At 49.6% G+C, this 143,038-nt stretch overlaps 1 protein-coding gene across 1 annotated transcript; it reads right to left on the reverse strand.

The window, feature by feature from the left end:
* Positions 1-7,727: 7,727 nt before the first annotated feature.
* On the reverse strand, positions 7,728-103,451 carry UNC5D (unc-5 netrin receptor D). Its single transcript, XM_051811960.1, has 16 exons — positions 103,106-103,451; positions 62,110-62,334; positions 56,175-56,318; positions 52,513-52,616; positions 38,668-38,848; positions 36,972-37,139; positions 36,342-36,506; positions 28,174-28,278; positions 25,725-26,108; positions 23,798-23,882; positions 22,959-23,127; positions 21,119-21,346; positions 18,782-18,931; positions 16,216-16,380; positions 14,525-14,703; positions 7,728-13,479 (listed from the first exon to the last, which is right to left on the reverse strand). The coding sequence occupies exons 1-16, from the start codon at positions 103,449-103,451 to the stop codon at positions 13,275-13,277; spliced, it is 3,003 nt and encodes a 1,000-aa protein (XP_051667920.1). The 3' UTR covers positions 7,728-13,274.
* Between the last annotated feature and the right edge of the window lie 39,587 nt (positions 103,452-143,038).

Genomic DNA, 143,038 nt, shown 5'->3' on the forward strand with positions numbered 1-143,038 from the left:
CCAGCACTTGACATTTAATGGCAAGCTTGGTTCTGTGTCAGAAAAGTGAATTTATTACGTCTTCTTGGCAACTCCTCGCTCGTCTCCTCTGCACTTCCCCCGCATCCCCTCCGGGTGTGAGGCAGCAACAACAGTCCCTGCTGGGGAGAAATGAGTGGGAAATGTTTCCAGGAGCAGCACTGGGGCTTTCCTGTGCCTGTGTGTGGACAAGAGCCCCCTGTCTCGCTCTGGACCCAGAGATTTTCTCCGTTCCTTGGCACTGGGATAGTTAAATGGCTCTCCTGCCCTGTGTCCCACCCCAGCCCAGCAGTGGGTGTTCTGAGGGGGTTCCCAAGCAGCTGGAAGGGGCAGAATTCGGGAGCTGGGAGAGCAGGTGCTGAGCCATGCAGCTTTTGGTCCCTGCAGGGGCCTGGGAGCAGCAGCCATTTGGAAAAACAGAGCTGTGTGTTCTGCCTGGGCTCAGGTTTCAGGTCCTGAGCAGCAGGAGGAAGTTTGCTTATCACAAATGTTCAGTTCACACCAGACTTGTGTTAGTTCTGCTGGGAAATCTGAGGTGAACTGAGCCAGTGTTTGCAGGGCGTGCCAACGTGAGGAGACTGAACGGCAGAACACTTGCACTGCTGAATATTTAAATGGGTGTCAACCACTTGTTGCTGCAGGAAAGGAAGGAAAAAAAATAATCCCTTGATGTGTTCTGTGTGGCTTTTCCTTGGGGGTGTGGAACAGGCTCATCAGTGGGCAGTGTGGAGGAACCCAGAGCACAGAGAGGGTTTGGGCAGTGGCCTTGGGGGGGTGGTTTTGCATCTTAGTCACCAGCTCAAACCTTGTCCAGTTGCTGATGTATTTGACCTGGGTGACTCAAGGCATGGGGTTGAATTAATTTGTGGGTCTCAGTGCATTTTCCTTTGCACAGATCTGCCCATTCCAGAGCTCTCTGCCAGCCCTCCCCTGGGATCAGCTCAGCCCCAGTGGGATATTCCCTCTTGAGATTGCTCCAGGCCAGAGAAAAATGATCTGCTCGTTATTTCCTTATCTGGACTGAGCTTTCCTGCTTAGAAACCCCTGGAGTTCCTTCGAGATTAAGCTCTGACAGAGATACCCCCTTTAACTCCTGAGCACCCTGGTTTCTAAAGCTCTGCTACTTTTTCACCTCCTCCAGAAGGAGTCAGGCCAGTGAGCACCTCAGAAGAGTTGTTTTGTGTGTCTGGAGGGGAAGCAAGCAGGCAGCATCTCACTGAGTGGCTGAGCTTTTCCAGGACTGTGCTCTTGGTTGTACATTGAAATTCTTTTCTTTGTATGTAACGTCCTATTAAATTAATACTGGGTGAACTTTTAGGTCCCACCCAACCATCTGAATGACATGGACACTAATGACATTAATGGAAGGTCCATGAAAGGCCTCTGTTTGGTTCTGAGTGTGAGAATTAACGTGTTCCAGCCCTGTTGACTGCCTTTAATGTCTGCTGGGCTGTATCACTTTAAGCCAGCCCTGGATCCCTGCTCCTCGAGGACTCCCTGTTTCAGCAGCCTGTGCTATTAACAATTAATGCCCGGATTCCTAGGATGGGTTTACTCTAATCTGAATAAAAGGCCTCGAGGGAAGGGTCAGTGAACTGCCAGGAATCAATCTTTCATGAGCAGCCTTTGGTTCTCACTGCAGTATTTATGAGTGACAAAGCTGTCCTGACAAGGCAGAGTTCAGTGTGACAACAGGACCAGGTTTCCCAACCCACAGTGGGAGTGATGAAAGGAGGGGCAGGGACTGGGAGCAGGAGGAGAGTGTCCATCCCCTTCCCTGAGTGCCCCTGGGGCACTGATCCCATGGGACTGTGCCCTTCCCCCTCCAGGCCAGTGAACACAGCACTTCAGGGAAGGGAATAAAAACCATCCTTTGGAACTTTTCCTTCAGCCTGATGGGTGATGAGCAGAAAAGTTCTGAAGGGATAAATGCATTTAACCTAATTGAGGCTTTGCAGGGAAGGAGGGGTGTGCAGTCAGTTGATGAGAGGTAAAATAACTACCTTGGCTTGTTAAATTTCTGTGATGTAGGAAAATGTTCCTTCTTTTGGAAGAAAGTCACTCAAGTCACTCATAATTTCTGCAACTGAACTGGGAATAGAAATAACTTATTTTGAGTCCCAGTTCCTGTGAATATTCTTCATGTGGCTCTTGCAGATGTGTCCAGCTGTGTAAATGTGCACAGTGGGACAGGCCAGCAATTCTTCCCCTCCCAGCCCACAGTCACTCAGGCTGTGCAGCCTGGCATCAAATGCATTTTGCCTTGTAAAAAAGGAAGAAAAATATTGTTAGTAGCTTTAAAATCTCCTCTCAATTTAAAAAAACCCGTGTTTTTCATCCACTGAGTTGCACAGACTAAAGCCTTCAGCTCTGGGAGCAAGGCTTGGTTTGTGTTCTTTTTAAACTGCCCTGTAAAACACCTCGCAACGTTGCTGGTGCTGTTACAATAATGAAGATAGCGAGGCAATTTCCCTTGTTGGTGATAGAAACAAATCCTTCAGGTGTCGGGAAGGATGGAAGGATTTATGACCCTTCACTGGGTATTCACTTGGCCTGTCAGGTAGTCAAGGCAGGGCCTTTTTCCACGTGTTTCCTGCCTCCCACATTCCCGTGGCATCAGCAGAGCCCAGTGCATTGCTCCTCTCTCTTGTCTGCCCGAGTTAACACCCTCTCCTTTTTTTTTTTTTTTCTATTTTTTTTTTTTTTATTATTAATGTCAAAAGACATTTTCAGCCCTGCAGGGGACAGGCAGCATTACTGTCTGGGCTCATGTCGAGTTATTAATTTAAGCCCAAATTTCAATTTCAGATAGCCCGGGGTGAGTCTCCTGCACTGGCAGCCCCTCATCATTCCAGCCTGGCCCCGGGAATAACCTTTGCCTGCCTCATTACCCCGTGCATGGCTAATGGCACCAGGTACAGGGGATTACAGTGAGCAGGGGGAGAAATGAGGCAGGCTGGCTGGGATATTTTATAATGGATTCTTCACCTGTTTGGAGAAATGACAGGCAGCAGGGAACTTGTTCTTCCAGGAGTATGGGGGGGGGGGGGGAATGCACTTTTAAAAGGTGAACCTGCAGGGGAAATGAACCCAACTCAAAGGAGAGATTATAAATCAGAATAACAATTTAATAAAATAACACAATAAATATGATTATACAGAAAAACAGTTGGGTTTAACCCACAAAACCCAAATGTCTAACCCAGCACCCTGGGGCATGGACAGGGTGGTGTTTGTTGGGCCCCCTGAGTCCAAAGGAAAAGGAGAGGGAAAAAACCAGTTGGTGAGAGTGCTGGTGCAGTCTGGGCAAGAGTGGTGGTGCAGTCTGGTTGAGAGAGGTGGTCACAGTCTCTGGATCCCAGGAGTGGTTAAAAAAGTCCCAAGACCCCAAGATTATCTATCCTCCAGTTCAGGCAGGAATGCCCAGCACCTCCCTCAGGGTGGGGAGTTCCACACTGGGGGTGAGCACAGGAGCACCCTCCTGTCTCCCAGTTCCACACTGGGGGTGAGCACAGGAGCACCCTCCTATCTCCCAGTTCCACACTGGGGTGAGCACAGGAGCACCCTCCTGTCTCCCAGTCCCACACTGGGGTGAGCACAGGAGCACCCTCCTGTCTCTCAGGCCTCTGAACACCCAGTTTACAGCCTGAGGGGTCAGGGCTGCTCTGGGCAGAGGGTGGAAATGGTTCATTGGTACCAGTTTCTGGGCAATGGCATGGAAGGCTCTGGAATACCCAGGTTTGGGTTACACCCATCCAGTGATGAGCTGGTCCCAGCTGTTCTAACCAGGACAAAAGGGCATCATCCCTCCATTTCTGGTGCCCATCTGTAATCCCTGTGAACTGTGGTGCAGGGGCTTTAATGAGGCTGCTGTTTGCAAAGGGCTTCTCCCAGTGTTTCACCAGGCAGGGAGTATTAAAGAGAAAAGTGATCAGTGAAGGACGAAATGCGAGGAGGAAAATCGCAGCAGCTTTTCCCCGAGACAAATTTTAATTGAATCTCCACGAAGCAAAACTGTGAAGTTCTTTCCCCATAAATGTTAAATGCAGAGGTTTCACCACTGTAACAACCCTATAAATTAGTTTGATTGTAACAAATCCTTTAAGGAACAACTGTCGCTCCTCGGAAAGTTTGTAAATCAAGCCAAGGCTTAATGTGCTTCTTCTTCCCTTCAGTTTTAATGTTCTGGGTGTTTCCAGAAGCCCAGGATCCCTGTTGCTTGTTTCCTGCTCGGTGCCAGTTCCCTGGATGTGACAGAAGATCATGATAATGAGCAGTAAATAATTGTTAGCCGTGGGCAAGCACGAGCAGCAAACCCAACTGTTTCCAGGTAATGAGAGGGAAAATATCCCTGTATATACATGAAATGGGGATAAAGAAGTGGAGGGTCCCACTTTCGGAGGTGTTTGTCCCCCACAGAGGGGATGGCAGTTCTCAGGAGACCTCAGCTGCTAATTAGCAGCTTCAAAAAGTCAGATTCTTTCCCCAGATGTCCCAGGAGTGATCCCAGTGGTTCACGTGTTCCCCAGGGATGTGTGTCGTGGGGGGGACTTGGATCTGTGCTTTTGGAAGGGCTTTTTGGAGCCCATGGGGTGCAGGCAAGGCTGCTGCTTCCCAGTGAGTGTGGGTTTAAGGTCTGTTCTTGTCACTGGAGTTGTTGCTTCAGAAGCTGCCCAGAGCTCGAGGACACGAGAGGATGAGATAAAGGGGGCTTGTGGCTGATTGGAGGGGAAAAATGTCTGTGAGGGGAGGGGAGCATCTTCATTTTTCTGGTTTTTATTGGTTTTGTTTTACCCTGGTGTTGACTTTTGGCATCTGCACTGGAAACTTGTCATCCCCTGGCAGCCCCCAGCCAGCCCTGAGCACTCAGACAGGGGATGTGCCTGAGTTTGACAGGAATATTTGCTTCCACCACTTTCAACGCATTCAGAACTAAACAAGCTGCTGTTCTTGCACTGCTTTGGAGCCTGATTGTGGCTGTTGAGCTCAGCAGAGGCAGCTGGGTGGCCCGGGGAGCAGTGGTTTGAGTGCTGTGGGGTGGCAGAGGTGCTCCCGGCCCTGCTGCTCTCCCCGGGGTGGCTGGAAAGACTTGAATAATCAAACAGGTCATTTCTGCTCAATTGCTGTAATTTATTGTCCCACTGAATCCAGATTTTCTGGACGGTAATGAAAAAAAAATACCTGTGACACCAGCTCCTGCCATTCTGCTTTATGACCTTATTAAATCTTACACCCTCTTATCATGTGGTGACAATTACTGGAGGACAGGACAGGGCTCCTTCCCACACCAGCTCTGCTGTCACCGGGGCAGGCTGGATGATTTAGACCAAATGAACAGTCCTGAGAGGTATTTTAACACCCCTGACAGGATTATATAACAAGGGAAAGGCCATTAACAAATACAAAGGGATAAGCAGGAGGGAGAAGGCAGGTGACGGATGGGGGACGTAAATCTTTAGATCTGTCACTTGGTAAGAAAATAACCTTCATGGGAAGATTTAATGAGCTGGTTATGCTGCTAAAAGGGAGGGAAACAGTGACATCCTGCCCAGCCCGGGGGGTTTTGGAACAAGTCTCACCTGGAGGGGCGTGGGGGGGGTTGTGCCTACCTGTACCTGGGTTTTTTACACCCCCCTTCCCAAGCTGATGTCACCTTTTTTCCACCATGAGAATTTCTCAGCTCTCACCCCGATTTCAGTGGCTGCTCCTCAGCTGCCCTTCTCCCTAATTCTGCAGCAGAATGACCCTCTGGCAGGTGGGATGAGGAGCTGAGAGCCCTCGTGCACAGCCAAGTGATGACTCAAAACAAAACTCTTTGAATATTTCTCATATAAGGAACTGAGCTCTTTAAAGGGCCTGCTTTAAAGCTGATTTTTGAACTTTGGAGGCATTTGTGGAGAGTTGGTGATTTATTTGCATGTTTTTCTAACAAAGCTTTCTGCAGGACTTCAGGCACTGCCTGTGATTTAAGGTTTGACTCTGTGAGTGGATGCTGTTATTTAGTGAGTCAGGCTGGCAGGGGAAAAAAAGAGCAAAGAAACAAAGCAAAATAAGGGAAAATAGCCTTGAAGCTGTGATAAGTACTGGAGTAAAATACATACAATCCAAATGATATCTGAGAAGAGGGAAAAAAATGTAAAAAAAAAAAAAAAGCCCAAACTCCCTCGGCAGAGCAGATTGGGATTGATTCAGTTTGGTTTAAATTAGTCTGGGGTGTTTGTAACCAGGAGTTCTCTCCAGTGTCGCCTCCTGTCACAACAGAAGGGTTACAGCATTTGAGTCAGCAACCAAATGGCCCTAAAACACAACAAAAAATAAACACAGGCAGGGAGAGAATATTCTCCTCTCCTTCTTTTCTCTGTCGCCAGCCCAAGCCACACGTTCTGTACCAGCTGTGGGGGACACACAGACCTCTCTGGTGGCACCAGCAGGGCCCTGGGGAGCTCTGGTGTCCCCAAACCAGGCTGGGACCTGCTCAGGGAGCAGTGGCAGCTCAGTGCTCCCTTATTCCTCACAAATTCCATGTTTATTCCTTCCAAATTCCGTGTAGACAGCCCAGGACAGAGCCAGGGGGGTGTTTTGTGCAGCTCAGCACCCCCTCCCAGGCCCCCAGGGACCATGGGCTTGTTTTACTGAGTATTTACTTCACAAACAACCTTCAGTCTGCAGGGGGGGTGTTAAAAGTTACAGGCACTGGTGTGATTTTTTCAATTCCACTGAGCTTCAGGATGCTGCAGTAATTCAGTTGTGTGTGAATTTTGGGGGGCTGAGCAGCCTCTTTCCAGTGCCATGATCAAGGTCTCATTGAAGAGGTGTCAGTTCAATTATTGCTGGTGACATTTTCCTGCTCCAAGCCTGAACGTGAGTGGTACTTGGTTAAACTCAGCCTTTCAGAACTGTTTGAAAATTGAACCCTCTTTACAGAATAATTTCTGGTACTCTCAACAACAGGTGAGGCTCAGCCCTGCCTTTGTGCTGAAAGCTTTATCTTGGGTTTTTGTGGGGTTTTTTTGAGTTTTCAGAAGGGCTGAAATGGCCCAGCCCAGACCCTTCCCTTCCACCCTGGCAGGAGAATTTCTGAGTGGCTGTTCCTTAAATCACAGTGCTGTGAACTCTTTACAGCAACAGATGCTGTTTCCCTGCAATCATAATTAATCAGGAATAATTCTGCAATGAATGTCAGAGGCATGTGATGGTCCTGGTTGTTCCCAAGGGTCCCCATCACAGTATCTGGGGTTTGGGATCCTGGGTGAGAAGAAGGTGAATGCAGGGCATGAAGGGTTTGAGGGGTATCTTGATTTACACCACCTGTCCTGGCACCTCTGCTCTGCAGGGACTAATAATTCATTTTATTCCATATCCCACCTGAGGTGAGTGCCCTGCCCAGGAGTGGGGTTGTCCCTAAGTTCAGACAAATAAACAAATAAATTCAGTGAAATGCCTTAAATTAGACTTTAGGGCAGAGGGAATTGGTTGCAGCCCAGGCTAACATGAGAGCAGGATGATATTCCTGACCTGTTTCCATGTCGTCAGTAAAGGGTAAATAAACATCACTTCTGCTCCTATTCCTGTCGATTTTAATTTATTTATTTTTTTTCAGGAAAAAGGTGCCCAGCACAGAGTTTTCCAGCACAAACCCAGCCCATCCTCCCAGAGTGCTCAGAGCAGCCCCCCCTGTTTTCCCACAGGAACAAACGTGCTCCAAGAGGTCAGTAAAAGACTCTTTATTCATAAATAACTGCTATGCAGGAGTCCCCACCTGTACATGTCTCTCCAAAAGGCCGGGGCCACAGCTCTGCAGCCCCTCCAGAAAACACCCAAAACCTCCCAGGGTCACTCTCTCAGTACAATATAACACAGCTGGTTGGCATTACCAAATATATATATGTATATATATTTATATATGTACATGTGCTGAAAAAAAGAAGCCAGTGCAGCCTTTTCCAAGGAGTCTTTCCCAAGTATTTTACTGTACAACATTCAGAATTTACATTGATAGAACAAGGCACAGAAAGTGTGGTATGAAGCCAAGGCCATGCTTTTGATTTCATGTTCTGTCTCTCCTCCCTGCTCCTTCAGCTTCATACTAAAGAAAGGGTTCAAACCTCTGCTCTCCTTCAGTTCTAACCACACTGGACCCGGGGGAGGGAAGGATGCTCAGTCACATGAGCCCAGAACCGACATTTTCAGAACCTACTCATCTCAAAAATAAAGGAGCAGAAGAGAAAATAGGTCTCTCTAGAGGAATACTTGTGGGGTTTTGGTTTTTTTTTTCACTTTTTAAAAAATAATTTACATTTCGTGGGATCAGGTTGAAGTTCCCCCTCCTCTTTTCACCAAAGGGCTGGTCAAAAGTTTTCCAAGTTGAAAATGCAATGGGAATTTTTTTTTTTTGTTGTTAGCTCTTGTGGTGTGTAACACTGCTCTGGGTCTGACCAGTCCAATTTTACTTCACCCAAATCAACAGAAGGTGCACAATTCATGGTTTTGGAGCCAGGTTACCAAATGGGATCAGAATGGGATGGATTGGATTAAGAGGTGGGAGGGGGCAACTCCATCTCCCAGGTCACAAATTCTGTGGTGTCAGGAGTAAATCTCTGAGGCATTTATCTGTGTGTGTCTGTACTGCTCAGGGATGCAGCCAGGGAGGTTCAGGGATGGGGGTTGGGGTTTAGTGGAAAGGATGCAAAAATCTACAGCTTCACCTCCAAATTTTGCTCCCTCCCCCTCCACCTTCAGCGCCCAAATGGGGGGAAAACCGAAGGAATTGGTGAAAAGGTGTCACCACCCCAGGGTTAATACTCCACACTTCTGTGTGGGGAGCACCAAGGGTCAAGATGTTTTACACTGCAAACCCCAAGCACCAGGCAGGTCCCTGGGAGGATCTGGGAGGGCACATTCCCCTTTCCAGGGCAGGTCCCTGGCTGTGAGATCCGTGTCCTCCCCTCCCGCTGGGCCACCACAGCTGGAGCCAGGCTGGGTGCAGAGCACCCTCTGACTCCCCTTGGTGCCACCCCCGGGGTTGGACAGCGAGATTTCTGTACAGAGAGCAGGGAACAGGGGTTGGCATCTCCTGGGGGCTGCACAAGGACAGTTCTGCACCCAGGGGCTCACGGCAGGGCGGGCGAAGGAAGCGGCTGCTGACACAGGAGGGGAGGCTCCAGCTGGGCAGGGCAGGGACAGCCCAGCTGCCCCCTGTGCCCTGGCCATGGCTCACAGGTGGCTGCAGCCCCAGCTCCCCCGGGGCACGAGGTGAGCCCCAGCTCGCCCTTGTAAAGCACAAACCAGTCAAGACAACTCGACAGCTCAGTTAAAGCAGCTTTTGCAACAGCTCGAAAATTACAACAACACCCCCTACCCCCCCCGAGCCCCAGACAAGAAACACTAGTAGAGTCTGTACTATTCACCTCTAATACAAAAAATATAGTGGCAAGTTCCTAGACACTTATGTTATTCTTGGACAGAACAGTGAACACGGGTACGGATAAAGGTTTTTCCTTGACTCGTGGCAAGGAGCAGAACTCTGGTCCTGCCTCCTGCCCTGCAGACACTGTCACTACCAAACAATCCTCTAAGTGAGTCTTTAATCTCAGAGTGACTGATTTCTTTCTGTCTCGTGTTGGAAAGGAGATTTTTGCTACCATTTCTGCTGGTATTGGCAATGAGAGAAAAGGCATTACTGGAAAATGATTCGTGATGTTTGCCAGCATATTGAGTGTTGTTTGTGGCTACAGGTGTTGTGTGGTTTAAGTTACTGTGTTTGCTCAGGAATCCTTTCAGTCATTTTAATTAGACCACTGTTATTTTTCCAGGAAGGGGCAGAGGTGCCATTTCACTGCTCCCTGGAAAAGCCTCCAGCCTCTGCTGGAACAAGGACGGTGTCCAGGGAGTAATTCCACCAAACCACAGCCCAGAAATGAACAACCCCTGGAAAAGCTCCCTCGGCTGGGTTAACGTGGCAAAGGCCCTCAGTGAGTTATTCCCACCACCTCTGCTGCTGGGGAACAGGTGGAGAAATTCCTGGGGATCAGTGAAATCAGAGAAAGGCCAGAAAGGTGAATTCTCCAGATCGTTCACGGCCGGTAAGGACTTGGAAATCTGATTTCCTGGTTTTCCACTCAGTTAATTACCTTCCAAGAACTAAGCAGCCCCTTTGCTTAAATCTGTGTTTTACAGGCAGAAACAGCCTGGAAAAAAAAAAGCTTGACCTCGTGAGCAGGCAGCCAGCAGCAGTTCCTCCCCTGTTCTAGTTCTCTGTGCACACAAAGCTGGATTTTTTTGTGGTGAGAAATATGCTCTGGAATTTATCTGTTACTGAATGTGGTAAAACTCACAAGTGGGAAGAAAAGAATGGCCCTGTGGTGTGATGTTGATACCCTGGAGTCCTACAGGATCCATGTTTGGGTGATTTATGCTGAACAAGCTTCTCTGAACCCGCTGCAGGCCAGCGATGCCCGGAGAGGGGGAGAGCAGCTGCTGCCAGAGACAAAAATAATAACAAACCCAGCTCCCCGTGTTTGAAGGGAATTGGGCTGATATCTTTTCATCTATTACAAAAAGGCCAATAAAATTTTTGTGGGAGTTCAGGGTTGTACAGACTGCAAAATGAGCTTTATGGGTGCTGGGGCTGGCGGAGCTGGGGCTGCACGTTGTGCTGACACAACTGTAAGTCATTTTTAGAACGCAACTATTAGTCTTAAATGACTCACAGCACAGAAGCACCTGTGCTTAGGAAGATGAAAATATATTAGAGCAGATTCTTTGGTGATGTAAAGTCAAAATGGCTGTTTCACCTGATCAGACTCAGGGCAGCCAGATGGAATCTAAAGTGTGCAAAATTACATTTCTCTTACCTTCTAGTTGGTGAAGATTGCTTTTCAAATGTAATAATTTATAAAATGGAAGAAAGGAATACATTTTTAGGTTCTGGCCTCTAATCCTGCTTCAGGTGCTCCTCTACATCTGCATTTTGGATCAAATCCTATGTATGTATACAGAGCTCCAGAAAGTCTGTTTAAGAGCAAAGGAAATGTGCAATATTGGGGCATTTCTGGTTCACTGGAACAACACAAGAGCATCAAAACAATCCATAACAGGCAGAAAAACTCGAGAGCTGTTGATCAGACTCTCAGAGTTTAAGATCAGTAACAAAGAAGCTGCTTTAGCCAAAGTGAAGATAAAACCAGGGAACAAAACCTGAGGGGCAACAGCAAAGGCAGCCCTGCCCTCGGCCACAGAGGAGGAGTTTCCTTTCTGGCAGTGTCAGAGTTAAACATTTATTCCTTTTCAGACACTGGACGTCCTGGGAACCTGGATTTTGGAGGACACCAGCCCAGGGAGCTGCTGGGTTTGTCTCAGTGTTCCTGAGCTCTGAGCTGAGAACAAATTCCCTGCTGGAGGGAGGCTGGAGCTGGTTTCCCAGACAACAGCAGCTCTGGGTGCCATTCCTTATTTTGGTCTTTTTTTTTTTTTTTTTCCCCTGATTCCCAGCATTTTGTCCAATGAAGAACAGGTTCCTGAGGAGGAGGACTGGCAGTCACTAGAAATGTAATTCAAACCCAGATAGAACCATGTGCTGCTAAAAGCAGTGACAGCCTGCTGCCAAACGAGCTGGTGTTTGTGTCTCAGCCCCAAACCTGCTCCCCCTGCAAACAGCAACCAGCCTGTCAGGCTCTGTGAAATCCTCAAGTGCAGAAAACCCTTGCAGAAGTCTCAGTATTTCTAAGTCTCAGACTATTCCAAGCCTGCTGAGCCGGGAAGGCAACAATGACATTTGCAGTTCCAGAGCAGCAGGAACAAGTCCAGAGCTGTTGGTCAGACTTTTTGGACCTGGAATCCTGGGTAAAGAACAGCTTCAGACTGTTAAGAGATTTGCTCTCTGTACCTACCCTGTGGCCTGTTGTGCAGCTCTGGGTCAAAAACAAGGGTGAAAAAGCCCCAGAATGCCCCTTTTCAGTTCCTTTCATTTCCATAAAGCTCCTGAAGCCTCTTTTCTGTTCCTGCTTTCTCCTGAACGTGCTCCTGCTGCCCACACTGACCCAACGAGCACCCTGGCTGATTGTAAAGGGCAGGAGTGAAAATAGGGGTTAAATTTGGCTCAGCCCCAGTCCCACCAGGCCCCTCGCTCACAGTGACAGCTCTTTTTGGTTTGGTCGAAGTAAGAAATTAGATTTGGATGAAATGGGTAAAAAAAGTAAGGCGAATTCTCCAGCTGGATTCTGACTGGGGTGGGAAATGCAATTTGTGGCTAAACCAGGTGTAACCCAGCCAGCTTTACATCCCAAGCTGTGCAAAGGAACCAAGCCCATTTCTGGCAGTGCCACGTGGGGTTTATTGTTTCAGCCTGAAACCAAACCAAAATTAAGCTGTGCTGATTGACTTCACCTTCACTTAGTTTAGCCCCAGAACATGAAGGAATAATTAAAAAAAAAAAATAAAAAAAATGTGTAAACTTGCTAAAGTAGGGCTGGAAATTTCCCACGTGTTATTTGGTTATTTAAATCCACCCCCCAAGGAAACAGTTTTTGACCAAGTCAGAGTTTGCAAACCAAGAAAATTAGAAAGTTCCTCTTGAGTGTGCAACACCCCAATTTCCCAGAGAGGGGTTTTGGTCTGTAATTTTGGGAACAGAGCAGGCAGGAAAGCTCTGCAGCAAATGTACATTCATTAAGGGATTGAATTTTTAAAAGAAATGGTCTGGAATACACATGATATGGAATAATTACGAGAATCTTCTAATTCCTCAAACATCTGAACAGGATAAGGCCAAACTGTCAGTTTTCCTGTAGCAGACATAAAGTGACAACGTGATGCTCTCAAATGGGATTTTAAACCACTCTTGAAGAGACAAACCTTTAAACCAGGATTAACCTCCAGTGGCTCTAAACATCCACCATCATATCTGTTGATTTTCACTGGGCATTACATCAGCGTTACTGTTCCTAAACATCCACTGTCAGAACATTTACCTTCCACAGCTCTGTGTTTTCCCCTTCCTGCCCCAGGACTGACAGATGTGCAGTTTTTGTTTTGGACTTTACCAGGTGAGTTTGAAAGGAGGGGAGGACGGGGAGAAGGTCGTGTTTTCCTCATCACCAGATGATTTTTTTTTTTCAGCAGGGCTGCTTCTGCTCCTCCCCCTGCAAACCTCCCTGTGGGACAGGAGTTTCCCCCCACAGGTGCAGAACCCCTTTCCTCCCTCCCTCCCTGCGCAGGGAACCCCGGTGGCAGATGCCAGAGTTGTCAGTGGGAAGGGGCTAAAGGCCGTTCTGGCGGCTGTGGCTGAAGTTGGGCTCCTCCAGCTCGGGCTCGGGGGGCTCGGGGGGCTGGGAGTGTGTCCTCCCAATCTCCTCCAGGGCACAGGCCAGCGAGTCCAGGTCCCCGTCCTGCTGGTGCCGCGCTTCCCACAGGTCCAGGATGACGGCGGAGGGGCTGCTCTGGGTGGCAAAGTAGGAGAGGTTCCTGCGGGGAGGGAGGAAAAGGGGGGGGAAGAGGATGAGGAGCAGCTGCCACGGCCCCAAACCCTCCAGCAGCAGCTGGGGGGGCTGAGCTGAGGAGCCCTGGAGAGGACACACCATTTACTCCTCAGGTGTCCCCTGGCCAAGCTCAGCAGAGGGACAATGCCCAGGGGACTGGCCCAGGAATGCTGCAGCCCCAGCCCCGTGGAAATGAGGAAACTGGCCTGGAGAGCACCATTAGGAAATTCAGCCAAGGATTTGACAGGCAGAGGGTTTACATAACATCAACTGATGCCTGTGATTACGTAAAGAGCCGACATCTTCTAGTTTGTGATCTGTGTTTTATCAATATGCAGATTTTAGGGCTCTGCAGGGGCAATATTTGCAAAGAATTCGGTAAAAGGAAGTGTGTTTACCACAAACACTTCTTTTTTTTTGGTTCAGATGTGGCTTGTGGAGATTCCCATGCACGGCAACAAGTCAATGGAAAGTCAGTTTGCTTGATTTAAGTATTGCTGTGCTCTCCTGGGAACATATTTATGGCTATTTCTGTCAGTGAACTTCCTCTGCCAATTTAATTCAGCCAAGCAGAAGAAGCAAAGTAAGTAGTAAATTGGTTTTTACAGCATCTTTCAGTTCTAATAATCATAATACTATTATTACCCCTAACAGTAGAGCACGACTGTCTTTTCCTTAAAAAAAACCCAACCAAACAAATCTGCAATATTCATTTTGGAACCCAAAACAAATCAGCAGGAGCCAGGACAACAGGTCATGGGATTTTTTTAAAAAATTTTTTTTTCAGAGAGAGAACATGCAGCCCCTTAAAACTTTTTCTTAGTAGGCAAGAGTGCCAAAACCCTCCTACTGAAGTCTAGGACTTCACCAAGACTTGTGTCCAGAGCAAAGAACTGCCCTTCAAAAGGGAGAAGCTGTTCCCAGCAGCTGTTTGCAGATAAAAGCAGGTACTTGAGAGTCCCCTTAATGACTCCTTAATTAATCCTGGCAAACAACCAGCCCTTTCCCAGGTCAGTGCTCCCCTCTCTCACCTGTTGATGCTGTTTTTCTGGGCCAGCATCTGCCAGTCCTTGCCCTTGGCGCTGGGGGTGTCGAAGGTGGCGCAGATCCGCTGCCGGATGGAGAAGGGGATTTTGAAAGCCTTGGGACCCACCTGGGCAGGGAAGTTGCTGTCGTCGTGTGCAAAGAAGGTGATGGTTTCTCTTTCACTCTGCAGGGAACGGGAGAGCAAAGCAAGTTGGATTCAAGGATTCAAACCCGAGGCTGAGGTTCCTCCCTGCAGCTCGCAGAAAATGAAACAGGTGAGAGGTGGGGCTTTTGGGGTTGTGGAGGAGCTCCCAGAACATCATAAGGACTTGTGTATAAAAGCATTTAAAATAGTAATATTCTCCCCTTCTAGGAGTTTTGGTTTTTTGGGTAATTTTGTGTTAGAGATGGAGTCGAACAGAGCACTGATGGGCCTCTAAACCTTTCACTGCTTGAGCCTCAAATATGGACACACAAACCTCCCAGTTGTGGGTTTGTTGGTTTGTTTGTTTGTTTGTTTTTAAAATTTTTTTTAAACCACCTGAATTCCCCAAGAACCTCAGTCCTCCCAATCCCTTTGGAATCCAGGCCCTCTGCAGATCTGTCCCACCTTTTGCTGTGGAATGAGCCCAGTCCCGTGTGCCAGAGCCCCATTTCAGGGCTTTATCCCTTTGAGCAGCATCAATACCAACTGACAGAGGTGGAGTCCCTTCACAGAGCATTTCTGACACGTCCCCAGAGCCAGCCATGCACAGCAGCAGGTGCTGGAGATGCCTCAGCTCTGCCTGGTTGTGTTAAATATGCACAAGAGTGGATTTCCATCCCCTGCACATGGGAGATAAGCGACAGCGACCTGGGCAGCTCTGGGAATTGTAGCCCAGTGAGCAACTCCAGTGAGCAGTTGTTGGGTTTGTACTTATTCTGCAGTCAAATTATCCTCACTCTTCAATCACTGCTGGAGATAGGCATGAGAAAGCCCTCTGTACCAGCAAATTTGTTTGAAGACAGGACTTGACACGCTCTGGGGACTTGTGTAAGGATGGGACCCTTAAAAAAAAATCCAGAGAGCGGAAAAATCAAGGCAGCAGCAGCACTGCAGTGAGACACACAGAGAGCAACAGAAGATCTGTAGGAAATAACAGCAAAGAACCAGAAAAACACCTGGATTTTTGATACAGGATGATATTTGTGGTTCTCTTGTGCAGTTGCTGCATTCTCTGCAGAGAGCATTGAGCAGTGGGTGGACAGCTTTAACCCAGAACTACTAATCTGGATTAATCAACAAGGTTTTCACTGCTCTAGGACAGATCACAGCCTGCTTGACTATGGGTTTGACTTCTTTTACCAGTGAGCAAGGCCCCAGTGCCCAGGAGACACTGTGAGCACCCATTTTCAACTCCCAGGGCTCTGCAAACTCTGCCAAAACTTCTTGCAAGAAAACCACAACCACCAACCCGAACAGGAGCTGCTTTTAGTGCTGCAGAATCTCTGTGCTTAGATTTCTGCTGGAAATGGAACCTGTAAGGCTTTATAGACTACACAGAGAGGGGAAGGACAAAAATGGGGAGGGAACTGGCACAGGTTGCCCAGAGAAGCTGCGGACGCCCCAAGGCCAGGCTGGACGGGGCTTGGAGCCACCTGGGCTAGTAGGAGGTGACAGAGCAAGGGAACAAAGCCAGCTGAGAGCAGCCCTTACCTCGAGGATGGAGGTCTGGACGTGCAGGACCTGCTCGTGGCCCTTGAGCTGCCTGACACAGACCTTGCAGCTGAGCTGGGTGGTGCCGGGGCTGTAGCGCTCCAGGGAGAAGGCACAGAGCAGGGGCCGGGCACTGCCACGCCACACCCGCGAGAACGGCACCTCCTGCAGGGACAGGGACAGGGACAGGGCTCAGGGACACGGCACACAGAGCAGAGACAGCCAGGGCCCCTCCCTGCTGCTCTGCTGGACATCCCTTCCAGCCCCCAGCAGCACAAAGCCCACCCGCGACAGTTCCACTGATAAAACACCTTCCCTGAAGGCTGAGCTTTCATCCAGTGAAACAAATGATGGGAGACTCATCTAAAACTTGAAAATATTGCATTTCACCTCCTCCTTACCGAGATCAGAACCCTGACTCTTCTCTGTGTCTCCCTGCCGTTTCCCTGTACTGCAGAATCCAAAAAAAAGGAGCTTCCCATCAAGACCTGCCCTGGCTCTGTCAGCCTCCCCTTCTCCACCTGAACCACCCCAACTCTGCCTGTCTCCAGCCCCAGCTGGATCCTGGGCTGGGAGCAGTAGCAAGATACTGACAATGATAAAGAAAACATTTGCAAAACAAGTTACAAGTGGAGCAACCATAATTAGATTTTTTTTCAGGGTAATCATCTCTGCTTTCATCCCGAGTGGAAGAATCACTCAGCTGAAAAGAATCACACGAAACAATACAGAGGGACAATGTGTGGTGAAGGATGAGTGGTTCAAGTATTCCAGAAATGCTTTCAGTTTCATTCTGCCTTTATAATTAAGTTCCCAGCAGAGACAGGGAATGTAAATCATCTCCAGACAGAGCCCGGATCCTCCGAGGGACACGAGATGGGGGGAACACAGCTGCTTTCAGCCCCCAGAGCTGCCTGCCTGCTTTCTTAGCACACTGTTCCCTGCCCCTGCCTGCTCCAGCACCCACCCAGCTCCCAAGGGTTCCCCCAGCTCCCAAGGGTTCCCCCAGTTCCTTGGGAGTGGGGTGGGAAGGGAGCCAGGAGCTCGGCAGCTGCTCCTGCAGCAGGGCCAGGACAAACAAACAGTTTGGAGTCTGGAGGAATCCTGGCACCACCTGCCATCCACTGCTCTGCAGGCAGTTCTACAGCAGGATTTATTCATCCCCCCGAGCTGAGGGATCACTGACACACCTCCCTCCTCCTCCCACTGGGGTTGTGGCACGGGTGGAGCACAGTTCTGGCCCCTCTGCTCCTCACAGGCAGCACAGGCAGCTGCCTGCACAGGGTGGGACGTGGCAGAGAAGCCAGGGAGCTCTGCAAGGAGCTCCACGGGCACAAACAGAGCCTTTCATCTCTCAAGAGCCTGGAACCAAACCAGAGCTGTCACCAGACACCTCACTGAGGGGGAAACACAAAGCCAGTGCAGGTTCTGCAGTTCCTCTTGGAGACAATTATTGCATTCCTGAGCTGGCCAAGTCATGCCAACTACACTCAGTTATAGAATGGGAATATTCCTTTGGTTCAGTAAGAGCCCATTGTGGCAGCAGAGGTTTTGCACAGGCTTTTATTTAACCCCAAGTCCCTGCTCTGATCAGACTCTAAACAGCACTTTGAGGCTGAATTTCAGTCTGTCACACACATTTATTCTTCAGGCCTGGACAAGGATCAAGAGGCAATAAATTAATCAAAGTGTGGAGCTGTGTTCCATCCATGAGGCAGAACTCAATTTGTTGTATTTAGAGAAAAATCCCATGATTTTCACTGCTGGGGCACGTCCTACTCCTGGTGGGCATTTGCTGTGGTAGTGGAGCATCCTAATACTGAGTGGCTTGGCTTTTAAAATGCAGTTCAGTGAGTAGAATAAACAAAACACTTAAAAGCTGTTCTTCATAGGAAGCTGAAAATGATTCGGTTTCCCTCACTTTTTAAGCTGAAGCATAAATTATCCCTATATTCCTAATGAGGTAAGACTTCATCTGGCTGTGGATCTGTGTTTATAAGTTTCAGAGCCCATTACACTCATGTTTTGGAGAACATGGCAACACATTTAAAACAGTTTTTTTGCCAAAATACTGAATGATAGATAATTGTCTCTCTGCTTCTGGGAAAAGGGAGATTATATAGTCTAATTGAGTTCTGTATTTTAAGACCAGCCCACTCCATGTGCCAGCACATCACTTCTGATTCCCAGTAACCCACATCCTTAGAAATCCTTCCTTTGTTTTGATTTTCCCTTTCCGCTTTTCAACAGCCTCTTTAATTAATGGAGTGCAGAAAAAATAATTTGCAGCTCTTCAGTTCTAATTCTTGGTATCTGCACGCTGTGCTTTCAACTCATGATTAACATTTAAATGTCATTTGCAGCCACGTGTTCGCAGTTGTCTCACAACTGGAATAACAGGTATCAGAAACATCTTCAGGAGTGATAAGCTTTAACAAGAGTATTGGCCTTCTGACTCATTTTTGTTGCATGCCCAAGAGATTTAAACCAAAACAGAAGGTACCACTGCCTCATCTGGGTTCTGCTCGTCCCAGTGCAAACCTGAAGAGGTAAAATTGCCAAGTACCTGACACGCAGTAAATGGTTTAATTCTCCAAAGGAAGGGAGGGATATCAAGGACTGAGATCTGGAGGCTGCAGGTATTTCCTTTAAAATGCAGAAGTTTTGGTTCCTCCAGCAACTGTCCTCCTTGGAGCCTTTCATCTGAAACCACCTCCTGCAGGGGCAGAGGAGAGAATTGTGTCAGTACTAGGAAAAAACCCCAAATTCACCTGTCCAGAGGTGTCTGGGTCACCCACAGCACGCCAGGAGTGTTCCTCTCGTGGGCCAGGGGATGGGACTGGTGTTTATCCACCCCCATCCCAGTTCAGGGCACTCAAAGGCACAGGGACATCCCAAAGCAGTGCCTGCAGCTGGAGCCAAGAGCAGCTTGGCTGGGAAACCTCTCCCAGGGCTTTCAGAGCACTCAAACACACCAGGTCAAACAATTCAGCCTCAGTTCTCCTCTCTGGGGCCTCTTCAGAGTCACTGGACAAGACCCTGAGCAGTCTGAAGGGCAGACTTGGAGCAGGAGTTTGTATTACAGTCCTCCAGAGGTCTGTTCCCAGCTACATTTTTATGTTATTCTGTGAATTTAAAGCATAATAGTAAAAAAAAAAAAAAAAAAAAAAAAAATCACCCCTGCCTGTGCTTAAGCAATGTTTACTCCTGTGCTGAGACAGTAAAAACACCAGTGAGGAAGGAAAGGTTGCACAAGTCTTTTTAAAAATCAGCTGGCAAGCAGTCTCTCCAAATTACCTTCTTTTTATCCACATAAATTATATCAAATCAAATCCATCGAAGGGGTTCAGTGCTCGTCAGTACCAAAGGTATTGTCAGAAGGGCTCCTGGAATCATTGTGACCTTCTGAAAATTCAATGCCTGCTCGAGCTCTCTGCAACTGTACTAATGGATTCCTATTAGAGAGCAATTTTTACAGGAGTTCAGCTCCTTTTAACTCCTGATGGTCGGGTTTATACGAAGGAAAGAATTAAAAGGGAGGCTTAATTTTTGATTTCCAGCCGCGAGGGGAGTGGATTATTTCATGACTGCTTTCAGAACTCCTCGAAGGTGCTGGATTTCCTTTTTAGTGTGCTGTGGTTCTGTAAATCCTGCTCTGCCTTTGGTGATGCACGTGGGCCACAAACCCTCGGGTGCCCCCGAGGCTGCAGCAAATGACAAAACGCAAAGGGGTTGGGAGAGTTTCCCAAGTCAGAGCTGCCCAGGGGGCAAAGGCAGCTGCTGCAAAAGCAAGGTGGGTTTTCACAGGGGGGCAAAGGCAAAAATGAAGGAACTTGGTACCTCTTCCAGGACTGCACTGCAAAGGATTCACTGTCAGACAGAACTTGGTGACCCCAACTCCAGTTCCTCACCCAAAGCTCTCAGTTTCTCCATGTTCACACTAATATTTACATGCCTTTAAGGGCTGTATCATTCTGTAAATATACACAGCTGTCTCACTATCTACAAACACCCTGCTCTCGTTCCTCTGAAGGCAGAAAACTGGTAATTATTCCTCTAATAATTTTCTACAGACTCATCAGGAAGATACTGGTACCCACTAATTGTGTAAGTGTTATAAAGAGTATAATTACAAAGCCATTGTAAGACTTTAACAATCCTTCTGGTGGCTCTGCTTTTATTAGAAGCACACAGACACCAGTGAGAGCCGTGTTTCCACTCTGTGAGACAGGCAAGGGAAGGAAACATTCATGTCACAACTGTCTTCATTTCAGCTCCCTGAAGAAAACCATTTTGTTAAAGCTTCTGGGTTTACTAAGGCTGCAAAAGCCAGTGAATGTCACTGCTTTGTCCTGGAACACCATTAAAAAAAATCCTGCTCATTTCAATTGCCTCCTGGGGATCGGTCCTTTTTTTTTTTTCCTTTTTTTTTTTTTTAAAAAGGGAAAATGCACCAAAATTTAATTTTTGTTTAAGGAGATGGTGAGCCAACCTCTTTCTTCTTGCTCCAGTTGTAACTGGGAGAGGAGATCCTGAACTGCTGCCAGCTCAGGGGTGTGATAAAGACTCTCCATCAGCTGGGAATGACTTCCATTGTCTGGGGGGTGCAGACTGAGCTCCAGCTCAGCCCCCCAGCCCCAAAGTTGTGCTGGGTGAAGCAGAGCTGTGGGATTTTGGTTTTCTATCTGCCTGGTAAAGAATGACAAGCCAGTCTGGCTGCCCTGAAGCTCACACAGTGTAAATCCACACGTGCAGCAGCACTGCAGAGAAATCAAGGGACTCACTGCAAGTCACGCAGCAGCGGCTCAAAAAAAACCCAATATTGTCACTTTTGGTGGAGTTCTGGGCTGTTGGGACAGGACAAAAATAACCAACCCCCAGCGAGCAAAGCGAAGGCATTTACCTGGAATGCACAAGGGGTGTTATCCATGCAATAAACTCTCAGATTGTAATCCAGAGAATTGCAAGACAGGCAGCCAAAAACGGCGACTTTCAGCTGTCGAACGGCGCAGTCAGAGAGGGGTTCCCCAATTAGGGCATAAGTTCCAAAGCTGTTTAAGAGAATGTGACAGGCATAAGGATCCAACAGGCAGTAGCAAGAAGTAGTTTCCTCTTCCACAGACATCACTTCCTGAAAAAACGAAATTCGGGTTTAAAGAAAATAAAAAAAAAAAAAAAAAATGAAGTAAAACCAACAGGCCTCGACAATAGGAGTCATTGCATTGCTTATTTTTTATTCAACTGGAATACAAAGTGTTCCTGAGGACCAGGCTGCTCACTCAGGGAAGGGGAGATGGGGGACTACTTGTGTGAGTAAATATTCCCCATTTAGCCCTGAGTCAGCAGGAGGATTTATGGCCATGCATTGTGCAGGCCCCGATGTGTGCAGCATACAACAATAATGATGGTGTGTAAGCAATTTTAGCATCTTTTTTCAAGTGCTCTCGACTTCCCAGCTAATTCTTTTTTCCCCCCAATGTCAGGGTAAAAAAAATTACCTCGAGGATTAAAGTTCAATAAGCAAACCTTGAACAGTAGCTGGGACTTGACTGGCTTCCAGAACCCCCACTGCAGTCACGTTTTCCCTTCATCAAAAATCTCCCTGTCCCACTGAGCCTCTGAGGCTCAGCCCTGCTTTGCAGCCCCACCAGAGGAGGGACCTGCTGATTCCTCCCCAGTTCCAGGGGCTTTGGGACCCACACTGATGGAGCTCACTAAGGAAATCTAAAGCAGGAAAACCAACCCGACCTGGAAATGGTTTAAAGGGGAGCAACAAACCACGCAGTGGTTTAGAGGAGGCAAAGCACACAGAGGGGTTTGTGGGACCCAGGAATGGATTTTGTATCCATAAATGTTTTAACTGCTAATTTTTCCCCCCTCACAGTGCAATGAACCAACCAGTTCCAGCAGCAGCAGTGCAATAAATCCATTGCCTATGGATTTGTGTCTGGTTACTGGCTCTGCTGTGCCCTTTCCATCCTGTGTGGATTTGTGGAATGCTGAGTAACAGGTTGGGTCGTGTTTTACTTTAGGAGGGTTCTCAGTCTGTCTCCCCAAATGACACAGAAAGTTCAGGCCATCTGAGACTGCTGCCCCCAAACAGCTCCAGCCCAAGGTGGCCACTGGCATTAAAACTGCCAGTGGACAGACTGAAACCATCAAATCCTCCTGTTACAAACGCACAAAGCTTTAATCTCCTCAGCCAGGCAGGATTAAGAAGTGGATGTTCAACTAAAAAAGCACAATAGTTTAATGTGCACTAATCCTTCAGAGGCTCTGGGCACAGCTCAGTCACTGAAGGCTGTGCCCAGAGACATGAGATTTTTAAACTGGGAGGGTCCTTCTGTGCTAAAAAAAATAATTAAATTTTTAATAATTTTAAAAAATTATCTGCAAGCACTTCTATAACTTCTTCTGTGCCAGGATAAACTGTTGTGTGGACACAATGTTCTGTTCCGACACACTGAGCCTCTTTGGGAGCTGTGATCAAGCAAAACCACGTTTTTCCAAATAAATCTGAGAAAACTGAGCACTGTTTTCCAGCCATGGGGGTGGGTCACAGAGCTGCCCCTTTGCTGCAGTGCAAAAATGGGGTTTAATTGCTCCTCTCGGGGGGGTCTGTGCCTGTCCCTGCTGCCATCTCTGAGCTGTGCCTGTCACTGCTGCCATCTCTGAGCTGTGCCCGCACGGCCAGGGGGGCTCACTGGGGCTGGTACCACCCTGCCAGGGGGCTCTGGCCTTACCTCCCACTTCCCCTGCTGGGTCCTCCTCTTGAGGTGGATGTTCCAGTGCTGGGGGTCGGCGTGGGCGCAGTGGGGGATGGTCAGGGCGAAGGGGGTGCTGACGGTCACCTCCGAGGGCCCGCAGGTCACCTCCGGCCCCAGCAGCACGGCCGAGCCCTCGGGCTGCAGGCTGGGGGGAGAGGGGAGGCAGGGATGTCTGTCAGCACCAAGAATTCACTTCAACTGCAGATTTCCAACTGTTTCAGTCAAGGTCTCAGCCCCTCACTCATCTGTTAGAGCAGGGGATGAGCAGGGGAATTCCTGTGCTGGAACAAAACCATCAGAGCCCATCTAACTCCATCCCTTGGTCAGCTCAGGATTCTGGGATTCAAAGCACATTCCAATTTGTTTAACCCAGATCCAACACTGAACTTGCTGTGTGCAAGCAAGCCCTGCTTCCCTGCACCAGCTGGTCCCACCACGCTCTGCCTTCCAACGCTGCCATCCACAATATTTTCACAGTAACGAAGATAAAACAAATTATGGCTTAAGAAAGGCAGGCTCATAAATTTTTCCAGATTGAGTGTGATCTCCCTGGTTTGAAAGCCCATTTATATTCTGCAGAATGAGCAGGCTCAGTAACTCACAGGGGCACCAGGGACGGGCCTTTGCTCAAATCCAGAACTCTGCAGAGTGGATCCGTGCACGGGGCTCCAGGACTGCCAGGGGAGAGCCCACCAGCACAGGTCCAGGGATTCAGCCCATGTGAATTCATCCCATCTGAATTCATCCCCCATGCCTGGCTGCATTACCTGCTGGCTGAGTTATGGAGATGAAGCATCTGACAAGAATCTCCTCACCTGGACTCCTTCTGAGTGATGGCAAGGTAGATTTCCCAAGAACTCTCTTCAGGAATAGCTCCATGTGGGATCAACAGACTGACTCCTACAAAAAAGCAAAGGCAGAACTTCCCTTTGGGAACGGCACAGGATGCAAAGAACACTCCCCACACCCCCTGGGCCCTGATGGACACCTACAGAGGTGCCCAGCACAGGAATGTTCCTCCAAAACTGAGCTTCTGACTGCACTGTCATCAGATGAAAGGAAAATACATTACTAAAGGAAATAAAGACATTATTTTTCCATTAAAGGAAAACACATCTTTTTTCCCCAAAAGCCTCTCGAAAGCTCTTTGTCCCTTTCCAAATCTGAAATCAAAGCTGATAATTCCAGGATCATGAGGAATCACCTTTTTGTTCCTACACATGGTAACTCATGAATCCAAGTGATCCCATCGTCCTTTTTCTCCACCAGGATAAAATCAGAAGTTAACAAGAAAGCTTTCCACTGAAATCAAACTGCTGGGTCACACCCTCAGGAGAGGAAGGATGTATTTGACTTGGCATGTCACACAGTTCAGAACCTCAGCAAAGCAGTGACCTGATCACACCACAATTCACAACTGGCCAGCAAGGATGGGCTTACATAAAGGCAGAATTACATAAACTGCAGGTGGACCAAATACATATTTAAATAATCTAATTGATGGGACTACCATTATATAAAGTAGCTAAATATACAGTGTGAGGGAATTCTTAATTTATGCCTTAACTGACTTAGTGCCTCTGCCTCTGTAACATTCATTCCCGAGCATGAAAACAATCTGGGAAGAAATTAAAACTCTCCATGTGTTGTGCATGATTGTGCACTAGTGGTGCATCCCTCACCTGTACATTGTTATCAATCTTCTCTAAACTCAAACCACATTTTTTATGGTAAGCTTTGAAGTGCCCATTTGATGAAACATGAAGGATAAAGCTCTGAATCATTCAGTTCGACCAGAGAGCAAGAGAAAGGCCTGGACACACCAGGGAAATGAGAACAGCTGAATTTAGAGTGAGTGAAGTTCACCAGAGTTTCAAAGATGGTGACAGCTCTGAGCTGCCAGGGGGGTATCTGGCTTTTTCTGCTCCCTTTGCCTTTTTGGAAAAGGAAATTTCTCCAGCAAGGTGCAAACACAGCCACGTGGTCCAGCAGGGCTGGGGGCTGAACACCCTCTCCTCCAGTCCAACCTGCTGCTGGGTGTGCTCAGCTGCTTCAACAAACAGCTCTGGCCATCTAAAACACATCTCACACAACTCTGGAGCCACAAAACAAACTCCACTCCTCAAACAATGTGAACTGAGCACCCCAGAGCCCAGCCCAGCCCTGAGGTGCCGCTGACTTTGAAGTGCCCCACTCTGGGAACCTGCCCAGCTTTGATGCTGAGAGAAGAGCAGAGCAGGAAGGCAGCAGGGGCTGATCCCAAAATCCCCCCCAGGGGCTGCTCTCCAGGGCTGGCTGCTCCTCCTGTGCTGCTGACCCCGGGCTCAGCACCAGCCTGGCACTGGGAGCTGGAGAGGCTGCTTGGGATGTGAGCCCATCAGATGAGATGCTGATCCAACACCGACCCCCTTCCCGGGGAGCCCTTCCTTTGGATCAGCATCCAAGCAAGCAGCAGCTTTGATTAATGTGACTTTCATGCTGAAGACTTCAAGAGAGGCAGTAATTTAAAACAGTTCAAATAGGCATAATGCCTCCTTCCTCCTCATCCCAGGCTTTCTTCTGATCACTCATCTCCTGTGTGGGCAACATGCCCTACTTCCCAAAATCTGCATTAAAGGGAGCCCCCGCTTCTTCTTTCCTCACCTTTTTTTTTTAAAAAAACTTAGTTATAAAACACTACACCAGGCAGGCTCATCTGAAACAATTCTTTTAGGTGCTTTGAAGGAGGGAGGATCCACCCACCTGTGTTTGGGACCACCAGGCGGCCCCCCAGGTGGCCGAAAAGGGCCGTGGTCCTGAGCTCGCTGGCGGTGGAGATGGAGGCCAGGTTCTGGATGTACACGGCCTTGCTCCTGCCCTGCACGGTCCCAAAGGCTCGGTGGGGGACGTTGCCGTGGGGGAAGGTGCCGGGATGAGCCTTGCCGTGGAATTCCGCCCGCTCCGTCACGCCCAGGGACACCATGAAGGAGCTCTGCACCTTGACCTTGATGTCGGACAGGGGGTTGAACAGGGACGATTCCGTCATGAGCTCCTTGTCCAGGGGGTCCTGCAGGCAGATGGGGCCGCTGTAGGTCCTGCTCACCGTCAGGTCGGGCTGCATGGAGGAGTTCAGGAGCAGGGAGTTACCTGTGGGAGGAGCAGGGAGCTGTGACTGCTCGGGAACGTCCCCTCGGGAGCCCCTTCCTGACCCTTCCCCGCTCAGTGACCTGCTCCTCCTTCCTCACACCCTCTGAGCTCCAAAGCACATCAGGCAACGCTGAAGAGCAAAACCCCATCAGGCACCAGCTCCAACATCGCTGAAGAACAAAACCCCATCAGGCACCAGCTCCAACATCGCTGTTTCCCACACTCCAGGCAGCTCCAGAGTGCAGGAACCCAAGAAGGAGCTTCCTTTTGTCTTGGATTCGAGTTTGTGTGTTTGCCTTTTTCCTTTCTTGGTTTTTCTGTTTTTTTTTTTTCTCCCCCTTACATCAAACCCCCCTGGGTGAAAGCAGAGCTTCCTGCAGACCTCTTCTGTGAGCTCACACCAAATGATAACTCCCTGCCTGAGGGGAACCAGGCTGAAAAGAAAGTGGGACAAGAGTAATAGGGGGAAAAATACCACAGTTATTCATTTAAGGGCCTTTAAGCTCACAAAACACTCTGGAAAAAAAAAAAAAAAGAGAAGGAATGGATGGATTTAGGGCCTGAATCCTTTTTTTTTTGGTTTTTTTTTTTTGTTTTGTGGCAGGATTTTTTTGTTCAGTCGATTGCTTAGTTTTTGTAAATCCAAGTTTTCCAAAGTAATTATTTTTCCAGAAATTATCTATACTGTATCCTTGAAAACCTGATCCCTTTAAAGGACTGCAGGATGGTTTGCCAACATTATAAACACATTTCTCCAAAGAATAAAGTTTGGATCAGACTAATCTGTTGTCCATTGGTCAGGACTGGGTTCTCTTTTCTCAGCAAACTGAACAGAGAACTGGCCTTTTTTTTCTGCTGAATAGTTTACAAATACTCTCATTTAAAAGCCCCACAGACAGAGAACCCAAAGTTACTGAAACTGAACTAATAAGTTAAGGAATTGGTGTGCTCAGGTATTTTCAGAGCATCTAGAACTAATGGCTTTAAACATTGGGTCAAATGAACAATCCTCCAGACTCAAAACAAGATTTAAACTGAACCACAAAGGAAAAATGCCCGTGTGAGAGTCACTGAGAACTGCACAGCTCTAATTAAAGGCTTGGGTTTAGCAATAAATGACTGAACCTCCTTCAAACATCCTTGTCTACCCAGCCCTTTTCCCAGTTCCCTGCTCGGTGAGGGATGTCTCCCACCACAGAAAGAAACTGTAAAAACAACAACATTAAAAAAAAGGAAAAAAAAGGCCCCAAACAAACTCTGCACCATATTTCCCTTTTCTGCAGAGGGAACAGAGACATGGGGCTGCTTTCACACCCCACCAACACACCACCCACTGCAGGCAGCCCGGGCTGGGGAGAATGGCAGAACAGAACCAGGAAACATTCTGTTTTCATCACTGTTCCTGTCCCTCCCCACCTGTCTGTCCAAAGGAAATAACATTCCAGAAAACACCAGAGCTGCTTTCACTCAATGTTCTGTCCACGTTTCATGGCACTAGTGGGGTTTTTGGGGCTTCAGGGGGTTTTTACACCCATTTATTTCCCACAGACCTCAGTGCTACAACCTGCAAGTTGGGGTTCTGAAATTATCAGTAACTAACTAGCTCTCAAACTAACTAGTTCTCAAATTATCAGTAACTAACTAACCACTCTTACTGGAGTAAAGGATAAGTACCTGAATAGGAAGGAACCACAGGCAGTGCTGCCTGGGTTTGCTTTGACTTGGTTCAATCTGGGCTTTTCCTAAGTCAGTGTAAAAGCTGGGAACAGGGTTTCCAGAGCCTGTGGAGCGTGGTCAGGAAGGATTCTGTGTTTGCCCAAGCTGCCAGGGCAGGGCAGTGGCAAAGGCAGCTCCCACCAGCAGGTCCTGTCCCTGCAGGACACCCTCCCCAGCCTCTCTGAGTATGTGTGTGCAGCGGGGGCTCTGGGGGGAAGGAGAACACGAAACCACGGCACTCACCTCCTCTGACTGCCTTCAAATGGAATGCCTGGGGGCCTCCCGGGAGCGCAGAGGGATCAATGAAGGAATCAATGAAGGAATCAATGCCATCCCCCCCAGTACTCACTCTGACTGCGCCTGTAGAGCGTCACAGCCACCACCAGCACGGCCACGGCCAGCACTGCCGCCCCCAGCCCCGAGTACAGCGCGATGTCACTGGCAGTCTCCAGATCTGGGGGGAGAACAAGAGGGCACAGGGTCAGGAATGTCGGCTGGAAGGAGCAGGGGGGGCTCTGGGCAGCCCCAGAGGAGCGGGAGATGCCGGCACGGAGCAGGTCCTGGGAGCAGAGAGAGCGCTGGGAGCGACCACCCGGGAGCAGGAGCAGGTTCCTGAGGGGTCACTGCACACAGCAGGGATTCCTCTGGTTCAGGGGGGCCCCCGTGGCCCCCGCAGGTTTTCCAACAGGAGAGCTGGGCTGTGAGAGCAGCAGAGCTCGTCCCTCTGAGCTCCTGGCTGAGCTGGGCCATCGATTCCCACTCCAGTCCCCCGGAGAGCACTGAGTGTGGAACTCCAGCCTCAAAGGGAGCACGAGGAGCTGCAGCCAGGAGGGCTCAGCAGGACTTTCATCTCCTGCTGGCTCTTCCAGGGACGTGCAAGTTCTAGGTTTGGATTCTGGAGCTCACCCAGGAGGTCACGGATCCTCTGAAGAACCCGAGTGCGGATTTCCCTCTCCTCCTCCCTGCTGTGTGAGCTTTAGGAAGGAACACTCCATCCTGTCCCAGCCCAGAGCGGGGCTGGGGAGACCCCCCAAACATCCCTGGGAGCCCCTTCAGCCTCTAAAATCAGGCTGGAAACTGAACCTTCCCTGTGGCTGTGCCCACACACGAACCCACAACCAAGTTTTCCACGACTCCAAACTTTGACAGCGGAGAAAAAGAATCCCTTGCTCTGCCAGAACGGATCCAAATGAAGACTGCAATATTCCATAATTGAAATATCCAGCCCTGCTGTTCTAGGTCTGCTGGGATTTGGGACAGCGTAGCATGAAATTCAATTACTTGGCAAGTGCCCTTAGCGGGTCCTTGGACGGTTCCCTCAATGCCAGCTCCAGTTTGGGGGCAGAGAGCCACGAGTTCACCCTGGGCATCAGCTGCTCCCTGCTGGGGGGGCTCCTCCTGGCACAGGAGAGGCCCCGGGAACACAAACTGCATTTATTTACAACAAGTGACAGTGACAAAAAAAATAAACTGGGGAATCCAGACTGCTCAGAACCCGTACACGAACTGCACGGCACAGAAATAGGGTGGAAAGTCAAAAATCAGCGTTTAATAAATAGCCAATTACTGAAATTACTTAATTACTGTTTGGGAGGAGGCTTGCCTTGCACTTTCCTGCGGAAAGTCAGATAACTCTGTTTTAGCTGAGCTTTTTAAAGTGATCCCGGAACTTCAGAAGGGTCGGGATGAAAGAAATGAAAGAAATGAAAGAAATGAGCACCTCCAGCAGCATTTCCTCGGCTTGGCACCTCCCTGGGATGCAAAACAAGCGTCAGACAAGCGACAACAGCCCGAGCTGAACGTCCTGGGGAGGGGCTGAGCACAGGCTGTTCCTCACCCGAGGCAGCAGAGGAAACCCAGCACCCCCTTCAACCCAAAACAAATGTCTTGGAATCAAGTTTTATGAGAACCATTATTTAGCCAAGAAAATTCTGCTGCATTTCCAAATAACCTCAGACTGAAAAGGGTCCTGCTTTTAACACGTTCACAACTTGCTGAAAAGGGAAAAAACAAAAAAAAATTAATTGTGAAATTTGCGTGCAAATATCAGCTTTGAGAAGAAATCCACCTTCTGTGGCAGGTCAGGATGGGAAACCACATTAATAAACTTATAAATAGCTCTGATCCCACTTCTCAGAACAATTCAACTGCCACACTGTTCTACTGAACCAATTACTAAAGATAAAGGTTTTTTTCTGAAGTATTTTTTTTCATGAGACCCCCTCCCCCCCCTTGAAAAATGTTGTCAAGAGAATTTTAAGCATTTTTGGTGCATCTGAGAATTGCAGAGAGTCAGCTGGGAGCTGACAGTGTAAAATGAGACTGAGGATGGAGACGGGAGACAGGACAAGGAAACACAAACCCAGAGGGTCACACCAAGACAACCCAAACCCCAGTCCAAAGCCTCAATCCCACACTGGTTTTACTCTCCAGGATCAGGAGCAGAAAGGGAAGCACAGACACTGATTACACTTCTATTTCTTCCAGTTTACTATTCCCAAGTTGCTCTGTTGTTACAGGGAATTAATTATGAGACTCTCTTGCTGACATAATTTTGGCAGGTAATGAGTGCAACGAAGGAGGCAATGGAAGGGATGTGATGGATGCCCAGGGGGAGGAGAAACCCAACAGCAAGTGGGTTCTTTGCAGAGTGAGCTGTGGTTACTGCACCACAAAGCATCTTTGGGGCTTCCATTTTGAGCATTACTTCAAAGCAGCAAAGGGCTGAAAATCTGAATTACCTTTTCTACCTCTACTTTTATTACTTTGTACCTGCTTAAAGAGCAGAGAGAGAACACAGAACTCAAAACAACCAGAACAAGCAAAATTGTTCTGAGAAGTTTCTTTTCAGTGAATACTTTTGGGTATCCCCAGAACTTGACTTTGACACTGTTCTATAAACTCTGTGATTAAAGCCTCTTACACTTATTCTTTCTGAGTTTCCTTTTCTTTGGGACAATGACCGTGGTTTTGTTCCAGGGAACACCTGGAAGGGTCACTCAGGTGCTCCCAAAACTGTTCCCCTGCAAGGGGAAAAACCCACCACAAAGCCCAAGCAACACACAGAGCCCAGAGGCCAAGGACCTCCTTTTCAGGGTTTAGCAGATTTTCAAACAGCTTTTTGTTAAAAGAGCAAAACAAGAGGGACGTGGCATTCCTTGAATTATTCCCATGGAACAGAGCTCCATGAGAAGGAAGACTTCCCTCTTGATTTAGGATGTCAGTATTTCTTTAGAAACAACTGCTGGCTTTTTAAGGTAATTTTAATCTCTTCATCTTTCTCTCTTTCCTTACAGAGAATTCCTCTCGTGGAAGACTAGAAATTAAGGAAAAAAAGGACAGCGTGGGAAATTTGGGGAGGGGGGGAAGTTTCTGCTTTTATGTTTTCCCAGAAGGGAACAAAGTGAAAAACAAACAAACTAGGAAAGAAAACATTTATAGCCAACCAATTACTATTTAATGAGCTGCATCCTCCCAGCCCGGAGCCAGGAGGGACTCTGGCAAAGCACCACGATTTTTATCCATTTGGGTTCCAGGATCCATGTTTGTGGTAATTGCAGCCTATTTTTCACTCCACCTCCTGACACTGTTACACAACATTTATTGAAAGCACATTTGATGGTAATGAAGTTTCTATTAACTATGATTAAGTTTCATAAAGCACCTGAAGATAATTTAAGATGTGCAGGAGCAGAAAATGAAACATTTGGTTTAGTACATTAGGAACAGTAATTGATTAAATTATCTCATTTGCAAGGAGTGCTTTCCAGGAGCTGTGCAGGGCACACCCTTCCCCCTCCAGCAGCAGGGTTTGGGAGCAGATCTGAGAGGTTCTTGCAGCCCCAGCCCTGGCCATGCTCCCTGCTCTCCATCCCTCCCTCCCAGCCCAGCCTGGGCTCCCTTCCCTCCTGGAGCACCAGGAGCAAAAGTCAGAGACTCGTGTGAGAGGTTATTGAGGAGAACAGGTTGTTTCTCAATTATCTTCATAATTGGCTTTGATTTTGCATCACTGATGAGTCATGGAGGCCTGGACCAAGGCCCTGTTCTGCTGAGCAGCAACGAGCTGTGTTTTATGTCTCCAGCCCACAGCTACAACACAGCCCTTGCATTCCCCAGGTGTCTCCTGGGCTAAAATCAATTCCATTAAAGCTGCTTTGGGGATAAATCAGAAAATCAAGTGATTTCACTGGCATTCTTTCCAGATGCTTTATGAAAGGGGAGGTGCACAGCTGAACACAAGCTGTGGCACAGCCTGGCCACAGGGACCAGCAGGGGAGGACTCGAGGAGACACAGACAGGCCAAACCCAAAAATGCTGAGGCAGCCAAGGCAACCCCAGCACGGCTCTGAGCTCCCTAACTTCCACTTTGGGTACCCTTACAAATGATTAAGAGCCAGGAATGCAAAACTCATGGAATCCCAGAACCACTAAGGTTGGAAAAGCCCCCTAAGACCACCAAGTCCAACCATCAACCAGCACCACGGTCACCACCGAGCCACGTCCCCAAGTGCCACATCCACGTGGGTCTGGGGACTCCACCACCTCCCTGGGCAGCCCCTTCCAGAGTCTGACCACCCCTTCCATGAAGGGCTTTCCCTAATGCCCAACCTGAACCTCCCCTGGTGCAGCCTGAGACTGTTCCCTCTCATCCCATCCCCTGTTCCCGGGGGCAGAGCACAAACCCCCAGCTGGGGCTGCAGGGATGGGGGGCAGGACAGGGACCCCCAGAAAGGGTGACCAGACATTCTGGACACGGGAACCCCCTCAGAAAGGGTGACCAGACATTCTGGACACGGGAACCCCCTCAGCAGGTGAGACAGGAAGGCTGGAGGGAGCTGAGCAAGGTCAGAGCCAGGAGTGGAACAGGATCTGGAGCAAGAAAACCAAACTCCTCTATTAATTCCTTTTTTTCTAAGCAGAAGGGCTCAGGAGATCCATCCCAGGACAAGCATTCCTGCAGGCAGGGCTCCCAGTCAGACACAAATTGCTAAGGAGTGATCACCTCTCTGGTTTTAGACCAAAGCCTATGATCACAGAGGTGCTCAGAAGACGCTTTCAGCAGATGCTAAAGCCTTTTATAAAACCTTCCGTGGCACTTAGATCCTAAACAAATAAACCAAATGGCAGAGAAGATGAGAAAAATCATATTTACAAGAGAAAAAAAAACAACTTACTTTGGGATTTTATTTCATGAAGAGGTTTTTTATCTGAGAGAGAGAGAAAGAGAGAGAGAGAGAGAGAGAGAGAGAGAGAAAGTTGCACTTAATAAATTTATATGGAGCATATCTATTTCCTATATTGCTTCTGTCTCACTCTATAAATGAAACATTTTCTCCTCGTTTGCTGACAATATGAATATTTTATGTTGTCCATATTTTTCTCTTCATCTTATTTTTTTCTAAATCCCTTTCAGGATGTTTCTTTGCAGTAATTTCTCACTTGGTTAATTCGAGTATTTGAATTAGCTCTATTGGCTGCTGTTATTTATTTACATCTCAGCAAGAAGGAAGTTCAATACTTTGCAGTGGATCACTTGGCAAAGAGTCAGTTCAGAATTAATGACTTCTGTGTGTTTGATATATGGGAAGGTGAGTGATGGATACTTAAAAGTAACTCGTAAAATACAAAAATGTAAAGTATATCCATATTTATGCACCTAAACACACCCCAATAATCACATCTATATGTGCATATAAGAACATACAGAACCAATGTACCACCATACATATGCAAATATGGGATAAAATTGCCTTTATCAGGATTGCAGCTCTCAAAAATGAGGCTTCTCTGTCTCCCTTGTCATAATTACAGTTACCATTTATAACCTAAAGCCTGACAAAGGAACCCAGGGCTGGTTGGAAAACGGGAAGTGAATTTCTCTGGGATTTCTGCTGCATCAGTACCACACGTTTGGGGTCGGGCTGTTTATGGCCCAAGTGTTTGTTTGTGTTCTGGGCGCTGGGAAAAGAAATCAATAGGTTGGGAAGGTCGGGGGAAAAAACAACTTTAAAGTGAACAGATAAAAGTAAAACAAAAAAAAAAAAAAAACAAACAACACCCCTCTCTTTTATTAGGCAAAGAAAAAGCTTTCACCTCTGCAAGAGAGAATTCCACCATGGAGAAGGAAACTACTGGGAATACTGGGAGGGAATAAACACTGGAAGAACAAATGTGCAGGAAACCAGTGAGTTATTGGGGCTGTGTGGAGCCAAAGCCACCTTTGCACGAGTCAGTCCCCATTTCCCTCCCAGCCTGGCAGCCCTGGCAATCTTTGCTAGGGATCAATCCCCAGAAAATTCTTCCTTTGCATCCAAGTTTGTATCTATCCAGCTATCTAACAAGTGGGAGAAGAAATTCCCTGGAAGAAAAGCACTTCCAGCTGCTCCTCAGCCCAGGGCTGGACCCTTGGGATCCATCCAGAGCATCAAGGAGCAAAGGGAGCACAGGGATGTTCCAAATCCTCCTGTCAGGGATCACAGAACCCAAGGGCTGCCCCTGCTTTATCCCCATTTCCTCGACTCTAACATCCATCCCAAGGATCAGGGTTTCCTCTGCCAGCTCAGGGTCCCCCCGATGCTTCCCTGGCACCCTCCACTCTCATCCTCACTTTTTCCTTTCAGTTCTTATTCCTTAACCAAAGGAAGGTCTTGTTTCTATTTCTGCCTCACGAAAGGAACAAAGTTAACAAGTTGTGCCTGATAAATAACCTCCAAGAGATTAGTTTTCTGCAGCACAGAGCTGCATTTCCTCCACGATTCCCCACGGGAGGAGAGGCAGAGCAGGAAAGGCACATATTGGAAGATGAGCAGGGGGAAAAAAAGATTTTTAAAAAATAGGGTAATTGCATCAATTCCTATTAGCTGAGAAAGCAATTACAGTCCTAAAAATAATCTGACACAAGTATACCCCTGCAGCTCGACCCATAAAGGAGAAACTCGGTGGGGGAAGAACCAGGAGACACTGAACACTCCAGTCCAGCTGAATCCATATGGAAACACAGCCTTTGGAGCAGGGATGGATCTGTTGGAACAACCTGGGCTGGTGGAAGGTGTCCCTGCCCGTGGCAGGAGGTGGAACAAGATGAGCTTTAAGGTCCCTTCCATCCCAAACCATTCCATGATTTTATGATTCCACAGGACACTCCCTGGCACTGCCTGGCCCAGGCAGAGGAGGGGATGAGATGTTTGAAACCCAGAGAGCTCAGAGGGCAGAGCTGCCCCAGCTCCCCTGGGTACCCAGGCAAAGGCACAGGGATGGATGGATGCACTGACACGTACAGAGTTCCCCCCTGGGAATTTTACAAGGCAGCTTTTATCTTTCCTACCATGAAAACCAGCCTTGCTTTAGGGAACACAGACACCAGATGATTAAAAAAAAAAAAAAATAAAAATAAAAAAAATAAAATAACGTTGCCCTGGTGCCACATCTGTGAACAGAACCCCAAACACACAGACCCTCTCCCTCTCATTTCGTTTGACCAGCCTGTGGATTCTTTGATTATATAATGAAGCTTCAGAGGGCTTTATCCCAGAACAGCTCCTAGGAATGCACAGCTGGAATTAGCAGTAAATATCACAGTGGTCTTGAGAAACAAGCAACAAGCTCAGCACCATCCTGCGACCCCTGAGAAGGGCCAGACTGACCCTCAAGTGATCACAGAGTGAAAGGAGAGACAGACAGCAGGAGTGCTGGGTACTCCCTCCCACCAAAACCCAACCAGATCTTATCTAAGGTCTCAGGTGGAAGTATCTCTGAAGCCTGAATAAATACACAGGATGCTCTCTGCCATCAGGAAAATATTCAAATCTCAGGGCAAAAAAGAAAGTTCGGGGCAACGTAAGACCACAGAAACAAAGACAGGGGACTAGTTAAATATAAAATCAAGCAAAAGCAGACCTATTCCTGTTCACATCTTTCAGCCCTGGCACTCCTGAGTGCTCCCACGGCTGCCATTCCCCCTGGCGAGGTGACAGTCCCTCCACAGGGACAGGGAGCAGGCTCAGGGCTGGCATGAAGGTGCCAATTCCTCCCTGCACAGCCCTGCCACAGCTGCAGGGCTCCTTTCCTGGCTCCCACTTGTTTGTTGACAGTAACAGCTACCAAGTGCCAGATGCTTTCCAGACATTCGTGAAGGGCAAATCCTTTCCCCGGGAGCTGCAGGTTTGCCTGTATTTAACTCCTGCTTTCAAGGCAACGAATGGAGTAAACTGTGACCTCGAGCAGCTCCGGCACCAGGAGCTCCCTGTCGGTGCCCTGCCCGTCCACTGGCATGGAAAGGCAGGAGCCTGAGGGGCACATCCCGTGGGCCAGGTTGTGGTGGCCACAGCTGCACACTGCAAACCCCCTGTGCTTGAATTTTTAGAGTCCTCTGACCGTCCCTGGGCAGAGCGTGTGCCGGGCAAACCCGGCGGCTCCGGAGCCACCGCGGATCCCCCCGGAACCCCCTCCCTCGTCACAGCAGGTGCCACATTCCCATCCCAGCCCCTCCCGGGCCACCCCAGCTCGGTGCCAGCTCACCTTGGATGCAGAGCCCCTCGGTGCAGTTCTCTGACTCCTGGCCCAGCCCCTCGCAGAACTTGCCCCCGTTGCGGGGCGGGGGAGCGATGCACTCGCGGACCCTCAGGTGCTCGCACTCGGGGCTGCACACAGACCACTCGCTCCACACCTCCCAGCTGCCATCCACTGCCAGGGGGGGAAAGGAAAACCAGCGTCAGCACCAGCACTGCCGTGGTTCCAGGTCCCACAGGAACGCTTGTTCCACAGCTCTCCCCCATAACCCCGCATTAAACACCTGAAAGCAAATTCCTCCCAGCTAGAGAACACTTTTAAGTAAAGTTATTATCTTAGGGTTTTGTGCTTGTCTTCCTGCTGTTACCAAAATCAGCTCCCCCTTTCCCACTCCCCCAGCAGCCCCCCAGTCACAGGATTTCTCACTCTGAGCAGTTGCTGGTTCGTTGTTGAGTGTCCTGTCAGTGCAAATCACAGCGTGGATGAGGAGCCATGAGGAGTGCCTGTCACTGCTGCCACAGCGGGCTCTGAGCTCCAGCCTGAGCAGGGCTGCATTTCCCCCTTCCTTCTCTCAAAGCCCAGCTCTGCCCAGCACCAAAAACCATCCCGGCCAATGTGACACCCTCAGTGGGGACTCACCGGGGCAGAGGGAGGTGCAGGTGATCTTCTGCACGGACATGCCCTCGCAGAAGGCCCCCCCGTTGAGGGGGGCAGGGTTGGTGCAGGTCCGGGAGCGTTTCTGCCAGCCCCGACCGCAGCGGGCGTTGCAGTTGGACCACTCTGTCCACGACGACCACCCCCCGTTCACTGCAAAACAAACCCACAGAACGGGGCTCAGGCCGTGCCAGGGGGGGCAGGAGACACCCAGCAACAAATCCCACCGGGGGGGACTCCTCCTGATGGCCCCGGGATTCGGGGTGTTAAATCCCACTGGGGGGGACTCCTCCTGACGGCCCTGGGATTCGGGGTGTTAAATCCCACTGGGGGGGACTCCTCCTGACGGCCCCGGGATTCAGGGTGTTAAATCCCACTGGGGGGGACTCCTCCTGACGGCCCTGGGATTCAGGGTGTTAAATCCCACTGGGGGGGACTCCTCCTGACGGCCCCAGGATTCGGGGTGTTAAATCCCACTGGGGGGGACTCCTCCTGACAGCCCCGGGATTCGGGGTGTTAAATCCCACCACAGGGGAACTCCTCCTGATGGCCCTGGGATTTGGGGTGTTAAATCCCACACAGGGGACTCCTCCTGATGGCCCCGGGATTCGGGGTGTTAAATCCCACTGGGGGGGACTCCTCCTGACGGCCCCAGGATTCGGGGTGTTAAATCCCACTGGGGGGGACTCCTCCTGACAGCCCCGGGATTCGGGGTGTTAAATCCCACCACAGGAACTCCTCCTGACAGCCCCGGGATTCGGGGTGTTAAATCCCACACAGGGGACTCCTCCTGACGGCCCTGGGATTCAGGGTGTTAAATCCCACCACAGGAACTCCTCCTGACAGCCCTGGGATTCAGGGTGTTAAATCCCACTGGGGGGGACTCCTCCTGACAGCCCCGGGATTCAGGGTGTTAAATCCCACCACAGGAACTCCTCCTGACGGCCCTGGGATTCGGGGTGTTAAATCCCACTGGGGGGGACTCCTCCTGACAGCCCTGGGATTCGGGGTGTTAAATCCCACTGGGGGGGACTCCTCCTGACAGCCCTGGGATTCGGGGTGTTAAATCCCACTGGGGGGGACTCCTCCTGACGGCCCCGGGATTCGGGGTGTTAAATCCCACCACAGGAACTCCTCCTGACAGCCCCGGGATTCGGGGTGTTAAATCCCACCACAGGAACTCCTCCTGACGGCCCCGGGATTCGGGGTGTTAAATCCCACTGGGGGGGACTCCTCCTGATGGCCCCGGGATTTGGGGTGTTAAATCCCACCACAGGGGAACTCCTCCTGACGGCCCCGGGATTCGGGGTGTTAAATCCCACCACAGGGGAACTCCTCCTGACAGCCCCAGGATTCGGGGTGTTAAATCTCACCACAGGAACTCCTCCTGATGGCCCTGGGATTCGGGGCGTTAAATCCCACCACAGGAACTCCTCCTGACAGCCCCGGGATTCGGGGTGTTAAATCCCACTGGGGGGGACTCCTCCTGACGGCCCCGGGATTCGGGGTGTTAAATCCCACTGGGGGGGACTCCTCCTGACAGCCCCGGGATTCGGGGTGTTAAATCCCACTGGGGGGGACTCCTCCTGACGGCCCCGGGATTCGGGGTGTTAAGGACACCCGGTTGTGCAGCGGGGAGAGCCCCCCCAGCCCCGTGCCCAGGGGGAGCCCTGGCACTGACCGTACACCACCACGGTGGCAGACATGCTCCTCCTCTTGGCCACGATGTTGGCAGCCATGCAGGTGTAGTTGCCCGAGTCCGAGAGCCGCGCCTGGCGGATGATGAGGTTGTGGTCGGCCCTGGTGTCGATGTTCTCGTCCAGGTTGGAGTCGATGGGCTCCTCGTTCTTCAGCCACTCCACCTGCACGGGGAGGGAGCAGAGCAGAACATGAAGGAGGTTCTCAAAACGAAAGCACCTGGGCTGATCACCTCATTAATCTTGTTAATACTTCCTTTAATTGGTAACTCAGAAAGGCTGATCTTTGCTCAAAGAACACGGAGGAAAATCTCAACCAAGAGAGAATAAGAAATATTTTTAAGCACTGCTCTTGGTGCTCTGTGCTTTATATGGTCAAACAAGCAGCCAACTGTCAGTTAAGGTTCATATGAGACTGGGATGGCACGTAAGAAGTATTATTAATTCTATTTTTCTGAGAAGAAACAGAGAGACACTGAACTGTCAGTAAAGAGACACTGAAGTGACACTACAGACAAAATTGCTTGACACCACAAACAGTGGAAGAGCCAAGTCATCATAACAGACTCCCAATTTCCATAAACATCCTTAAAACAGAGGCCATTAATGTCTGCTGTCACGGCACATAACACCACGAGATGCTGGGTATAACATATTTCAAGGCATCTTCTCGAGTTCACCGACCAACACGTCTCTGAGCAGCCCCAGGAATCATCTGCAAGGCATTTCTCCACTTGAAACATTAAAAACAAATAGTTAAGGCATGGCAAGCTGCTCTTACAGAAGTGAAAAATTAAAAATAGAAGCAAAACCAACTGATTCTACTAAAAGGCTGAAGACATGTGAGTCATTTTACTGGCTTTTCTGGACCTGAAGGAGTTATGGCTGGGCCCTGGAGTCAAATACCCTTCTCAGCTCAGTTCGGATGAATAACCTTGTTTAGTAACTTGTGGAAGGACTTGGAAGTTGATGGTAATGAGTTTATGGGTTCGGGAGCTACAGGCACTCATTAGCGCTCTGCTCTGCGCAGATGGGCTGCAATTTGTGCATTTTCCACTTTATAAACAAAGCTGCAAAAGCTGACCAGCAAAGCCAATTACAGCCCGGGCCAGGCAGCAGGTTCCCCTTCCAGGAGCATCACTGGGGTGGGGTGGCTGGGACAGGAGGTGTGGGAGGGATGGATCCATCCCCCCATCCCGGCTGGAGACTCGCCTGGGAAAGACTCTGGGTCTGGGGCACTTTATCCCACACCAGGACCACGGACTTAAACAGTTATTTTACACATCATTTTACACACCTGGGTAAAAGAGTATCCAGCTCTGACTTCCTTCCCTGCCATTCCTTCTCCAAGGCAAGGGACACCTCCCCTGTGCCAGCAGTGCCAAACCCTTCCCTGAACAGCATCTCCTGGAGCACATCCCACTTTCCTCTGCTCTGAGGCACGGAACAACCAAGGAATCTGTCTGCTGCTCAGTCTCCCTTCTGCAGTTAACTTTAATCCTAATTGTCCAAGGGGGTTTCAGCACAGAAATTAGGAATGCAATTTAAATTATGGAGCAGCCACAGGAGCATAAATCAAGTGACAGAAACTCGATGGCTGCGCTCAGAACCGAAAGCACTTTCTGTGCAGAGAAATGTTCAGAGCAGTGACAAACACGTCCAGCACTCCCAGAGTTCACTGTGTCACCAGTGCATTGATGAATTTTGCACGTTGGCTCTGAGCAGGGCAGGGATTTTGGGGACAGGAGGGTTCAGTGACCCCATTCCTGTCACTGTTCCAGGAGGGAGCACACTCTGCTCCCCGTGTTTGCTGGGACTGAGAGGTTTGGGGAATGAAAAACACTGACACTAAAGCAAAGCCTTTAGAGGAATGATGATCACAGCAAAGGGAGAACATTGAACAGGCAGGACATAAACACCAAAGTGTTGAGACGTGAGGTCAAACCAGGGTTTGTTCCAGGGGACACGTGGCACCTTCTCCTTCTCATCCAGAGTGGATGGCACTGCCAGCACTCCCCTCCCTCAGCCTCCCCCTCCCTCGAAGAAAACCAGCCTTATTCCGAGCCATTCCCTGCCTGTGCCTCGGCAGGGGGGTGCTTTCAAAGATGGAGAACTAAGGGAGGAACTCCTGGGATGAAGGGATAAATTTAAAGGGCTCGTGGTGACAAAAGATGGGTGGCACTGGCAGGGATGTGACCTTTGGAAGAATCCAGCCCACACAAATACAAACAAACCAAGCAAGGAAAATAAAGGCAACAAAGCATCTGCAATGTCTCCACACTGAAACGAGCAGCAGGGTCCTGAACTGCAACCTCTGAAGAGCAGACTCAAAAGTCATCAGCATTTAACTCCCTTCCCTTTGTCACCAGTGGAGGTCACACAGCTGCTTGTAACAGAATTATATCCTTTTCTTTGTAAGAATTAGTCCATCTGAAGATCTTAAATGTTTCTATATTGAACCAGACTTAAAACTTGCTATAATATACCATAAGTTTGTATAAAGATATCTGGGTTTTTTTTTTCCCTGAAATTCAATCTGCTCAGAATTAAAATACCCCCACTGTTTCTTAGGAAGGCTAATCAGGGAATGATCTGCAGAGGCAGTGCAGGGGCAGATGGGGATTAACTCAGCCCCTCCGAGCTGGGTGGCAGCAGCAGCCGAATTAGCATAATCAGAAATTTGTTCCAATTACAGAAAGCAATTATCAAAGCCCAGCTTACAGCACTATCAAAGTAAGATCAGCTAATACCCCACATCCCACGTAGATTACAATGGGTGTCAGAGAACTCTTCTTCTCCAAAAATAAACCTCATCCCACCTCAGCCATGTCTCTGTCTCCTGGCACAGGTTAAACCTCTGCCCATCTCAGGGGGGGCAGTTGTGGCCTCCTCGAGAACAGAACGTTACACCCCAAAATCTGGGCTGCTCTGGAGCCCCAGGGTGAGACCACAGGAGCATTTTTTCCCCCCTCAGACCAGCACAGTGTTGGCCTTTCCACAGGCAGGCATCACCCATGAAATTCCAGGAGCAAAATGACCCAACTTCCAGAGGAGGAAACAACACTCCCCTGGCTCTGAATCACTGCTGCTCTGCCAGGTTTGAGGGAGGCTGCACAGCTGGCAAACCTCCTGTAAGACTAAAGAGTGTTCCTATTTGCAGCAGCAGAAATTACTTTTGCTTGGCTGGTTTTAATACCAAACTTACCTGAGTTATTTATTTTAACATTTATTATTTAAACCTTGAAGATGAGAGCAGGTCAGAGAGCAGGTATGGCTCTGGAATGGTTTGATGCACCAATTCTTCATCAGCTGCTCAGTGTGACTCAAACATCCCAGGACCTGGCTGCACAGGACTCAATCTCTGGTTCTTTCTGGTGATCTCATTTGAGGATACAAACCCACCAGCAGCAAATACAGCCCTCAGCTCTTGTGGGCACACGTGATAATTTGGCAGGTCAGAAGACAAAAGACCTCAGTGCCCCTGTTTCTGGCTTATCCTCTCCTGCCCTTTAAACACAACATCTGACTTTCTCGTGTGGTCAATCCCCAGAGTACATATATATCAGAGATAATATAGTTAGAATGTCAGCTCCTCTTCAAGAGACAATCGATTGCTCTCTCCATGCAAGATAAACACTTCAGGATCTGGAGATGGGAAAGGTCAACACCTGACTCCTGACAACACAAAGGTTTCTTGTAGCATCGTCAAGATCCCGGTTTTGAACAGTCTCCCTCTCAGCTGGAAAAGCAGCAAACACCTCCTTACCTCCCTCTCAGACCTAGCAGGACACTCCTGCTCCTAAAAACTCAAGCTGGAGAGGTCTTGCTTAGTGTTACAGCTGGGCTGGGTGAGATGGGCAGGGCAGTGCCCCAGTTCCAGGGATGCATTAAAGGGCAGAATCTTTGTTCCTTTTATTTTCCTTTCCTCCCCAGGACTCAAACAAGCAGCACTAAATCACTGTGGGAGTTTAACACAGAACAAAGGCCAGTTTGGTGGATACAAACATCCCCTTTATGATCCCTTCCTTGTTTCACCAACACCATCAGCCCCCATCCATCTCCCAGACACGGGAAGCAGGTCGGCTGTACCTGCTGCATCCCTCAGATTAATCCACCCAGGGAACACTGCTCCCCAATCATTTAATCACAGTGCTGTCACACTGGGCTGGTAAGCATATTTTTCCTTCATTAGATTGAATGTATAATCTCATTACACAAATCTGACACGCTGACTAACTCATAAATCAGCCCGGGCTGCTCCTGGTCGTGCTGGGGGAAGCTCAGAGGAGCGTTTGCTTTGAAGGGATGTACTTGGTTCTTGCAAGAGGGATCATCTGAAAACCTGAGTGCTGCTAATACCCATTTTCTGTGTTATTATCTCCCTTTATGTGGCTGCACAAACCCCCACCAGCAAGGGAAGCCACGAGAGAAATCCTCACTGGTGGCAGCTCCAGGCTCGTCCTCTGAGCTCTGCCCACTCTGTGCTGTTTGTGTGCTCTGGAACCCCAACCAAACATTCCCAGGGATGGAAAACCCAGAGAAGGGAACACAGGCTACCATGGGAGGGGGTGAGTCAAAATGAAATCAGAATCAGGATAATGGGAGAGGTGACAGCCTGGACGTGGGTATCAATTTATAGTGGGAAAGGTGGGCAAGGAGCTGACTCAGATGGGCTATTTTAAATCACTGCAATGAAGATCCACTGCTAAATATGCCACTGCTAATGGCACATTGTCTGATTGTTAAAGATATCATCAGATCCCAAAGAAGTTTGCCCTTATTCCTGTTTTTGGAGGAATCGGTGTCTGCCATTAACTGGGTTTTATGGCCACGCACAAACGATGAATGAATCAGCACTAATGAGCCAGAGGTCATTAGGTGGGCTTGGCTGGGAGCTTTCCAGGGGGGCAGTGCACACCCAGGACCTGGCTCCAGCTATTTTATGGTGAGCAGCAATAAATGATGCTGGTGAGGCTCAACCCCTGGTCCTTTGGCTGCAAAGCCCAGCAATGGGGGGGAGCAGCTGAGCCTCAACTGCAGCTCCTCTGTGTCTGAATAACTCAGAAGCCAAGGGGGTGCAGTGACCCCCAGGTCTCATCCTAAAACAGGCAGTCCACACTGGCTGTTTCCTGTGGATCAGGAATTTCCCTGTGGATTAGGATGGGCAGAAACAAAGAGCCCAAGGCAGGGAAGGTGCTCCTGGTGCCACATCACTGAGGTTTTCCCTGCTTTCAATGCACAGACACTTGGAAAGTAATGGAAAGTGCTGCTGACACTGAAAAAAAAGCCCTTTTTAGATAAGATTATTGGCACTGCTGTTTGCAGTGTTTAGCCAACGTGGCATCCTGATAGGCAGAACCACATCCCTGGGAAATCCCTGGAGATAAAATCATCACAGGCAGCTCTGCAGTAATTGAAACCAAAGCCTGTTCTGCCATCACAGCAAACAAGGCTGTGATTTGACTGATCTCAAGAGCTCTGGTGGATCTTTAAGACATGATGTTGCTCTTTTTTTCGTTAGCAGCCCTTCAGATATGATAATTTCAAGAAAGTAATTGGGAGCTCTCACCAACAGAAACATCCTTTGGATCCATCAGTGACTCACGGGTTTGTGCATATTGGAAAGAGCAATTAACCTCAAACTCTGTATTTAAAGAAATACATTGTTAGTGAACAAATGTGTAACATTTACGTTGTGTCACTGAAAACTAAACAGAACACCGGATTCACAACTTAGTGGTTTCTCCTAAAGCTGTTGGCACTGATGCTCCTCCAAATCCTTCAGTCAAAACCCACATCACAGTGAAGTCTGCAAATCCTTGTAGGACCCTCTCTCACAATTATCTGCATAATTATAAACATAATGATAAAAGTCTCATAACTTATCCTTTCATGTTCAAGCATTCAAAATTAAGCACATTTCTGAAAACAGGACCAGAAAAACACACACCACTGCAAAGCAGCACATCAAACCCAGAAAAGCCCCAAAGCACATGTCTGTATAAAAAGGAATTATCTATTCAGGGGAACTACAAAGTTATCTCCCTTCTTTTTTCTTTTCATTTCAGCAATCTAATTCAGAAGTGCTTTGCTCCAGCGTTTCTATTCCATGACCTCGGTACCCCCCTGGCTGTATTGATTTATTCACAACAAGTCAAATCTCAGAAGGAAAACAAACATTTTTTTGCTGCTGGAAGAAAACAGCATCCACAGTTCCCTTGTCTGCCTGGAAGGCAGCACGTGCCCTCACTGTGGAGAGAGCATCCAAGGGGTGCTGCCCAAAAAAAGGGCACCTGAGCAGGGACTAAAATGCTCTCAAGGGCTGCAAAATGTACAGAGTCAGCAGAAGAGGCACCTGGACTGCTGCAGATGTTCCCAGTTTTTATTTAAATAATGAAATAAGTATTTAAAATAATTTTAAATTATGCAACAATTAAAAAAAAAAAAAAAAGGGATTGTAATGAAGCAAAAAATAAAATAAATAAAGCTCACCATGAACCTGAGCTGCACAACCAGCTCCCCCAGCTCATGGAACTGCAGGTCTGTGCAACCCCCTGCCCTTTTATTCCTCACTCACCCAGAATATAAACAGAGCCAGGAGATCTGAGGCTCTGTTTCTGCATATTGAGCAATGGTTCTACAGAGCAGTCCCAGGTCAAACAAAACAGCTTCAGCTGAGCAGAAGTTCTGCAGAATGAAGAGACCTGTTACCAGGTCACCACATTCTGGAGGGTCAGCCCAGCCCAGCAGGTCCTGTGTCACCCTCACCTGCACAGTTCTCAATCTCTGCTGTGAAATTATGAAATTGCTCTTAAAAGCAGCTGAAAACCTAAATCTGACTGACAGATAAATCACAGCTGAGACACCCAGCACACACCCCAGCTCGGGCTGCGAAGGGAAACGTCTTCAGTGAGAAATGAAACCCATTTATTGCACTGGGAGCTAATACCCCTTAAAAGTAAAGCAAATATTGCTATTCCAGACACAAGAGCCGAGATCTGCGAGCACCTGTACAAATGCAGGCTGTTTGCATTTAGCAATCACCCTCTGCTGTCTGGGAGCAGAGCAGGATTCATTGCAGGCCATAACTCAGAGCCTGTTTTACTGCAGCCCCATTATCCTCCACTTCCCATTTCGGTGTGTGCAAGCCCCATAAATACCCAAACCCATGTAAAACGGGCTCTCGCCACTCTTGGAATACTTGCAGCTTTTGAATTTTATGTGGGTTTCGCGTTTTGTTGATGTGCCTGCAATGGAATATGCACTGCCCAGAAGAGAAATGATTTTACATTTCCATTAAAGGCTCCAGTGGTAAATAAACCCTTGGAACTCAGGCAGATATTCCTGGGAACGTCTACAGCAGTCCATTAAAACGTCAAAAATCTGTGTTAAACATCTGAAAAAATAGCACTGGATACAACACATTTAAATCTTAAATATATGCATATATTATGTGATAAAGATATTTTAGAGTATTCCACAAACCTCTGCAGAGCACTCAACAGTAATAGTTCAGTAACAGTAAACTATCAGTAATAGTTTAGCACAACAGCTGTCCTTTTATTATGAAAAAATGAAAACCACAAACCCACAACAAAAAAAAAAAAAACAACAAGCAAACAAAAAGAACCCAAACCCCACAAAAAAAACCCACCCCAACAATAGCAGGCAGGAGGTGCAGGAAGAGCTGCAAGTTGCTTCTAATGCCCAGATAAGAGCTACTCAGAGACCTCGTCTCAGAGAGTATTTATTCATAAGAAAGGATTTAGGATGAATTTTAAGATGAGGTTCTGCTCAGATTGGCTCCCCCAGCTCTTCCCACATTCCACCCCACCCTGCAGGTCTCACCTCAGACACCTCAGCATCGCCCTGGTAAAGAGAAGCAGAGTCCAGCAAGCTCAAGGTTTGCTCTGGGTTCACTTCTTTGAAAGCCTGAGGTTTATAAACACCTATCTCTGCTGTCATCTGGCACTTCAGCACCAAGGCAGGGACATTTCTAAGGGACAGGGTTTATTAACCCACCCCAGGGCAGCTCCAGCCCCACTTCACAGGACTATCAGTCTCACACCTTCTCCACATTTAAGACACACCAAGGTCACCCCAAACCCAGGGCTCAGGAAGGTGCCACAAACTCCTCCTGCTGCTGAATTTCAGAGCAGGCCGTGGCAGCTCCCTGTCCAACTGAAGAAACGTTTAAAAACCTGATTCCCAGGTGCACTGAATGGAACAGGAGCAGCCCCTGACAGCTGGAGGGATCCAAAGCCCTTCTGGCCCTGAGGAAGAGCAGCAGTGATGTTCCTCCAGCAGATCACAACACCTGGCTGAGGGATTACCAGCTACAGCAGGAAGAGCTTTTTTTTACCAAAAAGAATTAATATTTCACTCTCTGAAGCACTAATAAGGGAGAACACACAGAACAGAGATTATCCCAGACCTCATTAAATGGGTATTGCCTATTTTCCAGGTTCCAGCTGGTTTGACAGCAGTCAGGGAGCAACACCAGGACTGAAGGAAGCAGGCAGGGAGGAGGAACTGCCAGCAGTGAACCAGAGAGGGTGGGGTGATTTATTCTGTTTGCTGACTGCTGCAGGATCTATTAAGCCCCACTGATTCCCCCTGAGCTGGTCAGAGCTGCACAGAGTGACAGAACTGAGGGGCCCCCGTCCTTCACTGCTCCACTCTGAGGGGAAATGGTCCTGTCACGGCCCCAGCTCAGCTCAGAGAGTTCTTAAAACCAACAGAAAGAAAAATACCCTCTGGCAGGAGCAGAGGGAAGCACTGAGGGGTGATTAGGGTTCCCAACCTGCCAGCATTATGGATCTGAAATCCCACCAAAGCTGCTTTAGACAGCCAGGGTAATGGGTCTGAGCAGCTCTGGATCGTGGTGATGGCAGGGCTGGGACACCCAGAAAATCACAGGACAACGGGGATTTCTCAGGGATTTCTCAGGGATGGAGGCTTAGGACCTATTTAGAAACCCACAGCTGCACCTCCACTGCACTTGGGGCAGAACAACAGAAAAATAACCTGAGAGGCTTCACTTCTTCAGAGAAGAGTTATTTAAAAGCAGAATGAGGAAAGAGCACTACGCAGAAAGGAGGAGAGTGAAGATGCTGACACTCAGCACATACAGAGGCAGCAACAAGCTTGTCAAACACTGCAAAAAGGAGGATCTGTCATGTTTTATGCCTTCCTCCCTCCACCCCAAAAAAACAAATGAAGAGTTTCAAGAAGCTGAAGAGAGCACAGACTGGAGAAAACCTATTTAAAGGAAGACCAAAAGGTCAGCTGAGAAGATAAGGGATGCATATGCCAGGAAATTCCCTTGAGGAGACGTACAGGAGAAAAGAAACAAGAGGTCTTATTCTGTATTGTACTGCACAAAATGGAGCAGTGCCCATAAAAAGATCAGAATTCCATGAACAGGAGGGCAAATCCATCCATCCATCCCTCCCATCTGCTGACTGACCCCTGTGCTGAGCTCTGGCTGCAGGGCATCAGGGTCTGGGTGACCCCAGGCTGGACCCCACAAATGCCTCCTTCCAGGACTGGGATGAATGAAGAGGAAAATGCCCAGGAACTTGGGGAGCAAACAGAGAGTCCCCTGAGCTCTGCTGGGCACCCCCTCCCACCTTCCCTGTGTTTCCAGCAGGCTGAGCTGGGGGAGCTCCAGTTTCCCCCTCCCATCCCCGGGGCTGCCCTGAGCCCCACACAGGACCTGACCCCCGGCCAAGGCCGAGCACAGAGTGTGTTTTATGCCAGGCTGCAGGTCAAGGATATGCTCTAAAAATCATCTGAAAGCAGCGTGAGGCTTCCCTGGGGCTGAGCCCCAGGAGTGCCCCGTGAAGAACTGCTGTGCCTGCCGGGAACCTGCAGGGCAATGAACTGAACCTGCAGGGGCAGAGCAGGAAACCAGCACAGCCAGAGACCAGCACAACCCCGGGGGGAGGAACACTCCACCTCAGTAACACACTGTCTGAGCTGTGGAAAGGCTCCTCTGCAGCCCCAGGATTTGTGTGAAGGGAGGGAACTGCCAAGGGAGAGCAGCAGGTGATGCACCCCGAGGAACACGTCGTGTGTCGTGTCCCTGTCAAACACACTGCTGTGAAAACATCCCTCTAATGGAGAAGCTGCTCTCCCCTTCATGGGTTCCTGCAGGGTGTTCCCCAGACCACAGGCTGTGTGTGATGGGCAGGGTCAGCCCTGCTGAGGAGTCACAGATCCTCATCAGCCACGGGGCTGAAGATGTGGTTCTGGCAAACCCAACATTCAGCTCCACACCTTCTGGGGGAACTCAGCCCTCCCTCCCCTCTCATCCTCCTCCTGCCAGTGAAGAGCAGAGCCCCTTCCCCTGAAACAGTGCCAGCAAGGCAGGGGGGGCTCAGAGAGCCCAGCCCGGGTCCCCCCCTGGCAGCACAACCACACCCCGAGCAGGGGGATCCCTCTGGGAGCTCAGCTGACCCCAGGAGGATCCCTCACTGCTCCCCAGGGCACACAGGGAGCCAAAGGAGGCCTCTGCTGCACACAATTAATAAACAGCTCCGTGGGGAGAAGCTGCTGGGGGACCGAGAGCCAGAACTGACTCTTCCCCAGGCCAACTCCACATCAATAGTGAGAGGAATGGCTCTGCTCCCACAGAGCCCGTGCCAGCAGAGACTCTGTTAGATTTGAATCAACACTTGCCACAGCAGGGGATTTTCAGCTGTTCTATTTAAATGCTGAATTTTCTTTTTTATTTCGATGCTTAACTCATAAAAACTGAATTTATTTGGGTTGGGTGCTGATGCCTGCAAGCACAGCTGCTCACCAGCTCTCTCTGCTTGCTATGTAAATGCACGAGAAGAGGATTCAAAACCTTTTTTGTCTGCCCAGCATCAAGATTTGGGTTTTCTTTCTCTCTTAGAGCTGTAAGTGATGCACCCAGAGAGCCCCAAATCCCAAGCAGAGGTGTGCACAATGGTCTCATGCTCTCGTCTCCAGAATTAAACCCCTGCTGGCTCCCTGTTTGTAATCCCTGGATTGTTTGCTTTCACTGGCATGTTATTCAGCTTAAAGACTATTTACCAAACTGAGCCGTGGGGGCAGAGCAGCCACGGTGTCACAGGAGCTTCCAATTCCTGGCAAAGCCACAGACACTTTAAACTCATTTAAACTATGGATCCAGACCTTTGATGCATCCTCTCCTGACTGTCTTTATACCTCCTGTGTGCAGAAATGAACACATATAAGCAGATTTAATCTGGGTGTTCTTATTGCTGCTGGTGGAAGCCTCACCCCCTCTGAGCAGATGGAAGGAACAGACATTTCTCCCAACAAAACTTCATCAGGAGGAATTCTCTGCAGAGAATCACCTCCCTGTGAGGGCTGATCTCCATCCCTGCGTCCTCCCACCCCACAAATAACTGACCCCATTAAAGGATTGGCCCCAGGAGGCACCACTGGCCTGTGCTGACCCCTCGGGGGGCTCAGAGCTGGCCCCCAGTGCTGCTGCTCAGTTCAAAACCTTCTCCTGCCCAGAGGCACAGCGAGGGCAGGGACACACCAGGGAAATGCTGCTCTGTCTGAGAACACCCAAGGACTGCTGAGAGCCCCTCCCTGGGTTGCAGACGAGCAGTGGCTAAAATCACCAGGTGAGAGCACCTGAGGAGTGACTGAAGATGTGGAAAGGAACGGTGGCAGAGAAAGTTCCTCCCTCCTGGGGAGGTAATTCCAAGGAAACTGTGTCAGCCATCCCTAGGAAATATCCCTGCCTTCCACTTCCTCAGGACTAATGACAGGAATTTTCACATTAAGCCGTGGGGTAGATGAAGAACATTCACTTTCAGTGTTTCCAGCCTCGGGTTTCAGAAACCTTCAGTGCCCCCAGGATCCAGAAAAACAATTCCAGGCACGAAGATTTCTATCCTTGACAGTGGGGCAGGTTCACAGGAACAACTGGGCTGAACTGAGGCTTCACTCCAGGTTTAGGTTCCACTGTCCCAGCCCTTCCCAACCTCTGCCAGAATACCTGGATTAACGAGGGATGGGGCAAACACAGGGAATGGGGTTGGGTTTTGGGGAAACAACATTCCTGAGCTCTTGATGGAATAACCAAACCCTTCCCAAGGGACTGAGACACACACTGGGAACACAGGAGGGGCTGGAATCTGGGATCCCTTTGTTTTCAGTTCCCATTTCCAAGCCCGGGCCCAGTGTGGATTAAACAAACAACAACAACCACCCACAATTAGCATCCACTTTGCATCTAATGAAACCCAAGACGAGCTCCTTTGTCCAGAGTTATTTCAAGCCTTGTGTTTTCACCCAGGGCTCCCTCCAAACTCTAATGAAATAAATCCCTGGCTCAGAACCACGGGGTTTGTTGCCAGCGCTGGGGTTGGAACCTCCTACACTTCTGAGCACCCCCAGAACAATCCCTGAGTGGGGTTTGGGGCTGTCCCAGCCATTTCTCACCCCTGGGTGTAACAGGGCAGGTTGTCCTTTCACTGGAAGGTACCAGCAGAGTTTAGAACCTCCAGCTCAGAGTCCCAGCCCAGAGCCAGGACTGATTTAACCCAGACCCACTGAATTATTTCCAGCAGCCTCTTTACCTTGATGGGCCCAGAATTAGCCTGAGCCTTTATGGGAAATGTTATTGGCCAAAGTAAATATGACCTGGTGAGATTTACAGGCTTTATTAACAGCAATAACAAGTTTACTGTCAACATCAGTATGTCAGGGTTTATTGGGAACTCCACCATTTTACTAAAATGTCACTCTTCCATCAGATATAATTCCTAACTTCCACAGAAGACAGAGCCTCTGTTTAACTGGGGAGTGTGAAGCTGTGTAGTTCAACAAATCCTGAAATTCTCAGTGAAACTCAAACAGACCAAGGATGTTTAGGCACCTCTGGAAGTTTGTTTTGTCTACGCAACAGATCCATTTACCAGAGCACACATTCAGTAACTTTGGCAATTCTCTGTAAGGCAACATTCACTTTTCTAGAAACACTAAACACAAGTAAAAATAACACAGCTGAGGGGAAGGTGGGAGCAGAAACCTGAATGCCAGAGTAAAGCACGTCAGAAACCTGGACACAAATTCATCCTCATTTCCAACTCCCTTTCCTCTGGGGCTGCACCATTCCCACCTCACTGGCAGGGCCTTTGCACCCCTTTCTGCTGCATTTCTCCTCTTTATTTTCAGTGCCATCTGCCCAACACTCTCCTCCTTGGCTAAAAGACACACATTTCTCTGGAGTTTATTCTCCCTCACTCCTTTTGTTCCCTCAATCAGAACAAACCCCAGTGATGGTGGAGATAAGGGGCAAAAATAACTTCTGAGCGAACCTATTTGTCTTCCTCAGAAGATGCTGGAGAGCCTGCAGAGTGCAATTAGAAACACAACATTTTCTTGTTGTTTTTAAAGCCTCTGTAGCAGATATTTAACCACGACCCACATAGAGCATCTCCCTGCCAGAACAGCCTGGTCGGGGCCATTTTAAGGCATCCCCATTAGTTTCCTGTTAAGATTCAACTCCCATGACAAAAAACATGTTTAAAGCTAAGCAAAAACCCACCAAATTACTATCTGCAGCAGATTTTCCCTTCTCCAGCAACAATTCATCATAATATTTTTAGGTTTGTCTTTTCCCTTTGTTTTTTTTTTTATTCTTTTCAAGGAGAAAAGCAACCCCCGAGAAAACGAGCCGAAAAATCTGTTTTTCGGTTTGGAAGCACGAAAACACCAGAGATTGTCTCAAAACCTGGATTTCTCAGAGAACTCTCCTGGGTTTGGGTAGAGAGCTGAGCCCTCCTGCTCCTCCCCCTGCCCCCCCAAAGCCTCACCTCGGCCGCAGGGACCCCCTCGGGGGGTCGGCAGTGCAGGACAATCATCCCCTCGATGGGAACCTCCTTCCCCTGCGGGTCCTGCTCGAAGTTCTTCCTCAGATCTGCAGGATTTAAAGCAGGAACTCATCAGAATCCATCACCCCTCCGAAGGCCACTCCTGCCCCAAGAGCCCTGTGCTGGCTGCAGGGTGAGCCTGCCCTGAGATAACCAAGTGTTCCTAATTCCTGCCCAGATCCCATCACCTCCAGCTGTGTTCCCATTTCTCCACCTTTCCAGAACCACCTGAGTGCAGACACAACCCATGCCAGAACCAACCCTTCCCCTGTTCCAGCTGGGCATTCACTCCCTGGAGCTGCTGCCTTCCCAAAACAGGGGAACTGAAAGCAAAAAACCAACCCTGTGGAATTCTGAGGGTGCTGGGAGAACCAGCTGAGAGAAGCCAAGCCTGGGTGGCCCATGTTCCTGGCACCCCCTGCCCAGGGGAGGGTCTGACAGCACATCCCAAGGGGGATGTGTCCTCTGGACTGCACACACAGCGAGTTGTAGGGAAGGACTGAGAGCAATTCCAAGCAATTCCAAGGTTCTTCACTGCAGACACTCCAGCCCAGCTGAGGGGAAGGAATGTCTCAGCCACACTGATGTGGTGGCAGCACTTCCAGGGACAAGTGTCTGGGCAAACCAGAACAGACCCAAAGGAGAGCTGGATCCAACATCCCGGACCTGCCCCAGGGATGCCCGGGAATAGGGGATGTTCTTGCTGTAGGAGGAGAACAGAACGCCAGGAATGCTCCTTCCTGTGCCATGGGAGGAGAACAGAACACCAGGAATGCTCCTTCCTGAGCCATGGGAGGAGAACAGAACACCAGGAATGCTCCTTCCTGTGCCATGGGAGGAGAACAGAACACCAGGAATGCTCCTTCCTGCACGTGCTGGGAGAGCAGGGATGTTCCACTGGGAACACTCGGTGTCTTCACACACTGTCTCACACTCCACAGGGTGGATTTACTGCCTTGATTCCCTGCCTTGCTCACACCTGCTGAAATCCAGCCCTGGCTCAGCAGCAGCTCCCAGGCAGTCCCACTTCCACAGATTACACAAAATACAGGAAGACTTGTCTTGGCAAGCTGCTCACTGGAGAGAGATGCACACAGTGCCTGGGTTCTCCTTTTCATCGTTCTCTGTTGATGTTGATTTTTTTTTCCCCCATGGATAACCAACATCTTTTCCAGTCCTCTGTTTAAAAAGCCATTCATTAACAGCCAAGCTGCAGCTGTGCCTACAAATGCCTTTATTAGGATGAAAAATGGAGCAAGATCCATCTTCTCATTTTCTCTGCCTCCCCCACTATCACACAGAAATACTCACCTGCTTTTTCCAGAGAAATATAACAGTGCTGCAACGCTCTGGACCTGATTCACAACTCAAGAATCTTTGGGACTTAAGTGTAAAAGAAAAACAAAAAAAAAAGGGGAAGGAAAAAAGTGTTCAGTTCCTCCCTGTGCACCCCAAAGGTGCTGGGAACACATCCTGGGTAGTGTCTGGACCTGCCAGGCTCATTCCCCGTGCTCCACAGGGCATTCCCTCAGTCAGAAATCCACGTCCCAGGTTCCCTCAGTCAGAAATCCCATCCCAGGTCCAGCAGGGAGGTTGTTCCCCACGGACAGGAAGACACAGAGCCCTGGGCACTCAGAGCTCTGGGTGTCTGGGGGGGTTCCAGGCTCCTGCTGCAGCTCTGCCTGGAGCTCTGCCCAGCCGCATCATCCCTTCCCCATCCTCATCATCCCTGCCCATCCTCATCATCCCTGCCCAGCCCATCATCCCTTCCCCAGCCCCATCATCCCTTCCCCATCCTCATCATCCCTTCCCCATCCTCATCATCCCTTCCCCAGCCCCATCATCCCTGCCCATCCTCATCATCCCTTCCCCATCCTCATCATCCCTTCCCCAGCCCCATCATCCCTTCCCCATCCTCATCATCCCTTCCCCATCCTCATCATCCCTTCCCCATCCTCATCATCCCTGCCCAACCCCATCATCCCTGCCCAGCCCCATCATCCCTGCCCAGCTCCATCATCCCTTCCCCAGCCCCATCATCCCTTCCCCAGCCCTATCATCCCTTCCCCAGCCCCATCATCCCTGCCCATCCTCATCATCCCTTCCCCAGCCCTATCATCCCTTCCCCAGCCCCATCATCCCTGCCCTCAGGAATTGCTGCTCTTCCCATAAAAAGCCCCAGCTTTCAAGGCCAAGTGGCAGCAGAAGAGGCAGCAGAGGAGCTCAGCTCTCAGCCACAGCACTCAGAACATTCCAGGGCGGGGCTGAAGAGCCCCTGGGAGCAGGGACAGGTTAATGGGATCCGGGGTGGCAGCTGGGGGGGCTGTGCAGGGCTGGTGCCACAGCCTGAAATCCCAGTGTGGCCCCACCTGCTCCTGCTCGCTCCAAGCTGGACTCCAATTGTCATTTTGGGGGGCTGGGAAATCACAGAGCGGAGAAAAGTCAATAAAAATTCAATTCAGATAAAGGCCCTTTGCAGCTCAGCAGTGCAGGGGAATTATTAGCTCAGTGTTGTGACAGTTAATGCAGTGAAATAAAAAATTGAATTTATAGGTACTTAGACATTCAAACAGAATCAGCCAGCAACAACAACAACAACAAAAAATCTGCCATTTGTGAAATGGAGGAGTTGTCACATTGTCCTTTTTACTTCTCTCAGATGTTTACTTCGTCCTGTTAAACATTTATCTTGTTAAAAGACACCATTTTAGATTTATCAAGAATTGCTGGAGCACCAGCTGGGAGGTTACCCTTCAGAGTTTCTCATTTGGACCTCCCCAGCCTTCTCCTGCTGCCCTCATCTCCTCCCAGGAACCAGTTCTCCCTCCTGTTGCCTCATTTCCTAGGACTGGAAAGGGAAGACCTGGGGTGGTGATTTAAAGGGAAAGGGTTCACAGCAGTTTGGGGGGAGCAATTCCCTGAATTCTCTGCTGGCAAAGAGGGGCTTCAGGCTCTGATTCTGTTAGAAAACCATCCCAGATCTAATTGCAAGGTCCAAATTGGATGAGGCTTTGAGTAGCTCCACAGTCTCACGGCCACAATTGCATTTGGGTTCTGTCTCCCTTCTGTCCCTCTGGCTATGGGGGCATTTATTGCATTGGCCTGTTTTGGACCTTTCCAGCAGTGATGGGCTGGTTGTGAGTTATGAGCCCACACTCACTGTCACACACATGGGGGACAGAGACAAGCCCAGTCTGGGCACAGAACATCAGCTCTGGAGCTAAAGAAGTGCAACAGCACCCACCTTGCCTGGGAATTATTTCATTCCCTTCAGCAGTGCTTCCAAAAATGTCTCCATGACCAGCACTGAACACTCTTTGTTTCTAAGCCCTGTGAGCTCAGCCCAGGGAGAACCAGCAGAGCTCCTGTGGCACCTGAGCTCTGCCAGGGATGTGCTCCTTCCTCGGAGAAAGGAGGGAGGAGATTTTTTCCCTCTCCTGACACCTGTCACCTCCTGGGATATTCCCAGGGTGTCCCCCAGCCAGGGCTGCCGTGGCCAGCAGTGCCTGAGGAGCTGGCTGGTGGTGTTGGAGCCCAGGAGCAGAGTTCCCCAGCCCAGCCCAGCCCAGCCCAGCCCAGCCCAGCCCAGCAGAGCCATCACTCACAGGCGATGCGCACCGACGCCTTCCTGCTCTTGGAGGTGCCCAGGTGGCTCCAGGCCACGCACTGGCACCAGTAATCCTCTGGGCCGTGGAAATCCTCCACCTGCTGCCTCGTGACGTTGATGAAAACCTCCCGGACCTTCAGCCCTGCGGGGAGAGAGGCACAGAGTGAGCAGGAGAGGCACAGAGTGAGCAGGAGAGGCACAGAGTGAGCAGGAGAGGCACAGAGTGAGCAGGAGAGGCACAGAGTCAGCAGGAGAGGCACAGAGTGAGCAGGAGAGGCACAGAGTCAGCAGGAGAGGCACAGAGTCAGCAGGAGAGGCACAGAGTGAGCAGGAGAGGCACAGAGTCAGCGGGGATGGGAGCGGGCAGAGGTACCCGAAGCTCTCCTCTTAACTGACAGCTTTCCAGTTTTAATCAAGGCGAAGATTTAATTACTCTGACAGCAATATATTGCCACTAATTAAGTTCTGTAAGATGAGCAGGTATGTGAATTACCCACTGTGGTCTCTGCAAGCACAGAACAACCCCCCTCAGAAACCTCCTCTCTGGTGCCTCCCTCACCCAGAATGTTTATCTGGAACTTCACAAAAAGCAATCAAACTCTTCTGATCCGACATCTCCTTGAAAACCCTTCTGAAGCAGAGGTGAAGTTCAGCACTGGGGCCCTTCAGACCAGGAGCATTTGCTTCAGCCAAAGCCTGATGGTAAATTCAAGCCCTCAAGAAGCCTCCTGCACCTGACACCTCGTCCTACACACCAGATCTGCAACCACCTCTGTGTGACAACCTTGGGAGGGGAAACATAACCCAAATCTGGGCTCAGAGGCACTAGGAATCATTTGAAAGAGTCAGAAAGACATTAAATAAAAATAGAAAACATTTATGCCTTGTACTTCCTTCTTTCTCCTCCTGTGCAGTCCCAAGACACTTATTTCCCCTTCACTGGAAATGAAAGAAAACTCGATCCTAAAGTATTTCATGCCTGTGAAGTTTATAAAGCAGCAAGAATTCTAAGCCTGAACTCTATAAAAATTGGCTTCCACTTAATCTCAGGCATCATTAACAGCTGGGCATTCACTCCTCAAAGGCACTGGGAAGTCAATGTGCTCCTCTGGCAAACAGCAGAGATGGCAAAAAGCACTGGGGGTGCTCCAGAGAGGGGCAGGGATGGTCAGACAAGCTTAAATACCACTCAACACATACAAAAATACAAAGTATTTGCCACTTTTCCGGCAACAGGCAAAGGGGATTTTTACTTCTCTTCATTTAGCCTGTTTGGCTTCACACCAACACCCAAAGACACTGATAAACCTGTTACAGCTGCCCCAGCTGTCTCAAAAATCACTTTAGTCACTCAAATATTTATTCCCTCTCTGATAAACAAACAAACGGAGGTTTCCCGGTTGTTTTTATTTACGTTTCGTTTTCCCCCTGTCGGTGCTGTTTTTAACAGAGCTGTTCACAAACACTCCCGTGGGTTTCTGACAACAAACCCTCGGGAAACAAACCCGGCCCTTGGAAGGGGCAGCTTTGCCAGAGACCCCTCCCTGCTGCCACTGCCACGAGGATGCCCCATTTCCCCAGCCCAGCTGCCCAGCCAGGGATAAATCCCAGGATCAGAGCATTTTATGGTGATCTGGAAAGGTTTAGAGTTAGATGAGCCACGGTGAGATCCCTCAGAGAGCACCTGAGTGCTGCTGACCCCCCCAGCAGGTCTTCACTGGCTGGGGTTTGGCATCCCAGCACCCCCCAGGCTGTGGGACATGGAGAGACATCCATGAATGACACCCATGGCACCTCTTGCTCCCCACCTCTGGCAAATCAAGCCACGTGCAGCCCCTGAGCGATCTCAGTCAGAGCTGTGCAGCTCCAGAGCCCCCCAAATCCACACTGTCCAACCAGGTCACACCCCATCTGCTTAGAGGCTTCAACAAGGGTGAGAAGTGATGAAGTCCTTGACAAAGTGACCTTTCCAGGCTGGCCTGGCCCCACCAGGAATCACTCACCCAGCACTCCAGAGCTCCAAGCCCCTCTGTCCCTGCAGCCTGGGTGTCTGTGCTGCCTGCAAACGATCTCACAGCTCTTTTCCAGCCTTAATGATCCCGTGGCAAACACAGCTCAGCCTCCTGCTGGACCCAAACATCTCCAGCCATCCTCCCACCCCACCATCAGCTGGTTCCCAGCAGGACCTCTGAGCAGCATCTTCCTGGGGATGAACTGCAGCCCTGCTGACCCCCCTGGGACCCCGGGGGCTCTGAGCCCTCCACCCTGAGCCCCTCTGGGCATTTGGGGAAGCAGCAAACAAAGGTCTCAGAGCAGGTTCCTGGTGCATCCAGGCTGACAGTGACAGAACTGCTGACACCCACCCAAAAAAGTCATCACCCCCTGATGAGGAATTTTCGAGAAGCAGGAGCCATTTCTTGGCTCGTGGGCACTGCACATTTCTGGGCAGGCATCAGTGAATTCAGGCATTTACAGCCCTGGATTTATTAAGGCAGAATATTCTCCTGCCCAGCTCTTCCTCTCATTGACATGGTGTTTAATTAGTCCATAAATCAGCCCACGTTTAATGTGGCAAACAAACAGCACATGATTTGGGGGAGCTGGTGGATCAGCGTTTTGAGAATGGGCCAGGTAGGATTTCAGGTCTTTTTGAAGGTCTCCCAGGTTACCCATAGACAAAATAAATGCATCCAAAACAGCAGAATCTCAGAATTGTTGGGGCTGGACGGGGCCTCTGGAGAACATCGAGTCTTTGGGGAAAGTTATCTTTTGTTTATGGAGAAAGCAGAGCTATTTTCATTTGTTTTAGAAACAACTACAGAAAGCAAACCTATTGGGAGGAGAGGAACATTCTTCATTTTTCATCCCTGTATTTCACCAGCAAACACATTCACCTCCCCTCCTGCATCTTGAGAAACACCAGAAAAATTGTTCCTGGGAAATGACACCCAATGAAAAATCCATGCAAATAAAACCAGGCACATCATAAACAAGAGCAACATTTTACCTGTGACTTGAATAACTCTAATAAGCACTGCAAGTCCAACCCTTTAAATTATTGTGCAAATTATAACCATCATCTTTTGTTTTACAGTACAGCCGTACAGAATATGAAATTATGGCTGTGGCACTGATATGCTAATGAGCTTTCTGCTCTGCTGGATGGTTTAGCTGCAGATAGACTAATGCTGGCAGCAGATGAATAATTGCTCTCCATGTACTAAACACAACAGAGCTGCAGAGAACTTCAGCATTTGTCAGCTTTATTTGTTTAAATGAGGAAAACACTGACAGCAGTTATTGCTGTAATCCTTTTAGTTATCAGACAAGGAAACTCGAGTTACTCCGGGCAGGGCTGATGCTCTGGTGAAACCAGAACTGGAGGGTTTGCAAAGGCATTCTGGAGTGCATGGGCAGTGCTCAGGCAGGGAAAGGAAAGCAGGAGGAAATGAATCAAACTGTAATTATTATTCTTTTATCACAGCAGCATCTCCAAGCTCTCACTTGATGAGCCAGAGAAGAGAGACAGCAAAGTCCCTGCTCTGCCACGTTCAGGGAATGAACAGGGGAGGCAGAAACAGAGCAGCAAATGCACAGCAGAGCCACCCAGAGCAAACCCTTCCAGACATTCCCAAGGCGCAGCCCAGAACTACAAAATCCCTTCCTCTCCTGCTGTTCCTCCATTTCAGGTTCCCAGTGACTCCTGTGCCACCCTGAGGTATTTAATTTCCCCTCCCATAAAAACAAAACCATGGAAAACTGGGTTGTGTTCATCAGGATGACAAACCAACCCCTCCCCATCGTGTGCCCCCCCCTGTCCCCTGTGCAGAGCTCGGGGACATCCAGCAGGACATCCAGCAGGTCCCACTGCCAGCAGCTCCTGGCAGGAGTTTACAGAGATGCCAAGACACATTTCTCTCACTCGGCGCTGAATTTCCCCTTGTTTGGGTTTCTCGTTGCTATTTTTCACCACTTCTACACCTCCCCTCAGAATGTGAGTCCCACACAAACAGGGGAAGGGTGGGGAGGGACAGATCCTTCTGCTGCAGTGCAGCCTCCCCTCAGCCAGGGACCAGAACCCCCCTGCAACCAAAAGCACCGGGTTTGGCCCCAGTCCCAGTGCAGTTTTTCCAGATGGAGCTCACGCAGCACACAGCACACTGTGTGTGCCTGGGAACAGACATGTTTATGCCCCAGATTCGACTCCAGAAAGGAGAGCACTGCCAGGACACACACTCATTCCAAAAAGCCCAGGAGTCTGCTGTTCACTGAGGGCTGGGCTCCGAAATAATTCATGGCCACACGAGAGAAGAGCCATCATGGTGAGAGAAGAGCCATGTCTGTCCCTCAGCACTGCCCTGCACGTTGCCTTTACCCCATTTCTGTGTCCCAAGGACACTGTTCAGGCAGTTTTGGGAACTCCCAGCCCCTGCCCTGTCTGCACCACACTTGTTTTGAGGGACCAACCCTCCATCCCTGGGCTGAACCCAAACCTGCACCACTCCTGTGCTCTCGTGGAAGGTGTCCCTGCAGGGCTGGGAACGAGATGGGCTTTAAGGTCCTTCCAACCCAACCCATTCCGTGGTCCTGCACCCCAGCCCCCCTTTGCTCAGCCTGTGCTTCCACAGCTCAAACCTCAACATTTCTGGCATCATCTAAAAAAAAACCCTCAGTGTTGCTTTATCTTGTTTCATTCTGTTATTAATCCAAGGCTTAGAAAACATAATTGCAGCATTCACAAGGCACATTTTCATCAGCCATATGGAAGGAAAGCTTTCAGAGACGAGATTTCTCCTCTATTGATTCAGCAGTGCCTGCAGAAGTAAAGGTTATGCCTATTAAGTTATTTCCGAAAAGGTAACTGTAAAAATTAAAATTCTTCCAGATTAGCATTTACAAAAACCTTCAGTACGAAATTTCTTCAGAATATGTCACTTAGAAAGAATGCCAAACACCACTTTAGGAGATGCATCTTCTTTTTAAGTGGCGTTTTTGCCTCTAAAAAAAGGAATTTCTTGTATTGCCAGAGAAGATGTTACACACACACACACACTGCTATTCCAAGGCCTGGAGTTGCCTAGCAATCCTGGAATTTCAGAAGAGGAGAAAAGCAATAACAAAACAGAATTGTGAAGTCACAGGCATTAAATTGGTTTGCAATACTTATCAAGATGCTGCTAAATGAGAAAAGACCGAGGGCAGTGATGGGACCTGATCAAACCTGGTGATCGTTTCCAGCCCTCTCCCTTCTCACTCCCTTCTCCTCCACGCACACCTGCACTCAGAGCACTTCTATGAGAAATAAAAATATGGAGTTTTTTTATATAGGCGTTGTAAGATGTCCAAGTTCCAAAAACTGGACTGGAGTATCAGGGTCTTTTTTGGCCAGATAAGGCAAAAACAAAAGTTCCTAAAAATTAAAGTCTTTTGGGGCCATTTTGTACCCGGGGGTTCTTTTCTCTCTCTGGGTTAAGAACAAAGGAAGGTCCATCACCTTTGGCAGGGGACGCCCTTGCAGCCAATTGGGATAAAGGGAAAGCCCCTTTTCAGAGAAAAGAAACCTTTTCAGGTAAAAATGAATATATTAAACTTATCTGAAAAAGGGTGGGATTTGTGAAACTAAGAAATGTGTAAGGTTCAAACCCAAAGGGTCTTTTTCCCCCGGAAATTTGATGAAGGGAAAGTGTGAAGGGAGCAAGAGAAATTCTTCCTTGTTTCTTTGCTCCCCGAGTTTGTGCCGCCCTTCTAAATCTGAAAGAGGGATTTTTTTTCCACACAGGTCCATCCCCAAGAGTCTCAGAGGAGCATCCAACCCCTCCTGGAGCTCTGGCAGCCTTGGGGCTGTGCCCACTGCCCTGGGGAGCCTGGGCAGTGCCCAACCACCCTCCGGGGGAAGAACCTTTTCCCGGGATCCGACCCATCCCTGCCCTCACCAGTGGCCTCGTCCAGGCTCTCCTCGGACACGTGCTCGTTCTGGTGGACCCACTCCCCGTTGCACTTGAAGAAGATCTGCATGGCTGGCTTGGCCTTGCAGCGCAGCACGATGGGGTTGCTCTTGATGATGTAGGAGTCGTCGGGCTCCTCCATGAAGTGCGGCAGCGTCCCGGGGGCAGAGGGGATCGACTCCGGGAGGGCCTCGCTGTTCTCATTGCCTGCAAGGGGAGGAAAGGGAAACAGAGATGGGTTTCATGGGTTTTTTACTTTTTTTTTCCACGTTTTTCACCCTTTGAGCCGTTTCTCTGATGAACCACCACTTCAGGGCTTTGTTTAAAACTGATTTAAAGAGGGGCCGGCAGCTGTCGGGTTGTGCTTCGCGAGGACAGACAAGCAGAGTCAAATAATTTAAGTGTGAGAACTGTCAGGAAAAGGGACAGAAAAGAAGCATCAGAATCATCAGAAACTGCAGCACTACAGTGAACAGTTTTACAGACGGAGAACTGAGGCAGAGAAGGATTAAATGACTCACCCAGGGTTGCCCAGAAAGTGTCTGTGGAAGAAGGAGACACTAAACCTCCCTCCCTGGAGTGACAGCCCAGTGCCTGAACTCCCAAATCTCCCTCCCTGCCACTGAATTTAATTTCCTTTCGCCAGCTGCTGCAGGTTTAACAGGGATCAGTGTTAACCACAGACATGAAGAGCTCCCTGCAGCACTGGGACAACCAAGCTGCTGGTTCACCCCCTCCCAGAGGAGATTCTCAAGGGGGTTTTACTCTGCTCCCACTGCCTGCAGCCCCTAAAGGGGATATCAAAGGGGAAAAGTGGGTTTTGTAGGGCCAGAAACTGCAAGATAGTGAGTGTTCTGAGCCTCACCTTCTGAATTCCAGGAGCCCTGGAATCCAGGCTTTTCCTTCACTAGAACTTCTCATCAGGTCAAACCTGGGAAATTCCCACTGACTTCCAGCAGGGCTGGAATTTATCTCGGTAGTTTGTCATTCTTTTTTTTGAGAAAATTCAGAGAACAGCAACAGAAATAAGTCAGAAGGGACTGATTTGTGATGGAAGGTTGGAAAGCACTGAACACATCCAGCCGAAGGATGAGAGAGGAGATGAAGGAACCCGGGATCAGAGAAGGGAAGAGCTGAGGGCACCAGGGATGTGACTGAACCCAAACAAGGAAATTAAGTCAGATGAGAGGGAAGTTATGAAGTGAGTCTAAAAACCTCCCCAGGTCTAGCAGATGGCAGAATAATGAGAACATCCTTTGTCTTTGTTTCCATTAAAGCCAGGCCCCTGTCCCTCAGCACTCAGCATTGCTGGGTGTGCAAACACTGAGGCTGTGCTGGGAAACCACAACGACTCTCAAACGAGGCCTGTGCTTTAAACCACCTCCTCAGCGTTACTTTGGAAAACATTAGCACAAGTTTTAGTGTTTTACCACTGAACATTGATGCCAATTTCCATCTTGTCAATCTGCGGCGATGCCGTGTCCCTGCAGGCTTTATTAAATCTGTGCTTTGGAGGAAACAACAGAAAACTGTCATTCTGAGGCTTTGGAGAGGCTTGGAAATCCCACACTGCCATCAAGGCTCCGAGTGCTTCAGGAGGCAGCAGCACTGGGGAGGAGGGGGAGCTGCAGACAGTCCCAGCAGGGCCACTCAGCTGGAGAACTCTGGGTGACCCCGCGCCATTCCACTGAATTTGCTATTTAGGGCAAGGCACAAAGGAAGAAATCCCAGCCCCACTGAAATTCAGGGCACAAATCTCCTCCTGGATTTAATGATCTGCCTGTTACTGGGCTGGGCTGGGGAAGTGGCTCCTTCCCAAGGAAAACCTCTCCCATCCCGAGGTCAGTCGAGGTGCCTCTTCTCACTTAAATGGAGCTCCATTAATGCCCTTGAAAACCAAACTGATGCAGATCCCAGCACACAGAGGGAGAAATGACTCTCTCTCCCCAACAAACAGACAGATATTGCTACATTTTGCTCCAGGGTCAAGTCTAAAACATGTAATTATGAGGCTATTACTGATGTTCCATAAATGCACATTCCCAGATAAATAACATTTCCTCCCAGGTAGCTGCTGAGCAAAGCAAAGCCTCTCCCAAAGTGCACTTAATACATGGAATTTTAACTTAAGGCCTCTTCCTTTTGTGCATCATCTTTCTCATACCCCAACCTGAAAGCACCTGGAACTTTCCAAGGGCTCTGACTGCCCATCTCTGAGGGGTTTTCATGTCCAGCCCCCCAGTTTTCAGCATTCAGGTCCTTCAGAGCTATAGAAAAAGGGCTGTTTGGGTGCAGCAGGGAATGACAGAAGAGCAGACCCTGAAACACAATTTCTGTGATTTTCATTGCTGGAAAATTACCTTTCAGGAAGTGCTTTGTGCTTTATGCTCCCCACACGGGGCCAGGAGGGACTGTAAATCTTTTTATGGCAATCACAGAAACAAAAAAGAAAGGGAGGGGGGGAAAAAAGTTGAGAACAAACATTAAATTCTTCTATGAAATAAATAACCTGCTGCTGTCAGACCACATTAGAAAATGTGGACAGCAGCAGAGAGGGATGAGTCAGTATTTCACAACTGATTAGGGTATAATTTAAATGTTAAAGTGACATTTTAAAACAATGAAGAACTGAGTTCTGAACTTTTTTTCTTCCAAGTTAGCAATTACTTAAAATAAATAAGTAGCATTATTCTTTCCATATTAAAAAAAAAAAGTCAGAAGTGTCCCAAACAAGCCACCTAACTTGTAATAAATACAACAATAATACTGGGCAAAGACTTCTCCCAGGTGGAAACATCCCAACCCCTCCTTTGGACAGGGAGCTGAAAAACACCTGGAGGTGACCAGCATTCCAGACCCTCACATTCTTCCCTTTCCATGGATCTGATGTTGCTGATTCCTGTTGAACCACAACTAAATAATGCCAAATGCCTCCTGCACGTGTGCTCAGCTTTGCAGGGAAGTGAGAATGGAAAAAAAACCCCCATATTGCAGAACCCAGCATTTCCTCCTGCATGGAATGGTTTCCAACACAAACCCTGAGTCATTTATTCAGCCAGAAAAGCAACATTTGCTCAGTCAGACCCCCCTGTCCCACGGGCAGGGGGGGTTTTTTGGAAGTCACTCAGATACTGGTGGAAATACCACATTTTTTGTTGCCCACATGAAACCCTTCAATGCCTTTGTTCTTTCCTCTGGTTCAGGGATTTGCCAAAGCCCAGGGGACCATGGAATTCAGGGGCAGGGGATGGGCAGGCCCAGCACAACTCTGCTGTCATTAATGCATTTTAAACATCTCTGCCACCCAGGGCATTTTTGTTCCTGGACATCCACATGTACCCTCCAAGGAGGAACCACTTCTCCTGCTGTTAAATCCACCTGTGTTTCCAGCTCCTCCTGCCAGAAGTGCCCCTTCCCAGGGCAGTGCCTCTGGGGATGCTGAGGAGAGATGGACCCTCCCGACCCCTCCTGCTGGGCTGGTGCAAATCTGCTGCCCTGGCTGGGCACAGGAGGCCACCCCAGCCTCAAAACCCAGCACTTACAAGGGCAGGAGGAAAAGGGAGCACTGGAGGGAAACGAGGGACTGGGTAAAACTGCAGCACTCAACGTGCCCCTCTCTGCATTTCACATCTTTGTCAGAATTTCCAGCACAAGTGCTGCAGATCCATCTCAGCAAGCCAACCCCTGATATCAGTGTCTCTGCTTCACCAGCCCCTCTTGCTTCCCATGGATATGAAGGATAAACTTCCAGCAGCTGCACCATAATCCTTCTCATCAAATATTTGGGCGACAGGTGGAAAATTGTTCTGCCAGCTGAGGAAGACAAAATCCATCCCTCCTGGCAATTTTCTGCAATGAAAACTCCAAAAAAAAACAAAGAAAGAGAATGTGCAATAAGTTGTGGAAGCAAATCTGGGATATTATCACAGGAAAGCAGTGTGCTCAGAGTCTTCAGCTGCAAACTCACCCTCCTTATCTGAATTTTAAAGCCTCTCACTCCTCCTCCTGTGTGCAGGGGCCGAGATGTGGAGCTGGGTGCTGCCACTTGAGACTCCTGGTTCTACACCTGGGCTTTTCCCACCTGGCTTTGCTCTGGAATGCACTGGGGATGCTTTCATCACCCTTTTGTGGTTTGTTTTTTTTTTTTTTTTGCATGATCAGGGAAGTCTGACCCCAAATCTGGGGAGCAGGAGAGTGACAGTCCCTCAGTGCCACGGAGCACACACGGGGTCCCTCAGCCCTCCCTGAGCAGAAAAGCTGTTTGTCCCCAAAACATTCTGATTTCTTGAGGCTTTTCCTACACAAACCCTTTCCCCCCCAGCTTTTCACCAAAGAGCAGCATCAACATTATCATCCAAATGCCTCCTCTCACAAAATCCCCCAGGCAAGGACCCCGGGGCACCACCAAGGTGTGGCTGTGCCTGTTGTTCCAGACCCACAGAACTCTCCCCCCGTGGGCAGGACCTCCCCAGGGAGGATTTTTATTCCAGTATGAGTAAGACCATTCTCTCAGCCCTCACTTATTCCACCTTCCCTCCTGCACACCTTCCCTGCAGCTCCCAGCCCTCCTTCAGCCCCTGCTCCCAGGGCAGCACCACTCACTGACACCTTCCTTCCCCTAAAATGGGATGGAGTTTGAAAGCCTCACACCCTCACCCACAAATTCCAGCCTCAATTCCTCTTTGTCAGCAGCAAAAGCACCTCTGCAGCTCCTTGCAGGGCTGCACTTCCAGCTCCATGGAATTCAGAACAGGAACTTGCCACCAACCACTCTGTCACTGGGCTGCAGGAGAGGAGGGCATTTATTTTCACCAATAAGGATTAATATGTTCATAAAACATTCCTGGTCTGTTCTGTGCCAACAGAGATGAATGTGTGTCCTATTGTAATCCCTTATGTATTCTAAATTTATTTATATCTAAGCTATACATATTTATAAAAATGATCTATTACATTTATTAAATATTAAGTGGGTTACAAACTTGAAGAATCTTTCCCACATTCATGCATTTATTTAACATCTAGATTTTTTTTTTTCTTTCGGCAGTGTGCAAGCAATATAAATCTTTAAAGGGGGAAAAAAAGATTCTCCAGCATTCTAAACAGATGGATCTGCAACAAAAAAAAAAAGTTTGCCAGCGTTGTGTGAGGAGTTATCAAACTTCTCCTGCCTCGCACAGCAACCCTGGTGAGAATCAAACTCCAACATCAGTCACTGTCAGGAGGGAATTACGGAGTGGGAACGAGGGATGGTGTCTGAGCAGGCAGGAGGACAACTCCAAACACAAAAGGAACTTCCCCTCCCACACCCCCCCCTTTTTTTAGCCACAGTTACCACACACAGGAACGGGGAACAAACCGTGAATCACTGCCCTCCTCTGGGTTTATTTAAAGGTCTCCTTCCAGAAAGGTACAAAGGGAATGAGAACCAGGAGCTGGGCTGGGATCAGAGCAGTGACTGCTCGGCCAGGGAGAGCCCTGACGAGGAGCAGGGGAAGAGGAGCTCCTGTGTCTGAGGAGCAGAGGGAAGAGGAGCTCCTGTCTCTGGGAGCAGAGGGAAGAGGAGCAGAGGGAAGAGGAGCTCCTGTGTCTGAGGAGCAGAGGGAAGAGGAGCTCCTGTCTCTGGAGCAGAGGGAAGAGGAGCAGAGGGAAGAGGAGCTCCTGTCTCTGAGGAGCAGAGGGAAGAGGAGCTCCTGTCTCTGAGGAGCAGGGGGAAGAGGAGCTCCTGTCTCTGGAGCAGGGGGAAGAGGAGCTCCTGTCTCTTCCCCCCCCCGAGGTACCAAAAGCTCTCTGAGCTCCTCCTGCACAGCCCTGACCTGAGCCAGGGCAGCCTTGGGGATGGACTGACCCCTAAAAACACCCCAAACAACTCTTCCCAGGGAAGAAGAAGAGCATTTCTGCTCAGAAGGACCAATAATAAATTAATACCACTAACCCCCTCGAACAGAGCCCAGGCTGCAGTGCTCAGTGTTCACTTGTTCACTGCCAAACCCACCCTTCTGCCTTCCCAGTCACTGCCACCAAATAACAAACTCCTGGTGCTGACAAACACAACTTCCAGAGGCAAAGGATTAACAGGAGAAGGAGGGGACTCCCTAAATTAACTCACACTCCACTGCAAATGCTGATCCTGCCGTGCTCACCCAGCACAGAGTTCTGTCTGGGAGCAGACCTGGGTTCACTTCATCTTAATTACTGAGACACAGATCTGGAAATGCTCATTTGGGGGGAAAAAAACCCCATCAGCTAAGAGAGAAATACAGTTTCATTCCTTCTGGATTAAAGGGAAGCTCTGAAAATGTGCCCCTTGTTTTAATGCTGAGAGTTTGAGAGCACTGCAGTAATAAATACATATATTGAAACACAATTGAGGGACACTCAGTGTAATTTTCATCTACTGAGTCTTAAATCCCTAATGATCTAATTAAAATTGGACTAAAGAATGCTGCAGTTATTTCTGCTCCTTCAGGTAACTCAAATTTTATAAGAAAATAGGTGCCATTAGGTGTTAATAGACATCATTTTAACTATAGCATCCAGTGCTGAATTTAGATAGGAGTTTAGAGGAGAAGGATATTAGATTTCCAAATCCCTATAAAATCACATATTGGCTGAATTTGCATTTCCATTCCTTGCTGCACTTTACACAAATTAAATAGAGAGATAAATTAAATTTAATGACGGATCTTTATATTCTGAAATTTTGTGTTGCTGTGACTGGGGAGACAAACTTTATCTGCAGTTAAATAATGCAGTTTTGGAAGCAAAGTTTTATAAGGCTTTGTCTTACCATAAAAAAATAAATAAAATTAGGTATTTCAAATACTGTCCAGTTTTTGAAGTCTCCAGTGTCCCCCATAACAGGAAAGATCCCAGGAGTTGATGTTTTCTACTTATATAGGGAGACTTGAGCCATGGAGGTGTTTTAGATCTCCCTGTAAATTCAGACAAAGTGGGAAATCCATTTCTTTGGGCTCCACATTCCGGGCTGGGCCTGCCCTGGCTGCTCTTTTTGTACTTTTTACAGGTGTTCAGCTACAAATATTTAATGGAACAGCCACTCCAAGCAATTAAAACTGAACCAGCAAAGCACTGCAGCTCTGTAATGTTATTTACAGAGGCCTGTGGGGCATTTCAATTTATTTGTGTTACTGTAGTCCTCAGAAGCTGTTTTCTGCACTAGAACATGACAAGATTTTTGCAGTGCCCTCCAGTTAATTGTTGGAACAACTAAAGATTTTGCGACTCTTGTTCCATTCTTCTCCTTCCCATCAGAGAGCTTTTGCTAAACCCTGGAAGGATTTGGGCAAAGATTCCCCTGCACAAAATGAGGCAGGAAAAGCCTTTTTGGTTTTCCCTGAGTTTGCCAACCTTAAAGATGCTTTGAACAGGACACCTGAGGAGTCACTCGACAGTCACTGGCCGTGGGACTGGCACAAGGGAAACCATAAAGGAAAAGAGCTTTAGGACTGTCGAGTTCAGCTGTTAACTGTGCAGCTGGGAATGCAGGAAAAGGGCTGGGAATGCAGGAAAAGGGCTGGGAATGCCCTCCTAGGACCAGCAGGGCAGGACCCCGGGACACCCCCCAGCTCAGAGCTCTGCACTCCACCAGAGCAGCCCCTCCTGCCAAACCCCATTTCTGGGCTAACTCGGCACAGAATCCTTTCTCACTCACTTGTTTACCAATTTCTCCACTTCTATCCCCATTATTCCCCCCCTCCCTTTGCCTTGACGGTGAATCAGAACCCCGGGATGGCAACACTCGTTTGTGGCTCTGCCAGAGCTGCGACTCCCTCTGCTTTCCTCAGCTTTCCCACCTGTCCCAACCTGAACTTAAACTGCCTGTTTACTCAGCCACCCGCGGGGGGAACAAAAGAATCCCGAAAAAAAAAAAAAACAAAGGGAAAAGCGAAAAACAGCCCCCTCCCAAAAAATAAAACTCCACTTGGAAACCACTCTCCTGCAAGAGCCTCCCACGCCCAACGCCCCTGCAGCTGACAGCTCTGCCAGGCACAAAGATTAATAATTTTCAAAACCTGACATTTTCCATCTGAATCACGAGCTACTTTTGTGAAAAAAATAAAGCTTTTCCATATCCTGCTTCTCACGGGGAAGGGGGCATTTTAGGCTTCGGCTGCTTTTGTCATGCTAAAGACCAGGCAGAGTTACAGCTGCGGGCTCCGCGGGAGCTGCTCGTGCTGCAAACACGCACTTTTGGGGGGAGAGGCTGGAAATCTGGATTTCCACGGAGCCTCCCTTTACGTGTCTCAGCCACATTCCCTGGGACTGACATCGTTCCACTGGCAAAACACACCTCGGAGCACTAAAACTCCCCCTTCCTGCCTTCCAGTGTCACAGCTCCCCCTCGCACCAAGCTCCTCTGTCAGAGTTTTCCCCTCTGTCTGCCCCTGGCTTCAGCCAATTTTACCGCAGTTTCTGCTCTTTTACGGAATCTCCACGAGGATATTTTTTTTTTTAACAAATTTTTTTACAATCTTTTTTTTTTTTCAAATTTTTTAAGAGTCCTCCAGGATTTTCCAGCCCTGCTGCTGACACGAGCTCTGGGACCACGGGGAAAACTCCTGCATCACATTTCAGCCTTTCCAAGAGTGCCAGAACACACCTCATTTATCCTCTAAAGCAAGACTGGAAGAAAGTCTGGAGGGGAGATTTTGGGTTGATTTCCAAAGGGAGTATTTCTGCCTTTTTTTTTTTTTAATTCCATGAAATCAGAACTTCACCTGCCGCTGCTCCACTAACAACCCAACATTCCTTTGCTGCATGGCAAAAGGGAACACTGTAACCCCAGCAGTTTTTCCAGGTGGCTCCAGGGAAGGCAGGCCCAGAGCAGTGATTTTCCTCAGGCCTTGGCCAGGGCTGTATTTCCTGCAGAGAACAACCTTCAGAGTCCCTTCAGGTTCCAACCCACGGTTCAATTTTCCTGCACTGCACTTCTCGCCCTGTAACACAAGGCATTACATTCTTTGCAACTTACCCTAAAATTGCTGGTAATTTTTTGTGGTGGATGAGCCAAATGAGTAAATCAAGCCAGCCCCCATTTGCAGGGGTTTTGGTGCCATTGGGAGCGGGACAATTTCAATTTTGAAGCGGAGGCAGCTCCCTGTAATTCAGGCTGCAGGCTGAAGGATTGGCTGGATCAAGAATGGGTCAGAAATACAGACCCTGGGACTGGAATCTGTGTGGTTTTATATAACCCATAGCTGGAAACCTGCTGATGAAGTGCCTTGCTTGTCCCTGGCAGGGCAGGGCAGGGGCTGAGCAGCCACCTCTGCTCCCTCCCAGCTCAAGAGCCGCTCTCAAAATGAAAAGGCAGCAACAACATCCCACAACACTCCCATTTTTTTCCCCCCAGCGTGTCAGATTTTATGGAGTATGACATTAAAATCCATCTCCTTCGAGCTCCCCAAACACACTATTTAAGTTCAGTTTCTCAGTGTTAAGAGCTGTGCTGCTTTATTGGCTGCAATAACCAACAGCTCTCACTTAGGGAAGTGATGGATGAGGCACCCACCCCCTTGGCAGCTGCTCCCAGCCCAGCCCAGTCCAGCTGGGCTTTCTCATGCCCCCTGCCCAGCCCTGCCCTGGCAGGCAGAGCTGCTGAGGGACACAGTGGGACACAGGATGTTGATCCAACAACACTCCCCCGACTCCCTCATCCCCCCTGGAAAGCAGCAGCACGTGTTTACACCCTGGAATGCTGCATTTCCATTCAAGCACTGATTATCCACTGCCCTCCAACCATCAGTTTGCTGCTGCACCTCTCAGGAAGCAGCAGCACAGCCCCCTCCAGGTGAGGCTGGGCTGGTTTCTCCATCCCTACCAAAACACTCCGTGTCTAGAACCTTCTTTTCCCGGTGCTGTGTGAACGGCTAAAAATAAATCCCACCCGATGACAGGGAGGCAGCATTAACTTTCCAATTTAGCACAGAACAGCTCTCAGACTGCTTTTAAAAAGTCAATGAGATTTAAGCACATGCTTGACTTGCAACTTATGCTTACACTGGTTTGCCAAGTCTGGTTAATGTGAGGAACTGCAGCCCGTGAGTGACTGACGGTGTGACCTCCCCAGAGCTGGGGTCAGCTGATGACAGGACACTTAAACAGGGTCTTATTTAGAGACATGAATGAGAGTTTGAGCCAATATCATCCCTCTATTCACAAATACTTGGGATCAGCAGCATGGAAAACCCCACTGGTGGAACAGACTCCCTGCAATGTCTGTGCTGGAACACTTGGGAGTTTTAGTGCTTGCCATTGATCTACATCACAGGGAACAAAGTGAAACACGGCACAACATATATCCTGATGCAATATGTGATACTCAGTATTTCAAAAAGACAAATACCTCTAACAAGAGGGTGGCAAATCCATTCTGGTGCTCAAAACCCCCAGCGTTTTGTCACGCACACGAAGCAGCTCTGCGAGATCAACAAACACTCACATGCTTCATGTTGGGAACTGAGAACACAAAGGAATTATACTGATGACAATCTTTTTTATTAATAATGTACAAAGCCCTTCCTCATCATCTGAGATGGCCTGTCAGAGACAGAGGCGTTCTCAGTGTTTTTCTGAGCAGAACAAAGTGCAGAGGTTTTCATCTTCCCTTCCAAATGCCAACTGATCCTAAAAAGTCTCGCAAATGCCTCACCTTTAATAAAGGCTGTTGAACAGAAAAACCTCAGCACAGATACATGACTCACTGAGCCAAGTCATGGGAGATGAGCTGACAGCTAATCCCCCCCGTGCTGCTGCACCCATCCTTCCAAACCCTCATCCCTGCCTGCCTTCCGAGGAAACCACTGCCCTGGAACTTCCCTGGTGTGAAAACACGCTCCCCTGCCCACTAAACTGTTCCTTTTAGCCCATGGCTACAGCAGGAGGGAAGAAACAGCCCCCCTGGGAATGTGCCAGCCCACAGTTCCCTGTCCCAGAACATCCCTGGGAACACCTCTGGGTCACACCCTGCCCTGGAACCCCGGGAGCCTCATCCTCTCCTCACCTCCTGTGGAAAGCTCTGCTAAGGACGTGGAGTTACTCCAGAACTCCCTTCAAACGCCCCAGGAACAGCACCCCTCTCACATCTCTGGATGACACAAATCACTTGTTCCTTCCCTGCTGCCTGAGTCACCCTCCCCCTGGAGTTGTTAACCCCTGGTTGTCGCTCAGGAGCCCTTTTGTTCCAAGGCTTGGAGATTTATTTGTCAAGCCTGACAGCTCTGATCTAGTCCTGCAGAGAACATCAGTGCCTGAAAAGGGATTTATGCAGTCACGAGCTGCAGGAAATAGCCAAAGTCACGGCAAAGTTTGATGTTTGAAGCAAGAGGGAGATAAACAATATAGAGATAAAAATCCGCATTTCCATAAAAAAAAGGTTCACTAAAAGGGCCTGGAAGAGTGGTGGAACAGCACAGGGATAGATCTCACATCTGCTTAACACGTGATTTACAGGTATTAGAGAAGATACACCCATCTAGATTCCACCCAGACATCTTTCATTCCACATCCTGAAAGATCGACAGGTACAAATAAGACACATTTAGTGTGAAAATCAGATGGTCTTTGCTCTTGCCCACGTGCTACAGTGACTGGTGTCACCTCAGGCTGCACTTAAACACAGGAGTTTGGAAAACAAGTATGATTAACCTCATCACATCCTCACAGGGCAGTTATGACATATTTCAAGTGATTTTCCTCATCAGAAAACTCTTGTGGTGAGAGAAACGTCACCTGTGGGCAAATTCACCACCCCCCCACCACCCCAGGACCTCATCCAGAGCTCACAGATTAGATTCTCAGACACAGGAGTGTCACACACTCTTAACCAACCCTGGGGCAACACCTGGTTGTGTGTCTGGGCACACAACACCCACCACACACCCACAGGAGTTCTGGCCAGGCCCCCTCTGGGGGGAAGGTTCAGATCTTATTTAAGTCAGGAACTGGACACCCAGACCTTGTCACTACCCACAGACAGCCCATGGATTTGTCCACACCCACGACTGGCTCTGACACTGGACATTAACCCTGAGCTGGGGCAGGAGCCCACGAGGAGCCAGCCCAGGGGCAGAGGAGCTGCCAGGACTCTGAGCCTCTCAGCTTGGCCACGCTCCAACCACACCAAAAGCTGTTTTGTCAGGGCAAGGAGAATAAATCAGGGATGTATTTCACCCCTGCGAGAGCCAGGCAGGCGGCTCATCCATCATCTCGCATCAGAGGGAACTTCAGGAAGCAGGAGCAGAACAGGAGTCGATAAAATATGCTTAAATACCACCCAGGCCTCTCCTTGCTGGGCTTTTAATTTGGCAAATAAATGCCTTCCTTGGGGAACACACCCCGGAGTCCTTCCCAGGCGTGGATTAAGTGCTCTGTGAGCAGTGCCTGCTGAATGGAGCTCCCTGGAATGGCCTCAGACACTCAGCCTGGATCTCCCTGCTGCTTAATTTCCCACATTAAAAGGTGCACGTGGGGGCAAGAAAACTCTGGAGTTAAAAATATAACCCTTTTAATGGTTTTATTTAATCTGCTAACTACACAAACAGGGGATGTGTGTGTCTTGCAGGCGAGGAGCAGCAGTGTGATAATAACCAGGAAATCTGGGAGAATACACTGTTAATTAGGCTCAGTTTAGCCCCAAAAGGCACATTCTGTCTCTTTTTTGAGGGCTAATTAAGAATAATATCGAGGGGAAAAAAAAATCCCCATGTATGAATGAAGCAGGTTGGGCAGGAAAAGGGGCTTCTGCTGCAGAGTTCTCACATGGCTGGGAGGATTTTCCATTCTGGTCATCTCTTTATTGATCTGGCTTTAAAGTAATGCACACTAGAAGGTGAATATTTCATAAGTTTTTCTTATGGTGATATAAAATCTAGTGCTCTGGCCACGAAATGAAGTGAAAGAGGAAGAAGGATGCTCAGAGGTTTCAAAGCCTCAGTGTCTGTGGTCAGAGCTTCACTTCAGAAGGACTCAGAACCAACCTTGAAAAAAAAAACACAAACCCAAACAAACCCCCAGAAAACCACAATGAAGCAACACCACAATTCACTGTCACGTACATGCAATATTTGGGACAAATCAGCCAAGAGTCTGGAAATAAACAGCTCAATTCCAAATATCCAGGGTAGTACAGGGAAATATCCAGGGAAGTGGTGGTTGTTGTGATCGTGGAAACGTTCTTACTTTGGTTGGCTGAACTGGAAAAATGCAGCAGGTGCTGCTTTTTTTTGCTCCTTTCAGACTGTATTTTCCAGTTAGGAAAATGCAGGATTTTTGTGAGATGAAGGACTGATGTCATGAGCCACCTCTGAGGGCAGTCCTGCCCCCCCTGCTCTCCCAGGGCAGCTCCCTCTGGATCACACCCCAGCCCTCAGGGACAGAGAGGAAGAGGAAACAAAGCTGCCCAGAAATTAAAATGGAAAAAGGTAAAGAAAACATTCACCTTTATCTACCAAAACAAACCAGCCCCTCCAGCCTCTGGGGCAAAAGGATTCCTTTGAACAGAGGGAGGCTGGTGGAGACAGGACGGGAAAGGAAGAGGAATTTATTTCTACTTCAGCCCAAATTCAGGAAGAGCAGGGAAAGGGAGATGCTCAGAAGCAAAAGCATCTCCTGGAGCAGATGTGGCTGTTCCCTTTGGAAGGGACAGAACCCACCACACGGTGACAACACATACCCAGCCCATGAGGGATCCCCACAGCGAATTCCCAGATTTTGATGGGCATCCTGTGGGCTTTTAACACCAATTTATTCCGAGATGGGGCCTGGCAAAGCTGCCAGACATATGTTATTTGTAGAATCTCGTTTCCCTGCTGTTGAAATGACCTTTGCTGTTTTTCACTAGTGTTTGCCTCCAATCTGGCACAGTGCTGAGGTACCAATCCCAATTCCAAGGCTGCTGGAATGCTGGGATGCAGCCCAGGGTGGGATCCAGGAGGGAGGGCTGAGATCCCTTGGAGGGCACAGGGCTCACAGCAGCTTGTGCAGAGGACAGAGGGCACTGGTTCACCTTCCCTCTGGATATAAGGATTCCTACTCCATCACATATGTTCCATTAAGAATTTTGCAAAGGCGAGGAGCAAACCTTGGGATTAAATAATGCAGTTGTGAGGCTGCTGGCAGTGCCAGGTAGGGCTGTGATGGCCCCTCTGAGAGGAGGGATCAGTCACCAAACCCTGCAGGTCCAGGGCAGTGCATTCCCTGCCCAACACACTCCACTTCCAACGGGGAAAATGAGCAATAAAGTTTAGCCCAAAGGCGTGGATCAAACCCTTGTTTCCCCCTGGTATTAAACAGCACAAACTACGACCTGTTCAGGGGGCAGCCACAGTTTCACTTGCAAAATTCCCTCCTGCCCATCCCAGGGTGGAGGTGGGAATTCCCTGGGGGGCTCAGTGTTGGCCAACAGGTCTCCAGGCCCTGGGAGAGAGGACATTTATCCACCAGCAAAGGGCCTCCAGCACAGCCCAAGAGAGAGGCCAAAGGAGGAAAAAGCATCACTCTCAAGCCAGGGATTCATCCCAGGGATTTCCATGGCTGTTTAACATCACCCACCACAGGGGGAGAGTTCCCATCCTTCCCCCCCCCCATCACCCTGCAGCAGCAAAGATGAAAGATTCCTTTCTGGAATTGCATAACCAAGCTGCAGAAAGGCCTCTGAAAACACACACACACAACTGCCTCCGTTCTGCTATCGCTGGCAGAGCTCATCCATAAATTAGCTGGGGTTATGGAGGCTGCAAGAATAACTTTTTATTCCCCACATGCTTCCCCTATTATGCTTAGTAATGCACAACACAACACCCGCACTGACAAGCACCAGAGGGAAAAGTAATAAAAGTAGCAGTAGGGAAGTAGCAAAATGAGAAAGAAACTGTTCAGCAATCTTTAATGAGGTCCTTCTGGCCCTGGCTGCAGCTTCGCAGAGCGAGGCAGAGAAACTCCACATAATTAAAATAAAAGCCCTCAAATATAAACTTGATCAAGCCTCAGTTTTTTTAAGGCAACAACGGACTGTTTCTTTTGCAAGCGATTCTGATGTCAGAGATTGACCTAAGGAACAAATCTCCATCTCTCTCATTTTTGTTACATTTCAATTTGAAGCCCTGAATCTTAAATTTGCTGTGTTTGGAATGGACACAGTCCCACTCCTGTTTGCTCTTTCTTCTCGGTTCAAGAACAGGAATTGTCACCCGAGTACAACTTTCTACCTGGCAGTGGCTTCCTCCCTCCTCACCTGTGTTTGTTCTTCCATCATCTCCTGTCACCCCCCCCTTTCCCCTTGTCCCCTGGACAGCAGTCACACTCACAAGTACTTTTTATGTCTTTTTAAAAGCAATATAAATTTTTATCTCTTCCTCTGTGGTGATACAAACAGAACAGGCTAAACATGGCAGCCCCTGGGAGGACTTCAATGGCCTGGCCCTGTTTTGTTCCCTAAACCTCCCATTTTATGGGCACTGAATTGTCACTGTGAAATATCACCTCAGGTGATGACACAGCAGGTACTAAAGCCCTTCCTGCTGCTGGGATAACAGTTGGGAGCTATTAAGGGACAGGGGAGGTGGAAAGGATGGAGGTGCAGGAGGAAGAAAGGACGCAAGAATCGCTGCCTTTAATATTCATTAGTGCAAAACTGAGGCACACAAAGGCATTTTTCAGTGCCTTCTGACAGCCTCTGATGCACCTGGAATGAAATAATGCAGTTGTGAGGCTGCTGGCAGTGCCAGGTAGGGCTGTGATGGCCCCTCTGAGAGGTGGGATCAGTCACCAAACCCTGCAGGTCCAGGGCAGTGCACTCCCTGCCCAACACACTCCACTTCCAACGGGGAAAACGAGCAACAAAGTTGAGCCCAGCACTGCAAAGTTGCTCAAATGATAATTCCACCAAGCAAGAATCCTACTTAGTCTCAAAGGATGATATGATTCAGCCACAGTTCCCTGGGACAAACACCAGGCAGGGGTGTCCCATGGCCAGGAAATCCTCCCAGTGCCCCCAGAGCCTGCCCAGCACAGCAGCTCCCGGGGCTCCACCTCAGCCCAGGGACTCCTCCTCTCCCAGGGGGTTCTGACCATCAGCTTTTCATCCCCTGGGACCACCAAACCTCAAACACACATGAGGGTCCCTCCCAGCTGAGCCCCAGCTCGGCTGACCCACCACAGAATAACAATTACCAGGATAATGACCCTGAGCTACCAGTTTGCACCAGCAAAGAAAATCATCCCATTTTGGGCAAGCCAAACGACTCCCTGAAGGATTTTGACTAATGACACTGTAATTTACTGTAACCTCCACGTTTACTATTTTATTCAGTTCCTGTCGTTCCAAATTACACCAGAATTGTGTTGTTTGCACTTTTAATCTTGTAAAAACTCTCTGGCAGCCCTGCACATTCCATGGGGGAGGATTCCTAATTTATGTAAAGTATTACAGAAAATGATCTATATGACAGTTTGGTATAAAATGCTAAATGCAAGTCATTACTCACTGAAGATAATTTGAGAGTATTGTGTCAGGGGAGATATTAGATTGCAGAGGATAAAAAGTTGGAATAGGTATTCACATATTTATTCATATTTGCATAATCAACTGCAGGAGATAGTGGGTGTTCTCCTGGGCCCAACTAACAGACAATGAGCCCAACAACAGTTGGGAAACTTTCTATTATTTTTCAAGCCATCGACACAATACCTGTTTAGGGTTTGTTTTTTTTTTTTTTGGTCTTTCAAAGACAGCTGTTGTTCTTATCCCAGAAATCAGGACACTCCTGGATTTACCCCTTATTCCCTGTCATGGAGGAAGGGTCCCCCACGTCTCCCTTCTTTCAGGCAATGGAAGAAAGGGCAGTAACACAATAAAACTGAGCAGTACTTAGTTCTCTATGGCTGTCCATGACATTCAGGGTTGTTTCCCTGCTGACACACAGCCCAGGGATTTGGCTGAAGTGGTCAGGGAGTGCATGAGAATTGTCTCCCTCTGCCAGCTGGACACTCCACTGTCCTCCCCTCAAGTGAGAGCTATTTATCACAAAATCACACCTGTCCCACTGGAAAGGATTCCTTGTTCCTCCAGCCCAGCCCAGCAGCTGGAATGCACCAAGAGCATCCCAAAGCAATTCCATCCCCAGCTGCAGAGCTGCATTTACAGCAGTCACCATCAGCATTTAACCCAGACAGCAGCTAATGAGCAACCTGGAAACAGCATCCCCACCTCAGCAGCTTTGGGGCAATTTCCCCGGAATTAATGACCTGTCAGGACTCCAGGAACACACACAGGGCTCTTCTCTCCAGCTCTGCTTCCCAGCAAAGAGGAGCTCCGTGGTTCCCTGTCCCTTCCCTCTCTCCTAATTCTCCTTAGGCCGATTTCAGCTTCCACAGCCTGAGGGTTTTGTCTCCCTGCAGAGTTTGTGTGCTCAGAACTCTCGTTTTAATGATCCCCCTCCCAACCTGCTGTTTGCAGGACTCCCAGGAAAGCAGGGCTGGTGGAGGGGTTTATCCCATGCTTCCCTCTGTTTGTGATTATCCCAGATTCACACCAACCCCATCTCAGACAGATAAGCAGCTCCAGCAGCTTCCAGGGTTCCAATAAACCAGTTTAGTTGCAGTTGCTGTGGCACATTTCTGGGCCCTGCTTCTCCAGTTTTTTCCTTCCATTTAGGGCTACTCTGGAGCAGGGGAGGGTCTAAGGGCACATCCCTCTGCCCACATGACAGCAGGATCCCCGTGCAGTGCACTGAGCAATATCCAGAAGGGAGCACTAAATGCTCCAGCAGGACCTGCAATTGTGCTCCAGCACACCCAGGAATTCTCAGGTACCTGCTCCAGGTTTAACATCCCAGCATTTCCCCAGCCATGGCTGTGGGATGGGGGGCAACACACTGAGCTCAGCAATCACCAGCACACCGGGAGGCTCCTTGAGGAAGATCCCTGCCTGAATGGTGCTTCCTTGGAAAAGGCAGGAAAAGAGACCAACAGAAGCAGTTGAGGACGAGTCCCCTGCAGTGCCCAGCAGTGTGTGGCTTCCAGCACTCCCACATCAGCAGGGGCTCCTCAGACAGCTCCATCTGCACAGCTCCCTGTCACTCCCTCCTGGCCTTTTCCAAGCCTGGATTTCTGCACTGCTTGTCCCATCCCTTACCAGTTTTTTTTTTAATTAACAAAGAAGCAGCAGTTTGGAGCCCCTCGAGCCCCTCACAGACCTCCACACCCCCTGCACTGCTCCAAGGTGCAGTGCCTTGTCTGAGAGAACTGGATCCAGCTCCTTCCCTTCTGTTTGCCTTGGCACAGCCCTGTCCCTGCAGCAGGACTCCAACAGCTCTGCTGGGACAGAGGGGCCAGGCACCAGATGGGGATTAAAGCTCTGCTCCAACCCAGTGCTCAGGGTCTGGCTCTCAGACTCAGCAGCAGCTGCTTAAGATCTGGGGGTTCCATAGGGCTGAAATCTGCACGTGGAATGGTTAAAGCACAGGGGACAGCTCCAGGATTCTGTCCATGGATAACATGGACAGATCTGCACTGATGTCCCCACCACCAGTTTTGCAGGAGTTTTTCTAAATAAGATCTGCACTTCCACCCTTATGTCCATCAGTGTGCAGCCCCAGGAATGCTTTCCCAGGCTCTCCCTGCTCCATCCAACCCCAGCAGATGACTGCAGACATGAAGGCCCCGTGACTCGAGGTCCCTCACACACACACAGACGTTTTCCCTGGTCATGAATTTTAAAAGCACACAGCAGAGGAGTCAGTTAAATGTTGGATGGAAGAGTCACTGCAAATTAAAAATTAAAAAGCATTCAACAGCTCCAAGAAGAGTCCAAGCCCATCTGTTACCATAAATTACCTGACTTTCCTTCATCTCCATGGAACCTCATGCCCTGGAATGGGAGGTGGCAACTCAGTGACATCTCAGATCTCTGTTTGGGATCCATTCCCAGTGAACCCCCAACACTCAGCACAGGAACACACCCCCTGCTCCTGGCTGAGGGACAGAAGCCTGGGGATGATTTCATGGCAGGAGTGTAATTCAGGAGGAGTCACAATTACTGCACAGAGGGCATGTGGAGAGAGAAAGCAATCCTCAGCCCAGCTGAGGCATTGCAGGGAGCAGCACAATCCACTGGAGAGGCTCATCCAGCCTTCCCAGAATCCTGGAATGGTTTGGGTTGGAGGGAACCTTAAATCTCATCTCGTTCCACCCCACCTTCCAACACACCAGGTTGCTCCAAGCCCCATCAAGCTCACGTATTACTGTGCAAAATCTGGAGAGATTGAAAAGGGAGGCTCAGAGCAAAGGGAATCACAGCCAAAACAGACACAGGAAAGAGCTCCTGAACCACCTGCTCTCAGAAAGACACTTCTCCAGGTGGGAGGTTTCCTATGTTTTCTGGGTGAGGTCAGCCAGTGTTTCAAGAAGCAGAGCAGAACTATTGCCAAGGCTCGTGTCAGAGCACATCAAAGGGAGAGAAAAGGCAAGCTGTGCTCAGCCTTCAGCTATCAGCCAAAAACCTCAAGCTGTTCCAAACAGCAACATCCCCCAGCTGAGAGGGTGTGAAGGTGCCCCACTGGCACGGGGGCTCTTCCTGAGCACTTCAATTAACACAGAGCCCACTCTGCAATTACATCTCCAGGTTATTCTGCAGGCTTGGAGTTCTGCATCTTCAAAGGATGGGACAGGCACCACTCCTCGGGTTTCCTGAGGTGAGGGAAGTTTGAGACACTCACCCAAAGCAAAACCACCAGGCTAGATTGGGTTTTGAGCCATCAGGGTTTAGGGAACGACACAAGTGTCTGCCCTGCTGCCACCTGACTGTTCCACCTTCCACCGCTTCAAAAAGTGTCAACAATAAAATAAAAGAGATCATTTTCTGCCACAAGAACCCAGACTCTCTTGCTGTTTCAGCACAGCCTGAGAGGAGGCTCTGTGTGGAGCAGACAAGCTCATTTCCTGCAGCTCCCCTGGCGTGGGACACAGGGAGCCTGGCGACGTTCACTGTTATGACACGAGCTGAAAAAATAATTTCCAGTAATCTGAAGTGATTAAAGTTCATTTTTGTCTCCCTGCCACATGCCACAGAGCGTGTGAGGTGCCTGAAGTACCTGTAGCAGCCCCAATAAACCTGCCCTGGGCTCGCTGTGGTTTGTGGAGCTGTGACAGCTCATGTGGCCCCACGCGGCGTTTTCCCAAAGCAGCTGAGCTTTAATAGGGAAGAATTCCTGTTGGATGGATGGGGAACAGCACACACAGCTCCCCAGGCTGCCACTGGTACAGATGCACATGCACAGAGAGGACAATGCTGCCCAGCAATGGCTGCAGTGAGCAGACACTGCACTAAACAAGACAAATTGCAGGACACGAGCACGGCCGGTGTTCCGAAGGAATGCCAACAGCCACCTCAGCTCCGAGCCCAGCCAAGCACAAAACAACATCCCATGTCTTCCACAGAAGAAATAAGAAAAATAAACCTCTAAAAATAAAACCCAGGGGGTTGACAAACTCCCCGTTTTGCTGATTTTCTAATTAACATCCCGCTCAAAAGCTCTTAAACCAGACAGAGGCAAGCTCAGGACAAACTGATGCCCCATTTTTCTCCCTAAGGATGCAGTTCAGTCCTCCCAGCATTGAAGCCTGGCAGTGAAGGATTGGTAAGGACAGAAAAGCACACCTCCTTCCCTCCTTAATCTCTCCACAAGGGTTTATCTTGTCATACCCCAGCCAAGCTGGATGATCTTCGTGCCCCCACTCACCAGCTCAGCCACCACAACAACGTCCCAGACCCTCAAAATCCACTGGAAGTGGGGAATGCCACTGCCTGCTCCATGAGGGACTCTGCCATTTATCACTCCTGTCCTTTCTAAATCATTATTTAACCTAAAAACATCTCAACATCCAGCCTGAACAGCACCAAAAATATTATAGGAATGAAAACACCCCGCTTATTCTCAAAACCCCAAATCAACCCCCCTGTCATTCAAAAAAAACCCCAAACCACCAAAAACCCCTTGAAAGAACCCTTCTCCTCCTTCAGCCTGGCAGTGCCTGGTGACACCTCTGATGTTTGAGTGTCACCTGAGGAAGGGGAGCACCTGGAATTTCACTGGCTGAAAACCAACACAAGGTCGTCTCCCCAGAGCTCCCATCCATCCTCGTTAGCTCCAACAACAGCAATTCCACACCTGCATACTCATGACTTCTCACTTAAAAACCCCCTAAATGAAGATTTAATGCTCCTGGCCGGGGGAAGATGCAGATCCTGGGACACGGTCCTGCCTCCCCCCCAAGGTCAGGACACAAAAACTCCTCCTGCAGGGGAACAGCTTCCAGCAGGGCCTGGGCTGCCCTTCAGAGCAGGGAAGGGGCAGCATCTGGAGGGATGTGTTCACCTCTTCAAGGGTGATGTCAAACACAGGGTTCAGCAGAAATCACCACAAAGGATTTACAAACAACCTGCCAGCTCTGGGGAGGAGGGAGCAGCCAGGGGGGAGGATGAGCTGGAGACATAAATCTTCACTTCCAAGTGCTAATGTGACACGTGCATTGGACACTCACATGGGCCTGTCATCAAGAAATATTTTATATCAGCCGAGTTTTCACGTCTCTACTCATGAGAACACTGAATATTTCACCACATGAAAGCCCTCAGTGTTCTGGGGGGTGTCCAGACAAGGGTTGGGATGGGTTCACTGGGCTTTCCATGCCAGCAGAGAGCAGCTGAAGTCAGGAGCCAACTCTCTTCCCGATGGAAAGCAGAAAGTTTTCTTAAAAGGGAGGTTTTTCAGCTGAATCTGAGGGAAAGGTTTTTTTTGGCAGCGAGATCTGAGACTGTGGGGGTTTGTCTGGGGAAATGCAGAGGGAACATCCCGTGTTTACACCCAGTTCAGGCACACTGGGAAGTGTTCTTTGGGAACAGCCCTGTGCTGGCACAGAGCAGGGATCCAGGGGAATCCCAGGTGGGTCCCAACCTGCTGCTTTCCTGCTAAAAACCAGGGTGTGAACACACCCAGCTGCACGTTTTGGGGCAGGACCATCCAAGGCAGCTCCACAAAATTCAAATTAATACAATAACAACGAATAACCTGCCTCTCAAAACCCACCCAGGGGGGAAAGCTGAGCAGTGGAAGTGAACTCTGCCACCATCACCACGAGGGGAGCAGAGACACAGCAGGGCAGTTGTGCCCACCCTCACATCTGGGTCATTTCCTGGGACCAAAACCCACCAGCACTGTAAGCTTTTAAAAACATTTCACTATTGCAGTCCAAAATATATTCGAAGCACCAAATGACACCTCTACTGAATGTGCTTTTTTCAGCCCCCCCAGCCAAGTTTAAAAATAAATTTTGCATCTGTTAGCATTCTATTCCTGCATAAAAGAAGAGAACAAACCCTTACAAAGATAAAATCCTCCACTGCAGGTAATGCCACTGCACCACTGCTGGAGAACTTCACAGAGCCGACGCTGTAAACCCTTTTATGGGACTTTAGCACTCAGAAATGAAATTGTAAATGGGGAAGTGCAGATTGCTTTGATTTAGAAAATTGTTGCCATTAAGGAGTTTACAAAGAACCCGGTGTTTGGGTGTCGTTCTCCCCGACGTGTCAGAGGAAGCGGCTCCACAATATTTAAAGCGCTTCCCAGCTCCTCATAAATATCATTTATATTCCGAGGCTGCTGCTCAGCGTATCAGGAAATATCATTTACATTCCTCTGTAGTTACACAGCATGATTACCTGAACAGAGAGCCCCTTACCTGGCATAAATAATGAGAGAACAGGAGGCCACGGCGTTGGAGAGGTTTAATAAGTGAGGTGTCGGGTGCTGCACTGCAGCTGAGCTTTGGGAGAGCACAGAAAAACACCTCAGTGGCCACCAGCTGAAAAAAATGGTCAAAGCCTTGGTCGGTGTGTTCACAGCTCCTGTTTGTGCACAGGAGCCTCACCAGCCTCGAGGGAGGGCCAAGGCCACGGGTTGGGGATTTTGTATCTGGAATTTCAGCCCCGATTTGCTGCATAAACACTGAGCTGACCCTTCCTTTCCTTGGTTCTGCCACAGCTGAGCACAGTTTGCTGCCCAACCAGACATCAAAGGGTGCTTTTGGTTTCTGTGCCTCAAACCACTGCAGGTCCATCTGCCTGGATACACACACACCTTGTAATTATCTGGATTTATCAATCAACGTGCCCTTCATCCCTCTCCAGTCTCACACTTCGCTCCTTGGCCAAGTGACAGTGCTGGGTGAGCCACAGAAAAGGGACAGCAGGTGGATCATCCAAAGGGCAGAGGATACACAGTGACCCCCAGGTTAAAACCCTGGAAACTGGGAGAGGAGAGGAGAGAGGGGCAAGAGCATCCCATCAGCAGCCAGCCCGTGCCCACCCCCCCATTCCACTGCCAAAACCATCAGAGTCTGTCTGGAGTCACAGCTGTCCCTCTGTCCTGGTGAGCTGATGACCCAGGGCAGGGAGAAGAACTGCAGTTGTATTCCAGCTGCAGAAAAACCCTTTATTTGGAGCCTGTGGGTTGCTGGACTCCAAAGCCAAGGATCCAGACCCTTCACAAATCCCTCTGTGCACGGAATTGCCCTTCCCAGTTTGTCCCCTGGCCTGGACAACCTGGGGGGAGGCAAAGGCAGGAGCAGACACAGAAGGGAAAGGGTGATCTGCTGCCCAGAAATCGAGAGCCCCCTTCAAGCAGACACTCATCTCCTCCACACAAACAAGTGAATCCTCCAGGAAGCAAATAAATGGTTTAAATAAACTGTTATTGCCCAGGAAACGGCTGCTGGCTGAGGAACTCCTGACACAGGTAAGACAAATCCCCCCAGAATGTATTCAGGCATCTAAATGCCACAAATAAGGACAGATGAGCTGCTATTTAAGTTGTTTTACAGGCCATTTCTCCCGGGCTGCATTGCTGACCTGAGAATTCCCTTTCTCGGGGGGGGGGGACAAAGGGAAAGGCAAAGCACCAGGATGGAACAAAGGGGTTGAAAGGGAAAAACATGAGGGAAGGCACAGAGACACAATGATAGAAATGCAAATGTTCTCCAGAAAGCTTCCAGAAAAATAAAAAAAAACCCAACAACAAGTAGAGGAGGAAGCACAGAACCAGTTCTGCTTCCACAAAGCTTTGCCAGGAGCAAAACCAACCTGGGGAGCTACAAACAGAGACATTTATCCCATTTTAGCTTCCTGCAAGAAGCCATCCAGAGTGCCAGGTAAAGCACCACGGCCACCCTGGGCCAAGTGACTCATCCTCTCACTCTTCACACCAATAAAACCATCCACCATCTTGCTCCAAAAAATAAAAGGAAATAAAGTCACAACTCTAAAGTAAATCACTGGGCAAACCTGGGTGTTTATATCCAGTGAAAGGTCTGGAAATTTAAAAAAAAAAATAAATAAATCAAACCAACATTAGACAGGCCTTTGATTTTCACAGCTGCCTGCAAATCAACCTTCCATGACTGTCAGAAAATATTGGCTTCCCATGTCCTGTGACTCCCCCTCCATCCATCCCAGCTCTGGTGCTCCCGCTGGGAATGTGGGAGACACCCAGGGAAGCTCCAGCTAAACCCACACTGGATTAGGAACACAAACCAGCCAGGAGATACGTTTTTATCAGCAAATTCTCTCCCGCTGATTCTGTAATTTCTCCCTGTTTGATCCTTTAATATTAAAGATGCTTTTGTGCTTCAAAGATGTTCAGTCGAGGGCTTTGTTTCCAGGCTTCTGACAAACCCTCCCTGCCAGGGCTGGATCACAGGGGTTCCCACCTGAGGGGAATTCCAGAGGGTTGGGATGGTTTTAATATCACCATCAGATAACAGAGCTCCAAAATCTAAACACTGATTGACTTTTGAAAAATTATTGATGAAAGCCCTGTCTCATGCCACTTATTCTTACAAACATCATCCAGCTTTAAATTATTCAAATTTAACAATTTGAGGGATTTAAAAATCAAATTAATGTTTAAATCGCAAGCAGCGGTAATTGGAATTGTTATTAATAAATAACAATTTAAGAGATCGATGAGTGCTTTAATTGGCTTTAATTTGTACATGCCAAATATCTTCTCAGAATGAAAGAGGAGAAGACAGGCAGAGATCCAGAGGGGACCAGAACAGATGTCACCAGGTCAGGCTTGCACTGTTCTCACACTGCCCACACTCGACTTCATCTTGAATGGAGTAATTGGCTCTTGGTGCAGATAAAAGGGGCCTGGACCAGCCTCTCCATTTCCAAACACTTCCCTTTGTATTCCTCAAGGACAGTAATTATTTCTGCCTTCAGAGTTGGGTTCATCCTCCCCTCTCCTCTCACAATATCCCACCGTTTTGAACGGGGGAATGTGCAGAGAGAGAGAAAAATACCAACAAAAACAAGAGTTCAAGGCAGGAGCAGCTGCAGGAACTGCTCAGCCAGGGGCTGGAACTCCCAAGTCAGTGATAATGTGATGGATCCTCCCCCCCTGGAAAAGGATCAGTGCTGCTGGAGGGTTTGTACCTGAGCTTTCCCTGCACTCAGAAGCACCTCCAGCCCCTCGTGCTCCCCCTGAGGGAGGCACAGCAGTGCTGGGACAGGAGCCTGCAGAGCAGCTCTGCAAGTGTGGCCAGAACCCAACTGAAAAGTCTTTAAACAGAAGAGACACAAAACCCCAGGATGGAACACCAGGCTCAGAGAACCAGGGAATATCCTGGGCTGGGAGGGACCCACCAGCATCACCAAAATCCAGCTCCAACACCCCAACAATCCCACCTGTGCCTGGGGATGGGTGAAGAAAGGATTTGCTTCCTCTGAGGATAAATAACTGCGAGCACAGAATCTTTAACCTGCCACCCTCAGAACCCCTGGACAGCAGCACTGGGCTGGGCCAGTCCTGGTCCCAGAGCTTTTAAGATTTCACAGTCAGAAATCAAGAGTCCAGCAAAGGTTCTCTTGGTAACTCTCAAACACAGAGCCTGCTCTTGGCTCCCACAGAGTGCAAACAGGACAAACACTCTGTGAAAACAGGGCCACAAAATGCCAAATTTCCAGTTTTATGAACGTCTCACTGCCACAGCTCTCCCGAAAGCTGGCTGTGTGGGTTCTTCAGGACAGCTTCCAAGCTGACATAAGGAGTGAAAAGCAACGTTACCTGCATTTGCAAGAGCTTGCAAACCCGCAGTCCTTGCCAGCATCATCCATAAAACATTTTAACTGAGCACTAATTTAAACACAACCTTTGGCACCGGCAGCTTCACCCCCAGCTCGCTGAAACGGTGCCTGGAAAGCCACATTTACCTCAGGGCTGAGTAATGGCACGTGCCAGGAAGATTTACCTGCTTGAGGTGAATCAAGCCACAGAGCAGGAAAGCTGCTTGCCTGGGGTCCCTGTGAAAACCCCTCCAACCAGACCCAAACTCCTGCATTTCAGCCCAAATGACAACGTTCCCTCTGTGTCCATCAGCCAAAACCCCCACTGCAAAGTGGCCTTTCTGCACAGATTAATTGTAAGGATTATCTGAAAATGCCACTTGCAGGCCATTAAAAATAGGAGAAATAAAAAGCCATAAGAGGGGGAAAAAAAAATTAAAATAATAATTAAAAAAAAATCCAGCTTTCTGAGCACAGCAGAAAATGAAGCATTTCTGTGGTTTGTGTTCCAAGCCCTTTAAAGCTGCAGTGTTTTGGTACCAGAGGTGTGTTGGGAAAGAGGAAGGGAAAAGGAAAAGGAAGGGAAGGTTTGGTAAGGGAAGGGGAAAGGGAAGGGGAAAGGGAAGGGGAAAGGGAAGGGGAAAGGGAAGGGGAAAGGGAAGGGGAAAGGGAAGGGGAAAGGGAAGGGGAAAGGGAAGGGGAAAGGGAAGGGGAAAGGGAAGGGGAAAGGGAAGGGGAAAGGGAAAGGGGAAAGGAGGCAAGGAGAGGAAAGGGAACAAAAAAAGCCTGAGTTGCCAGGTTTCTCTGTGCCTTTTCACAGGAGTGATCATGGCAAAGAGACTGTCAGAGCCCAGACAGGCACTCGGGTGTTCCTTAACCTGCCACTTGGAGCCCTTTTGGCTCCCATCACATCCCTGCTGACAGGGTGCAGGATGTGCTTTCCTGCCTGCTGTGGTAAAACCTCTTTCCCAAGGAGGTTTTGACAGCTGTTTTTAGCAGCAGCAGTGACTGACCTGACCCCCAGGGACCAACCTGCTTCTCCTGAGCACAGACACCCAAAGAGCAGCTCCAGCACCAGCTCCTGGCACAGGATCAGGTGCCCCACGGAGCAGAGGGGTCCTGGGCTGTCCCCACCTCTGTTATAACCCCCCAAACCTGATCACACCCACACAGGATCATCCCCAGCTCCAGAGCAGGGGGCAGATCTTTGTTCCCAGTTGTTCATGACGACAGGTCCCAGCCTGAGCTCTTTCCAAAGGGTTCTAAATCCAAGCCCAGCCAACAGCTCTGAGCTCTGGAGCTCGTTCACAGGTGGTTTGGATGCTTCATGAAACCCCCACTGATGCAGCAGCACACGAGGCACTGAAGTGCTTCCATCAAGCAGAGACTCCACTCCACACTGGTATTTAAGTGACTGCAGAGCCTGTGGCAGCAGTTTCTGACATTTCCAAGTGCCAGCGGGTGCCAGAGGCACTCAGAGCACAATTACGTGGCTGACAATTATGTCATGGTTAAGCAGCTTGGGGTTTGTTTGGTTTTTTTTTTTTGCCAGGCTCTGAGAGGAGGTTGCAGAGCAGAGGTCATGGTTTATGAAATCCATTGACAGCAATAATCCATCTTAAAAAAAAAACCCCTCGATTCACACGCAATTAAATCGCTCTTTAAACGAAAAATAAAAATTAAAAAAAAAGGCAGAACGAGGCTCTTTTAGCAAATGCCTCTCTTTTAGCAAATTCCCTGCCCAGGCCAAGGGTGCTCCTCTGCCAGTGAGGCTCATCTCCCTGCCTGTCACACCCTGGCACCTGCCTGGGCACCAACTCTGTGACAAACCTGCCCTGGGCTGGTCAGACCCTCTTTGCATCCTGAGTAACAGCAACACAGCCACCAACTCATTCAGTAGCCCATTTTTCTCCCCCCCAGGAGAAAAATTATCCCATTCCACAGCTCCTGAGGATTCACTGCCACTCCCAGGCAGGTTCTGGGAAACACCTACTGAGGTCTCATCCCAACAGCTACTGGGTTTTGGGGATTTTTTTTCCCCACAAAAAGCATGAAATTACATTTGTGGGGCTAATTAAGCATAAGATGACTTCTTTTTAGGTCCCTTGACACTGCCTCATGGCCTTCAGTATGTTATTGTCAGGATCAAGGCACAGCTCAGAAATCCAAAGGAATCCATCCTGCAACCAACCAGCTGCTCGTGGAAGTAACATGGACTAGATTTTATTTAATATTATTATTCTACCAGTCATATAAAGTCTAATCAACCACAGAGGATCTAGGCAGCACTTTGTAAATCAAGTTTTACTTTTCACCTGGCAAAAACCCCTGGGGAATGACCAAACCTTGTGTTCCAAACCTCCCCCTGAGCACTTTTCCACCACCTGCATCCCAGAGCCCAGGGAAGGCAGCAGAGCAGGGGGTGCAAACCTGGGAATGCTCAGCAGTTTTACTGCAAACCAAGCACAAAGAGCCCACTGTTTGTCGTGTTAATCCACCAGGTTTAGATAATATTCTGCTAAAATGGTCCCAATAAGTCCCTTTTGTTGCCAGCTGAGCCCGTGACATCAGCAGCTGCAGGCCCAGCACTGCAGGACTAATTGGCTCTCACCAAATCTGGAATAGAAAAAGCTCATGACATTCTCAGTCAGAACTTCAGCAGGATTTGAAAAATTAGTAAATAGGCCTGAGGAGTCACATGCTGCAGCTGCAATTTGGGGGAGGCTATTTCTGTCCTTTAATTTTAATGCAATTTACCATATTAAGCTAAAAATGGTCCCTCTGAGATGTGCTGCAACATCCCAGCCCCTCAGTCTGGAGCAGAAGGCGCTGGGGCTGCCTGCCAATGTTTTATTATTTAAAAAAAGTCCTTCTCATTTAGGTTTTGATCCGTTTTACGTTCCTTGACACAGATTAAGTTATTAGAAAATTAATGAAAATCGTCTGCACGGCAGCAGGTTGGGTTTGTTTTTTTTTTTTTCTTTCTGCAAATGTCACCATCCACCCACAGCAGAGGAGGGAAAGGGAGGGGAGAGAGGGGCTGGTGCTGGCAGGCACTGCCCTGCATTCCCTCCCCAGGGAGAGAACCTGCTGTCAGACAGGCAGAGCATTCCCAAGGCAGCCCCTTCCCCAGGGCCGTGTTTGCAGCAGATAAAGTGGGAATTGGGGAGCAGCAACTTTGGGTTTGAGAGGAACAGGGAACCAGGAGGCACCAAAGCAGGGCTCTGCTGGGGCTCCAGCAAGGCTGGGGCAATTTTCCCTGCCAGTCAAAGGATTTCCTCTGGGAGCCAGACCCCCCCCCCAGAAGCAGATCCCTGGAGCCAGGGAAACTCAGATCCCAGGGTGGGAAAGGCAAAGAGAAACAGGGCAAGGATGGGCATCACCCACCTTCAGCGGGGTCTGAGAGAGATTGTCCACCACAAAAAGAAAGCAAAGGCTTTGGCTGATCACTTGGCTTCCTTCTGTCCCCAGCCTCACCTTGTGCCATCCACCAAGGGCTCAGTAAACTGAATTTATTTGGGTTTAATTGTACAGATGCAGAACTGCCTGGTGATTTAAGGCTGTTTAATAAAACTCTGCAATAAACCCATTGTAGCAATCTGTGATGTGGACAGTTTGGGAATAAATTCCTCACATCCTGTCCTTCCTGGACCCTGCCAGGCCCACCCAGCCTGCACAGGCAGCTGAGGATGGAACTGGCTCAGAGAAAACCCCCCCCAGGTCTGAAGCCCTTGGCCAAGAGATGAAATGATCTCAGTAACACTGCAGAGAGAGATGAGCTTAATTCCCCCCTCTCCATCTCTTAAATATTGAGATCCTGCCCCAAAAATGTAAGAGCCTGGAATGAGCAGAGCAGGGGCTGGTTGGGCTGAGCCACAGGAACGTGGATTAGGAACTGAGTTGGTGCCTGGACCACGACAGCCCCCCCTACCCTGCCTTCTTTGGGAACATTTCCTTTCCATCTGCTCTGCAGCTTCTGGCCCATGACCCCCCCTTTGTGCAGGGGATGTGTCCAGCCCTCAATCCAGCTGCTTCCCAGGCAGAATTCCTGCCTGAGCCCCAGAGGCACTCCCAGCTGCTCAGACACCTCCAGCACCCAGGCCCTGTGAGATGATAATGCCATTAAACACTTGTCAAGACAGATTTGAGGGAAGACACCAACTTAAGGTTCCAAAAAGTGCTTTTCATCCTTTTATGAGAAACTAGAGAATCCTCAAGACAAAGATGTTCTTTGAAGTTTCTTTTAGAAATGCAGACACTGAGACAGGATATTCATATTTCTGATAAGCAGGAATTTATTAGTTCACAGCCTTCCTAAGGACTGATCCAAGTTTGAAGGAGGCAGCTCTGGGTGTTTTATCTCCCCTGGCCAGGCTGACACAAAGAACTGGCTGATAGTGACATTCCCAGGTGAAAGGCATCTGTCGAGGTCATCGATTCTTGCCTTCAAGTGCAGAATTAATTCCGGCAAAATATTATTTATGGTCTGCTCTCTGGGGCTAAGATAAGTCAAAAGAGAACAAAAGACACATTGGGCCTGTTTACTAAGAAAACCCCCATTAATAACGAGCCCTCGCCGTGCCATTTTACAGAAAAGGGATTTGCAAAATAATCACGTCTGGAGGAAATTTCAGCACGATAACCCCCAGCAAAGCTGCTCCTGAGGTGCCTGCAGCAGAGGTCTGGCAGCACTGAAGGAACCTGAGAGCAGCTGGGAGCAGAATCCAGGCTCTCCTGCAGGATTTTGGGGAGCCAGGGCAACCCTGGGGTGTCAGGGAGCAGGAGACAGAGAGTGCCCTGCAGGAGCAGGCAAAGGGTGCTCTGGGTGCCCCAGAAAGCCAGGAACAGCCTGTGCCTAAAGAACAGACCTCAAAACGTTCCAACCTGCTGCTGGGTCATGCCTTGGTCACACCCAGCCCAGGGTGGGATCCCATCCCTCATTTCCACAGAGGATGGATTCCTCCAGCACTTAACTGGGAGGCAGGGAGGTGGCTGAGTGAGAACCAGGCTGCCTGTCCTGGGGCTGGGCTCTGGGAGGTGGAACAAGGTCCTTTGTGAAAGATGCAGACGAATGGAAAGGGGGAGGAGGAGGAGGAGAGGCTGGAGAGCAATGAGCAACCCTGGGGTGATAACGGGGAGGAGGTGGGAGAAGGGAGGTGGTGCCACTCCAAACCCCCCCTGTGCTCATCACTCACTGCTGGGCCACACACACACCACAATATTGCCCTGGGGGATTCCAGCCTGCAGGAAATCAGGCCCCTGTTCCTCTCTCCTGTGTTACAAGCTCAGCTCTGCAGGCACACACTGGTGCTTTCCCCCCTCCAGAACAGCCAAGCTCCCAGGGCAGCGTTTCCTTCACCAGAAATAAGCGACTGCTGCTTTTCCCTGACACCTGCTTTCCATTTTCCCATCAGGATCTGGCTCCTGAGCCTCCCCCCGTGGCATGCACAAAGCCACAGACGCTTCAGGAGGTCTCCTCCTGTAAAATAAATGCAAACCAAAAAAAAAAAACAACCACCAAAACCCAGCAAAACAAGCAAATCCTCGTTGAAATCACTCCCTGCATGTTTGGTTTCTGCTGTGCTCGAGTGAAAGCCAAGGCAAGGAGTTCACAGCCATCTGCAAGAGTGATGGTGCAAGAGACAACCCAAGTGAGAGCAGCCACAGCACTCACAGTTTCAGTGCTCATTAATTCAGCAGCTTCCCGGCTTATTCCAGTGTGGGAGAAGATGAATTTGTTTATAAACATAAGGATCTGCTGCTCTGCATTCTGTGAAGATTTAGGACTGACCTGCCCAGCCCCCAGTCTGCCCAAACTGCTGCAGCCTCAGAGTCACCCTCTGTGTCCTACAGCACCGAGGGACGAGGGGGAACAGCACAAGAACACAAAGATTTCCTTCCACTTCCATAAAGTTCAGTGAGGACAAAGCAGGAAGGGGGATGGAGGGCTCTGGAGAACCCACTGCAGGCACTCTGAAGTCTTTCTCCTTGGCTGAGCCCATCACCCAGCAAAGCCACGTCAGCCCAGAGCTGGGTGGGCTGGGTTTTAGGCTACAAGGGGTAAATCTGTTAAACTCAGGCTCAGCAGGATCCCAGGTGAGCTCTGCTTTAGTCACAAGCCTGAGCAGATTGTGTGTCTGTCATGAGCATCCCAGTCATCACTGCAGGCCTGGGGAGCAGACATGGGATTAGGGACAGCAAATACAAACTCAGAGTTTCTCACTGTCTCAGGCAGGGAATTTAACCCTCAGATTAGGGACAGTAAATACTGCTCACAAACTCAGAGTTTCTCACTGTCTCAGGCAGGGAATTTAACCCTCGTGCTGCCCACGAGAGCTGAGGGGCAGGAACACAAGTGGGCCGAGTTGTGCATTCACTGACTCCTCTGACACAGAGGGAAGGGGGGCTGAGATGGCTTTTGAAAATTAAATGGGATGGATTTCTAAAGACACCACACCCCTCCAGTGTCCTAATCCAAAAAAACCCCAACCCTAAGGGTGTGCAAGGACACGTGTGTGAGGAGCACTGCCAGGGCCACCCAGCCTGCTGAGCTAAAACCTCAAAGATCCTTGACAGGACAGGAGGATTCTCCTGCCAGTCACCTTGTCACAGTGATTAAAACAACTCCTTCACGTTGCTCCCGAGGATCTGCAGTGCCAGCTCAGCAGGAGAGGCTCCTCCAGCAGGAATGGCCACCAGAGACTTGCTGATCTCCAGCAGAAACCGTTTAATGACAGCCCAGAGGTCAAAAATCTGTTTTCATGAACACGGGCCATCACCCCAGCTCTGTGCAGTGCCTGGGCTGGCACAGCCTCAATCTCCAGCAGCCCCTGGCAGTGACAGATCCCTGCTCCTGAAGAGCCACTCCAGAGCCAGCAAAGACTTCCACCAAAATAAATGAGACTCTGAGCCTTTGACCGACACCATTTGCTCCACACTGCTGAGCCAGTTCTGCCAGACCAAAGCAAAACAACCCCCCTGGTTTTAAAAACCTACTGAAAACCATCAAGATGCATCATCTGTGGGCAGCCCCACAGCAGCAAATACCTGCACAAAACCAGCAGCAAATACCTGCACAAAAAGGGCTGCAAAGGTCGGTGCAATCTGCTTAAAATCCTGCTCAGTCCCTGTATTTTTAACTCCTTCCCAAAGCAAACCCACCTGACCCACACTGGGGTTTATTGCACAGCATCAGAGGAGAACGTCATCAATTAGTTTTTTTTAACCACCAAGAGCATTTTCAATAGCCACAAAGAGGGTTTCTCCTGTTGTCCACAGTCCAGGTTGTCCACTGGAGATTGAAAACAAACAGAAGTGCAAGAACAGCTCAGGCTTAAAACAAGTTCTGTGCTTGTTCCGAGGCAGGGAGGTTATTTTGTTTAGTATAGATTTTATTTCCACACCCTCACTCACCCTTTAGCTGGTGCCTCTTTTGAAACTCGGATCCAACTTGATCCCAGAGGCAAAGGGAAGAGAAAACCTGCAGCCCAAACTACAGAGAAAAAAAATCACTGGAAGAGGAACAAAAAAAAAAAAGAAACGCGGCTACAAATCATGAACCAACATTTCCACCTGGAGGCTTTTACGTGTCAGCTGCATTTCCTTGGAAATGCTGGCAAGTTGAAGCTCAGAGGTGCTGCTGGGAACTCCAGGAAGCAACACTCCCTGGTGCTGAACATGACACATTGCAGTGGTTAACACGGGCTTTCACAAAGCTGGGTTCAACGAGAGGGATGTCAACGCTTTGTGCTGGGGTTTGAAAGATGTTTTCAAACAAAATAGAAAAAAAAACAGAACTCACACTCGCTGGCCCAAACTGAAGTTTCCTTTTCAAGAGTGCACTTTAGCATGACTGAGTCAAAATAATGATATGAAACCAGCAGATCTCGTTATTGCAAGCAAATGGCAATCAAAGCTTATTCCTGCACGTCCCCTTTGGGGCTGAGGCCAAAAATCACTGCTCTGCTTCTGCATCACAGGGCACAGAGACACCCCTGGGGCTGCCAAGTGTGCCCTGTGCACCCAGTGCTCAGGCTGGACACAGGACACGTCACTCTGGGGCTGACATGGCTCAAAAACCCCACAGGAACAGCAGCAAGCAGCAGGAACACACAGCTCCCCACTTCCAGCTGCACCAGGCACTGAAAAAACCAAACATGACTCCCCAGAACAACACAAATAACTCCAGGATTAGTGAAGCTCCTTCCTGCTTCAGCATGAAAAACAGCTTGGGCCCCTGGAAAACATTTTATACCTCCAGTAAAGAGCATTAAGTACAGATCTCCTCAAGGGTTTAAAACAAAAACAGCCCAAATCCCTTTACTGGGGGAGAACTTCTAACTGTGGAACCTCAAGACCTCTGTGAGGGCAATATTACAGTTATTTGAGTCAAAACTACAGCCCAGGCTCTGCCTAAAATCACGAAGTTTCTCCACCTACTACTTCCACAGAGGGAGGAAGGAGAGGTGGAAAGAGGATTTGTTAGGGGAGAGGGGGAAAAAAAATATATACAAATGTTCCTGTTCTGCTTCCTTAAGGCATCAAATGAAGTTATACCCAAGAAACTTAAGACATCCAAGACCAGACAAAGATGTGGTAACTCAGAATGAGCCCAAACTTTGGTGCTTGCACTGCAGCACACCCCTGGGAATCCTGCTCCTCCTTTCACACAGGGCAATCCTGGTCCTGTTCCTGCTCTGCCAACCCCTCCCTGATTCCTCAGAAAAAACCCTCAGGAAGAATTAAAGCTGCAGGAAGGAGAAGTTATGGAGCTCCTCCTGGACCAGGCACCACATCTCTGCCTCTGAGCTTCAATCAAAACAGGGCAGGAACATTTAAATTGGAGTCTCGACGAGATCCCCAGCAACCCTCACAGAAAACAGGCAAGTCAAGAGGCAGAGTTATCTTTGGGAAAAATCTATTATCTGTAATGGAACACTAATCCTTTCGGATTCATTGATGCTGACAGATTAAATGCTCCAAATTCACCTTTTATTTTCTGAGCTCATTTGACGCAAATAAGTCCTACATTTTTAATATTCCAGCGGGAGCAGGGGGGAGTTCTGCTGTTCCTGTGGCAAACTGGGTAATTGATGGAATGCCCTGGGAATTCAGAACTAGAAATTCTGGTACCAGGTGACAACTGCCAACTTGCTGCCAACGTTTAACCTGGAAACTGAATTCCTTTTAGTGAATTTGCTCCCTGTTGAGGAAAAGCCCACGGAGCTGGGCTGATAACAGGAAAGAAAGTGAGAATAGATGTGTTTATAATAAATTATATATACACCAGGCCTACTATAATAAGTTATTCCTACCCTAATATGGGTCCCAAAACCCCAACCAGAAGCTGAAGGGCAGCAGAAGGCACAAAATTAGGGCACCTCCAGCATCCCACCTCATATTTCTCCATCTTGAGATCCACCAGGTCACTCAGTGTTGGCTCTGCATGTTTTCCCTGTGGATTCTCTCAGGTTTCTGTAGTTTCTAAAGGTGAATAAGAGGGTTTGCACTGCTGTGTTTACCCCTGGAATACTTGCCAGCTGCTTTCCTACAAGGGCAGTTGCTGCCCATTGCCTGAGGAGGCTCGAAGGCTCCAGAATGCACAATTACCCAGGACATTTTAATGCTTTTTTAAGAAATCTGTAGGGGTTTTTTTTTCCAAAATAGCTTCACTCCAAGAACTCCCTGATGGGAATAACGAGCAGAACTGTACCAGGACATCCCAGTGCATCCATTCCCACCCTCAGAGCACAGCTCTGCCAGGCAGAGGGCTGTTCACTGCCTCCCAAAAATCCCCTTCTTTCCCCAAACAGCCCCTGTCCTTCACAACCAAGCTAAAGGACACAAAGGTCCTGGCTGGAAAGTGGCACTGTTGGTGTCAGCAGCACTAAACACCTCCCAGTATATCACCCCCAGCAGCAAATTCCAGCGGAATGGGAAGCTGGAGTGAACATTTCAGAGGGGAACAGCCCCCCAGGGATCTTCAGGGGTTTGAAACCTGGCCTGGAACGTGGAACATCCGTCCCCATCCCAGTCCCAGGAACACCTGGGGAGCTGCAAACCAGCCATGGATTCAGATCAGAGGCTGAATTTAATTAATGGGATGTATTTGTTGTCGGGAGGGATTTTGGGAAGGACTGTTTTGGGAAGGACTGTCCCCAGTTCAGAGGAGATCTCCACGTGTGCCCTGTTCATGTTCACTCTGCCAGGGCTTGGGCAATGCACTTCCACAGGAGAGAAGTTTTAGAGCCACAAAAGCACTTCCTGCTGGAAAAAAATCCCAGTTATCCACCAGAAGAGGAGCCCTGTAACACTCCTGGAAGCACTGCCAGGTGAGCCACCCGCCGTGGGGCTGCAGGTCCCCTCCTTTGCTCCCCCAGAAGGACTGGCAGAGCTGGTGCTGGAGTTGTGTTGGGATGCACATGGAACCTCACACGGCCTCGTCTGAGAAACCACATTAATTTTGCCATTGTTCTACAGAATTGCACAAACAATGCCCTGTATAAGCAAATTAATTAGCTGCTGCCTATTCATCCTCCTCAATAATCCGAGAGCCAGCTAATTGCTGAATAAATTCAAAACCACGCTGAGCTTCCCAAAGGAAGTGTTTTTAACCCAAGTGGAGCTGAATGAACTCAGGGCTTCGCTGGGGTCTGGAGCTTTTGTAAATGTCAAAAAAAAGAAAACAGGCAAAAAAAAAAAAACCAGCCAAAGGAATACCTACAGCAGCAGCCAGCAACAAATTCATGAGGGAAGCTCACGTTGAAGTGGAATTGCCCTCCAACATTCCCTGCATGGAAACTCCTATGAAGTATTTGGCACTAAACACCAGCAGGCAAGTCACTGGACTCCTCCAAGTCTGCAATAACAGCTCTTCATTAAGAACCTTTCTGAGTGGTGTTAAAAAGGCCACAGAAGGGTGGGTGGGGAGGGGAAGATGATGAAAATCCCATTAATCACTGTTTGCAGGTAAATTCCAAGGGTCAGGTTGCTCGGGAGGCTCTAAAATGTGGTTTATTGACCCCAGCGAGAGATGCTGGAACACAAACCCCCTTCACACTCACAGCCACTCCTGCTCTGATCTGAGGCCACGTGACACAGCAGAGACTATTAAAAAGTATAAATAGAAAATGAAACGGTTTTTTTTTCTGTTTCGTCCAAATGAACCTGACCATCTGCTCCAGAGCAGCAGCAGCATCCCAAACCAACCAGAACAGCAGCCTCTGGTGTCAACACCCTGCTCCTTCCTCAGCCCCCACCCCTGAGCAGAGAGCAGGGCTGAAACCACAGCACGGGCACAGCCAGGGATTCTGCTCCAGGAGCAGCTTTTCCATCTGAGCACAACAGATCATGGCTTTGGTGTTTGCCTCTTGGAATTCACCCTGAAAAACCCCCTCAGCTTCCAGCCTGGCCTGGTGAAAACCCACCCTGAGCCAGAGCTCTGGCTGAGTGAAGATGTAACCCAGAACTCCTGCACCAGCTGTGCAATCCTGCCCTTTGGAGTGCCCAAATTTCCCCGTGGTTTTGGGAGTTAGGGTTCCAAAACCTGAGTTTCCCACCTCTGGAAACAAACCCCGCCTTACACCATGCACAGACAGAGCCTGGGTCACCGGGGAGAGCTGAGGAATAGGCTCTGTTTACTAAATAAACCCACCAGTAGAGGAAGTTTATTTTCCGAGAAGTTACAAAGTCAAATAATATAAATATTGACAGAGAAACCCGCAGGAGACACTGCAGGAGAGTGGGAGGCTGGCTCAAAGCAGAGCAGTGCCTTGTCATTTTAATGAATGCTTTGTCCTAACAAGATAAAAATGCACCATTATCTGGATGGAGTGATTTGAGCAAAGAGATTCCTACAGCACCCCCGTCCTGCCTTAATTTCTGTTTGCTCCTGTCTCAAGCCCAGCCCTGGCTGAGGCATCAATAACACCCCTACTTGGAGGCCAAATAAATCGATGTACTGACACCTGGGTGTGCAGCTGGGGCTGCCACATCTGCAGTGATTCCCTCAGTGAACTGTTGAACGTCCTCAGAACCAACCAAAACCAAACAGCTCCACTGGCAGCAGAGACAGAGAGCCCAGGACAGCCCAGGAGAGCAGCAGGAATAACACCCATCCTTTGGGCTGGAGGGCTGGGGACACCCAGACCCCTCCCCGCTGTTCCTGGGGTGGGAACCCCGGAGCAGAGCTGGCACAGCAAACCCACAACATCCCCCAGAGCATCAGGGGTGGCTCCTCCACGGCCCCAGGCTGGTGACAATCAGGGGCTTGGCAGGGCTGGACAGAACCCTCGGGCACACAGTGAAATCCCAGCCCACTCAGGGGGAAATAAAGAAGAGCTCGTCTAATCTGCACAAGGACATCATTAAAAACAAGATAAAAGGTACAACCAGGACACAAGTTGTGTCACACCAGTCCTGTCTTACTTCTACATCAACAGAAGTTGCTATTTTTACCTAAAACAAGCTTTATTTCTCCAGAGCCTGGTTTGTCGAGTCGGTTCCTAGATGCAGAATATCACTGTAAACATGCAGCTCTCTGAACAGCATGTGATCAGTGCTTCTCATGTTAAAAAGCAATTAAAAAAAAAAAACCAAACCCAAACCAACAGCAGATTTCAGGCTAAAAGGAGATCTTTGCTCCAGCAGCTCCCGAGTCCATTAGGTGGCTTCACAGAGCATTTTATCATCATAAAACCCGAGCTGACCAAGCCATCCAGTCAGATGGGAAGAGGCAAATCCCTAAACAAGGGTGGTTTGGAACAAAATGCACCCAGAGCTCTGAACCCCTTGGAACAGGGAGCTTTGGGCTTCGGTGTCACGGCGCAGGAGAACATGAATGCTCATGTTCAGAGACGTCTTTATTCAGATGTGTGCAACCCCAAATTAGTTTCGAGGCATCAACGAGATAATAAATATTAGTGAGACTCTTCTCAAATTACCACTGTGTCTGGGCAATTTTTCCTGGAAAACAAAAGCCCACAGCTACCCATGTATATTCATCCCAACAGATTTCAAGTGCTGAGCGAAGGGTATCTGCAGTTATTTCATTTTTCTTTAATCCCCGTTCAGAATGGGAGCCTGGAACACAATCTGTCTCAGAGGCAGCTTTTAGACAACTTCATAAAGCAAAAATCTCACAGCTCAAGGGTTGGAACTGAGGTTTAACTGCTTCAGCCAAAGCTACGAGCAAACAGCAGGCAGCAGCACCACTGAGAGCCCACGGACACCAAACTGCTGGGGAAAATAACAAATATCACTGTTCTCCCAAAAGCAGGTTCTGCCCCAGTGCAGAACCTGAAACGTCCTGCGTGGCAGGTTTTAATGAAACAGCTGAAATGTGTTCTTTAACAGTAGCAGAACATCATCCTGGCTCCGTGGGGTGGAATTTCAGATGCCAGTCGGGCCCGATCCTGAGCACACTTCCCCCCCAGAGCAGGAGCTGCCCCAGCTCTCCCAGGTGTGGAACACAAAGGGCACCCAGCTCCTCACACACACACACACTCCCTTGTGCCGGTGCTTCCTGATCAAAGCATTAGAAAAAAAAAAATAGGAAATATTTCTTATTTTATTCTCATTATTTATCACTGCCCTGTAAACTGCTGGGGTGTTTTCCCCCCTGTTTGGTTGTTTTTTCTCCCCCAAAAGGCCACATTTTGTCCATCACACAAAAGCCTCTCTGATTTCCCCCTGCTGGACCAGTCAGTGGGTTCAACGGGAGATCGCGGCAAGGGAGGTGGCCACTGAGCTTCCAGGACCTGTGGCGAGGTGTCACAAGCCCCTGGCTACCTGTGGCTGATTCCCCACGCAGAGACCGGAGCCAGTAAAGTCCATACAAAGGAAAATGGAAGCGCAGACACGACAGGCACGCCAAGAGAGCTCCAAGGAGGGGCTGGTGCGGGAACAGCGAGAGGAAGCTTTCAGGATCCGCAAAGTCTGATTGCTCCATTGTGCCAAAATAAGCCCTTTGGAACGAACACACCGAAGGCGGACAATGCCTCACCAACAGCAGGTACCTGCCTCCTAAAAGGACACCAGCGCCCTGCTCACCCTCCGGCACTTCCAGCGCCCGGGGATGCGCGGCTCCAGCCGCCCAGGAGTGCGGGATGCGGGACCGCATCGGGGGCCGTGGGCATCCTTTGGCTCCGCGCCCTGAGGGGATCGTTGCACTCGAGCGATCCAGCAGCAAAAAGTTCCATCAAATAAAGAGAGCGGGACTCCGAGCGCCGCGAGCACCCGCCTTACACAGGGACGCGAAAACACAGACCCCTGGCATCGTGTGCGCACCGAGCCGAGGCACCTGCGCGGCTTCGCGGGGGATGGAGAGGAGAGCTCTCCCGCCAGGAGAGGTCGGCGAACCTCCCAGACCCCATCCCGGCACAGCCCGACCCGGCTCCGGGACCCTCGCGAACGCCTCGCCCCGGCCCCGTCCGAGGGACCCGCGCCCCGCAGGATGCCCGAGGATGCCCGAGGATGCGGGGCTCTCCCCGCCCGACCGCCCGCAGCCTGCAGCGGCTGTTCCGCGCTCCGAGCACCGCAGACAGCACCGACAGACAGACAGCACCGCCGGGGCCACCGCAGCGCTGCCCGCCCCGCACCCGCCGCGCATCGCTGTCACCTCCCGCCCTGTCCCCGCCGCGGCGCGGGTTTCTCTCGGAGGGGGTGCGGGTGTTGCTCTCGGAGGGGGTGGGGGTGTTGCTCTCTCGGAGGGGTCCCCGCCGTCCCCCCACCCCGGAGCCGCGGTCCTGCCCCGCTCCCCCCGCCCCGGAGCAACCGGTGGCACCCCCCGCCCCAAACTTGCCGGTGCCTCGGGGAGGGGACGAGGAGCCCCCCGCTCACCTCGCAGCGCGGTGCTCCAGCCGCAGAGCCCCAGCAGCAGCAGCAGCCGCGGGTCCAGGCGCGGGGCTCCTCCGCCCATGCTGTGCCCGCAGCGCCGGGGGATGGAGGGAGCCGGGATGCGGATCCGCCGAGGGTCGGGCTCAAGATCTCCGAGAATTCGCCGCGGCTGCGGTGGGGCGGTGGGTTTCCCCCCCTCCACCCTCCTGTGTCCCGCCCTTTGTGGCCACTCGGGCGCGGGGATGCTGCGGGCGCGGGGATGCTGCGGGCGCGGGGATGCTGCGGGTCCGCGCGCTCCTCTCCCCGCTCCGGCCGCCGCCGACTCCGAGCCCGCGGCGCGTTCCCGCATCACTAATGAGCCGCCCCTCCCCCCGCAGCCAATTAGGGGGCGCGCGGGGCGGGTCCTGCCGGCGGCGCGCGCACAGGTGGGGCGACCCCCCCCCCCCCCCCAAACAGGTGAGTCGGGGGGGTCGCACAGGGGTGGCATCGAAAACCCACCGGAGGGGCTGGACCCCCCGGCACTGGGGCCCCAGAGACCCCTGGACCCCCCTGCACTGAGGCCCCCGAGCATCCCCTGTACTGAGAACCCTGAGACCCCCAAGTCCCCCTGCACTAAAAACCCTGAGCCCCCCAAGCATCCCCTGCACTGAGAGCCCTGAGACCCCCTGCACTGAGTGCACTGAGCCCCTCGAGCATCCTCTGCACTGAGACCCTCCTGCACTGAGCCCCAAAGACCCCCGTGTCCCCCTGCACTGAGGCCCCGAGCCCCCCTGCACTAAGAACCCTGAGCATCCCCTGCCCTGAGAGCCCTGAGCCCCCCAAACCCCCCTGCATTGAGCCCCCCGAGCATCCCCTGCCCTGAGAGCCCTGAGCCCCCCAAACCCCCCTCCCCTGAGCTCCCGAGCCCCCCTGCACTAAGAACCCTGAGCCCCCCAAGCATCCCCTGCACTGAGCCCCCCAAAAAATCTCCCTGCACTGACCCCCTGGTGGGTGCAGAACCCACCCTGGGAGAGGCACTGGAATGAGCCCAAACTCTTCCCCCCCATTCCCAGTGATCCCCCAGTAAACCCTCTGATCCACCCAAATGTGTGTGTGGGGGCCACAACCTCCCACCTGCCCTCCCTGTGCTCCTCCAGCCTCCCCAGGTCATTCTACCCTCTCTTACCCTCTTAAATCCACACATTTGGTCACAAACCCTTAAAAACTGTGAACAAGAGCACAGGGAAGGACCCCCCAACCCCCCAGAGCACCCCCGTTCTGGGTTGTTATTATTAATATTGCATCGGGCTGTGATCAAAAATTCTGTTTCTTGCCAGGAGTGTCACTGTTTCACTCTCCCTTCCCCCAGCTAATTGCATATAAATATTTCTATTATATACCTGATCAGGACACATGGCCAAGCAAAAGTATGAGGCCAAAAAAAAAATCTCTCTCAAAAAAAAAAGAAATCTCTGCTCAAGTGCTCAGCTGCTGTTCTGCCCTGAACAGATTTGATCAGTAAGAGGTTGGAAAGCAAAGGTACAAAGGTGAGTGGCTAAAGGAGGAATTTTAGGGCCTGAAGAACATTAGTTCTTCCAGACTGTGTCCTTATATCCACCAAGGCAGGAGATTTCAGGAATTGGTGGGGTCTTCTTTGCCCCACAGGGGTCAGTGGGCAGAGGGGGAGAGGAAAGGGGAAAAGCCCCAGTGAACCCTGGTGTGCCTGAGCTTCCAGGGGGACACAGAACCTCCAGGAATGGAGCAGGAAAAGGTACAAAATGAGACCTGATGCTCAGGAAGGGTCTCACCATGAGATTCCTGCAATCCAAGGTGAGGACAAACGTGCTTGAACTGTGGTGTCTGTGAGAGGGACAGGGCTGTGGGAGTGGAACAGGGTGCAAGTCCTGGCCAAGGTGCCACATATTGCACCAGTGGAACACTGGATTTATCCTCCGTTTCCCCCTCTATTGGAAATAAACTCCATTTTCAGCAGGTGCCCAGACCAGAAGAGTCAGAGCACGGGGATTATTCCCATCCCCACTTCCCACTTGAGCAGCTGCACTAAGTTCCCTCTCTTCCAGCCTCAAAGCTCGGGAGTGTGGGCACATCTCAGGTCTAAGGGGACTCGGTTACTACAGACAAAATGTTTTGAAATGCCTGACTGATAAAGGCTGGAAAGATGCAGGAGGATTAGTTACATCTACTTAAGAACAAGGCTTGTCAGTTGGTCCTCCTGCAGGCTGGCTTTGTACTGTCTTCAGGAGGAAACAAATAATTAAAGCAAAAGGAATTTGTAAACAGGATTTTAAGAGAGAGAGAAAAAAAATCAATATCTGAGCACATCACATCAGAAGATCCTTATTCCCTTGCCATCATGTGTGTTTGCCAGCCCTCAGCTCCCGAGGAGGAGCAGGGCTGAAAAGGCAGGGAGCAAACACGGGAAAAAATACATTTTCTTCAGCAGCCTTTTAGGTCATTCTCCCTGTCCAAATCTTCCAAGGAAAATAAAAATAATAACAAAAAAAAAAAAAGACAAAAACAAACCAAAACAAAAAACCAAACCAAACCAAAAAAAACCAAACAGAAAAAAAAACCAAAAACAAACAACAAAAAAAAGAAAAACCACACACAAAAAACCCAAACAAACAAAAAAACCCCAAAAAACCAAAACAACAACAACAACAAAAAACCAAAAACCCCTGGAGGACCAGAACTGGGAAGCTGGTCAGGGAAGTTTTACCATGTCAGAGCATCCTGCCCCCTCCCTCCAGGGCCTGCCCACGTCAGCAGCACAGCCCCGTTTCCTGGGACACAAACAGCCACTTCTGCTTCAAGCCCCACTAATTACGGATTTTTGCCTACGCCACCGAGTCCCTGTTTGGTGCTTTGGATAAAAATACCAAGTTCCCAGTTTGTAACACGGCTCTGATGGGGAAGGAACGAGCAAAAGTAGAAATAAGGGCAGCAGCTGGAACTTCAATCAGCTTTTATTTTGGAAATAAAAATGAGCAGAATATTGCACAAAAAAAAACCCCAAAACTCAGGGTGAGGCAAGTGCCAGCAGCTCCTGAGGTGCTGAAACGCAGCTGAAGATGAAGTTCCATGTTCTTCAAACACTGATAAACGCAGAAGTAAAGCTCTGGAAGTGCCGTGGCAGCTCAAGGCACTGCTGTGTTTCTGTGAATGGGGGCTCAGTCCACACTCCACATCTGGCACTCTTCATTTCCTAGAAGCTCCAAGCCTGGAGTTCGAGGCAGCTGCATCAAAACCCCCCCTAAACAGGACTGGGAAAGGGGAAAGGCCAAAGCAAAGCGACCCCCTTGAACACCTTGACACAGCAACCACACACAGGAGTGAGGAAACTCCTCTGGGAGGGGCAGAGGGAACCTGGAGCCCCAAATCTCCCCTCCAGGGCTCGGCTCTGCCACCACCTCCCTCCACAGGTCCTTCTGAGCACCTTTTCCCCCCTCTCAGGTTCCATCCCGAGCCCCTGAGCCAGTTGCCAGAGAGATTTCTGTGCCTTCAGCCCCGTTATCTGAGTGCCACCCAGCACTTTGCAGCTGCAGAGGAAACCTTTCCAGCCAGAACACGCCAGCGCCCCGATAACTCTCAATAACCCACAGAGCTGAAAGGGGGGGAAATAAAAAATAAATCACCTCCTGCATCCTGGAAGCTCAGCAGAACGTTCCAGCTGAGTCTGCAAAGGTGCTCTCAGTCTCCATCTCTCCTGGAGTGCAACATAAAACTCTGCAGGCAGGTGATTACACCGGGGTCCTTCTTTGATGGATGACCTTGGGGTAACCCCCCTGTGCCTGGCAGTAAATCAGGATTCACAGCATCTGGGTGCCAGAGGAGAGGCTGGGGGGGGGTCACTGCTGGCACACTCTCAGGAGCTGCTTCATTTTCCAGCTCTTGCAAATAAACCCACACCTGAGCTGGCCCTGGGACCTGAGCCACTGGGGCACAGAGCAATCCTGACAGCAACAGGGCCATAAATGCAAATACAGCCCTGGTGTTGTCATGGGGAACAGCAGGCACCAACTGGCTCTGGTGCAAATATTCACACCTGTACAACAGGTAAATCAGTGAGGAGGGAGCAGAACATCCACTGCAAGAGCAAACAGCCCTGAAATCCTGGGCATGGGCTCTGTTCCTGCCCCAGACCAGCCATCAAGAGCCCCCCCAGCAGAGCCATTCTCACCCTGCAGGGTGGGGAGGAGGGTTGGATTGCACAGGGCATGGTGAATATGCAGAAAGAGCTGAAATTCAGCCTGTTCCTCCTTTGCCCTCGGGTTCCTGGCAGTGCACAGCTGCCTCTGCCATCCCACGGGGCTCTCCCCAGCAAACCAGGGAGCTGGATGGGGATGAGGAGCTTTGGATCTTAAACAACACAGCCCCTCATCCCTCCCCCTTTAAAGGACATGCCCTGCCAGGCCAACAACAAAACCAACCACCAGGATTAGTTCTGTGCAACCATTTCTCCATCTCTGCCTCAGAAATCCTTCCTAAGCACGGGATACCCTGGAAGGACTGAGGGACATCCTCCACCACAATATCCCACTTTGCTGTTCATCCACATTGTCATCTTCCTCTTTGCACCCACCTTCTTTGCCTTACTCTGCATTTTAGTAGCTAGAAATGAGTGTTGCTCTCGAGTTTTGTGTTATTCTGCTTCCCATGAACAAAAAAAAATTTATATAAACTCTTTTATTTCAAAGGATGAACTTCAGCCTCCTCAGAGATGGGGAAAAAAAACCAGCCTTCAAAAAGCCCAGGGTGTTTCTTTAAGCAATTCCAACCCACTTGCTTTAAAGTGAAGTCACCACTGGAGCTGTCATAAGCCATCATCTCTGATGGGTTAAAAATCTATATTGTTTTTAAATTGATTAATCTGAGATGAAATGCAACACAACTATTTGCATTTCCCTGTGTTTACTCATTCCAAAAATTGACAGACAGCGCAGAGAAGAGTTAATCTGATAAAAAGTAAAATGCTGTGCATCAGGATGGGGAAATGTGCATTAACATGCCAAGGGGGGCACGAACATCTGAACTCCACTAATCGATTTTAGGAATCATAAGACCCAGGCATTTAGAAAATGTCATAATCTCAATACCTGATTCGTTCTTTGATTTGTAATTTGGGGAAATCAGCTGCACTCGAAATTTTTACCTGCAGCATTTTCTCCAGCTGGGCAAAGAGGAATTCTGGCTTCAGCACCAATCATTGTTTTATGTCCATGCCCTTTTAGATTTCTCCATGTACACTGATGCTCTGATCCCACCTGCACCCCCTTGTCCCACATCCAGGGGGTTGTGTGGTGGCTGCAGCTGGATGCTGGGAAAAGGGCAGTGATTCCCTGTGCTCCAACCTCTGGGGGCTCCAGGTGGGCATGGGGCACAGCTTGGAATTCCAGCAATTCCGATGTTGTCAGCGCTGGAACCACGCAGGTGTCACATCATTAACTCACCTCCCCGGGCCTCTGAAACAGCCACCTAATAATGGCTTTCCAGGGACGGGAGGAACAGGGGGAGGTGAACCCTCTGCTTCATTATTTCCATTTCAATCTGCGGCGCAGGCACAGAGGGCGCCCGCCCGGCAACCACAGCCCTGAATTATTCATCATTAACGCCACCTCTTGAGATGCAGCCGCCCCAGGAGCTCGGGTGTGACACACAACAAGGAGCCCGGTGGTCCCCTGGGTGCTGAGACATCACTTCAGGCAGAAGCCAGACAAAGAAGGGGAGCCCGTTTGGGTGCAAAGTGCCTGCACCGACCGGGCAGCTTTGCTGTTCTCCGCTTTCCGCGGGGTCAGAAGGCGAAGAAGGGGATTTTGGAGCGGCCCCGCAGCAGTTCTGGCTCTGTGCAGCAGAGGGAGGCAGCCAGCGCAGCATCGCCCACAGCCACCGGCTGGCAGGCGCTAAGGACTCAATTATGTTCTCCACCAAAATACAATGAACTCTGTCAGAAGTGATCACCCAGAGGGCCACGCAGCCGGGAGCTCAGTGGAAGTGGCCCTCTGTGAGAGGTGGAGGGGAATTTTCTCTGGCTTCGGGGAGAACTCGCTGGGCTCATGAAAGGAAGGAGCAAAGTGGGACACGGGGGGTTTGATTCTCTCACCGGGACATGACTCCACCTGTTGCTGTTTTACCACCAAAACACACTAAAAATACATAGATTTCCTCTGATCTTGAAGGTCTCTTAAGGATTTGCTTATAAATCTGCTTTAGCACATGAAAATACATCAGCATGTTCAGCTGTTGGCAGGCAGGCAAAGGAGGGACCATTTTGCTCACGGTGTATTTGCAGTATTTAAAGCTATTTACCTTCACCCAGGAACTCAGCATTGCATCAAACTCACCTTTGGACCCTTTTCTCCCATAGTTCAGCTGCTTGTCACCCCCAAAAAATTAGAGGAATTGAATGCACTCCTGCCTTCCTCCTGCCCCCAGTCCCCTTCCTGCCTCAAGCTCAAGGAGCTGAAGGAGCCAATTCCTTGCTCGTGCCATAAAGAAGATTTGTGAGGAAGGGAGGCAGGAGAAGACAGACCAGGTAAGAATAATTATGAAGCTATTAAAGGCACAGATCTTATGATAAAAACTTAAAGCTAAATTGCTTTGAAATACAGATTTTTACTTTCCCCAACACTTAAGGTAAAATAATATTAAATAACTGCTGTCTCAGGTTAGAACTAAAGGTTAAAGGATGGTAATTACTGATTATTTAAAGGGTAGTTGCAATGAACTAAGATAAAGAGGAGTCACATTGCTAAGCCAGAGACTATATTTTAAGCTGGGAATGCGACTCAAGCCAAGCATTACCAGGAGACTGCACTTGGAGTAGAGGCCAAGCTGTGACTTGCAATAAAAGTTCTTTCAGTCCCAGAAATGTAGAGCCCCAGTGCTCCCCAGGGCAGAACCCAGGTGGGTTTTAGGAGGAAGTTTATATTTCACATCTATTTTAACAAATCCAGCAGTTTGCAGAGTGAGACACAAACCCAGTTCTTCCAGGGTTGTGTGAGGGAAACCTGCACTGCAAGGGCCGTGACCTTGAGATAAAAACTGTTTGAACCCAATCAAATGACTGTGTATTACATTATATCACCAAAGCAGAACATCACATCAGGCTTTTAGAACATGATATTCAGCAGGGGAATAAACCCTATAAATCCTCAACCACGTGGAGTAGTTCTTTAACCTCTGATTTCAGTGATGACAGGATATAAAGCACTTTCATTTAGTATTTAAAAGCTACAAAACACATGCAAAGGAATAAAACAAAGCAAGAAGAAGCACTAAGATTAATAAGAAAAATTCCTCTGAGGAGGAGGTTTCTATCAGGCAATTCAGTGATTCAAAAATATTCACTTCAGCTTTGCTGAGTAAAAGTAATTATTTTCCCTTAAGTCAGCTGGTTCCTGGTGCCTTTTCATCCATTGTCATCTCTTGTTATTTGGGATATTCACAGCACTCGCCCTGATTGTGTTGTGGTGTTTAAGAGAATGAAATTTCAATTTAGAAGATGCTTAGTCCTGGAAAACCTCCCGTGCACCCACTTGCTGAGGGGCAGATGCCTCCTTTGATGTGCTGCTGCCTCCCACTGCACCTTCACAGGCTGGAAACTTCCAGAAGCTGCGAACTAAACCCAGCCAGGAACCTGGGAAATGAGGCTTGGATGGAGTCCTGCCTCAGCAAGCTGCTCCCAGGGAACCTGGGCCACCAGGAAAGCTGGGGCTGCAAAGATCCAACCTGTCCCAGGGGGAATCTGATGGAAATAAAACCCTCCTCTTCTTTTTCCCTCTGCTGCTCTGGGTGTTGTCACATCTCTGTCACCAGCAAGGCAACACAGGCTCCTGTCCAGGGGGAGGCACAGCACGCTCTTATCCATGGGAAAGGGGATTGGGGATGGGAATGGGGACCCAGGGAGGAACAGATGGTTTGACAGCCAGCCCTTGGCTGCAGACAGGGCAGGGCTCTGTCCCTGCCTGGATTGCCCTGGCAGCAGCAGCATGAGGAGCTCCAGGATAACTCCAGGGGGTTCCTGTTGGTCTGGGATGTTCCAAGGTGGAACAGAGCTGGAGAGCTCTGGCTGTGCTGGGGCAAGGAGGGGGCTCAGGGGGCTCCTCCTGTGCCCCAGAGCTCAGAGCAGCCCAGTCCTGGGGGGAAGAATTGAAGAAGTGCCTTCAGGTTGCCCCCATTTCCTGCACAGAACACCCCTCCCCTCACACTTGTGTTCTCAGAGCCAGAGATGGATAATTTCTGGATTGCAAAGCCGATGAACTGGGAGTCAGGACACTCCAAACCAGCCCACTGCCCTAGAAATGCTGCTTCCAGCAGCAATTCCTGCTGGGACAGCACAGCCAGGCCAGGGCCAAATCCCCTCTAACCCAGGAGATATTGGATCCCACCAGGAGACAGCCACAGCCTTGCAGGGAACCCCAATAATCTCGCATTCCACATCACAGGACCTGAGGTTCCCATCACTGATGACCAAAAAGAGAGGAGTAAATCCTCCCATTTCAGTTTTAGCCCACTTGGGACCCCTCAGCAGAGCCTGGAGCTGCTGAACACCTTCACTTCACTTGCCTTAGAACTTCCAAGCGCAGTAACTCAGCCAACAGATGATTAATGTGTCAGCAAAATAGTTCTCAACCTTCTCCCTCATCCCAGATGAAAGACATTTATTACCCTGTCCCTCTCCAGGCTGATGTTCCAGAGATGCCAGCCCGGGGGGGATCTCACCTCAGCTGTCCCATCTTGTCATTTTAATTAAAGCCACATCCTCCGTGCTGCCTGAGCCTTGATAAGATCCCAGTTATCAGAGAGGAGCAAATTTGTGATGCTATCTGGGCCAGCCCATGATTATCTGCCAGAACAAAGGGAATGTTATTAAACAAACCTGTGCTGGATCACTGTGGGAGGAGGGGATGGGAACCAGGCTCCAGCAGGATCCCTCAGCTCCCTGGGATCACTCCTGCTCTGGGCTGGGAGCTGGAGCAGAGAGAGGAGCTGGAGGAATTCCTGTGTAAAGTTTTGCTCCTCTCCTGCTGTTTATTAGGAGGAGAAACACCAGCTTTAATATCAGTTAACTCCTGGGAGATGACAGGTTCCTGAGCACATTCTCAAACGTTTCATTAAAAAAACAAAGTGCCTGCATTTGCTTTCCTAAACACAGCCATTGCTTTTTGGGGCACAGGGAAGAAAGGGCTCCTCCTCTCCTGCCTTTTGAGGTTTAATGATCCCCCGGGGGAAACAAAAGCAGCAGGAGGGAATTGCCACACTGGGGTTTCTTTGCTTTGACTCCCTCCTTCCACTTCTCCCACTCCTGAGGTGGGTCCTGGGCTTTGTGCAGCCCCAGAGCGATTCCAGGCTGTGGCACCAAACCCAGCCTTTTATTTCTCAGCTAACTAAGCCCCTGCACAGCTGTACTTCTGTTCTGCCAGAGCTAATGGGCCTGTCCCCTTCCAAAAACACACTCAGCTCCTCTGACTTCACAGCCACGAGACAGACAAGTTCTGAATTTTTATAAAAACCACCCCACAGTTTCTGGTCGGACGTCAGATTCATCAGTAGCTTCTCTAAAGTGCATTGTTTTATCTCAAAAAAACCCCCAAAAATCATGAAAGGAAAGTCACCAAAGGGAGTTGGCAGCAGATAAAATGTTACTCACAATAAACTCAAGAACAGTAGCAGGTACATTATAAAAATTCATCAGAACTTAATGAACTGGTCTTTAAAAGAATAGTCTTATCTTCCTCATCCATATTTATTTTGATGGGATAACAATCCCAGATCCAATTTAAAAGGAGTGCCAGCTCTGTTTGATGTGTTTCCATCTCATCCCAGAGCCCAGGAGTGACTTCCCATGGATTTGTGTCCTACCAGCTCCATCTATTGATGGAGAGGAGGGTCATGGACCAGGGACTGAGTGGCCTTTGTGCCCCAAATCAAGGTCCTGAGTGAGCTGAGCTCCTGTGGGTCTGTTCTGACCTGGCTGTGCTGCCACACCAGGCTGTGCCATCACCTGGGGGTGTGGAAAAGGGGAGTCCTTGGCCTCCCAGATCCCTGCCTGGAGCTCCTGCTCAGCCCCAGAGGCTTTCCTGGTATTTCCTGGAGTGTTGCTGCTCCCCTGCACCAGCCCTGCCAACCCCAGAGCTCGGGCAGCAGGAGGTGCTTTTGGAACCCATTTCATCAGGACTTTCCCAAGGAAGTTTTCAGGGGTTCCTGGAGCAGAGGCATCAGTGTTTCCCTGCCTGATTCTCTGATGGATTAGGGAAGGCTGCTTGGGAACTGAGCCAGGAATATTTGCAGTTGTTGTTGGTGTTTTGTTCTTGAGGAGCTCAGGGTTCTCCAGGAGCTCAGGGTTATCCAGGAGCTCAAGATTTTCCAGGAGCTCAGGGTATTCCAGAAGCTCAGGATTTTCCAGGAGCTCAGGGTTCTCCAGGAGCTCAGGGTTTTCCAGGAGCTCAGGGTTCTCCAGGAGCTCAGGGTTCTCCAGGAGCTCAGGGTTTTCCAGGAGCTCAGGGTTCTCCAGGGCTCGTTGGCACTCCCGGCCAGCGCCGTGTGTTCTGTTTAAGGCTCTAAATGGAACATAAGCCCTGCACTGGAGGGGGTTCCTGTGCTGAGCTGGGGGGGCACAGGCACTGGGCAGGGTTAAACGCTGCCATGTGGTGCCACAGCACCGGTGTCAGGATGAATCAGGGGAGGCTCCACTGATTTCCCTGGAACTGAGCACTCCTTCCTTGCTGCAGCACGAGGAGAGCAGCAGGGAGCTCTCATCCAGGCTGGGGGAGTGCAAGGCAGGGGTGACTCCTGTGGCAGGGCTTTCCAAGGCTTTGGGTGGCTTTTCCTGGGGGAATGAACAGCAACCTCCTTTCTTTCTGTCCTGAGTGAGAGGGGCTGGGTGAGGGGAGCTCAGTTATTCCAGTGTGAAATCTGAGGTGGAGTCAGGTCACAGCTTGAGCTCACCTCAGCCTTCCTGGGTGAACACCACCTGTTTGCTGAGAGAACCAGCACAGCCAGTTTGTGTTCCCCAAGGAACCCCAGGGATCACCCACAGGAATGGCACAAATCACCTGCAAACTCCCCCCTGGCTGGTTCTGCCCGTGGAAGGCACAGGAATTACCTTTGCTGTGTCATCCTCCTGACTTTCAAGGGAAGGAAGAACAGCAGCAGGTCACTGTTCCTGACTGAATCCCTCCAAATGCCAGCTGAACCCCGAGGCTTCCCCTGAAGCCCTCAGAAACACAGTGAGAGGCAGCTTTTAATTGCTCAGCAGCTCATTTTAATAAACACAACCAGCAGAGTGAGAATGGATGGAATTCTTCACCTACCAGCAAACCACGGATTTTGCTGATGATTTGCCAAAAAAAAAAAACAAACCCCAAGGTTTGCCAAGGTCTAAAAATCACGATTCCCTCCTAAGCCAAAACTTCAGGATTCAGGAATCTGTTTGGGTTGAGTTGAAGGATGAGACAAAGTGAAACAGTTGAGTGTCCTCAAGGAGAAGGACAGGGAAAGAATGAGCCCAGAGACTCAGCTTCCAGGGATTTCAGGTTTTACCATCTGCACAGATATTAGATGTATAATGTCATATATATACTTCAAAATCCTTTTGCACCAGAACATTTTGTGCAAGAAAGATCTTAATTTTCCATTGAATGCAGATTGTGATGCTGCACAAACCAAAGGGCAAGACCAGTTCCCCCCGTCCACCTCCCAACACCCTCCCCTTCCATCCCCTGTCTCCAAAGAGGTTTGATTTCTACCTGTTCCATTGCACTGATCCGAAAACAAAAGGGTTAACAATAACCCCCCAAAATGGCCCATTATCTCACAGAAATAATTCAATTAAACGTTGCTAACGAGGCTGAGTGACAGGGTGAGCCCTGCCCAGGGTCAGGGCTCTGCTCTGCACTGCAGACCTGCATCCTGGGCCCCTCTTGCTGCAGCAAGGAGCTGTTTTTTTTCCCTTTTCCACATGAATGCCCAAAACCCTTTGGGGAATGTTAAACCCTGTCAAAACAAAGGCATGTAGGTTTTTAAGAAACAGTCGTGTGAACAAGTAGGACAAAATTTATGACGGGTGAGCAGGAGAGGAGAAATTGCGTTTGTGGCACAAAATGGGATCAGGGAGCAGTCCTGGCTTTAGGAATATTTGGAATGTGTGCCTGTACACACACATTTGCTGTGTGTGGCAGATGCGTGGGTGCACCTCCTGATCCTCACTGTGGGTCCTGAGATGCTGCTGCAGAAATCCAATCCCAAAAATCCTCCTGCCCCACCCAAACTCCCGGGGCTGAGCAGCTGCACCATCCCCCAGGTTTGGTAAAAGATCATCAGCTGAGAAAGGCATTGGGAAGGAATTCCTGGCTGGGAAGGTGGGGAGGCCCTGGCACAGGCTGCCCAGAGGAGCTGGGGCTGCCCCTGGATCCCTGGAAGTGTCCAAGGCCAGGCTGGACAGGGCTTGGAGCAGCCTGGGCTGGTGGGAGAGGGTGGAACTGTGTGGGCTTTAAGGTCCCTTCCAACCCAAACCACTCCAGGACTCCCTGATTTTTTTCCCCAACTGCTGCTTTCCAGGGACTGTCTCACCCCCCTGTTCCACTCCTCCGACCAAAACAACTTCCTAAGGATGTAAATACAAGGAATAACCCAAAACACCAGGAGCAAAGCCCAGGCACTGCCTCCCCCCCCAGCCCTGCTGACCCTCCACCTCCTGCCTGCGCTTCCCACTCCACTTATTTCACCTGTGGGGTCCTGTAAGCGCCGACTGAACCCCCCCAGAACAACAAACACCCACCCCCGAGGGGTCACAGAGTGCTTCTGTTTGACACCTTCGGCTTAAATAAGAAACAAACCCCGAGAGACTTCACACAAACCATCCAGACACCTTCCAGTGTCAGCAAACATCACTGCAGTTCCAGGGTGGTGAAGTTCCACCAGGCAGCTTTGGAGAGCAGACAAGCAGCTTATTCATAAATTTTTCAGCAGCTATCACTGGAATTAAAACCAGTGTGGAATAATTGCAGGGAGACATGAGAGCTTGTCTTCTCTTTTCTTTTTTCCTCCTGGATGGTGTGAAGCAGCAGTGCCACAGGAGATGGCTCTGACACCAGCAGGCATTTCAACTGCCTCAGTGTCTGTGGCATATTTAAAATATTATATGAGGCTGCTAATGCCTAACAGCCTGCAAAGGACATTTTTTCCCAGGGTTTTACAACTGTGGGTTGTAAATTAAAACCACTGCAGGAGCCAACATGCAATGAACACTTGCAGACATTTATATATCATGTGTAGTCATGGATGGGGCTGGGACTTGTTTCTCAGACATATCATGAGCAGGTAAATTCTTCACAGGAAGCAGAAAAATTGTCTCTTTTTTGGACACTCTCCCCATTACAGAACACAGGAGTCTGATAGTTAAATTCCTTTTGGCTGGTACTGCTTTGCCTCTATAAGTTTTAAACCCCTGAAAGAACATAAAGTTAAAATTTTAATGGCATTTCAGCAGAACCTCTTTGAATTTTGTATTAGATCTCAATTTAGCCTCCAGTAAAGCCTTCAGAAAAAAAAAAAATCCGACGCTTAAAAATGTAATAATCATACAGGAACCTTCCAAAGTCAGCATCAAATAGAATAAAATATATTTTATTAATGATACAATTCACAAAATTACTAGTCCTGCCACTCTCTGCCCACAAGAGAGACCTGCTGGGCTGTGTTACCCTGCACATCCATCAGCTGTGGTGTTTGTTCTGTGGGATTTAGCACGGGTTGCTTTGGGTGCTTAATGACCTGGGCTGGGCTGTGATGATTGCAGAGGAATTGGCCATTAGAAGGACGTTCCCGGCAGGAGGTTCCAGGGCAGAGGTGGTTCCTCACCAGGGGAGGTTGGTCCAGGCTCAGCCAGATCCAAGGGGGACACGGATGGAGCAGTGGGGAGACCCCTGGTCCTGGTCCTGTGCCCAAGCAGAGCCCTCCTGCCCTGCCCTGCCCTGCCCTGCCCTGTCCCTGTCCCTGTCCCTGTCCCTGCCCTGCCCTGCCCTGCCCTGCCCTGTCCCTGCCCTGTCCCTGGCCCTGTCCCTGGCCCTGCCCTGCCCTGCCCTGCAGCACCAGCCCATGCCCTGACGTGGGAACACTCTAATAAAAGTATTTTACAACTGACTGATTCACCCAGTGGGTTTTTAGTGGTTTAGGGAAATGTGTAAAGCCATAAATGACTGCAGTGTAATATATAATCACTAATTAACACCCTCCTCCAGCTCGGATTCCTCTGGCAGGCAGCAGGAACGGGGAGCCCTGTGAGGACAGTTCCCACTGATGGTGGAGTGTTAAAGCCCTTTCATAAACATGTGTCAGAGAAAATGGCATCATACAGAGCGTGGCTGATTCTCCTTTACTGGCAAACAGCTCTTGGGTCACTAATTGGTGCCACCTGACCCCTGGCAGGGGCACCCAGCCTGCCCAGCTGGAGTGGGCTCCCAGTTGGATGCACCCCAGGTCCCACTCCACTGCAGCAGCACTGACTGGCTCCATATTGGACACTGTCCACGCTGGGATTTATCATTTAATTAGAACCAGGAACACTGAGTAAATCCCAGATGCTTGGGGAGATGACTTGATTCTCAGTAAAACACTGGGAACTTATTGCTCAGGCACCATCTCCAGGCTCCTTCCCCAGCTCTGCTCTCCCAGCAGCAGACAGGCAGCTGATAATGAGGAGCAGAATCCGTTCCAGAGGAAGCCCGAGGATGACACGAAGGGCAAAGGCATCAGAGAGCTTCCTCCAGCTTCAGGGCATGGGAAAGGGACGTTCTTTGCTGCAGGTCCCTGTGCCTGCATCACCTCCTGCCTGGGGACGTGTGTGGGCACAGCTCGGGGACATGGGCAGGGCTGGGCACCAGAACACCTCAAATATTCACAGCACAGTCACCATTCCTCGTGTGAGTGAGAAATCAATGTGTCACTGCCCCAAAGAGGGGCCATTCCACACAGTCACTGGTGGGCTCACATCAGAACCCTCGGAGATGTCCCTTCACTTCCATCCATTCTCCCTTTTACCCGGGGTGGAAAAGAGGGAAAAGCTGTGGGGGAGGTCTGAGAACTTCACTGATTCTCGTGTCTCCCCTGGAGACCCCAGTTAGGGCTCGTTCACTCAGAACTCCTGTCACATTTAGGGCAGGGACAACCAACCACCCCTCATTCCTCTGAGTTCCCGAGGGCAGAACTGGCCACTGCAGCCCCTGGAGAGCTGAGGAACAGAGCACTGCAGGAACCCAGAGCTTTAAAAATCATGGACACAATCGATTCTGCAACAGGACAAACTATCTGAGTTTTCCCCGAGCTTCACCCCCAAATCAGAACAACACAAAGTTATCCCGGGGATGATTTTGTGACTGTTGCCCACCCTGGTTGTCACACACACACACACACACACATTGTCTGGCTGTGATTAGGGCAAACAAACAAACAAAAAGTAATTAGAAAAGAGAGAGAGGCAGATTTGCAAACATTTACACATTGAATGTCAAGTCTGAAGGAATAAGGGAGGCTTTTCTTTCCCCCCTGAGCACTCACAAGGCAGCAATTACATGCAGTTGCAGTTTACAATGTCTCTTCCACTGTCTGTTTTTTTCAGGCATCACTTTCTGGGGGTTTGTAAACAGTGCTACAAAAAAAAAATATTAAAAAAAAAATGAAGGCCCTATAAAGTATGAGAATAATTTATCACAGAAAATATGCCCCCCCAAAAAAAACAATTAAGAGAATTTGTTGTTCACTTAAAGCACAACTGCAACCAGGGCAGTGCAATATTTGTCCCTGCTCTCCACATCTCACAGCTGCAGGGTCCAGGGGCCCGTGGCAGTGTTTGGGAGTCTCATCTCATGGACCAGGATCAGGGGCTCTCCCAATAATACCCTTTGGGAGGGACCCCTGGAGGTCCTCTGGTCCAACCCCCGGCTCAAAGCAAGGCCAACACACGAGGCTGGTGCTCCTGGGTGTGAAAATGGGGTTGCTGGCATGGTTTGACCCCAAGATATGATAGTTTGGGGGAGCTTTGTGTGTCTCACTCCTTCAGACAAAGACGAAATCAGTTTATTATCCAGAGGTTTGAGCCACTCTGCTGAGAACTGCAGGCACTGCAGGTGTGTGAGAAATAGTGAACAGTCTCCACTTCTGCCTCCAGCCAAGGGCCAGGAATAGAGGGGCAAGAAGGGGAATGGAAGGCAGGGATCCAGGGGGGAGGAAATCATTTCAATCCTCTGAATTAAGCAAGGCAGGACTTGGTGCTGCCAAAGCCAAGGGGCACTGAGGCACAGAGGAGTCAGTCCCAGGCTGGAAGCACCAAGCAGGCTTCATGATTTACTCCTCCTCATGTGCCCCCCGTGTGCCCCCCACTCCCCAGAGGGGTTTCTGAGGGAGGCAGGGCCACATATTGGTGAGGTGGGTCTGGGGTCAGTGTGAGAGGATCCTCTGCCAGCCAGGGCTGCAGGAACCCTGCAGAGCTCCCTGGAGACTGAGTGGGTTTGGCTGGAGAAATCACATTCCTTTTAATTTGATTGTGATAATGTGATTTAGCTCGGGAAGGATTTCTGCTGAAAGCCTGGCAGTAAATAGGAGGCAATTCACACCCACAATTCATTTACCATCGAGCCCCTGGCTCAGAGGCAACGCTCTCCCCCCACGGAACAGGCACAGGGATCCCTTCCCTGGCTTTGCTGAGCCTCAGATGCTGCATTTACCCCCCTGGAAAAGAGCTGGAAATCGGTGGGGAGAACAAACAGTCCCTCTAACACAGAGATTCCCCTCCTGCTTCAGCTGATCAAGAAGTGACTTCCAAAGCAGACCACGCACGAACTTCCCTGCCAGCTCCTCCTCTGCCTTACCGCAAAATAAATCAGAAATTCAAGTCATATTCGGGGAAAAAACCACCCCTTTCCTTGACTCCAGTGTCAAAGCCTGCTGTCACAAGCTGCCTGGCATGTGGCAGCCCCTGGTCCTGCAGCAGAGGGGCTCTGCCAGGGCAAAGGCTCAGCTCAGATTGCGGGCTGGGGCTGGAGGAGAGCTCGGCCCGAGAGCCTGGCAATCCAGAGCAGATGGTTTCTGGGCGAAGAGCAGGCGAGACAAAGGGCACTGCTGGAGCCGAAATGCTGATTATTATGCAAGTAAACAGATGGGGAGGGCTGTGCCAGAGCGGGGCCACTTGTAAAACGCTTCGGGATGGCGATTCTGCAGGATGGAATTAAACACTAAATGCCTCTTGGAGGAGCAGAGCTGAATGTTCTCCTTCACAGAGGTTATTAAATAACAAAGATGGTGGTAAGTGAGATAAAAATAACACTGATTGCACTGGAAGGAGGAGCGTTTTGCAAGAAATTACAGGTTCACTTCCATTTTGGGTCTCTGAAGTTGAGGTTTTCCATCAGCAAAAATCCACCCAAACTGCCCCAGTCTCACCCAGGCACTTGTCAGGAGGAGTGGGACAAGCTCCTGTTCTTTCCAGGACACTTCTCCAATTTTCACACTTAATTCATTCACACGGTGGCTGAGAGAGGAGATTTGACACACCCAGGTGTCCAACTGTGCTGCTCCTCACAGGGAGCTGCCAGACCTTTGAAAAGCTGGCAAATCCAACTGTTTGTAGCTGGCCTGGAGGGTTTTACACTTTCAAGCAGCTTCCCATCACATATTGATTATTAAAGAGTGTTTCAAAGTATCATTCAACCAATTTTCCATCCAGCTGAATCATAAATCCCTCCCACTGGTCCCTTTAGTGATTAAACCACGTGCCTATAACTCACTGGAGATGCACAATGAGGGGGCAAATATCACTGTGGCCTTTCCTCATCCCAGCTTTTGGGTTTGCAGTCAGTTTGTTGAGTGAAGGAGCTCCTGGGCAGCATCACAGGTTGTAACTCTGCTGCCCAATTGAACATCTGAAGGCAACCACTGGCTCCAGACCTGAGCTCAGGTGAGGAGTTCTGAGCAGTGGCTCCACACAGCACACATTCTGATTTTCTGGGGGGCTGTTCCCCTCCATTCCCTACCATTTCACTCATTTCACACCCCGAGAAGCTCTGCACTAATTTGGGTCTGAGGACCAACAAAAAGGTGCTGTAGCTTTGCTGACAAGTGGGGCAAACCTGAGTGTGCCACCAGCCCCTTTGTCTGCAGCCGTGCTCTCAGGAAAGGACAAAGCTCAAAGCTTTTTTTCCCCATTATTCTCATCCCTGAGATACAAAATGAAGTCTCTCTTGCTGCTCAGCTAATCCTTACTCTGTCTCAGAGAAGAGATATGTTTTTGTCACTTCCTCCTGCTGATAAGACTTGTATCAAAGTTGGGGGGGGAATGAATTGCAATTTTTCAATTTAAAAGACTGCTCATATCAGGCAGAGTCTTGGTTAAACAAATCCCTTGTGAAACAAGAGATAAGGGGCAACATATTTGTGTATTAAACAGAAGACGTTTCCTGTGCTGTGTGCAGCCAATAAATACCTTGAAATTTCTTGTAGTGCTCACTGATAATAACTCACTAAATAGTGCAATTAGGGTGATATCCAGCCAATTAGGCTGAGATGGCTGTTGGCTTTGGTCTGCACTTGATGCTGATGCAAAGTTGACAAAGATGTCTCAGGCACTGCCTCTGGAGCATCTGCCTGGTCTCAGGCTGTGATACTTTGCTGCCAGTGCCTGTCAGGTCCTGGAAGGACAGAGACACACAGGAGCAGCCCCAGTGCCCACGGTTCCAATGCAATCCCACTCTTGTCCATTTACTGCATTGTGCTCATCTTAAATCTGGTTTTATCCCCCTGCATTGTATCTTTGTAAGGGCTTGTCCAGGCTGCTGCACATCAGCTCAGGAAAGGACAAATTCCTTCTGAGTGTCCCTCAAGAACTTGGTGTCACTGCTTGCCAGGACCTGTTTGCCCTTGCCCAGCTAAACAAGGGGTTTCTCTGCTGCTGAGAATGGGATTCCAGGGTTCTGTCCCCAGCTCTGACTTCCCATATCACAGTGGAGCATTCCAGGGGCAGGGAATCACCGTCCTGCTTCACTCCATCCCCCTTTACAGCACCTGGTTTCTCAGCAGCAGCCTGGCCCTTCCAGCTGAGGCTGAAACAGGAGCCCCAGGGCAGGGGAGGGTGTCAGGAAGCTGTGGAAGCCCCGGGGGGGGAGATGCCTCCAGGAGGTACAGCCCAGGCAGGATTTGCAGGCTCACCTGCCCAGCCCCTCCGATGCTTTGGGGACAACTTGGTTTGAACCCACTGGGGAAAGGGAGGAAGGGTTTCCTGCAGGGCTTTTTCTTTTAGAGGGAGGAAGAGCCAAAGAAAAGGGGTTGCAGTGGTCCAACACTGAGGAGTCCAGCCTGTCCCTGGGAGCTGGAGGAGCCACGTTTAGGGCTGGACATAATTCTGACACCAGCTGGAGGAAAGGGAGCAGTGATGGAGGGAGTTATGAAAAGAGGGGCAACAGAGCCGATTTTACACCACCCTGCTGACTTCCAAGCAGTGGGATTTCAGCAGGAACAACCTCAATTCCCAGTGAGATGGAACTGCTTTATCCATCCTCTCCTGTTGCAGGGGGTCCTTGCAGGTCTGACCTCCAGCAGCCTCCTGACCCCTGGCACTGGGGGACCCTCCATCCCCAGCTCCTGCTGGACCCTGAGGGAGGAACAGGAGCAGGGAGGTGCTGCCTCTGCCCTGAGCCTTTTTCCACTCCCTTGTGCCCCCCTGAGCTCCCCAGAGCACACACAGACCATGTTCTCCCAGCTCCTGGTCCCCACCTCACTCCCAGCTTTCATCCCTTCACTTTTGAGGCACAGACCTGGCCATTTATATTCCCATTAATCTGTTCTCTGCTCTCTTTTTTACCTTCTGTGAACGTTCTCAAGAGCTCACCCAGAGCTCCAGGTCCCCTGAACTCAGTGACTCCTCCATCACAAACACCTGAAGGGCCTTCACTGTTATTTTTATAAGGTTATTCTGGTGCAGCCAGATTTATTCACTTCAATGACTGCTGGGCTCTTGAAGGGCTGGATTATTTTTTTGGAGACGTCCACTTTATGTTCTTTACAAATGAAATCTTTCACGGTTACACAGTGTTATTTTTATTTATATTTCCTCCTCCTTTCCTGGCTATTTAGAATAAACTGCTTTGCACAGTCCCGGGAGACAAATCCTTCAAAGCTAATGACCTTGTTAAAGGTTCACTCATCACAGTAAAATGTCAAACAAGGTACTTTAAGGCAGCAGAATTGGATGGCAAATGTAGCTTTACATTATTATTTAGAAAAAAAAATCCAGCAAACCCACACCTAGAGGTAGGTCTGTCGATTCCATGCATTTAAATGCCATTCTTGGCCACTTCCTGGCATTTTATGTCAGGTTGAATAGAGCAGGAACTCCACCAACATAAGTTAACAGACCTGCTCCTGCAACTAAAGAATGTTTTCCCCTGGAATAATGCACAAATGAGGATTTTTCAGGGAGAGGCGTCTGCAGGATTAAGGGTTTAATTTGGCTTTATGTGCCCACTCCTGTCCCAGGGGGCACAGCCCAGCTGGCTGGGGGAGGATCATCAGTTTTGCCACCTGATGACCCAGGAGAAGCAGACACAGAAACCTGGATCCCAACCTGGATCCCACCCCCCCACGTGTGACAAGGACCTTCCTGGAGTGCAGACACTCAGGTTCTCCTGCAGGGCTTTAAAGGCTTTAAAACGGGCTGGAAAACCCAAATCCTCCCAGATCCCTCAGGGCTCTGTGGCATCCTCTGTAGGAGCTGAGTTTTAATCCTGAGCAGATTTATACACCCCTCTGGCTGTGGTTTATCTGCCATGTGGAACAGCCACTGTGGGCTCTGAGGACACACACAGTGAAGTTTGGGGGCACCTTTGCTCTGAGGGGAGGGAAAATCTGTCTTTTTTGGTCTGGCAAAGCTCCCAAGCCGTGGTGGTCACTGGGATCCCACACCCTGAGTTCTGGGGCTCTCCAGTGATTTAGAGCTGGTCCATTTAACACCAGTTTTCAGGCTGGTTCAGGAGAGTTGCCTTGTGTCCCCTGAGCCCTAAACCCAGCTTAAAGCCCAGCTTACATTACTGCTGGGCTGGGAGAACACATCTGTGCCCAGGAGAACACATCTGTGCCCAGGGTGCAGATCCCAAAGCCCTCCCCACTCAGAACTCGGGTACCTGCCCCATCTCCAGAGCTGGGTGAGGCAGTAATTAAACTCCTCAGCCCTGCACGGGAGTGTAATGTGTTAATAAAAAAGTAATTGCACCTTCATTGTTTCAGCAGCTTTGCTTAATTACATGGCAGTTATATTTCTCTGTTCTTACTCACTCTCAGCGAGGGCTCTCCTTACCATCTGCTGATATTTAATTAATATATGTTAAATGTCCTACTATATTATTAAATCTCATTTAGAAGTGTCCTCAGTACCTCAGTATAGGACTGCCTATATTGAAGGAGAACGAGCAGGGACCTTGCCTTGTATTTAAATAATTTAGATAAAAGAAGGCTCATTAATGAAAGAGAGGTGTTATCTTTCCCTCTAGAAATGAGCAAAAGGGGAGGACAATTATGCCAGAAACATAATGAATACCTGGAGATTTCCCAGAGGTAAAACTTATCTCCAAATCCTTCTCCACCACCAGACCTGACAGGTCCTTCTGGCTGAGGAGAGGCAACCCCAGCAACTGTGATATTTGTGGGAGGGAAGAGCACGTTCAGTTCTGGGGTTGGGAATATCACTGCATGTGGAACAGGGATGGAAAACAGGGAGGGATAAGCGGGACAGAACCAGGGGAAAACCCTCAGAACTAAACACAGTGGCCAAGATTTCCAGGCTGGTCCGTGGGGGAGAGGAAGGGAAGGAACTGAGCAGAACTGAGCATCTGATCGTGGCTGGAGTCAGTTCACTGCAGGAGTTGCTCTGGCCCCTCACAAACTTCTGTGCTGCCAAGGCAGAATTCCAGCTGGACCCAAGCAGGAAAATGGATGGAGGATGCAGGGACCAGGCAATCCTTTAAACCTCCTCAGAAAATAATAAGGATGAACTTCTGCAAAACCAGAAATCAGGTCAGGAACAGCATCAGAGCCAGGACCAGCTGCAACAACCTCCCCCTGCACGGTGTCCCTTTGGGACAGTGCTTAACGAAGGGTGTTAAAACCTGGCAGGGCCATGAATGCAAATACATCAACTCCCATTTATTATCTGTATTCCACAATTCCTTTCCCATTTTTAAAGCCTTATTTTTTTTTTTCAGGAACTGCAGGTTTGTCCCGTCTCATTTTGCCCGGGATTTTTTTGGCAGCGTATTTTTCATGCTGAACACAAGAGCAGGTGGGTGTCCCCCCCAACCCTTGGAGATCATCTTGCCCAGGAAAACAATTTGGAAGGTTTGAAGTTGTCTCTCCTTGCATCTGACGGGTCTGATGCAAAAGTCATTGAGACGAATGGAAAAACTTCCCCCCGACTTCAGAAGGCTTTAGTTCTGGCTGTATAAATAAATAGAATTCCCAGGGCTTCCTTTCCCCTTGAACAATTACACTTTTAATAAGGCAGGCATTCGAAAAGGAAGGACAGAGAATTTTAATAAGTAACTTCTCCGGGTGCACCTTACAGGGAATGTAATTAGAGAAACCCATTAAGAGCAGGAGGAGGAGCAGTGATGAAGCAAAGCCCACTCAGAGCAGGCAGTTCCACCCTCACAGTGGCCTCCAAATGCCCCAAATGGAGGAAAAATCCTGTTTTATTTCCATTTTAGCCGGGCAGGAGTGGCTGGAACAGCTCAGCCAACGCTGCCCAAGCTCACTGGGTATTTACAGCCTTCCCTCTACAGAATTCACTCCAAACAGGTTTTGAAGCTGCTTCCACACTCCTGAGGCAAATCACAAATGAAATCCATGAAGAATTGGCAGCAGCTTCCTCCAGCTCTGAACAACTAATTGCTCTGCAGCACCTTTCAGATGCTTTACCCAGAATAATCTCCCTGCTATCCAAGGAGCCCGGGCTCGGTGGGATTTCCCTGATGAGCCTCACTTGATCTGCTCTGGGAGTCTCCTCCATTGCACATTAATGCTGGAAACAGTTGTTGTTTTTTGTTCTGCTTAATTCATGGCTTTGTTTTACTCGCTCACCTCCTGCTCTCCAGCAGTGCAGGAATGTTTCATTTGCAGAGTCAGACCCTGGGTATTGGTGCTGCTGCAGCCAGCAAGTGGCATTAGTGCTGGCAGGAGAGTGACTTGGTGTGCAGGATTATTGGCACATTTAATTAAAACCGAGCTCCTGCTGATGCCACGAAGTTCTCTTAAGAAGCAGCAAACAAATAATTGAGGAATGGTGGGATGGAATGGTGTGTAAATCACTGGGAGGACTCGGGCTTGGAATTCCAGCCTTGCTGCTGCTCCAGAGCAAGCAGCCCTGTTCTGCTGCCTGCAAAAGTATTGGCAGGACAGTTTCAGGATTTATGAATCTTTTCAGTGAGTTCTTTTCCTGCTGGAGTGTGTCCAGCCTTTCCCAGGGATGGGGCTGACACATTTGGGATGAGGCTCGGGATGACCTTTGGCTGTGCTGGATTTAAACCAGGGGGGTGTTTCCCTTCCCTGCTCTGTCACAGGGACCTGGTGCCTTCAGAAACACCTCCTGCCTCCCTCCTCCTTGTCACCCTCCCCTTCACCTCCTCCCTGAAAGCTTCCCAGCAATCCCACATTTGGGAATCACAGGATCCTGAAGGCTGGAAAAGATCCTCAAGTCAAACCACTGTTCCCCATTAAACCACATCCCCAACTGGCACATCCACACGTTTTTTGGACACTCCCAGGGATGGTGACTCCACCTGCTCCAGTGCTCTCCAGCTCTTTAATTCCACAGTTCATCCAAAGCCTGGTTCCTGAGCAAAGCAGTCCCCAAAGTGCCCCAGGGCACAGCAAGAAGGAAGAGGGTCCCTCACAAAGAGCCTGGCACAGGGATGTCAAACAGCAGCCACAGGGGAGTTCCCAAAAGGAAAAGATCCCATGAGGACATTCCACAGACCTTCTTCCCCATCTCCATGAGGATCATTGGGTTTGAGGGAACACTTAAAAATAATAAACTTGATTTAATTAGCTGGTGTGACTGAAGAGCTGGGGATTAGCAGCTGATTAAAATGCTTGCAGAAAACAGTTATGATTAAGTGAATTAATCCTCCAAGAAACCCAGGGCTGCGTCAGATGGATTTGGCTTTGGAGATTGGACCCAAACACTCAGCAAGGGCTCCTCGTGGATTTATTCAGGAATCCAAAGGGATCTGACCTGCATTCCCACAAATGACAGTCTGGAGGACAAAAGGAGATCCATCCCCCAGTGGTTTCCTCCACTATTTAGTGACAGAGTGAGGACATTTAAGAGCTTTTTCAGCTGCAGAGATTTCCACGAGATCTTGTATTAATTGGCTTTATTTACTGACTCACCTGCCCTCGAGTTTGCCCTGTCCCAGCCTCACAGAGTTATCAGGAATTCCCCATTTGCTCTTGCCCCTTTCTGTGCTTTCCCCACAGAGGCACAGGGGAGCTCCAGGAGGGGGATGTGTCCCTGCAGCACAGACACTTTGCTGCCTGGGACGTTATTTCTGGGATATTATTTCAGGAAAGGCCCCCCTCGTCCCTGCTCCCACTGTGGGGACAAACCCAGCAGCACATTTCCCTGTCTGGCACCTCCTCAGAATTGTGTGACAGTTTTTTCTGGTTCCCAGCTCTCTGAGATGTTTATTTTGCAAAGGCTGGAGGCTCTGCCTGTTCTTTTCTCCAGAGCTGAACTGACAGGACAAAGTGCCCCAGCCCTGGTCCCCTCCTGCAGGGTCACCCCCCCCATCAGTGCTGAGGGAAGGGCCTGGATTTGTCTCATTTGGGGGATTTTGGGCACCAGCAGTTGGGTGCAGACTGTTCTGCTGCTCGTTCTGTGGAAAATCCCAGAGAGAGGAGGAAATTCAACACCATTCCCAACACCCTGTCATGCCTTTCCCAGCCATCACAGCCCTTCCCTCCCCTCATTTCTCCTGCCTCACTTCCAATTGCAATTCTGTTTTTTCATGGGAGTTCACAGCCAGCTTTTCAAGGAATCTGAGGGTTCTGGGGGTTTTATCCTTCTGAAGAACCTCATAAAACATGTCACAAACATAGCAGGTGGGGAATGCTATTCCCAGGAAATACCTCTGTCCCTGCCTCCTTCCAGAATCCTGGCTCTCAGTTCAGCTCCGTGTGACTCTCACCCAGGAGAAGGTTTGGGTTTGATCTGGAGTGTCCAAGCCCAGCCTGGCTGGGTGAGGTGCCAGCTCCAACCCATCCTCTCCCAGGGAGCCAAGCCAGAGCCCTGCAGGGCTGGGAGGTGCCCCTGGAGCAGTGGGCTGGAGTTACTGGAGTGTAATTCGGGGTCACTCCATCACCCCTCTGTCCCAGGCTGGGAGGGATGGCCGTGGACAGCAAGGATGGAATTGCTGCTGCCATGCCTGTCTGCAGAGCTCCAGCTCTGATCTGAGCCCCTGGGAAGCAGCACTGCAGCCCAGGGAGAGGCTCCTGGAGCAGCTGGATGTCAGGACAGCTCAGGACAGGGGATGCTGCAGGCAGAGCTCGGGGTGGAGCAGGGAACTGGCTTCTCAGGGAATCCTTGCAGTGAGTGCTCAACCCAGCGTGGGCAGAGCTCTGGGAAAGGAGTTCAGAACAGGCAAAAAGTGGCACTCAAGGCCTGGAAGTCTCTCCCACAACACCAAGGTCTGCACAGAGTACAGTAAAATTCGGGATTGGAGATTGAGGATGAGTTACTTTGAGATTTTTCCGTGCATATTTTGGACCTGCTGACCCCAGCCAGCACACCTCCCCTCCCCTGCACACACCCAGTTTACTCTGGGAGAGCAAACACCTGGGGCTGGAGGGCAGCAGAGTTTGCATTGGCACAGCTAATGGGGCACTTTCTCCTCGTTAGCATTCCTGACATTTATCTAAGTCCTGATGAACCCGGCGCGATGTTTTGCTATTTTTCTCTCCCGAAGTTCAAACAGAAGCTCTCAGCTGCCCTGTGGCCCAGCAGAGGATCCTTGTGAGGACTCCAGGAAGGGTTTTGCTGATTCCCTGCTCCCCCAGGCACTCCAGTGTCCTTTGGATTCAGTGATCCAGCAGCTTTGGTCCTCCTGCACTCGTGCCAGGACTGTGTTTGCCACGTTCCCACCCCATCCTGAGCACCCCAATCCCCACACACCAGCCCCAGTTCATATTTATCATCCTCAAGGTCATTCCTTGGCTGGATTTTTGAGGCACATGCACAGATACAACAAGGTTAAGATGTGCCCCCCCTTTCCTCTCCTTCCTCCCCATCACCTCCCCCAGGTCTGAGGAGCAGCTCTGCCAATCCCAGCACCAGGAGGCTTTGCAGTGGATCATAAAGAGCTCTATAAAGCCAGGAAAAAACAGCTTCCAGGAAGAGAGGGAGTGTTAACAGAGATCCTCCCCTGCCTAAGCCACTGCCCTGCCCATAAAACAGGACACAACAGGAGCATCACACACACCCCAAGGCCTTTTTTGACTCTCTGCTTCCCCAATCAGTGCAGGGATCAGGAAACAGAGATGGGTTGTTTTTCTCACGCTGCAGGATTTCTGCAAACAGGTCAGGAGAGGAGAATTAGCAGCATTAAATGCTGCCCCTGAAGCAGCCTGGGCTTGTTCCCTGCCAGGCTGCAGCAGCTCAGCTCAGTGCCATCCATCACAGCAGCACTTGCCTTTGTATCTGTGCTAAAATCCATACACTTCCACTCCATTTTCTGCTTTATTGTATTTGAAGCCACAGTTCCATAGATCACCTGGATGTCTTTAGTGCAGCCATCATCATTTCAGGGGGTGGAATTACATGTGTAAAACCCCTGCTGGGGCTCCACGTGCACCCTGCTCACCTTCCACGGGGATTTACCCGGCAGGACAAAGCCTGCAACTCTCCCCCTTTTTCTCTCCCTCCCTTTTGTGTCCCCCCCCAGCAGCAGCTGCAGGTTGGCAGTCCCATCCTGCTGTCCCAGGGTGACAGTCCCATCCTGCTGTCCCACTTGGCAGTCCCATCCTGCTGTCCCAGCTTGGCTGTCCCATCCTGCTGTCCCAGCTTGGCAGTCTCATCCTGCTGTCCCAGGTTGGCAGTCCCATCCTGCTGTCCCAGGGTGACAGTCCCATCCTACTGTCCCACTTGGCAGTCCCATCCTGCTGTCCCAGCTTGGCAGTCTCATCCTGCTGTCCCAGGGTGACAGTCCCATCCTGCTGTCCCAGGTTGGCAGTCCCATCCTGCTGTCCCAGCTTGGCTGTCCCATCCTGCTGTCCCAGGGTGACAGTCCCATCCTGCTGTCCCAGTTGGCAGTCCCATCCTGCTGTCCCAGCTTGGCTGTCCCACATTCTCCCAGTTCAGGGCTGAGCTGCTGCCATTCCCAACCAGGTGCTGCCTGGTTTGCCTGGCACCGTCCCACGGAGGAACTGGGAGTGCCCAGTTCCCAAACAGAGCATCCATCCCAGGTTTTTTTCAGCCAGGGATGTATTTCTAATCCTTATCACCTCACAGAAGTGTGTGCAGACAGCGGTGGAGCTCAACAGCCTGTTTATAAAACAAACACATCAAGAGTTTATAACCCAAGACTTGAAAATATCCCAGCTTGGGTAACACTGCAGCCCTCAACTCCAAGGCAGGGCTGCTGCTCCAAAGCAATTCAGTGCAGATCAGCCAATGGAATACCTGACAACTGCTCCTTGTCTCAGTCATTCCCCCTCCAGTGTCTTTTAACACGACTTGGCATCGGGAAGTTCCACATCAGGGTTTTTTTTTTGTCCTCCCTGGGGTGTTCTCAGGAAGGGGGGAGGAGCTCAGGGGGATGATGTGGTGTCTGAACAGATTGTTTTTACCTGCGTTTGAGGAAACTTGGAGCCTTCAAACGATTCATCAGCGTGGGGCTGTCCACTGACAGCCACAGCTTCCATTCATCATGTGCCTCCTCAGCAAGAAAGAGTTTTCAGGGGAGACAATTATGGATGAGCACAAGGAGGAGGTAATTGGGGTTAAAGATTGTGCAGGTAATTCGTTGCCTCCAAGCCTCTCTCCTGAGCTGATTATGATTGGAGGGATGTGAAATATTTTTGCCTCCTGAATTCACTGGCTCTGCGTTTTGGGTTGGGAGAAGGTTTCATTTGGGATCTACCTGCAGACGTGGAGGGGTGGTTGCATCCTGCCCAAAACACTGTGCCCTGGGAAAGCTGGGCCTTCTCAGAGTCAGGTTCCCCCAAACCACAGAAGACAGGTCTGAACCAGCCTCATCCTACAGCTCAGTATTGATGATTCCAGAACCAGCAGCAGCTCCGTAGCCCAGATCTGCCCAACTGGTGAACAGTGAAAGGTCACAGAGATTGTTTCCATTTCTGGGGAAAGCAAAGGGACGTGGAAGGATTGGCTGAGGCTGCTCTGGGACAGGAACAGAGCCCTGTGGCTGGGGGATGTCACCAGCAGGGCTCTGATGCAGCTGGAGCCAGTTCTCAGCCCCCCCCAGGGATCTCTGGCCCTGGACAGAGATCACCAGCAGCGAGGCCCAAACTTTTGGAAAGCACCAGCTGAGGGGCTTTTTATTTAAAGCAAGTTGGTGCCTCTCAAAATAATTCAGGGCTGCACCTCAAAGTGACACGTTCACATCCACGTGGAGACTCCTCTCTTTTCTCACAGCCCTGTTCTAAAATGGACATTTATTTCCTCTGCAGGCAAGCCCTACATGCATTTGCTGACAACAAATCCTTTTGCTGCAACCAGCATTTGTGTCTCCTGCAAAGGCAGCTGCCAGCCAAGGCTCTGTCCCAGCGTTGCTTAAACCATCTGTAGTGCAAAACAAATGCAGAAAATCTCATTTATATCTACAACTGTACCACCACAGGGACTCACACTGTGCATTTCTTCCACAACAGACTGACAGGACGAGTTTGGAGCTCCATAATTCAGTCACTGTTACAAACCTCCAGCAGATGCACCGTTCAGACCCAGCCACTGCTCCCAGATGTGTGTTTATGGCAGGAAGAAGAGCAATGGATAATTGCTGTGCTCCAGCACTTAACAACCATTAATCTCCCCCTCCCTGCTCCCTCCTCGGACCAAGGAGAGCTCTGCCAGTGAAGAGACGAGAATTCCCAGGGGAAAACTCAGTTTATTCTCCTGTGGACTGCCCCCTCCAGCCCTCAGAGAGCAGGAATGCACAAATAAAGTGGTGTTTAAAACACATCTCGGCGTGTCTGGAAGGAAGGAAGGACAGGTGGAAATGAGGGATGGGGATGTGGGCAAAGGCACTTCAATTAAAGCACTTCCCTGGAATCTCCTCCATTTCCACACAGGGCTCAGTGACCTCGACTTTATCTCTCTGTTTATGAGCCACGTCTTCATTTTGAAACTAAAAACCAGGCATAACTGATCTTGGCCCCACATAAAACTCTACCTCTGGGGATTGAACTCCCAGCCTTATTTCTCTGAATAAATTTAAGGTACATTTAAGTGGTTGCTGATCATTTACCTTCCTTTGTAATTAGATGCCATTAGGAATTACTCTCCTTTGTAAGGAGATGTAATTATGGTTTCTATGACAGTCTGGCACCCAAGGCAATCTCCCCCTCAACCCTCTGTGTTCACAAGGGGATATTTTCCTGACTGTTCCCTCGGAGGGCTGGGGACCTTCTGGGGTCCTTTGCAATGAGCTGGCAGTGGCTGTGAAGGAGCCCCAACCAGGAACATCCATAAGGACTGGCCTGCTCATCAAATATTCAGCAGCCCAGGATTGCTGCAGGTCGTTATATCCATCTAAATGTGCCTCTGTTTGTGTGGAGGGGAAGGACAGGGCAAAGAGCTCAGCTAAAAACGCATTTGTAACAAATTATGGTACAAATTATGGAACCACTTCTCTGCAAACTTCAAAAAATGCCTTTGAGGGGAGGGTGGAGGTTTCCGTGGACGTTTTAAACCTGTTGCAATTAATGCAGGTAAAGGGAGTTTGGGTCTGAGGGAGCCCTTAAAGGGCAGAGTCATTTCCACGTGGCACTTCCCTGCTTGGGGACACCCTGGAAGTGTGTGGGAGTGATTTCACACCAAAGGAGAGCAGCCAGTTCCTGCCAAATGTGTCCAGAACGACACAAATGACAGACAAAAACCAGACACAAAAAACCCTGCTCGTTCTGCCCTTATTTTGGGGCCACCTGAGTACTTTTCATGCATTCAGGAGGTGCATTACTGTAAGAGGCAACACGGCTGTTGGGGTCTCTCAGATCTGGGCAGGCTTTGTTTCCTTCTCTGCTGTTTCTTAGGAAAAGAGACACAGGAAAGGAGTTGGAAAGACACTTATGAGGGAGGTACAAAGGCAGCAGGAAACACAGGGGGGCTGCAGGACAAGGTGGGAGCTGCCCAAAGCCTGGTGGAAGAGCTGAGAATTCAGGTGTCTCAGGGTTTACAAGCTCATGGCACGGGGTTTATCTTAATCAACACATGACACAGATTGGACATGGGTAGGAGAGGGATTTTTGGTTTGGTTGTGAATATTATTGCCTGAATTCTGGACACTGATTCAGCCCAAAGTTCTTTCCTGAGAGGAATTTCTGCTGCTCTTGCTTGGCTGCTGCTTCCTCTGCAGAACAGGCTGGCACGATTAATCCAAACAAGAGGGATTAATTGGACAACCTTCTGTGTCCTGCAAGCAGCTCAGGGAATTGGCAAACTATTATCTGCTCAGATCCCCTCTTTCATCACATGAATCACCCTGCCTTGAGCATCACTATGTGTAAAGCAAAAATGGAGAGGCTGCAAAGTGTCTCTCCTTTTTATTTATTGGGAGCACTTCTCAAAATATGTATCCACTTTATTATTTTTCCCCTTCCAGTCCAATTAGTCCGCGTCCTCACAGCTGATTTTTCTTTGTAATTCACTTATTTTTAATTGGTGTGGAGTTCTGAGCTGCAGCAGCCTTGCAGAAATGAGATATCCAAGGAGCAGCTGAACTGTGGCTCTTTACTCCTCCACAATTTCCCCCACCTCAGGAAAAAAAAACCAAACCCAAGCAGAGCTTCCTTCCCCCAGAGCAGTGGATGTGGAACACCTGGAAATGGCTGGGGCAGAGCTGAGTGAAGCAGTGAAGGTTAAATGCTGATTTACAGCCTATATAAATCTGGGGGGATGCCCCAGTTGTTGCTGGGGGTGTGTGTGCACAGCCACAGAGGTACAATTTCTGGCATCCAGAGAGTTTGGGGTGGTTGGTTGTGGGTCCTTGGTGCAGGTCCTTGGTGCAGCCCCCCTGGCCAGGGAGGTCTGGGGCAGCAATTCAGCTTTTCCCCCCGACACAACCAGAGGGGGAGTTCACCCCCCTCACCCCTTCAGTTCTGCTGTTGCCAAATTTTCCTGCCTGGAATGTCTGAGAGCTCCAAAAAGCCTTTCCCTCCCCTCTGGTGGAGGTGGCTGGAGCCATCCCGAGGCTCCACCTCGGGCAGTTCATCCCATCCCATCCCTGCCAGAAATCCTCCCAGAAATCCCATTTCCTCCTGGACTCCTGGGTGAGGATTGAGCCACCAGGATCACCTGCAAGGTGCAGGTTGTGGGCATCCCTCCAGCTGCCAGGGCTGCAGGAGGCTCAGCTGGGAGTGCAGAGCCCATGGGCACTGCCAGCTCTCCACCTGCATCCCAGGAGGGGTTCCTGTGCCTGGCTGGAAAAGGGAAAAGCCAGCAGGCAAAGCAGGAAAGAATAACATCAATAACAGCAATAAAAAAGCCCCTTGGTGCCTGTCCTGACCCACGGGCACGTTTTACAGCAGAACAAACCAGCCGTGGTTCCTGAACGCCCCTCGTTCCTCAGGAACTCAACAACTCATCCAATTTAAAGGTGGGCACCTGAAACCTTCCCCAGGTTCTTCCATCTGACAGGGAACGACTGCAGGGAAGAAGGATGGTCCTGCAAGGCCTGTAAGTCTCCAGGCAGAAAAGGTAATTTCTTCTGTGACCTTGGGAAAGTCTGTTTAGGCTTCTGGGTTGTTCTGCTTTAGATAAAATCCCAGACTTGGCAAAGCACCATCAAAGAAGGCCCACTCAGAACTCTGATTTCCTTCTTTTTTTGGAGCACACATTAAAAAAAAAGGCACTGGACTGCAAAGTAGCCTGAAAAAAAAAGAGCACTTTGCATTAGTGTTGTAGAGAGGAAGTAGAACTGTGACCTTTGGTAGGTTAAAAATGGTGTTTGTGCTTTTTAGCAAAGGCAGATTTCATCCAACCCCAGTGAAGGTTCCTGAAAACAAGGATCTGGGATGAATATTTCTGCCTAAAACACCAAGGTTCTGTAAAAATATTAATTAGCATCATTTAAAGGGCAAAAATAACGTGAATTGAAAAGGAAAGATTTTAAGGAGGCTGCAGTGGATTACACCAAGACTTGGCTCGTGGTTTTCTGTGCATATTTTTTTCTTTTTTTAGAAGAGCAGTTTGTGCAAAGCAAGGTGGAAAAGCTTAAAAAAAAAAAAAATCAAAAACCCCAAGCCTTTTGCTATTCCAAGCAGGAATGGCCCCTCAACCCAGCCCTGCTATTGAATTTCCAGGTGCTCCCAGGGAAACCTGTCGGTCACTCCACACACCCCCGGGTGAAGGGGCTCCAGGCTATTGATCCCAGCACAACCAGGAGCCACCAGAGCCACTGAAATTTGATTTTTAGGGGCTGGAAACGTGCTGACTCATGGCTCAGTGTTACACCCAGGAACAGAAAGCAGAGGTGGGGGAGAGAGAGAAATCAAATCACGCTCCGAGCCTGCAGGATAAATGTCTTTAAAAGACATTGAAGGGTCATAAAAAAACCCCTCTGTGGGGGAAGGAGCCCTAAAATAAAATTAAAAAACAGTGGGAGCAGCAGAAAGGGACGAAATCATGGAAATGAAAGCCTGATTTTTAATTAAAGTTTCCAAGAACACTCGTGGAGTTATAAATGCATATGCAAATGACATTATCTCGAGGAGACATAATTACCTGGCTCAGAGTGGCAGTTGTTTACAGGGCTGAGTTTGGGTTATTTTAGGTCCCGTTCTGGAAAGGGGGTGGGAGCAGCAGGAAATGCTGCTGACAAATGCAGGGACCCCCCCAGAACTGAGATCTGGGTTCAGGGGACAACAAAGCCTTTCTTTGCCTTTAAGAATTTAAAGATTCACACAGGTTTTTGAAAATGGAAAAGCACAAATCTGATTCTTCATTATTTACTCATTGCTTTTGTTTTCTTCCCAGAGCTGGGTTAGGGTGTATAAATACTTCATGAGAACCTTATTTATATAGTCTCAAATAAAGTGAAGCTTCAAACCCAAAAATATTAACTCTGGGCTCCTCTGGAACAGTAATTGGTTGCCTGTAAGTATAAAAGTTAGTTGAAAAGTATATAAATATATCATAAAACACAATTTAAGTTAAAATGAAAAATTTAGATTTTAAAAGTCGAAGACAAGCAGGCTAAAGGAAAGCAATAAGCTCAGGCACACCTGAGAATAACAAAACACTGGCTTAGCTTTGAGGCAGGAGAAGTGACGGGTGGGCCGAGCTGGGGCAGGGCTGGAGGGGTGTTCTGGGTGGCAGAGCAGGCTGTTATTGCTGTTCACGTTGCTGTTATTGATGTTTATATGGCTGTTGTTGTGATTGTGGATCAGTGGAGGTGCCACGATGACACCGTGGCAATTAAGTTCTGTTAATGAGCTGCTGGAGGTGGAATCACCTCAGGAGCTGCAGCACAGAGGGATTCGTGTCAGCCAGGCTGGGGTGGCAACTTTGGGGGCTGGAACTGACCCAAATCTCACTTTTTATCTGACAAAATACTGGCTTTGCCCCTGTGGAGAGAGAGGACCTTCCTTGCCCTTCCCATGAAAAAAAAATGGGATTTTCCACTGCCTCAGGACCTTACCCAAGAGAGCAGAGGTTGCAGCAGCTCCCAGGCAATGGCACTAAGATTTTATCCCACTGTCCATGAGGGGAGACCTCCTTAGTTTGTTTTACCTGTCTCAGCTGGCACCAGACAAACACAGGAGGGGTTTCAGAGAACACCAAAGGTGGGGTTTTAAAGGGAAGTCCTGCCCAGGATCAGCCAGGCTGGCTGGTGCAGACAGGAGCCCACCCAAAACACAACTCCTGAGCTCCCCCATTGCCGGGTCAGGGAGGAGATGGATGTGGGATGGGTGGTTAAGGCAGAAAACAGTGGCTTTCTGTTGGAGTTGTGGTGCTACAGGAGGAAATATGAAGGCATCTCATGGCTGACTTTGTGAAGATGGACAGTGATGATCACAGAACCACAGAATCACAGAATCCCAGAATCAGCTGGGTTGGAAGGGACCTCCCAGATCATCCAGTCCAACCCTTGATCCAACCCCAGCCCATGGCACTGATGCCACATCCAGTCTGTCCTTAAACACCTCCAGGGATGGAGAATCCCCCCCTTCCCTGGGCAGCCCATTCCAATGGCTGAGCACCCTCTCTGCAAAGAAATTCTTCCTGATCTCCAACCTAACCCTCCCCTGGCACAGCTGCAGACCCAGCCCTCTTGTCTTGCTGATGGTTGCCTGGGAAAAGAGACCAACCCCCCCTGGCTCCCCCCTCCTGGCAGGGAGTTGCAGAGAGTGAGGAGGTCTCCCCTGAGCCTCCTCTTCTCCAGGCTGAGCCCCCCCAGCTCCCTCAGCCTCTCCTGAGGGTTTGAGTGGAGCCTGCAGAGCCTGCAAACAGCCCAGGGAGATCCACAGCCCCGATTCCCAGAGACTCTGCACCCTCCCAGAGCAGAGCTGTTGGTTCTGCTCCCTCCAGAGGCCACCAGGACCCACGAGTCCCCCTCCTTTATCCCCCTCCCTGCATTTCCAGTTGGGAGTTAAGGATTTCCCAGGGCTCCCTGGCTGGGAAGGTCGCTGGGTACCAAAGGTGGAGCAGCAGCAATGATCACTGAGCTGCCAAGCCCTGGCTTTTGGGGAGAGCTGGTTTGGAGAGGGGTCTGCAGAGGGGAGGGAGGAGGGGGAGAACCCCCAGAGCTCTCGTGCAGTTTTGATCACAAGTCAGAACTCGTGTTGAGCTGTCAAAGGCAGAGTCAGGGAGAGCTCCCACAGAGGAATAAAAGGCTGGAAGAAGAAAAGACTCTCCCCCTGCTCAGGAATGTTTGTACATTTTAAATGGCAGTTTGAGACATGGTGCACAAACGCTTGACTGAGTCTGGGCTTGTTATTTTTTTTTACTGCAGCTCTGCTACAAAGAGGCTGCTGAGGAGAATGTCCTGATGATCCTGTCGTTAGAGCCACCAGATCTCAAAATTAAAGGCTTGTCATTCTGATAGAGACAGCCAGGGAGAGGATAATAAATATATAACGCTCAGTTCTGCCATTTGAAGCACTTAAATGCATCTTTCATGGAGATTTTATTGTTTAATAGGCAGCTGGGGGGAGGGTTTATGCATCATTAAACCAGCAGATCCTGACCACTGTGTTAACTGGGCAGAGGGAAGTGATTCCCAGTTCTGGCACCGAACTGATTAGGGCAGACAGGGAACTGCAGGTCCAGAGTTCAGAGGAAGGAACTGAAGTGCCAAAAAGTAACTGTAAGGAATTTATTTATTTATTTTCCCCTCATTTTCTTGCAATCCCAGGTCTTGCCAAGCTTTGCAATGTTGCCCAGGATCTCCAAGGCACGGACAGAGGGAGAGGCCCAGCTGATGTGTGGGGTTATGAGATTGTGAGATGGCACGAGGAGATGAATCTCTGGGGTAAATCCCACACGATCCTGTCACACAAGGGAACACTGGAACAATCCCCAGGAACAATCCCCAGGAACAATCCCCAGGAACAATCCCCAGGACCTGCATTACAAAGGAATGGTGTCACGGGTCCTATCCCTGCATTTCAGCAGCGTAATTTCCTAAAGAACTTTTTGAAAACTTCACAGTTATTTTTTTTTTTTTTAGTGCTTAGGAATCCCAGGGTTGCATCCAGGGCACAGAGCCCTGAGCACTTCTGTAATATGGACCAGCAATGGTTCCCTGTAAACCAGCTCAGTTTGGGGTGAGCTGCCTCTGAGACACCTCCTTTCCAGTTAAAGGAGCTCTGCAGAAACGATTCAAGTGACTGTTAAAAATAAAGGGGATTTCTGCAGGACTGGGATAAGGGCAGTCCCACTGCCCCTCTGCCTCGGCCCTACACACACCCCCAGCTTGATGCCACACCCAGTGATCCCCCCAATATCCCTGAATTTCACTGCATCCCCCCCTGTGTCCTGAGCAAAGTGCAGCCCCAAACCTGCCTCCAGCCCCCCTAAGACATGATTCCCTCTCCAGGCAGCTCCTCCAGGAACACTCACCACGTGCAATATTTCCCCCTCAGCTGCACGTTCACCAGGGGCAGTGAGCAGGTGGAAATCTGGGGTCCCATCTCCACCAATATTCCTGCCCCTGTCTGTCCCTTTAATTGCTATTGACTGCTCGGGGTGTTTTTTCGTGGAGGCAGGAGGTGAAGTGCTATTGATCCCCGTAAATGAACTTTGCTGGGCTCAGAGTCAATGGAGAGGAAACCTGCAGGAATGTTTGAGCACGAGTAAAACCCCTCTGTGGAAGCTCTGGGCTCCACTCAAGGGCTGTGTGAAGTAAAATCACATTTCTACTGTTTCAGGCAGAAAAGTCAAGCTGCTGTGACTTTGGACAGGATGAAAATCAGCTTCATTTGCTCGTTGTGTTGAAATAGAAGAGAAGGAAATTAGAACAAAAACAGGTTTAACTTTTAATCCCTCACATAAGGAGCTTTTGCCATGTAATTTTTTTTATCACAACTGTGTATTCCATTCTGGGGAAACAATGGCAAGAAAACAAAGAAGTCCCTATCAACAGCCTGCTTGATTTCATACATTGGCTGGGACCTGGTGCCACATCCAACTGTGCCTGTGAGTGAAGGGGTGGAAGGGTTTGGGCACCTGCCACAGTCCATTGGTGCCTTGGGAATATTCAGGAGGCAGGGAATGGCTGTGGGGAATCATCACCTGAGAGCCAAGTCCCCCCCTTTCCCTAATGGATTCCAGTCCACTTTATCAGGCTCCTGTATTTACATTCAATAATATTCTCCTTCCAGAGGCTCTGTGGAGACTTTCTCTTTTTTTTTTTTTTTATGGAAACATCAATAGTTTCCACCTCTCCCTGGACTCATTTAGTGTGGTTACAGAACACACTCAAATGTCTGTATCTCATCTGCGATGCATTTCCTGACATTTAACTGTTGCTCCTTAAATTGCTTTACCCAAAGACAGGAAAAAGTGGGAGAAGGTTTTTAAACCACCGGCGCCGCCGTAAATATTTCCCACTTAATCTCACAGAACCTCCTCGGTGCTGGCAAAGGAAACCTGCACTGAAAACTCTGCAAACACAGCTCTGAGGTGTTTGCTGCAGGCAGAGGGAGGGAGGATTTCTAAGAGGGGTGTTTATATGGGGTGTATTAATCATATCATTGTGTTTTATCTGCCTTTCATCCAAGAGGATCTTCCTGCCCTGGGCTGCCCAGTCCCTTTGCTCCCTCTGGGCTGTTTTAGCCCTGCAGACTGAGCAGCACGTGAGAGACAAATGAGACACTTGCAGATAAAACAAGTGGGCAAGGCCTGTTTTCTTTATTGCCTTCCCACACTGGCAAATGCAGGGCTCTGGTTTGGTCTCCAGCTTGTGCTGATTCTGTGACTCGTGGGTTTGGGCAGAAGGGATGGGCTCAGAATTCCAAGCTGTGACCCAGGCAGGGAGCAGCTTCCCTTGCTGAGAGTGGTATGGAATTATCCTGCAGGGAGGCAGCAGAGTGACATCCTAATTGGGGAACAGGGGAAGTTAAAGGGTCTGTGACAAGCAGCAAGTGCTGCCCTTGGTGCCACTGGCTCACGTGGAAACTGGGGTGGAAATGCCAGTGAGGGAAAGAGGAGTTTGAGGGACACTCAGTTTTTCATAAAGACCCAGAAATTCACACTGGGTGTAAATAATAATAATAATAATAATAATAATAATAATAATAATAATACTGAACATTTAGTGCTTGCAGATTCATTTAGAAGTGCTTGTCATTGTTCTCAGCTTTCTCACCTCACATTTAAGAGCTTCTGGTTTCCCTGTGGACACACAGGCTGGAAAAAGGATGGCAGGGTGAAAGGACCACGTGGATTCAGCAGGAATCATTTTTGAGAAACTGGGGAATATGGAAGGATAAGGAAGTGGGTACCCAGTTTAGTCTTGAGAGGCTGGAGAACACCCAAAGGTGAAGATTCACCTGCCTCAGGTGCCACCTCCCTGACACAGCAGGACCAGCAGGGCAAGGGAAGCAGCTCCCCAGAGACATTGTGAGTGAGCTGCCTTTTTGGGAATCAAAGCCCAGGATAAAGTATTGGATATTTTCTCCCCTTCTGTCCTTTCTACATTCATCAAGGGCTGCAGCCTGGGTATAAAGAACCAGCCTTTAGGGCATAATTATACAAGGAAAATCAAACATGAGGAAAAGCAGTTTGCAGGGCCTTTTTTATTTGACTATCATTAAGTGAAGTGAGAGTGAAAGATGTAAATAACTTGACTAATTTATAATCACTGTGAGAATTCACTGCTGGAAGGAAGATTCCTTTGAGAGTGTGTTTCAGAGTGATGTCAAATTATGTTTTGAGTCCAATATTAGTGGTTTTGATTATTCCTAGAAGGGCAGAGACACAAGCTGTCTTGTAAACATGAAGCCTCCCCATCACATCCCCACAACCAGGGGCATCTGCAGGGATTGAGTTCCCCCTGTGTAACTGCTGCCCAGCCATGTGCAAACTTCAGTCACTCCTCAAAGTCCTCCCTTCAAAATATTGCACTTGTAAGGATATTTTGCTCTTCTGTGAGACCTTTCATCTGAGATCTGCAAGTGCTTTGCAAGCATTCATTAATTAACCCCCAGCCTGCCCCTGGGAGCCAGGAAGGTCTTTCCAGCCATTTCCTGGAGCAGTTAAAGGGTTTGTTCAGGGTCACACCAGCCCATCCCGAGCCCCCCTTGGCCATGGACTCCCAGGGGGTGTTCCCTGGAGCCACTGGGACCAGTTTGACTTGGATCAGTCGTGGCTGAGCCTCACAACCCACGACACAGGGTCTGTGCCATTGGCAGGGGGACTGCTGGATTGGTTTGGGAGCACAGGGAATGCCCCTCTCTCCTGGAACAGAAGGTTCACTGCAAATCAAGGCTCTGGCTCCGTTTTCCTCTGCTGGGCTGTCCAAAGCCAGGAGGCAGGAGCAGGCAGGGAGTGGTTGGGCTGCCCCCACAGCCCCCCAAATCCATGGGAACACCCCTTTCCAAAGGCACAGTGCAGACAGGAGGGATTCCCACGTGGACCCCACACAGAGGCAGCACCCAGAGTTTCCATCCCTGCTCTTTCCTCACACGGAGTTTGGTGGCAGAGGAGGAGCCAGGGCAGAGTTCTGCACCTCCCTTCAGCTTTTACACCTGAAATGGATTTATTTTCCAAGCCTCTGGCCCCGTTTCCAGGAGAACACCACCCAGGAGTGACAGTACCAGCCTGACCCGGAGCAGAGCCGACCCCAGACCAGACTTTTCTCCCCCCAGGTCAGTGAGTCTTTTATCCCAAACTTTGCAATGTGACTCCAGACACACTACCAACTTCCAGCTGCTCTGCTGGAATTAGTGCAACACGTTGGACATGCAAATCTGGCTTTCAAAGGTTTACTTTTTGCTTTAATCACCAGCATTAAAAGGCCCCAGTGTTTCCCTTTCATCTGGCAGCAAATTAATTATAAAAGCTATATGGTAATATTAATATTGTCTTACTGGAGATCAATGGGTTTATTACCTTTGATTCTAATATTATGCACCCGATGACAAAACCTATATATGCATCTCCAGAAATTTCGGGGTGGTGAATTCAGGTAAAGATTTAAACAGAAATGTTTTATCTTTTAA

This window comes from Manacus candei, unplaced genomic scaffold (assembly GCF_025592945.1).
Source record: "Manacus candei isolate 608988 ecotype Guabito, Panama unplaced genomic scaffold, ASM2559294v1 h1tg000084l, whole genome shotgun sequence".
Taxonomy (NCBI): Eukaryota; Metazoa; Chordata; class Aves; order Passeriformes; family Pipridae; genus Manacus; species Manacus candei.

Bases quoted from the DNA above. Each gene is read 5' to 3' on its own strand.
- UNC5D (XM_051811960.1), bottom strand. From the start codon at position 103,451: ATGCGGGAACGCGCCGCGGGCTCGGAGTCGGCGGCGGCCGGAGCGGGG. The intron at 21,347-22,958 runs GTAAGGCCAGAG...TCGTTTTTTCAG, and splicing joins CCCAGCAGGGGAAGTGGGAG to GAAGTGATGTCTGTGGAAGA. The intron at 14,704-16,215 runs GTAAGGGCTGCT...CGTTCCCTGCAG, and splicing joins TCCAGACCTCCATCCTCGAG to AGTGAAAGAGAAACCATCAC.